This window comes from Brachyistius frenatus, unplaced genomic scaffold (assembly GCF_029030835.1).
Source record: "Brachyistius frenatus isolate BFR_SWC_R1_liver_20210118 unplaced genomic scaffold, ASM2903083v1 Contig_17, whole genome shotgun sequence".
NCBI classification, from domain to species: domain Eukaryota; kingdom Metazoa; phylum Chordata; class Actinopteri; family Embiotocidae; genus Brachyistius; species Brachyistius frenatus.
In genome coordinates this window covers 2,103,098-2,224,785 of record NW_027210616.1, presented here as the reverse complement: position 1 = coordinate 2,224,785, position 121,688 = coordinate 2,103,098, and the positions used below count along the sequence as shown (strand labels likewise).

The window sequence follows — 121,688 nt, the reverse complement described above, 5'->3', positions numbered from 1 at the left end:
GTTGACCCTGAGGTCACGCGGGACTGATTACCGAGACCAGTATGAAGACAAAACGCTTTACTCGTTTAACAGTTATTACAGTTCATCTGACTTTAAAAACTCGAGAAAAGCATAGAAACGGTACCTCTTCCCTTTGCCTCAAACTGTGCTGCTGAAGTTGACAAAATACAGACGTGACCATGAAGTTTTGTTTATTTATGGCAGTGTCAAGTCTGTTGGGAGGTCAGACGGAGACGCTGGGGATGAATCCGATGGCTTTAAGGTGATCCCTTGACTTTTGCTGCAGCGCCGCTGTGGGGTCGGCATTTTTGGTTTGGAGTGAAATGTCTCAACATCTGTTTGATGGATGATCATGAAATTCGGTGCGGGCCGTGAGAGGATTATGAAACCACTGGCCGTTGGGCCCAGACACGGAAAAGGTCCCCCACTCGTCCCAAAGAGGCATCAAACACTGTGAGACACACAGATGTGGCTTGCGGATGTTTTATGTCTCAAACCAGACACCTCGGAGATGTTTTGCATCTTTTGGCATCTCCTTGTAGTCAATTTGAGTATTTTCCAAGTCTTTTTTTATTTGTATTTCTTTTTTATGGTTTTGCATCGCATTGTGGTTGTTTTGTGTCACATTTGGGTAAGTTTCTATTTTCTGTAGCATGAAGTGTCTCTTCATGGTCATTTTGTGTTTCTCTACGGTTGTTTTCGCACTCTTTCTTGGATATATATTGTATTTATGGGATGAGACCAGGACCCCGCAGACTCTTCGGGCCCCTGGGGGCCTGTACCTGGTTGGCCCCTTCAGTAATCCATGGTGCAGCCCATCATGCTCCTCTCAACATGAATTATAACAACTTCAGTGATTTCTTTACTTTGTATTTAGCGCCATCATCAACCATTCTGTGGTTCACGAGCAAATATCTGCAATACTTGTGATATTCCCTTGATTCTTAGCTGTAATCTGTGTTTTGCTGTAATTAGCAAATGTTAATGCCAACAAACTAATGTAAGAAGTGCGTTAACATTTATTTCATCTGCATGATTCCAAAGTCCAACCTCGCACAGCAGCCGCGGTGTTGTTGCACCATTTATGAGTAATATGCAACCTCATAAAATACACGTATGAAAGGACAGAAGTCCAACCACAGTCATGTGAGGCGGATAATGCTGTACTAAAACTTCTGTCAACACCAAACAAAAATGTGGAATGGAAATCCATTGTAAGTATGTAACATTTTATATAAATGAGACAGAAGCTTAATTTTTGTTGCAGATTTCTGAAGCATCAGTTCGCATCTGAGTAAAACACTAATTCAGTCCTGTTTGTTTGCTGTTCAAATGTATTCACCCTCAAAAACATAATGTTTAACAATAACTATAATTTTTGGAGCTCTATTGAAAATTTCAGAGACGTGTTGAACGTGTCTTTAAAAATCTGTCGGCATCGATGCCCACTGTTAATCTCACTCAGAAGAGACTTAGAGTACATACCAGAACATTGTATTTATTGTAAGAACTATAATAGGAATAAATACAACATCGATACCAAGTTTAGTAGCACAGTTCAGGCAGGATTAATACTACCACAATATCGTTATATTTTTTTTTAAATGGTACAGACCCTTTACAAACTATTTCACAGCACAGTATGTCTCTTTATTGATCAGTCTTGTGTAGTATTTCATTCTCAAAAGCAAATGTTTTTACAAAAGAGAAAGTGGCTTGTGATACTTTTATCATAAATGTATAATACTGCTCTATTCAACAAAAATATAGTAATTGTGTATTTGCATTTATTATGTCTTTTTTTTTTTTTTTTTTACTGTGTAAGTACAGTACAAGTCCTGCTTTCAGTGTTTGCATGATAGTTCTTTGAATTCTTACAATATACATGTTTGAAAAATATAATGCATAACAAATTAGTACACGTTGTCACACACAAATGTGCACACAAAACCATCATCTAACCTGACAATATAATAGTTCTAATTCTCTAATAATGTTTTAAGTCATAATTGGATTTGCATAGCCAGAAATGTTAACTATTGGGCAGTGTCATTTAGTTTGATTAATCTTGCTAATCATTACAAAATATCAGGAATTGAATTGTAACTCACTCTATGCACTGGTCGGGTGCTCAGCACTGTTTGTTGTGGGTGCAGGTGCCAGTCGCACAAAGATACAACAGAAACACGAGAGGAAATACCTACTTCTTGAGGATTTTGTTTCACAGCAGAAGACGTGGATATTAAGTGAAAGATGAGGAGAGGGGGAAATTACATATTTCATGGAAAATAATGGTTCAACATAATTCTTTTCCTGCCTCGTTGTCACGGGAGCCTCCTGCCGGCAGCGATGTCTTTGCCTTACGCTCCGACATCCAAGGAGAAGGTCACACTGCCCAGGTAGCGGTCAGTGGATGAATCATTAATGATGCCCTTTCCATTCAGTTTGCATTGCACTTGGATGTGAGCGTCGTACTGCACTCCTTTAAAACGCACAGCCACCACCGGTGAGGAGTAGTTTACCTGCGACAAAAAGAAACACGGAAGATTAACACCTGACGTGTTTTAACGGCCGCTGTCCGCAAACATAAAACTTTCACTCACATGTCTGAGCTTCCCGTAGTACGGATAGTACTTCATGTCAAAAATGCTTTTTGGAAAAAACTGGAGTTCTCCCAAAGCTTCCGGTGGTCCTTTCTGAGGGATGAAAAAAAAAAAAAAGGGTGACATTTTCTTCACTTTCACTTAATTAGACGACACGTTTGGGATATTTTCCGTCACTGACGTGAAACTACAACTGAAACCATTGGTGGTCACTGTACCTTTACTTCACAAGTCACATTTATTGGTTTGCCCATGCCAGGTAAATAACCAAGAATCTATTGAAGAGAGATGATGAAAAAAGTGTCATCATGCAAAGAAAAACAGAAAGACATGCACTTAAACCCTGTTTTATTGATACGATACACACACACACAAAGAATTTGTTGAATGAAATTATTCAAGCCACACATTTCCATCTAATCAAATCAGACTTATTTGTGTTATCTGCACATGACATATTTATATTTATGTATTTTTCTTTAGCAAGCCAAACATGTGGCTAGTTGATCTTTTTGAGTGTATTTTTGTCTTCAAATTGAACTCTTGTAGGCTAAAAAAAATGTATGTAACTTTGAAATTTCAATGTGGGGAAAACCTCTAAATTTCCTTTCTATGCTATTCTTTGTTTTGCACTAGTTGGATGTGCACATTATCTACCATCTTAGCTTCAAACTGAACTTCTGCAGGAGAATTTATTAGCTAAATAATTTTAAAAAAATCTAATGAAAAGGTTTAATTCTATCTGAAATGAAAAGAATCTAAAATGTTTCCACAACTTCACACAATGTTTACTTCTGCATGAACTTCTCACGGAAAATGTTACCCAAGACAAAAAGTAGCACCAGAATGGCTTCACGCGTCTTCATGTTCTCCCTCAAACGGCCACAAGATGTCGCTCACAAAAATAACTGCGCTTCAACGTTACAGTAACGCTCTGCTCCTGATGTTGTCTGTCATAACCATACTTTATAAAGTTCAGTCTTTTCCAGGTGTTGGTGACACACACTCGTCTTACCCGGTTCATTCGAAGGAGGACGCATGGCCTTCCCTGAGAATAGCCATAGTGAGGGTCCTGCAGCCCTGAACAGTCCCCCAACCAGGACCGCTTGAACTGACACGCTTTCCGCTCTGCACTCTCCTCCAAGTCGTCCTGCATGAAGTAACTGTCAAGTGCGCAGCGAATATTCTTCTTCTCCTGAGCACCGTCGTTATACGCTGAAAACGGAGAGCAGAGAGAAAGAGGCAGAGAGGGAGGGAGAGAGGGGGGCATAAATAAACCTTTGCGACAGCAAAGCGCTGCCAGACTCAGGCCTCTGATTAAGGAAGCTTGACAAAAGCTGGGTGTGAAAAAAAAAAACAGTACTGAATAGCTGCCCTCTGCCCACAAAGGGGCTTCCCTTCCCAGGATGCCCTGCAAGAACCGAATGGACAGAATGGTACAAAGGCAGCGAAGATGAGGATTAACTCATTGCATGTCTCCTTCATTTTGAACAAACCCAACAACCTCATCAGACCTCCCGGCGTTGACATCATCGCATCAGTGCTGACTTACGTCGTAGATATTCATCCATAGACCTGGCGTACTTCTTCCAGGATTTGCGGTCAGATGCATTAAAAGCAATCTCATGGCCTTCGAGGTGTGGGGCCATCGTCATACCTGCCAGTGGAGACGCAGAGACAGTCAACTGTGCTGAGACTCGAGTAGAAGCAACAGACAGAAGGACGGTCGAACGGAGAGAGGAGAGGGAGGTGACTGTGGAGGGGGCGGGGGGCGGACTGGCCTTATATTTACCTGGTGGCATCACTCTGTCATTGTAGGTGGGATGGTAGGGACTAATAGACCACATGAGGCAAAACAAACAGCCGCCAAACATGGCTGCAAGAAACACATAAAGTGCAGCGTAGAAGAGAAGGATGAGGCCTGAAGGGAGAGAGTAAAACATGTGTTATTAGGGTGAATCTTTCTCGCAAAAAAAAAACGGCTTACGTAACAGACAACGCATCTCTCAGTGAGTTCTGCCGGATCAGAGAGGAGGGACGTAATGAACCATATGAACTTTAATGAACTTTATGAACCATAAAGAGTTTCCAGTTCTGCTCAGACAGTGTGATCTGTCTGGACTCCAGCTACTGTCCTTGATCAGGACGGTCACTAATTTGTTTACTCATACAAAAGCACCGTCCTCCCTTCATGTCAGGACTTGAAAATAGCTCGTGTAGTTTTGGTATAGGACCCGCTGTACTGAGCTAATGTGAGAACCCCGTAACAAAGAAATCCTGAGACCTAGCATTGTTCTGCAATTTTCAACTAACAGTCCATTAGCAACTAATCAAGCTAAACGTGCTCTAAATTAAATGGCTTTTGCTGTGCGGGCAATTTCACAGAGGACTAGCTGCAGCCAGCCTTGCGTCCCCGGAGCCACAAAGGCCTTTCTGTTTGAGCTCAGTGAGAATTCTCCTAGCTGTCTTTTCACTCAGGAACACAGTGAACCTCCGGTTGCCATCGTAGTGAAGGTCTTTTGCAGCCATAGAGGCCCAGCCAGCTCCAAGGAGCTCCAATCACCCCACTCTGGTATTGTGTCCCCTCTTACACACTCGTCTCACAGGACACACAGAACAGACTTAAACTCAGGGCCTTTTCTTCAGCCGGCACACGGGCCCCACTCCTCGACAAGTGAGCGCACACTGGTTATGTGGCTGAAATCAGCTGCGAAGCCCTGCCTGGGGATACAGCGTTTTCCGCTTACGCAAGTAACACACACTTTCCTTAGATGTTTTCTCTACACTCAGTTGGATCATGTTTGGCATTGTGTGCGGTGGAGCGGAGGGAGGGGGCTCAACAGCGTCACATAGCAACTGCCCTGAAGAGGCTGCTCCATCATCATTGACTCAACAAACTCGTCCAGTCTGTCGCCTATGCCAAAAAAGTTTGATTGTACCAAAGCTCGACTTGGCAGCGAGATCTATGTAAAAAAAAAAAAAGAAAAAAAAAAGACTTGAGCATCTCTACGTGTTTAACTGCAACTGAGGGGCCATAAGCATGTTAAGTTCAGCGATGAGGTCGCCAAGGCTTTGGGAAAGAGGCTGTGGAGAGCATGGTAAGATGTAGAGGAATGTGATTCCTGGCCAATGCGAGGCCTGGAACAGTGCGCTCCCGCTGGGGACACGTCCCCAGGCAGTCTGTTTTTGTCGGGACACTCTGAATCGTCCATGCACCTATGTAAACATTGAGCATGAGGACACACACACACTCGCAGCACAGTGAGCAGAGTCGCTAGACTGGAGAGACATTTCTAACCCTCAAACTATCCTCGAGTGCATCTTTTAAAAAAAAAAAAACAACTTCAAACACCGTGTCTGCTCTTAAGCTTGTTCAAGATTAATCAACTACAATGCACTCAACATTAGAAATGTAGCTAATGGACACATGCAGTTAAAGACAATTAAGCACTTTTAAGTTTGCATTAATCCAAACGTCCCTCCCCAGAACCCAACAGCACAGACCCTCTACGTCTCCATCAACTCACTCCAGCTCTTTCCGGAGCGACCCATGAATTCGTTGGTCTCTGCATTCCACAGGTATTTCTTTAGGTCGACTATTTTCTGGTGGAGCGTCCTCTGGGGAATCGGCCTGCGCTTCCATCTCTCAAAGTTCAGGTCTTCCTGCTGTAGAGGCTGATGCTCGGCCAACTCCTCCTGCTCTTCCTCCAACTCTTGGCCATGTTTGAGGATCACTTTGTGAGGCTGGTGGAAAGGAGAAGAAGAAGAGAAAAAGCCCTCACCACACATATTCTAAACTGCTCAGCTCTGCAGTCAGCCTATTTTCTTTTCAAATTACTGCAGGAAAAGAATGGCATGCCTTCCTGATCCGAGTATGACCGATAATATCAACTGCCAGACAGTGCTCTGCATATTAATGAACATCACACTGATGGTCCTGTCCCCTGTTTCTGCAAATTATAAACCCGCTGGTGACCTTGTGGCACTCGTTGGGAGAGCTGACCTCCTCCGAGTGGACCCTCCTGCTTGGAGCAGCAGCTGCAGACAGCAGAGCTGGAGGGTCACTCTGACAGCCAGATGTTACTCACTGACTCTCAGCATCAACCGGCCAGGACACACAGATCCCAGAGGAACCACAGGACACTTGAGAGTGCCAGGAAAAAGTCACTTCCTTTGTGAAAGGTTGGTCTCGAAAAGAATTTGCTGTTAATTTCTTTCACTGTTACTGAAACTTTAAGGTTTTTGTTTTGTTTGTTTTTTTACTGATAAAACAGTTGATTATTGAGTTAAAGTAAAAGGTAAAAAAAAAAAAAAAAACCTTCAATGTTAGTAGAGTACATGCCGGACTTCTTGCAGCATCTGATTCAGTGAATAAAGAGAAGGAATAAAGTAATTTAATCTCAACACTTACAGGACTTGGATGATTTTTAAGGAGCGTCTCCTCAGCTCCTCCCTCTGTGGAACTGGGCTCCATATTCTTCACATAAGAAAAGGTACTTGTTAAACCAATCACATCCACCCTGTCCACTGAATTAAAATGACACATTTTTACACCTGCAAACTTTCCACAAGAACTTAATCTACATCAGACACAACAAATAAAGTTGTAACGAATAAGATTTCAATGAAATAAAATCGGACATACCTGAAGTTTTCTTTTCAATAAAAACGCGAGTTAATTTGTTGAAAAACCCTCTTGACCCCAAGAGAAAAAATAATATTTGTCAAAAAGTGTTTGGGGATTTCATTAGAAAGTTTTAGGCTTGCAGGGGGGACCGGTTGTGGAGAGCCTCCTTCAACTAGGCGCGCATCGTAGTGAATGAACGCTGGACAGAAAAACTGGGGGTGGGATACAAAGTTCTTTTTTTTGGGTCCCAGAGACGTTTTGGCAGCGGCCTGGAGCCCAGCACTGCATTCTGTACACGCACACCATCAGCCATTGTCTGCTAAGATGGGCTAAGACTGAAGCAAAGCCTGAATACAATATTTATAGCTTATCCCAACACATGACACCGCCAGCATGGCTGCATACTGTACGTGCACAAAGACGCGCGAGCAAATTAACTTTATTTATTTAAATTTGTTTAACAGGGGAGTTTATCTAACATAATTCATAAATACAATCAAAAAGTAAATCAGTCATGAGGTTATTGTCCGTGCACATACATGCGCACTAATCCAGATGCCAAAGCCAGCCGCACCTCCACCGACTCCTACAGCAACTTTACCATGAGCTCTCCTCTGGTGAAGTTCAAGTAGTCCTCATCCCTGATTCAATCTGCACTCCGGTCACGTAACGCTCTGTTACCCCCATGTTAAAGTGGCAGAGAAGGACTTCTGAGGCTTTTTTTTTTTTCTTTCCTTCTTTCTTTCTTTCTTTCTTTCTTTCTTTACATGAAAAGAGAAATTGCGTCATGGAAAAATCAGTTCTTTTGAGATTTTGCGCAGCAAAAACGTGAGTCCGTGCGTGTGTGTGTGTGTTAAAATTGGTGTATTTGGTGTATATTACGTAGCAGAGGCCACAAAAGAACATTTGCAGAGAAGCAAAACTCACCAGAACATTTTGCAGGGAAACCTATGAAAGGTAGCAACTTCCTGCTCCTGTCTAATGTGTGTTTCTAGAAAACAATAGAACAATGTGCACAAGCCATTTAAACAGTCTTTCCTTTTAGTTAAACGCTGCATATTAACAAGCTGAATGTTCACAGGGAAAGGGCATCTCCACTACAGCATGTTTCGACCCATGGCCAGAATAACCTCCTGGATTGCATAAGGCACAAATGAGTGGCTGGACCCCCAAAGACCCCGAGTTCATCTCTGTATCTCCTGTTTTTTGCGAAAATACTCCCCAGGCCACAGACCTGATGTGTGGTAATATTTAGCAATATGCAACAAATAAAACAAAAAACTGCCTTAGTGCCCCTTTAAGATCAGGTAATGAAGCAGGACCCGTGACTCTAACTTTTGTGGATATTGTCTTTTATTGGTGCAGATTCCAAAAACTCATTTTAAATCGCATTTTCAAAAACGAGTCAACATAAGGAACATGCTTCAGGGTCTCTGGGTTTTTGTGGCCATGTAGTGATCGTTTCCTCCACAGTTGGTACTCCAATGTTTTGGATGTAAAGTACAATTTAAATAAACAAACATTCTCATAGTTGTGATTTTTTTTTTTTACATTTGCAAGTCAAGAGTTCAATAATAGCCTACATTTTTTTTTTATAAATTAAAGTTATCCATAATGTCCATTTTGGGGGAAAATGTTCTTGTCAGAAAAATGAATAGGATTTCTGGACAGGTTTATTCTGTAAGCAAAATGACATCTTATGAGAGAATAGCCTAAATATGAAGTTGTTTTACATCATCTGATAATGTACATCAGATATTATGATATTTGAACTGTCAGACAAAAGACATGGGTACCAAAGTGCAATTATTTAACTGTGTAATTTACATTTTAGTTATTCAGCTAACAAAAATTTGCATTTTCTAATTAATTAAATAAAATGATGTTTTCTGTAAAGTTATATAAAAACGTCTAAATATTGTTTCAAACTCTTTTCAATAGTGCCAAGAATAAAATCCTAGATGGGAGACGTTGAATCCTACTTAGTTATTATCTTTTGTTTAATGCTTCAAGCTAAAGCAAGGTCAGTGTGTAGGATAAAATTGCAATCTAGCTTAAAAACATAAGAAAAATAATTTAGAATAAATAAATATTTGGGTATTAGTGTATGTTATTTTTTACTTTGCTGACTTTTAATTCACCCTGTTCAGACTGCTATTAAAAGTGCGGTCCAACTTTGTAGCTCCCTCAAATTTGAACATTACAAAAGACAACAAAATGTCTTATTTTGGACCAAAGATTCTCCAAAACTTCATGTTCATGAATGGATCGTTGTATCATTCATTTATTCCCAAAATATCTAGTCTCTCTTTAATGTAATGTTGTATTTGTGACACAAGGTGGCGCTAGATGCTCAGCCTGAGGCTGCCTGTAGCCTCCAGACCTGTGTTAGCTCCACCGTTTTCCTCTAGTGGCTCCAAATCTACAACATAAAAGACATTAACGTACACAGTTCATACACACATCACATATTAACCCAGATTTTTTAAATTCCATTTGATATATAGCAGGCTGTCGCTCAAAAGTTGTACCCCTGCTTTAAGAGACAAACCCTCGAGTGATGTATGCTCGTGGCCTGTCAACAGTTTACTGTTTTGTTTTTTTCCGTTTGTTCCTCTAAATTGTATTTGCAATGAATTTAATAATATTTTTTTAACTGTGTGTCTTGTCAATTTTTATTCATTTTGGTTTGTTCAAATAAATCAGAAGCTTTTGTGTTGTAGCTTGAAGCACATTCAGACCAGAGATTCATGACAATACGAAACTGTTTCAGATTGTTGCAGCAAGTTGGAGCAGAGTGAACTGGCCCCTCTCAGCTCGACTCAAACCGGCTGATAGTCTCGCCTGAGACTTAGTTTGTCAAGTTTCCCGTGGGCACAACAGTTGTTTTACAATATATATATATATATATATATTTAGAAGAGAGAACAGCAGCTCTAAACAACGGGCAGCGCCTGAAAAATAATTGACAAAATCTTTCAAGTTAATGTATTCATTTCCATGAGCCCTCTGGGTTATTCTGTTTAAAGGTTAGGTTTAGGGAATTTCTACAGTGAGTTAAAGATACAAGGAGATATTGCCATTGTTTATATATATATATATATATATATGTACTCAAAGGGACAACCATTTTAATTATTAGACTCATACTAGGTCGAAACCTAGTGTACACTATGGCTGGACCATGTCTAAGACGCTAGAAGGCTTTTAATTTGAAACTACTGCTTTTGTTTGAAAGGAATACAGGAAGTTGCAACATTCAGCACACGTTTGGTGCCTTCAGCAGTTTTTAGATGCCTGAGTGCTCTACTAACAGTAGACTAGTTCTGTCATCTAAATAATGGAACATGTTGTTTTGAGGACAAACAACACTATTCTTCAAAATGAAGGAGATGTTGTCATACTTCAGCAGATAAACTGAATTGTATCTGCAAGGCTGCAGGCTCAGCGCTGCTAGCAGTGGCTCTAACGCTGGCTTGCTGCTCCGACCTGCATTTATACCGTGTGAGTAGTTTTTTTTTTCTTCTTACTATGCTCTGCGTTATGCGTGCGTCCCTTTTGAATCTAGGCCAACATGGTTTAAGGTTAACCTCACTTGACTTAGCCGCCGACAGGGTAAAGGCTAGTGGCGTGGCTGGTAGGCCCGAACAGAAACAGGTGTACGTCCCAAAGTGCATCCTGGGTAATGTAGTTTATTTGGGGCCGTTATGAATCGCCCAGATAACCTGACATGAAGAGGACAGAAAAAGAAAAAAAAAAAGAAGTTGTGACTGTTGGCCGTTTTGCCACGTTATCTACAGAGATTACATTTCTGGGAGAATATCAATTATATTTAAACATTTGACCTGTCATTTGTAGTTCACCTAAACCTAAACCAGCAGGTTCGTAACGGGAAAATAACGGTGCAATGTTGCGGCGCGTAACGGGAAACCCAGCTGCTGGCACTCGGTAACGGTACCGTGCAGTAACGGGGAGTAAGAGTACTCTGTGTGTGTGTGTGTGTGTGTGTGTGTGTGTGTGTGTGTGTGTGTGTGTGTGTGTGTGTGTGTGTGTGTGTGTGTGTGTGTGTGTGTGTGTGTGTGTGTGTGTGTGACATGCGCACACGCAACCCGCAGCGGCACCAAGCGACCTACTGGTCCGACACCGACACACCGGTGGGGACGGAGACCGAGGGGCGCGTCAAGCAGCAGCGGGGATGTAACTGAGACGGACTCGGGCTCAGCCTGCAGGCGACGGAGGGCTGCTGTCAGAGAATGCCACGGCGGGCGCACGCACCGTCTGCGTTAGCTCACGACTCTCCGCCGTCAGCTCTCCGATTAAGATCGCGCAGCATCGAGTCGCGGTTGTCGTTTTGTTGTTGTTAATTTGCAAGAGGATCGGACCGCTTTAAACATCCTCCAGGTAGCATGCCTCCTCCTCCTCCTCCTCCTCAGAGTCTGCAATCCAGCGGACTGACTCTCTCTGAAACAAGCATGGGTAGGTTTGTGTGCAAGGTCAGCGGCGTGTCTGCAGCAGGTTTTTTTTTTTTTTTTTTTTTTTTTGTAATCAATTAAATAACTAACTCACACTGCGGGCATTTTATACTGCTTCTTATAATTATTCGTTCGGTTGATATTTATTACCGTTCCCATTTGGTATTTCTGTCGGTTAAAAATAATAATAGCAGCCTCTTTTTTTTTTTTTTCTGACAAAATCAGACTAAAACACTCGTTGCATCACCAGACGGATGTTTTTTTTTTTTTTTTTTTTTTTTTCCTGGTCCAGGCCGCAGCCCGTCACTGCAGGTGCGGCGGCGTTGAGTAACCACAGCAGCCTGGATGGTCGGCTCTGATGGATGATGCCGCACTAACATTTTGGCAGGATGCTTGGTTGCAGCAATGAAAATCAAATCAATAAGCCATCCATTCATTTAAGCGAAAAATCTGCGGATATTTTGTTGTACGTTTCTGTGCAGGTAATTCTCATTAATTAGCAGATTGCGCCTGGAATATCAAAACTACACCATCTTGCCTTTGTGGCACAAAGAGTGCGAGTTTGCTTCAGACTTTTTGTTCCTTGTGAGGCGTGTGTGAGACGGAAAAGTGATCCCTTTTTAGAGCATTTGTCAATTAAGAGAGGAATGACTGAGTGCTGCACACATGTATATCTATATTTCCAGTCCCCTCCTACAGTCATCGCATTTTTCTATGAAATCACATAACCGAATCAAGACATGCATGATTTTGAGTTACAAATCCCCTTTTCTGCGAAAATCCTGCAGAGTGGAGCCAGAGGACACTTGTTAAATCCGTGTTTTTCTGCCTCTCTTCACAGTCCCGTAGTAAATACAGAGGCAAAATTGTTAACATTTGTCCTTTGATCGCGTTGGATTACGTGGTCTTTGAGATGCAGGCATGTAATGATGTATTCTGCCCATATGTAACATGATTGTGATTACTAATTTCATTAATGCAAAACAGACACGTGTATTGTTTCAGTCAGCAGACCAGCAAAGAAACCAGAAATGTCTCATCATGGTGTAATGTTTTATTGTAATTTAACTCTCAGGTCTGGCGACTCGTTCATGTATTTCTGGAACATTAATCTCAGAGGCAGTGTCCTTCATTACGAAGGCACCAAATTTAACTGAAACCATGTGTTTTAGTGACCAAAGGAGAGGGCGTTTTCTTCTTGCTCTCCAGGTTGGAGCATCAGTATTGAGCTGCCATGTGGCGTTCACTTATTCATGCATTTATAAAACAGATCGTAGAGGTGACCCGGCCGATCTGTTAGTTTAAAACGGGCTGTGATGACAGGACGCAACAGAGAGAAATACGAGAGAGTCGATTCAATCTTTTCTGTTGTACAATCAGAGACGGGTGAAAGAGGTAAAAATAGTTAAGACCGCATCGTAAATGACTTACCACCACATGCTGTCTCCAATCTATGAAGTTCACCAAATTTGAACATTTAAAAAAAATAATTGTCACCCACCAAATCTCTGAGTAATTGCCTTTAGGAGGAAGATCAGAGGACTGTTTTAAAGGAAGTGTATTCTCTGATGGCTGTTGAAAAGTGACCTTTTGCACCTTAAAGCACATGTTGTTTCTCGTTTATGGCTGTGTATGTAATGATTCAAGTTATTTTTGAACATGTTTCGGTTATTTGTCTACAGCTCCACACCTGTCAGGCCTAAATGAACAATAAGAGACACTTAGGAAAGTTTTGAAACACAATAAATCTCCTTGTCCGCATCACGAGGCCAGAGTGAGACTTCAAGACAACGACGATAACAACTCTACCAAGTTTGATGCAACACAAATGAACCACTTCACTGAATGTACCACACCAGGTTGCATATTGGATACAGCCTGGTCCCAATAAAGGAGCCTCCAGGATAGAAAGGGTTAAAGTGTCAAATTTGAGCCCTTTATCTAAATGAGGAAATTGGGATAAGGAGGCCTCTTGAAGCAACTTTTTGACTAGGATCAATAGAAACAGCCACCTGAATGAATTTATTTGTGTGAAATGTACCTTTTATTTGCACTTTGAAGTAAAAAAAAAAAAAGAAGCAAACTTTTTAATTGAAAATGGCCATTAATATTAGACTCAAACAGACCTTCAGAGTCTGTTTTGAACAGAGCTTCATAATGGAAGGTTTCTTTTATGTGAGTGAAAACAATTAACTGAAAGATTTAGTTTCCATAATTTGTATCGATTTAAAGTCACATTTCATCCATTGCAGAGTTTTGCTGGCAGACATCTTCTTGTGGCTCTTATGGTGCTGGGATACCTTTTTTTAAAGCTGATTTCTTTGTATAAGCCCCCTAAAGACACACAAATTACAGGCCAATACCTTTGCTGTATCGTCAAAGCAGCCTGTGTTTTTTATATATATATATATATATATATATATATATATATATAACTTCCTCTGAGACACCTCAACAGAATTGTCCACCAATGGTCAGAGGGCCAGAGGAACTCCAGTCCAGTCACAATCCTCTTTAAGTACTTCCCTCTACACCAGAGCTTCTACTGGATTTTAGTTGCAGGCTCATCTTCTAATTAAATCACTTTTACTGGTCACGTCACAGCATGATGCTCGCGGTAATGTCCACTTATCTGTTGCACTTGCAGGGTCCTTTAAGAGGAGGAAGAGGAAATCCATAATCGTGACGGTGCTGCTGCTCATCGTGTCTGTGCTCATCCTCATCTTTGGCCTGGCAGCGACTACCAGGACGCAGAACATCACAGTGGGCGGTTACTACTCGGGCGCCATTGTGAGTGCACATTCACACCGGCGCGCCTGTTCGCTGTCGGCGTTCATAATGAGTGAAGCCGAGAGGGTTTTACAGCGAGCGCTTCCCGCTCCTGGATTCTAATGAACCTCATTACTGAAGGTCTCTGAGGGGAGAATTTTCCCCACATTTATTATTCAGCATTGCTGTCATTAGATGCTGAGTGAGGTCCATAAACTTCTTTTCTTCATAGTACTCAGCTTGTAGCATTCTGCCTTACGTACAGAGCTGCAATGCCGCTCAGATTTGTAGTAAATCACGGAAATACGATAGAAGTCAGAGACTTACAATTTGTGAAGAGCAACACGCAGCGTTCCCACTGGTCATGGAGTTTCTGGAATATCAGAGAATCCTAAAAAAAAAAATCTACTCCGGACATGGAGATCATTTTTTTTGTGTCATGGAATATAATGGAATTGCGTTTGCAGCATGTTTAAATTTGAGTTGCCCGTCGACAAAATGTAATATTTTGAGAAGAGGTATTTTTCTATAGTTTTTTTTTTTTTTTTAACTTGTTTCCTGAATGGTTTTATGGCCTTCCTGGTTGTCAGCAATCACTTCACTCTAGATGCTCTTTTTCTTTTAGTTGCACACCAAGAAAAACATGCCAGGAAAATCCCCCCCCCCAAAAAAATTATAAACCTTTGGCTACAAAACAATGATTTCAAAGATTGGGTGAGTGGACGACAAAAAAGTTAGACATAAAGTTTGTAGAACTACCTTTGATCCATTAAGTTATGAGAGAGGGAGTCCTTTGCAGCCACACCAACAGTGAGAAGCATGCTGCCCACATCACTGCTCTGCTGGCCGCCAGTAGAGGAGAATCTTTAAACAGTTCATTAGTTTTGTTTAAGAAGAGATATTTTGCTCAGTTTATTGTTTATGCAGTGAAAGTTTGTCGCTGAAAATGCCTTTGAACATGTAAGTGAAGCTCTACAATTACTGGGAATAAAATGATGTGGCTGAATTTTGTTTAATCGGCACAAAAGGCGACTGTTTTTCACTTTAAGTTTTACGTCAGTGAAAGCCAGGGAATTTTACATTTGGCTGGGAACCCTGAGCAAGAGACTGAAAGAAGCTTTGACCTCACAAATCTCAGATGACTTTATACATATTTTAAACAATTTCTCAATTAGGCTTTATCAGAGCTTTACAAGACAACATTTTATGTTTAAATTAGATAAATGCCCTCACAGCCATTTTCTTTCTTTCCAGCTGGGCTTTGGCTCTTTTCTGGGAATTATCGGCGCTCATTTGATTGAGAACAAGAGGCAGATGGTAAGAGGATTTCTATTACCTCTGTGCATTGAGATCACTTTCAATGCTTGATGTCTCCTCATCGCTAATCACAGAACACTGTTATTAAACTGAGACTCAGTCTCAGTTACCTTTTACAACGGCCTGCACAGCTTGATTATGTTATTAATGTGACAAAGCGAGCGGTTGGCCCGACGCAGCCCGATTGTCCCACTTAGCCCGAGGAGGTTCACGGTGTATATCGGAGCAAGTTATCCCGGACTTCGGGGGTGGGTGGGGATGCAGCCAGAAATAGAAATAGGGTGTAAGTGGAGGAGGACAGATGTCTGCACTGGAATGTGGGGAAGGAAACTGCAGATAAGCAGAGCAGGTGGGAGGTGGCGGGACGGGTCTGTCAGAGCAGAAATGAAGAATGAGTTTATACTGTGACTCCTTTTCCATAACGCAGTCGAGTTTGGATGCCAGTCAGCGTCGTGTGTGTGTGTGTGTGATACAGCTGACTGATCTATGGTACGTTACACCACACTCTCCCCATAAAATGTTATTACATACAAAATGTATTGACATTATTCACAGTTTGACTAATTACAGTCAAACTGGGATGAAAATGTCATTATATAAAAAATATTACTTTACTGCATCTAAAAATAAATTTCATAATCAACTTATATGCAAACTGATTTCTTGATTAACTAAACTATAAAATGCTTTTAAAAAACGGAAAAAAATGTCTGCGGCGACACCTTTTAATAGATAGTTTTGTCTGATTAACAGTCAAAAATGCAAAGATCAGATCAATTTACAGTGACATTGTTTGTCAAAACACCTGTCAATAATTTTTCTGTCAAGTAAGTAATCATCGGCAAATTGTTTCAACTCATTTCATTTCGTTCATAAAAATGAACCACGAGCTGAAAGGAGAGAGTCAGATAACTCAGCACCTGCAGAATAAGAGCTATAAACAAAGAGTGGTTATAATCAATAATGCCATATAATTTACTATAATGGAGTATTGTTGATACCCACACATGTAGATACTATAAATGACTGGCTGATGTTGATTTACGGGTCCGACACCACCGGAGGACTCGAGAACAATTTTTATTTTTTTATTTTTTTGATTTTATACACTTTATTAATCCCCGAGGGGAAATTTCTTCACTACAGCAGGGGGGCTCTCAGGGGGGAGATGCTGCAGCAGGCTGCCACTAGCGCGGCGCCAGGTAACCTGACCTGAGGTGCATGTTTTTGGATGATGGGAGGAAGCCGGAGAACCCGGAGAGAACCCACGCAAGCACAGGGAGAACATGCAAACTCCGCACAGAAAGGCCCAGGACCGGATTCGAACCCGGAACCTTTTTTTTGCTGTGAGGTGACAGTGCTAATTACTGCACCACCGTGCCGCCCTTTCACAATGTGCAGATCTGCATTTTCCAAAAGAATTCAGACGGTAGAGGCCCACGGTACCTCTAGCTGCTGCTGCTGCTGCTCAGTGTGTGGTGGTGTCACAAATGCTGCCTCCCTCCTGCGAGGCGGAGCGGCTGCAGACAGGGTGGGGTGACGTGGAATTGAACACTTGTGTTTCATTGAGGAGTGGAAGGAGCAGAGCGGGGGTGGGGGTGTGGGGGTGGGTTAAGAGTGGGTTAAGAGTGGCCTGTAACGGGCCGAGTACCTTGCCAGCCGTGAACATCACTGGATGAAGAACCTCCCCCATTCATTCATTTTTACGCACGCACACTGATATACTTATGTGGAGGCACCCTGGCACATTGCAAATATGATGATGTGGGTGTACTTTGGTTCATTTAAAGCCATCGAGAGTAAATCAAAGTAGTGCGTGTTTACATTGAGTTTGTAGTCTACTATAGAAACCACAACATGACCGTGCGACGAGGAGTGATGAAGCTGACGCTCGTCCGTTGTCTTCCACAGTTAGTGGCATCTATCGTCTTCATCAGCTTCGGAGTGGTGGCCGCTTTCTGCTGCGCGATTGTTGATGGAGTTTTTGCAGCGAGGCACATTGTAAGTATCAGTGACGCTCCTGCTTATTTAACTCAACTTATAAATTATGAATATGGATAACGCTTATGCTATGTCCTATGACAAGCTTATTAATCAATGCCAGCCCCATTAAAAGCTTAATATACCCCGTCTGCATTAGACATAGTAAAACGTAGGCCCTTCAGCAAGGGCACTGCTCACATATGGCAGGCTGAGGCAGCTGCCGCACCCTTCCTCGGTCGGACAAATATATTTTGGGGTAGAGGGAGCTAATTCTCCATTACGCAAAGTACATACGAAAATAAATAACCACTAATGTACCCTTAAAACAATTATACTGAAATAAGTTATGGCCGAGTGAAAAGGGAGATCCCCATTAGCAGAGTTTCATTTGGCCTTGGTGTCAGTGAAATGGAAAATGGATATTTTCCTTTCAAACAGTGTTTTGTACTCTCAACTCCAACGAGGCGACGTCGATCTGACTTTTTTTTTTTATCACATTTATCTAAACTTCTGATGCAGATGCAGGGCTACAAAATTAAATGCATACTGACCCCAGTCATGATCTATATACAGCTGAATAAATGTCTTTTTTTTTTTTTGGGGGGGGGGGGGGGGGGATTGATTGTTTGAACCCAGTAAAATAAGGCCAAAGATAAAGTGTCTGATTGTCACAGCACACAGACAAAACCAACGTACAACACAAGTCAAGTTTTATTCACATAGATTGTGTCATCAAGGATCAAAGTTATCATAATAATCACAGCAAAAGCCAAACACTATACTGTATGATAGTAGGGTCAGGTTTGCTGTCACATGTAGATTATTGCATAGTTTTGTGACTTGGATTGTTACGATGATTATGTTTATTATTAAAAGATGATTGTTGTTTATTTTGATCTTCTGCTCACATTTTGTTAAGACTTTTTACGGTACTACACGTGCAGCTGGTAAATAACCAGCTCAGTATCGCAACCAGCAGTTCGTAATCCAGATTTGCTCACTAGCTATCAAAGGGGTTGGGATTGATTGCTTCTGAATTCCCTATAATTATAATTAATATTGTAGCTATTATTTATACAGCACAGTTGAGGTCTTGTATCTTTTACGTCTGTTTCTTCTCCGTCTCATTGTGTATTTGTAGCCAGAGATGTTTAAAAATGCTCTTTTTTTCTTTTTTTTTTTCTACTGCAGGACCTCAGACCTCTGTACGCCGGCCGCTGTGAGTATCACTCCAGTGAGACGGCATCTGAACGTGACGTAAGAAACACATATTTCATTCATCGAAATTCAATCGCCCGTTAAATTCTGCTCGAAGTCTGTCTCTGTCAGTGCTGCCGATACTCGTGTGGCCATGAACTGTATAAAGGCATCATAAGGAATCCAGATCAGGCTCAAAGAAAAGGGGACATGAAATAATTTCTGACCTTCAGGTGTCCTGTCAGACATCATCGCGCACGTCCTGCAACCTGCGCGTGAAGAGCAACACCTGCTACTGCTGCGAACTCTACAACTGCGGGAAGTGAGTACGCCGAGGCGTCGAGCGCAGACAAACCTCTGAAGCTCTCGCTTTGCACTGTTGCTGTGACAGTTTGAGATTTTTATTGTGTACTTTTGTGCCCGTTTTGTGGCAGCTTTTTTTTTTTTTTTTTTTTTTTTTTTTGCATTGCATTGCAGCCTTGATTGTCTTAGACCAAGAATGTTTTTTCTTTTTAACCTTTGTTTCAGAGAACATCCTCTTATGGGACTTCAGAATAAAGATGTTTTGAAAAAGTTTAGGAAATCATCCATGATTTGGAAGTAGGTCCCTTTTTTCTAGACCGATAATGCCCTTTATTGATCAACTCATTAGTTTGTCATGTAGAGTTTTTGATAAAAGCCATCGTAGAAATGTGTTGCAGGGCACCATTTCATCTGCATGCCCTGTTTGTGTCCGCCCAAACATTCCTTCCATGTCTTCATCTCGGTGTCCCTGCTCTGTAGCAGCATTTATTGAATGATTCAGTGAAACCTTCTGAACTTTTAACACCCATGAATCAAACCCTGTTTTATGTCTGTCAACCGCGTCCCGTTGATGTCGGCGTGTTGTTAAAAGCTGCTGTCAAGTGATGTTTGTGGCTTGACTGGAGGCTGTTTCCCTCTCTGTCCCCACCCACTGGCCCAGCCGTGTAGAGGTGATTGGAGGCTACCACGAGTACACAGATGTGAGGAGCTGCCAGGACGTGGTGCACCTCTACCACCTGTTATGGTCCGCCACCATCCTCAACATCGTGGCCCTCTTCCTGGGCATCATCACCGCGGCGGTGCTGGGAGGCTTCAAGGACATGGTACGTGGAGGGAAGGACGCATGCATTCAAATCGATAGATGTAAATGAAACCGACACGGTTTGCTTCTTCTTCAGATACCCTCGGCTGCCTCAGAGAGTGCACCTGAACCAGAGGCGCAGGCCCCCTCAGAGCCCCCTCCGCCCACCACCTCTCTCAACTCGTATTACAACGCTGCCCCCTGCCTGCCGCCTTACACTGCCTACGACCTGCAGGTACCAGCAGAACTGCATGTTTAAGCACAGGATCATAATTAACTCTGGCTCCAAGTTCACTATTTCTTGATGAATAATTTGCATCAGGAAAGTTTTATAAGAGATGAAGTGTCTCATTCCAAAATGTTTAAACTAGAATTACCGCCTCATGCTTGTCCGGACTCATATAATACATGCAGTGAAGACTTTGAAGGAATTAATGGAATAAAGCGGAGTCTGATGCAACACAGAGTTGAAGCCACGACAGTAGACGCTGCTTCAAACAGGGATGTTGCTGCAAAGGAGCTACAAATTCTAAAATGTTTTTATGATCTGAACAAGCTGGATGTCTGAGGTGACGTTACCAGGAAAAACCTCAAGTAGCTCTCGGTTAGTGAGGCGATTTCCATCAACCAGCAGTGGCTGATAATGAATTGATTAATAGTTGTGGTATATTAATGGGATGTACAGACATGAAGAAGAAATGTGAAATATTACGAGACTTATATTAAAACATTAATTAATTAACAGTTCAAATGTCATTCTATCCGATGTTTTTCTTTGTCCTGCAGGGTTCCCACATGTTCCCCGACTCCTCAGGCCTGTCAGACGACTCCCAGTCTGGAGCCAGCCACCTGTGGCCCACTATGATCCCTCCACGCTACTCGCCTCCTCACAACCACCCCGACGAGAAGCCCCCACCGTACAGCCCGTAAGGTGGCTGCGAGAGAAAGAAAAAAAAAAAAAAGAAAAAGAAAAGCACCTGAAACACTCTCAGGTGTTGTTTGATGCTGAGCGAGTGGTTTGATAGCGCGGTTCCTCTGGGCTCTTCTTCACAATCGTTCAGAACTGTGATGAAGAACAGGAGGTGAGGAGGAGGAGGAGGAAAAGGAGCACACTAACTGAGCCCAACACAAGGGAGCGAGTGTTTCTCTCCCCGGGCATCACTCACACTCTGGCCTGCACTGTGTGTGTGTGTGTGTGTGTGTGTGTGTGTGTGTGTGTGTGTGTGTGTGTGTGTGTGTGTGTGTGTGTGTGTGTGTGTGTGTGTGTGTGTGTGTGCGCGCGTGTGCGCGTGTGCGTGCGCCTGTGTGTGTGTGTGTGTGTGTGTGTGTGTGTGCACATACACATCAAGAGAGAGACAAACCTGCTCCAAGCCGGGACTGTTTACACATCTATCTGCCTTAATGCAAATGGACTTCCAGCGCTGCAGCACACCCGTCACCTCGACTGGTTCCGCGCAAAATCTGTCCTCCAGCTGCAGCTTTAGTTTCACCTCTCCTCAGTAGAAATGCTTCCTGCCTCAAGTGTCGCAGAAGACGGCGTCCTCGCCGCGGGGGATCTGAGCTGATTAGCGCAGCTCCGACTCCTGACCAGCGTTGGTTGGTATTTCCCCCAAAATCTGAATCCGCCAGAAACTTCGCATCTTTAGAGTTGCTGGCCCAATGGAGGTTAGTAATGGAGGTGATACATTCTCATAACGTATGTACAGCAGTATGATATACAGTTAGGCCTAAAGTATACAAACAGATCATGTCGTCTGTTAATCAAATCTTCACTTTGGGTTAAGGAATATCCCGATCAGTGTGTGGTAAATTTTGCAGAGCAGCGTTCAAGAAGAAATAACGTATTCTACCTACAGTAGTCGTTGAGGATACACAGTTAACAATTACACTCTGCACCCTATTTATTGTATCTCCACTAAGAGCTGCAAAGCATGTGTATGTCCGTCTCTCTCTCTCTCTCTCTCTCTCTGTAAGTAGTAGTAATTATCACATCCGAGAATGCGTGGTCTCCGTCGGTGGTGAACATCAGCCGGGCTGCGTCTGAACAGTCGGTGCTGGATTCACTGATGATGAGGCGGCAGATCGTGAAGAACTCAAGGAACCCCTCCGTCGCGGAGGAACACAAAAGAAATCGTGGTAGAATCTTAAAACCTGTCCGTGTCCATGGAAACAGTCTGTCAGCTTTAATCACGGCTTCTTTTTTTTTAATATAATTTAAGCAGCTCATTTTCAGGAGTCGAGAAAAGTTCCTTCCTTCCTATTAAAACTCGTTTTGTGTAATTCACATAGTGTGTTTCCTTGTTGTGTGTGTGTGTGTGTCATAATGCGAAATTTGCCAGATGCTTTATGGATGTCGCCTTTGATGAGGTGCGTTATGTTTATTGCCCACACTCCTGAGATAATAACCATGTTTAAAGTTATACCTGCTTAATATTCAAATGTTAGCATTTTCATATTTTTTTCCACCGAGAACTGTGTTGAATGTTAAAGTTGCCGCAGTTCTCTCCATAAGCTTCGTCGAAAACATTTTGATTTGGAAGAAAGAAGGGAATACATGTCCAAGTTAACTTTAGTTACACAAACATATGCAGTTCTTCACATCAATGCTAATCTGTTTATTGAAAAACAAAACCTGCATGATTTAATTGAATGACAAGACACACAATAGATTCCCATGTTAGCACTACTTTTACTTGTACTAACCAATCACTACCTTCCGACACAAAGGAAAAACAACAGAAAAGTAAAAATATTACCAGAAAAAAGAAGACAAATCTTCTGCCTGATTCAATACTCAGTGCTCTATATATATATGTGGACCGAAATAATCCTGTTTATGTCAATCCTTATCATCACATTTGCCAAAATCTCTCGCCAACGCCAAGATTTTGGCATTAAATAACATTTGAATTCATAAACAAGATGGAAATGGAAAGAAATAAAAAATATACAGGTGTTTTAAAAATAAAACAAAAGTGCCTAATTGACAAAAAAATGTAAATGTTTTTTTTTTAAGCCAATTAAAATTTGTATAAATGTTTATCCTCCCTGCCCAAAGACCCACGCATGACGTTGCTGACCAAAACATAATGAAAAATTGATTTCGGATCATGGTTAACCATCTCGTACAGAATTAAGATTAAAATGGGAATGAAAATCATCGTCCGTTTACATCTGATCCTCAGATCCAGACTGAGCTTCATGATTGTGTCGATGATGGATCTGAGCAACCTTGATTTATGTCACTACGAGGCACACGTATCCTGGTTACATACAAGAAAAACGAATGGAGTGAGGTTTCACTCTCTTAAATAGGTAACCCCGTTTCCATTTCATGAAGCGGGCCTCAGCTGGCTGCTCGGGGTCATTTTTCGGATTTAGGCGGCTCGGCCTAAAATGTTAAAAACCCGACAGGAGACGATTCAAATGTCTAACGTGTCACTTTGTCCTTCAGCTGACATCTTCCGGCTCATACATTTAAACCGATGACCCAAAAAAAATAAATCTGGGCATGAAAGAGCAATGACTTCATACCGTGAAAATGACATGATTTCCTGCCTTTTCATTGCAGCTGCTGAGTTATACCTTAAACAACCCCCCCCCTCCCCCCTCCACTTTTGTTTTTCCGGGGCACCTTATAATTTCATATGTGGAATTATAATCATTATTAGGAAGTTTTCATGATTCTGGTGCACGTGAAACACTTCTATGTCTGTTTTTGCTCATGTTTTTATCATTTTATCCAATGATATAAAAGATCAAGGCTATTAGAAAAGCAGAGTAACACGAGCGAAGGAACGGTCACATTACACATCCAGCCTGAAACTATTCGCTCCTTCAACTTCAATTAAAGCCGCCCGACTTGACTCGTGGTAGTTTGCTGCGACCTGCTGGCAGATTCACAGTTGAGAGCCTTCAAAAATTAGTCTAGAGGGCATCATCATCATCATCGTCGTCGTCGTCACTGTTACTACAGACAGCCAAGTTCATTGAGCTGGAAGTCTAACGTGACCGTATCTTAAGCTGACACCATCAAGAATTACACAAACAAATTGTTGACGCGGAACCAAAGCGAAAAAAACAGGAGGGGCACCTAAAAGGCACAGATAAACAAGGAGGAGCACGTGTTGCTCAGTACGTCTCTGGAATAACAAAGTCAAACTCTTTGGCTGCCTGTGCAGGAGTGTTCATGGTCGACCCCGGTTGGGCGCTGGTCTGAGGCGGCATGTGAGCGTCGGGTTCGACGAAGATGTCGTCCCAGTTCAGCATCCTGCTCTGGGTGGAGGAGTGGACGGCTTCTCCGACGGTGGTTATGTGATGCACGCTGCCGTCCTCGGATATGACGGGGACGCCGGGCCCGTCGGTAATCCACGAGTACGACTTCATCTGCACCGTTTTACACGGCAGCAGACGGTACAGGTTGTTGTCGGCGTCGTCTTTCTCTTTCCTGCCGCTGGGATCCTGATTGTGGGCTTGCTTGCAGTGAGTGGAGAGCAGCTGGTAGTTTATGAACATTTGATTGCACAACAAGCACTGGTACCGCCGCTCGCCCGTGTGGTGGATTTCGTGTTTAGTTCTGTACTCGGCCAGAGCAAAGACCTTGTTGCAGTAGCGGCACGGGTACTTCTTTTCCCACGAGTGCGTGTTGAAGTGGCGGCGGAGGCTCGGCAGACACACGTAGGGGCGCTTGCAGACGATGCACACGAAGAAAGTCTTCCCGTCCATGATGAGCTCGTAGTGATCCTCCAGCTCCGTCTTGGTCTTCTTCTTGTTTGGTCCGGCCTTGGGTGACACGGGTGTTTTATCGAAGGGTTTCAGAGGTGTTGCCATCAAAGCTCTCTTCCCTTTGCTGGCTTTGGAGCCTCCTTCGCCCGGATCTTCCTTCACTGGGACAATGTCGTAAGTATTTTCTCCAATATTGGCGTAAACTTTACAGCCTGATGAAATGGAATCGATTTCGGTGGCCGTGTTGAGGGTCACTGTCTTTTTTGCTGCCATAGCAGGTTTGGGAATGTTACTTTGAATTGCTGATCTTTCGGACAAATCAAGGAGCCTTATTTTGGAATCCCCTGCTTGAGCTGAAGTGGAAACTTGCTTCTTGTGGACTCCCATGATGTCGCTGTTTTCAGAGGACTGAGAGGCACTCGATGGCTCCGGGGTTAAACTGCTCGGCCTGGCTGGTGTCGTGGGAGCACTTCCTGAGGAAACTCTTGCAGGGGAAGACGAGTTGTTGGAGTTGTTAGAGTTGTTGGAGTTGGAGTTGTTGGAGCTGCTGTCCGGACTGCGCAGAGGGCTGCTGTTCGGCAAACTGGGGTCGGGAACACTGACACTGGGAGGCTTTGTTTTAACGGGGGTGGTGGCCTTTTCTCCCTCCTTTGCAACGGCTTGATTTGTTTCTTCATTTTGGTTTGATGTGACATTTTCTGAATCAGCTTTATCCACATCAGTGACCTCACCAGAGTTGGCTTTCTCAGTGCCTGCTTTGGTTTGACCGTCCGTATGCGAGACAAACATAACATCACTGTCCGAGTCGTCCTCGGTACCTGCAGGTTTGTTTGTCTGATTGAACTCCTCCGCGGATATGGAGAAGGACTCCGTGATGATCGGCATCATCTCTGTGGCCGTGTCACTTTTGTTTCCCGTCTCCTTCGACAAACCAGGCAGACCCTTCACTTGTGACAACGGTGAACCCAAGTTTGCAATGAATTTCACACCCAGTATTTGTCCCGCACTTATGAGCTCCTCGAGCATGTCGGAACGGACACGGATGATCTTGGAGCTGTAGACGTAGTTGAGAATCTGCTCAAAGACTTCTGGCCTGATGAAGTTCAACTCGATCACTTGTCCGGCGACGCTGAAGAGCTGGTGGAAGTACGTGCTGGAGGCAGACAGGATGGTTTTGTGAGCTCGAAATTTCCTGTCCTGTATGATGATGGTGACGTCGCAAAACAACCCATGACTTCGCTGGTCATTCATGGACTTCAGCACAGCTGCCGAATACTGTGTGTCGGTCGCAGATATCAGCTTTAGACTCGGCATGTCTGCAGAAAGAGAAAACGAAAAAAGGACAAGTGAATACCGCAGTTCTGAATCGACGGGGGCAAACGCTCGAATGGATTACGGCACCGTGCAAAAAAAAAAATATCGCGCAGGTGCTTGAACAAATCCTTTCGCCAAAGAGTTGGCTGAAGTTCAGTTTTGGACAGCCAATTATCACAGATAAGGCAGCAGGACAAGAATACCTGGACCTCCCACAGGGTTTGTTACAGGAAGCTTTAGTCTCAAACACCTCCGACTTGTTACATACTCTCACTTTCCAGTGTTATTATCTGGCTATAACCTTTGCGGTATCATACTTTCAGTAAACCTTACATCCACGACAGTTGTGGGGGTTTTTTTTTTTGTTTTTTTCAGGAAGACTGTCTTGACGGTGTTGATTCAAGTCTGTGATCATTCAGGCTGCAGCTCGAGGTGCTGTTGAAATGTAATTCCGTCATACCGAGACAGCAATAATGTTTACTATCACTGAGTGACAAATTAAACGAGAACAATACCAATAAAACGGCCTCGCCGGTTGCCAAGTTGATCAAAACAGTTTCATCAATAAACTTCATTTGCTCGTTCACTAAACCCTGACTGTACCCGATACATTTACCACTATTAAGGCGCAATTACAAATTCATTGGACAATTAACTTTAAGCTCAGCAGTGAGAAGATGAATGAAAATACCAAGGTTTGTACAAAAAAAAAAAAAAAAGAAAAAAAAAAGACGTTTCCTTAGCTGGCGTCAGCTACAAGGTTAGTTGAACGAGGAAACTGGCTTGAAACTTTAGATTCACGTGAAATTGCATTTTTAACGGAGAAAGCATCTGCTTTGACAAATCTATTCGTATTTTTAATTTTTTTATAGCGTTTTTTTATTTTTTTTTATTTGAACGCAATATTCACCCGCTGATGTTAGCTTGCTAACAAAAGGTAACGCGATCTTAAAGGGGGCGGCGCGGCCTACGGGGTTAGCATCTGGTTAGCATCGTTAGCTGCTACTACAATGAAAGGTTTCCGATCTCTCGCAGCAGCGTGTGGAAAATAACAGCATTTTTCTTTTTTTTTTTTTTACCTGCAACCGCGGTGCTTTCGCCAGGACCGGTGCCGCCTCCGGTGTTAATTAACTTTGCGCTGGCTATAAACAATGGCTAACGAGAGCAGCTGATCTTCACCGCTTCCCGTTTAAACCTCATCGGCCGCAAGGAGTCGCCGTCGTGGAGGATTTAACAAAACGTCAAAAAAAATCGACACGAGGTAGCGTTAAAAAGACATTTTACAAAACAGGCCGACTCCACACACACGCACCTTTAAAAAAAAAAAAAAAAAAATAACGGTGAAACCGTGTCTGGATGTTATTTGAGCAGAAAAGTGTTTACTTTTTACACACCGGGTTTCAGTCGGGATAACTTCCGGTTCATCCGGCTCACCTTCAAAATAAAAGTGCAAAGCGACTTTACGTTATTGCATTTAGCTGACGCTTTTTTAAAAATATTTTTTTTTTTTTTTTTTTTTATCCAAAGCGATTTACAATAAGTGCATTTCAACCGTGAGGGTAATATAAGCTCAGAAACATTGAATGATTTATTTAATTACCAGTGGAGCTCTGGACAGGCTCAGGTTCATGTACATACTAAACTTCTCCGCGTGTTTGGCATTATAATGCCGCTTCACGTTATATTCCTTGAATAAAAACTTTCTGTCTGCAGATGAGGCACGTGGCAGCCTTATTCAACTCCGTTAAAAAAAAAAAAAGTACTCTTTAGCCAGTTTCTCCTCAGTCGGTTTGTTCACGGGCTGCACTTTTATTTTCATTGTAACTGTATAATTGGATATATTGGTTTACCGAGCTGCTCTTTGTCGTTACAAAACCACTTCAGCCACTTTAAAATTAGAGCACAGCATCCAAAACTAATTTACTTTGTATGGTTGATGGTCAAATCCCCATAATCCACCTTTTTTTTTGTTGAAGTTTCCCGGTAGTGACATTTGTTTCCCAGGATGACGAAGGCATGCCCCGCCCTAGTCTGCCGCTGATTGGCCCTCCCCTAATTATAACGAGCCAATCGAGGCAGAGTACGCCGGTTCACGCCTTCGCCGTCCTAGGAAAAGATTTAAAGAAGTGTTGAGCATTTAAATGCAACCGGACTTTGTGCTTTTACATCCACAACATAAACACTTTTAGTTACAGAGCTTACCAGTAACACACAGCTAAGTCAACCTCCGTGCCAAGAGGTTAATAATAACACTGTCCACTTTAAAATTATATAATTTGTTTTCATTGTTATTTTGATATGAATGAAATTTATATTTCATATTTCTTTCTTATCTTTTGCCCCTTAATCTGTTCTGTTCTTTTTGCATTTGGTTGCAGTTTGTTTTTGCATCGTCAGATAATACTGTATGTTTATATAGTATTGAATCAGCAACTCTTTAAACATGCTTTTGTAAGTGCTTCATAGGCATAACAACTGAAACAAATGTACAAAGGGGTTACAATAGAAATTCTGCAATTAAAAAAATAAAATAAAATAGAAAAAAATATCAATACAAACCAATCAAAAATAAATCACATTTTAAATGTAATTAAAAGGTCAGCAGCTGTCACAGCCAGTATCAACTATAGTTTAAATAATACTTTTAAAGCTACATGATACTGAAGAATATTTTTAAGATCTTATTGTTCTCACTAGTTTTCTGGATTTTTAAAAAAAAAATTTTTAAACAATTTTGACAAATTTATATTATAAGTGGAAGCGGAACGATGTGTGGTATGTTAGGAGGAGCACCGGTGTCTATTTGGGGACGGACGCATCAGCACTTCCGGTTATTGGACGCTTGCTGAACGAAAAGAAACCTGATAGCGACATCTTGTTATTCTCCCTTTAGACATTATATTTGATTTCCTATCTCGGTCCTGTCGTTTCGTTTTAAGTCTACAGCGATCAGAGGCCATGCCTCTGGCGGATAGGTCGAGCTCGGACAGTGGCGGGGAGCCTCGGAGTCCTCGGGCCCGGAGACCTCGGACCCGCTCCCGCAGCCGCAGCCGCCACCGCACCGGCAGCCGTGAACGGAGTCTGTCCCCGGACAGCTTCGGGCCCAAACTCCCGAAGCCGCGCAACAGGGAGAGAGAACGCGAGGAGCGCGAGAGTCGGTTCCGAGAGGCGAGGACTATCAGACGGATCCGCATAGGAAGCCCCCGTCGCAGCCGCTCCCGGTCCAGGGAGCGGCACAACAACAACAACAACAACGGCGGCGGCGGCAACAACAACCACAACAACTGGTCCGAGCAGCGGGACGCTCCTGGAAAACACGGCAGCTTCAGAGATGATTATTATTACGAGCAGCAGAGGGACGACGCTCAGAGACAGAGACAGGAGGCGTTTATTGCCAGGTAGGAAAGTCCTCCGTCGGGAAGAAACTTGTAAGAGAGAGACACAGGAGTTCATCCTTAAAAACAAGATGAGTGTCACAGTCAGGGCCGGGAGATGACATCAATATCGAAATATTAATAGATATTTTTTTTGACATCGATGTGTATTATATCAGTGTAAATTAAATGTGTATGTATATAAGGATATTAACAATGAATGAGGGGCCAAATTGCAGTCTAGCAAATGTAGCTGAGGGAATTTATAAAATAGTCGATATAGTTTCATTAAAGTCCTTGTATGTTCAAAGAGAGAAAACAATGTTCTCCGTTTATATTTTGTGTGTAATTTTTCTTTCTAAGAATCGGTAAGATTCTCAGATGGAAGCCGTCGCGCTAATCTCAATGATGTTTGTTATATTCGACCTGTAAGACGGTTAAACGACGGGGATTTGTCTGTCTTTCTGTTCCAGGCGCCTGCAGGAGAGGGAGAGGATCGGGGAGCTCGGTTGTCCCGAAGTTTGGGGATATTCACCCAGAGTGAAAGAACCAGAGTAAGTCAAGAATCCCCCTCCCCCTTTCACAATGACATTTTATTTGCATGTTCTTGTTTCTGGAGAAGCGTCAGACGTTTCTCTGTGTTTGTTCGGTCGCGGAGAGCTTTCATTCCAGTCTTGTCTTTTCTCGCCGTCAGCTCTGATGAATTCACACCCGTTGAAGAAGATGAGAAAAACAGCAGCTCCGAATCGAGCTCCGAAGGTACGCAGCGTTTGAACACCTGCATTACAGTGACGCTGTGTGTCAGTTTGAATTTATTAAAGCAAACCTGTCCGTGATTAACAGAAGACAGGAAGAAGAAAAAGAAGAAGAAGAAGAAGAAGTCCAAGAAGAAAAAGAACAAGAAGCACTCGGAGGAAAGTGAGCTGGAGTCGGATTCAGAAGGTAAGACGGTTCTGATTTATTTAAAGTCATTTATGGAAACGCTTATCAAAGCTTTGTCAGCTGAACTCTCGCGTTTGGTTCTTTCAGAAGAAATAAAGAAGAAGAAGAAGAAAAAGAAGAGCAAAAAGTAGGTCCTGTTGTGCAGGTACGTGCCAGCGTCGTTCACACGGAGACGTTTTAACCGACACGTTTCTGAACAGGTCGAAGAAGTCCAAGAAGAAGAAGGCGAAGAAGAGCCGTAAGGAGTCCAGCAACTCCAGCAGCGAAGAGTCGGAGGAGGAAGAGGAGGATCTCAGCGGAGTGATGTGGGTGGAGAAGTCCTGCATGGACGAAGACATGGTCGGCCCCGAAGCACCGCTCACTCAACAGTCGCAGGACGACCGACCTCTGGAGTGAGTCTCTTCATCGCTCGCGTTTCTTTTTGCATTATGTTCACGTGACTCTGCCCGAGAACTTTCACAGTAAAAGCTCTCTGTTCACAGGGATGTTAGAAAAACTTGATTTTTTTTTTTTTTTTTTTTCCCTGAAGTTAAAAGGTTACAGGAATCTTTTTATATATTTGTGCTGTTTCTGTTGTCAGATTATTGCACCACAACACAAAACATGCAGAGAAAATAAGTGACCATGTCGGTATCAGCCAGTTAAAAACAAAATAAGATAATTTGGTATAAAATCAAGTGCTACAGTTTAAGTAATTGAACATTTTTCATGACTGTTTGATCGTTTTAGTCATTTTCTCAAGCAAAAAAAAACAAAACATCGAAGAATGAATTTGTTCCAGCTCCTCAAATGTAACAAAAAAACAAACATCCTTAAAGAAAAGGAATTTTCTTGCTTTTATTTGACTCTTTTTAGATCAAACTGCTGATTGATTGATTGATTGATTGATTGATTGATAACAAGAATATTTGTTTCGTTGCAGCTGAAGACGGTTTCTTTTCCACTGTGGCTTGTATTTTTTTCTACGCCCGTGTCTCATGACGTGAATGCAGCCACTTGTCTTGATGAGATCCTCTTTGTCTTCCTCCAGTTTTGGTCACGCACTGTTGCCGGGTGAAGGCGCTGCGATGGCGGAGTACGTGAAAGCCGGCAAACGCATCCCGAGAAGAGGAGAGATCGGTCTCACCAGCGACGAGATAGCCAACTTTGAGAAGTCTGGTTACGTGATGAGCGGCAGCAGGTACGCAATGTTTATCACAGTCAACTTCCTTAAATGGAGGATGATGGGAATTTTTTTTTTCCCGTTGCACCGAAGTGAAGACAAGTCGACATATTACGAGTGTAAAGATTCTATAATAACAATATATCTACAAAGTGTATTGCGTTTTAAAAATGCAACTTTTGACACGTCTTCAAACGTCCCCGTGCAGACATCGTCGTATGGAGGCCGTGCGTCTGAGAAAGGAAAACCAGATCTACAGCGCGGATGAAAAGAGAGCTCTGGCGTCGTTCAACCAGGAGGAGAGGAGGAAGAGGGAGAGCAAGATCCTGTCCAGCTTCAGGGAGATGGTGTACAGGAAAACCAAAGGCAAGGAGGAGAAGTGAGCGTCACGTCTCCGCAAAGTTTTCCCTTCGCTCGTCCTCTCTGTTGGACACGTTTTTATTTTCCGTCTGTCGACTTGAGACGTAACGTTTTCTTTCTGTAAGAATACCCCGCATTCAGTTTCCACGCCGTGAAGGGAATTTAATGGGAAACAAACATGTCTGAAAAGTATTCCGTTGTATTATGGTATTCTCCATCTGTTTTAATCACTGGGACTAATTTTTCATTCTTTATTTCCTCTTGTAAATTTCTGAGAATACTCCCGAACACAACGGTAAATAAATTTTTTTTACTATCAAGTCCTTCTGTCATTTTCATTTCTGTCTGTACTTTGGAGGAATTTTACTAAAGACAATGTCAATGTAAGGTAAATGTTTCCAGTTATTTGTTTGTAAAAAGGCAAAGATGAGAGAAACATCCGAAAAACTTCAAATTTAACTGTGGCATATATTTTATTTTCTGCTTTCCTGTTTAGTCTATGATAACAGGACCTCTCACATTTAGCGTTCAACCTGCTGGAGGTGTTAAAACTCCATTTCAGGACCACTGAAGCCAAGAATATTTTTGTAATATTACATTTTGATTGACCATTGACCCACAAACTAATCAGTTCAGCCTTAAGTACAAATTAATGTTTGTGCCAAATTTGAAGAAAGTTTCTGAAGATCACAATTATTGACCAGAAAATGTGCCTTCGTCAAAGCATAAAAATTATTTTCATCATCAATATGTAATATTTTAAAGGAATCAATTATAAGTCTGTTAAATGCTCATCGCACCTTCAAATGTCATTTTGTCATAGAAATACCTCGACGCCGTAGACGAGCAGCAAATCCTCCGATTTTAGAGAAAGTATTTTTCTGACGTGTCACTTCAACTTAATAGTTAATCCTGTATTGATTTTCTAGTGATCATCTAATTAATGAACTGATTAATTCATAACATTTCAACTGTACATTTAAGATGTATCACAGCTCCAGAATGACAGTGTCTGGTCTCTCAGCAGATACTGCGATATTCATACAGTTCTGTCGAACACCACACACACACACACACACACACACACACACACACACTCTCTCTCTCTCTCTCTCTCTCTCTCATCTGTTGCCGGTAGAAATCAACAGAAGGAGCCTGAACAGATTTCCAGTATGGAACAGTTTAATTAAGAACAACTGCCTGAAAAGACTGGAAAAAAAACAAACAACTGAATGTTAAATATAATCTTTCAATGTACAGCAAAGAACTTTCTTCTCGTCTGGTCCTCCGTATTCTTCCTCATCAGTGGATGTTCTCAAGTCCCTGGTGAGAAAATAGAAAAGATCATCAGATCACAGTTTTTATTCATCAGCGGTCTGCAAGACAACAGATGTTCTTACTTCCACGTAGCTTTCGATTTCAGATCAGTTGACTTTTGTACCAAAATCATCTGTTAACACACGACTGACACCTCCAACCTCCCCTGTTGGATCTGCTATAAATTACACCTTTAGCATCTTTATTAGGTTTCATTAATTCTGGTGACCAAAGTGTAATTTCTAGCAGTCTTCTGTCCTCCACCAAACTCAGCACAGTTCTCATTAACCAGAATAAGTGACGGTATCTGTGCAAAGTTCTGCTCTTCCTGTGTGGTAATTAGGCTGAGAGCATGTTTTTATTTACAAAATGTATATGCTATTGTACGCTTTGCCAAAAAAAGAGTCTTTAGGGAGACATTTTATTTTACATTTGATGGTGTGTAAAGGCCAATTTACACGTCCACTGTTCAGTGTACATTGTTCAGCACATGCGGTTCCATTAATTATACAATTTTAGGTACACGTCGGCCCGCGACGTGTACACGGCCGGGAAAAGAATGAATTGGCGTTCACTGAACCTACGAAGGCCGCAAACGTGAAAGGCCCTCTCTAAAGCCAGTGTTTGGCTTGTCCCCTCTGGGCTACAGTAGAAACATGGCCTAGTGTGGAGGACAGGCTCCCTACGGAAATACAAAGAGCTCAATGCAAGGTAACACAGTGATTCCTATATTTAGGTGATTATACAAAAATGTAAACATCATTTTAAAAATTACATTTTATTTCTGCCAATAGAACCACTTAAATCCTATATACCGGTCTTTTAAAAAATGACAGGCTCTAATCTGATTGTTCAGTAATGGGTCATAGTCCAACTATTAGTTCTTTGCTAACTTTGACAGGATATTAAATAAATACAGATATCTTACACTTGATATCGTTGAAGTGCATCAGCATGTCTCACAAATACAACGCTGTTCACAGACAAATTAAGGATCTCGCCATTACACGAGACATTTTCAAATATCTTTTGCTCCATGAAGTGATATCCTGACTCTGAATGAACTAAAAAGATGGTTTTTTTTTAAATTTATTATTATTATTTATTTATTTATCCAAAGCAAACATCTTTACAGTTGTTTTTCAAAAATGTGTCGACGATACCATGTCTATTGTCTGCTTTTTAAATATCTACTGTATGGGGGGGTTGGTTTTTTTTTTAGAAACTGACGGCAGTACAAACGGGGAAATGTATTTAAATCCTGCAAAACCACTGGATTTCTTTGGAGAATGTGCACAAGTAACATCATTATTATTATTATTATTATTATTATTATTATATTATGGACACATGGAGACGCGTCAATGAGACTCACCTTGGAGTCAAAGTGGCGTCCCGTTTCCGACACTCGCCTGTCTCTCTCCAACAGATACCACTGCCACGGAATCCGAGCGACCCTCTTCTCCTGCGGGGAGGACAGGACGGGACACTTTAATTCAGCTGTTTAAATTAAAGCAGGACAACACGCTTTACAACACGAGCACGGCGAGTACGCAGCGTCGCGCTCACCTTTCCTCCGTTGGTGAGCTTGTGGATCTGTGCGGTGGCGATGCCGGGGAGGATCAGACACACGGTCATAATGCCGAGACCCGGCAGGATTTCATACCACATGATGACAAGGAGCAACTCTTGAGGCCACCGCAGACAGTTTATTTTTGCTAGGAAGCCAACAAAATGTCGACCGTCCTGATGACCTACGTTCCACCTACCGGAAAAAGGAAGACACTTCCGGTGCATCTTTTTCAAAATAAAAGTGCCAAAAGCTTAATAGAACTGACTGGCAAAGAGCGGGATATTATCAAGGGGTCAGATTATTACACATACGAAATTGATGGGATTTTATTTGTAACTAGATACTGTAATTCATTTTTTTTTTTTTTGAAAGATAACATGTGCAGTCAAACAAAGCAATGTCAGACATTTTTGCATTTTTGGAGGCTTTATCATATTCAAAAACTCATGAAAGTTGGTGCACACATCTAGGCCCGCACAGGTTTTATGCATGGTTCGCATGGTTTCCTCAATAAACCAGACTATTCACGGGTAAGCCATATGGTACACGGAGGGCAATTCCCTCTAAGGTTAAGCCACACGGGTTTGGGTTTGTACATGCATTCATACTAATAACAAACCAAAGGTGAACAACAATACAAAACTCAAACAAAAATTTAAAAAAATAGCCCAAAAGAGACTTCTTTTTTTTCCACATTTCGGACAACACAGTGGTGCACTGGTTAAAGCAGTTGCCTCCCAGTGAGAAGTAACTTGAGGCATGCATGTCAGTTCAAAAAAAAAGGTCATACTCCCAAAAATGATTTAAAAAAAAAAAAAAGTCATCCAAAATATCCAAAGTATGTTGTCCAAAATATTCAAAAAAGTCATAATATAGTATGTCGTCCAAAAAAGTGTCCCAAAATGTATTTTTGTATATAGTATATAGTATAGCCATGCGATGCAGCCAAGTTTGATGTTTCGCCGTGACACAGGAAGTTGAAGTTTAAGGTCAAACGATGCTCCAAACTTCACGAAACTTTGCACATGCACCAACTTTCATGAGTTTTTGAAGATGTTGAAGCCGCCAAGTTCTTTAAAGTAGAATAAGGAGCGAGATCGAGAATTTTTTTTTTAACTGCAAGCGGGAATACGCAGAACACAAGTAGACATATTATGAGTGTAAAAATTTGTGCTGCACGTCGGGGAGCCGGCGGCCCCGACCCGCTGGATCCCTGACGTGCAGCGTGCGAGGGCCATCATATCACTGCTTGCAGTTTTAATTGAATCGGTTATTTATCTGAACACTTGATTAACTGTGACAAAAAGTAATTTTTCCAACTTTATTTGTAACATACAGGAAAAAAAAAGAACAAATAACTCAGTGCTGTACGATGTGAATACATTTTCTTTCTTAGCAGAATCACAACTCAAAATATGATGTGAATAATAACCACTTATATTGAGAGAGTTATAACAAGATCATTTTTCAATATTGAAGAAAAGGGGGGCATTAAAATAACAGTGCATTGCACAATGGAGATGATTGGGTAAAATGGCACAATATATAGGCATAGTGTTTTGTCATAATAATGATATTATTGACAAAAAAATTCAACATGCTTGCTTTTTGCAAGATTGCATGAAAAATAGAAGGAGCCAAAATCTATATTAATCTAGATATTTGCCAATTGTGCAAAGATTTCCACAAGTCTTTAACTGTGTCACAAATATGTGCCCAATTGTTCAATGTATAAGTGAACGCATCTATCACTAAATCAAATATTTTTCTGATGAATCCATTTGTTTTCCACGTTTTATTTACACTTTGAAAATGCACTTTATGTTTCATAAAAATGTACTTTTAAGACGATTGGAACTTGTGGCCTTTTATTTTGAAGGGGAAAAGCGGAAGCTCTATTTTGCTGATTTGTAAAGCGATTATTTTTGTTATTGCACAAACTAACGAACAAAAACAAAAACAAAAAATCCTTTCAGTTGGGACACTCAGAGGAAACAAATACAAATCAAATATATTTGATGTAAGAAATCAAATTGACGCTGCCCCGTTGTGTCTGTAGCGCCCCCGTCAGGCGGGAAGACTAAACTGCAGGTCCAACCGTCAAAGAGGAAGTTACGGTTAGTTCGTCTGCTACGAGCCAGTGCTAACTTGCTAAAAAAAAAAAAGAAAAAAAAAAAAAGTAAACAAGTCTGCTGGATGAGATGAGATTCAATTGCGGCTCACAGTATACTTTTCAACCATGAAGGAAGACAAAGAAAACACTCGACCGAAGGAGAAAAAGCTGGAGATAAACTGTGAAGATGGAGAAAAGACGGAGAAGTCGAAGGAAAAGAAGGAGGCCATGACAAAGGTAAAGCCTGCTAGCTGCGGGAGCTAATGTTGCTATCACCGTCGGGTTATGCATATCGACAGTTTTATTGAACAGCAGCATGTTTTTTTTTTAAACTAGTTGTGTTTTGTCAGACGCAACATGTGTAGTGTAGTGTTGTCAGTTTCCTGCTTCCTCCTCCCCCAGTCTGATTGTCCTCCTCTGTTTTAAATTGTCGTCTTTCGCTTCCTAGATTGTGATCAGACGATTACCACCAAGTCTGACTAAGGAGGAGCTGGAGGAGCAGCTGCAGCCTCTCCCAGAGGTGGACTACCTGGAGTTTTTCTCCAATGACACCAGGTGAAGTGACCTGGAGCCTGCTGTTATTACCCCCTAAACATTTGTGTTTTTTTTTAATTTTTTTTTTATATCTGACTGATGTTTTGTCCTCGCAGCATGTACCCTCACCTCTTCGCAAGGGCTTACATCAATTTCAAGAATCAAGACGACATAGTCCTCTTCAGAGACCGATTTGATGGATATGTATTCATTGACAACAGAGGTGTGACAAATATTAAGTCGAAGTTAAACGTACACGTTGAAGGGATCTCCCGGAAAGGATCTGGAGCTTCATGCTTGTCTGCGTACGGTTTTCCTTGAACAGGTCAGGAGTATCCTGCCATTGTGGAGTTTGCACCTTTTCAAAAGACTGCCAAGAAGAGAAGTAAGAAAAAGGATGCAAAGTGTGGAACGATTGCTGAAGGTAAATATAATCACTTCTTCCACAGTGCAACTTTGATAGAAGAGTGAGATTTGATGGTGGTTCAGTTTATGGTGGATACAACTTTCCTTGTGTTTTCTCAGTTAATATCAAAAGAAAACTGTTCATAAGGCGATAGGTTGATCTGAAAATGCTCTTTTAGTTTAAAAATACTTGGATACAGAGAAGCAGTCTCACCAGAATCAGCTAACATGTCTGTATCTTATGTATTTCTTTCAGATCCTGATTACAAGAAGTTCCTTGAGTATTACAACGGAGACGATGAGAAGTTCACTTCCACGCCTGAAACCCTGCTGGAAGAGCTTGAGGCCAAATCAAAGGAACTCGTAGGTATGTTAGAAGTCCCTTAAATTATGGAGGTGCTTTTTAAATATCTCTGTATATGTTTTATAAAAGACACAGTGCAGGAGGCTGGATTTAAACATCTTTTTCTTTCTCCAAGCGAAAAAAACAACTCCTCTGCTGGACTTCCTGAAGAACAAACAGGTGAATTAGTACTGTATGTAGGTATCGTATGTTAATTTGCACGATGAAGGCCGACCTCACACATCCTGTTTTAATGCCGTTCAGAGAATCCGTGAGGAAAAGAAAGAGGAGAGAAGGAGGAGGGAACTCGAGCGCAAGCGACTGCGTGACGAGGAGCGTCGTAAGTGGAGGGAAGAGGAGAGGAGGAAGCGCAAAGAGGCAGAGAAGATGAAAAGACTTGAGAAACCGCTGGATAAAGACAAGGACCAAGTTAAAGAAGAACCAAAAATTAAGGTGCGTGTGTGTCTCAGTGGAGCAAAGCAGTTTAAAACGGCGCGATTTCCAATATCTCATTTTGAATCTGTCTTTGTTTTCTGTCACGTAGCTCCTGAAGAAACCAGACAGAGGCGACGATGCTGATTCTGAGAAACCCAAGGAAAAGCCCAAGAAACCAGAGAAACCAAATAAAGAGGACAGATCCGCGGGGAACGCTGATCATAAGAGGCGTCTGAACATTGAGAACAAGGAGGATCGAGGAAGAAAGTCAGTTACTTCTGTCTTTTCTCCGCAGTCACCCTTCTCACTTTGAGCAGAATTCTTAAACAGGACTTGTGTTTCACAATCAGAGGCGACGAAGACGGGCGGAAGGAGTTCAGGGAGCGCGACGCGGATCGAGACCGCGAACGAGAGCGGGAGAAGGAGCGGCGGCAGAGAGAGAAGGATCGCATCAGGCGGCAGGACGAGGACCGGCGGAGGAGGAGAGAGCGGAAGGATGGAGAGAACTCGTGCAGGAAGCGGGAGGAGGAGGTCAAAAAAGAGAGAGCCTTGGAGAAGAGGGGCGAAAACATGGGGGACTCGTCTCACTCGGAGAGGCCAGAGAAATCTGCCAAAGACAACAAAAAGGAAGACAGCAGTAAAAGAGAGCGGCTACGTAACAAGGTAATGACTCTTGGCTCTGAAATCATCTGGTTATTTCTTACAGTTCTGTATTAGTGTGTGTGTGACGGGACTGTTCCTTTGCATCAGGACCGGCCTGCTATTCAGCTGTATCAGCCAGGGGCCAGGAGCCGCAACAGAGTCCCCGGAGGAGGAACCGAGTCCAGCTCTGCCGACAGGAAACCAGATACCGAGACCAAGAAAGTGGCAGAGAAAGGAGACGACTGAGCACATTTCCACCCAACGGTGTTTTAAGTTTGGTGGGGAGAGAGGAGGCAGGCCTGTGAGGCTCAGAGCAGCAGGGTGGTGTCTCGGGGGCCACTTGCATCCAGCCCTCCCAGTCTCAGAGGCAGATGTGTTGATGTGGAGCCTCTTTGGTGCCTGAACGTGACACTCTTTAGTTTTATTTTTTAGGAGAGGTAACAGTAACTTTTGGAACGAGTTTGGCTGTAGGGCACGTTAGGTGAAGCCAAAGCTCTGTTGGACCACGTGAACTCAAAGTGACCTTACTTCTCTGACAGAGAAAAGTTGTACAAACTGCAAACATTCAGGTCTTAGTTTCTAAATCACACTCTGCAGGTATAAAATAAATTCACTTATCACTCAATATGTATCTATTTGCCAAGCTCTACATTTCCTTTCTTGAACATGTGTTTTGTCGTAGTTTCACCATTTTAAGTTTGAAGTGGACACATGCAGGTGACGTCTCACTCTGCCAGGGGAGCTCAGCAGTATGTGTAGAAACTTGTTACGGTCTGTCGCTCTAAAATATCTGTGCAACATCTACCAAAGGACATAATTCATAATTACCCAGTCTGGTTTGTTTATCCATATATACAGTGACAGGAGAAATAGCCATTTCTTACAAGACTGCCATGTGACAGCCTGCATGCAGACTTGAGGTACAAAAGTCAAATGATTGGAGTGATCAACCTGTGGCCTTCTCCCCTTTTCTAATTTGAACCTCCTGTTAGACATTCATCTGTGATGCACTAAACTGAACGCAGCATGAAAACAAATCGCTGCAGGTGATGCTAACACAGTAAACACTTCTGTTTGGAAATAAAAGTGACCTTCGAAAAAGTGCTGGTGTCTTTATTGCTCTTTTATGAAACCTTGATGATGATGTTTTTGTTGTTGTTTGTTTTTTGTTTTTTTTTGGGAGGGAGGTAGTTTAGTGACTATAAACATTCAAAATCAAACCAAGAAAACAAAAAGGTATTAAGTTTACTTATAGAAGGCTATGAAACCAGCTATTCTTTGCATTTTAAGAAACGGATACCTGTGAAGTTGGAGCATTTATGTTTAAAAAAAAAAAGTTCATCACCTACCAAATTCTTGCCAATTAATTTTTTTAATGTCAATCGCCATATTTAACGAATAGCCTTTTACAGATTTAGAGTGCTGGTGGTTTACGGGTGCTTGAGAAAATATTAAAACAGCAGTGCACCGTGGGGTGAATGGGAGCCCTATGAAAAACGTATGATTAAGTAATAAATTCACATGAATGAAATAAATCAATTCATTTAAAAAAAAAAAAAAAATCTTTAAGGGTCTTACGGTGAAGTGAATGCGTCTAATAAACAACTGCCCACTTGGTGTCGCTGTTTGCAAAACGGAGAACCTGTTTCGTGGACGCTGATTGGTTAAAGGTCCTGACGTCACGTCCTTCTTTCTCTTCGACCATCGTCAAGGTGGAGGAAAGGACTGTGGACAAAATGGTAAATATAAAATCTTTAAACATCCACGTCAGAACGGCACAAAAACCCGCTTTGGTACATTTATTGACGAATACATATCTTAATAGTCCATCAAAAGTCTGTATGTTGTGTAAACTACCGAAATACGAGCATATTAAATCGGTTCAGCAATGCGAGCCGGTACGCTCTGTAGTGCTGCGCACGTTAGCTTGAAGCTTCCCTCCTAAATGTTAGCGACATGCTTGTTTACTTCAGCTTTGCAGACACGTTGTGTTTGGTATTGACACGGTCCTAACGGGGTACTTTTATTTTATTTATTTATTTTTTTTCCAGTCGTCCCACAAGACTTTCAGGATCAAGCGCTTCCTCGCGAAGAAGCAGAAACAGAACAGGCCCATTCCTCAGTGGATCCGGATGAAAACCGGCAACAAGATCAGGTGAGTTCATCACGAGTCGCATTTTTGTTTTTATACATTCGTATAAAGTGCAAGGAAGATGGTAAAAGTCGATGTAACTCGCTCCTATTTACATTTCTTTGCTCAAGTCACTCGTCTTAAAAGTGATGGGTCAAACAATACGTTGCAGCTTTATTGGCGATTTTTAATTTTCAGCTGTAATCAGTAGGATGCACACAAGACTCTGGGTTTGATGGCTAATTTAGAAACGGACTGCATTCATCGTCCCAATAGATTTGACCAGTTCAAATGTCTTGTCTATGTTGAATACGATTGGCTTGCCAGCAGCTGTCTGAAGTCCTGTTTATTACTTTTCAAGTCAGGTCACTTTTGAACACAAGCTGTGAAAGCAAAATAGAGATCGCTTACACACACAGGGAGGATCAGACAGACAGGAAGTTGGAAAAGAGTATTCAGTCCATTTTTTTTTTCAAAATAAAACGCCGTCGTGCATCACATCACTAAATAACAGTTACAAAACACTCACCTAAATTCTGCAAACTCCTGCGATGACACCTGAAAAGCACCACATAATTTCAACAGTGACGCTTTAATGTGCGGTGGAGATGAAGGTTCCTTTTTAAAGGTGTTGAGGCTGTCTGAATCTTGCCAGTTGTGTGTCTTGTTTTGTTGGCTTCAGATTGTCCTGCATTTTATTGTTGAGCTCTCGACGTCATCATTATCAGCGCAGAGATGTCTTGACTGGCTGACTTTAACAGCAGGGAGGAAGTGGGAAATCTTAATTTCATGTAAAGCAGGTCTGCAATTGCAGCACTTCCTTGCATTGGAGTGCTGTCATTAACCCTGCTGAGAGTATGTTTCTGCTGTGGAGCTCGTACTCCTGCTCGCCGCGCTGGTGATGAAGGACGCTCTGTAGCCGGACACCGCAGCCGGATACGCCGTGTTTTCCTGAATGACCAGTCGTTATCAGCGTTGTTTGTTTAATCGCTCGGTCCCAGACGAGTCCCAAGTGGAATGGAAAACTTTTTAATTCGATAAATCACCACCAATCCTATTAATAACTCAAATGAAATGTTTTATTACCAACAGTATTGATCGGTTGGAGTCCCTGAAACTAGAGCAGCGTCGCCACACTTTCAAATGAACCCTTGAATGCGGTCGTAATTATAATGTTTTCTTGTTTGAACGTGTTGGCTGGTGCTGTTGGTATCAAGTTTGTTGTACTACTAAGTCAGTCTTTACATTTACAATTAAATAAATAAGACGACTGTTTTTTTTTTTACAAAACTCAGGAGAAATGATCAGAATGTCTTTCTAGGAAATCTGGAAAATCAGGAAATTTGTACACCTCGGTAGTAAGAGATGCTCCACAACATTTTTATTTTCAATAAAATACGTGTCAAAATGGCTGCTGTGAAAAAGGTCCATTTATTTACATAACTTCATAGTTTCCAGTTGAAACATCAGTACAATGAGAACACATTTTAATCTGTTTTATTAGGACGGTCATCTGTTTGTTAATTAGAGAAGACACATTTTCAGAATCAGATCACCTCGCTTTGACAGTTTTTGTGTTTTTCCATCATGTGAATCTCACTTCTTTTTTTCTTTTTTTTTCACTGACTTGCTGTTTTGTATTTCTGTTTCATTTCAGGTACAATTCCAAGAGGAGACACTGGAGGAGGACCAAGCTCGGCCTGTAAGCACGAGGGTCTGTGGATCCCAGTTTCCCTCCATCCTACCATCTGCCAGGACCTCCAGCTGCTGGGCCTGAGGGAGGGAGCCATGTTATCTGGAGCAGCAGTCGTTTTGTACAGATACTCTGGTTATGCTCATGTTTGACAATAAAAGATCTGAGATCAAACTTGAAATGCTGCTGTGCGCTCTTTTGTTTTGTTCCTCAAACTGTGTCTCAACAGTCCATTTCCAGGCTGAGTGTTTTGCAAGGCAAACCAAACAAGAGATGAGGAGGGGCCGTGCTGACGCAGCTCGGCAGACAGAGAAGAACCGACTGAAGAGTTTTGAGCTTGTGACCACACGGCAAACACTTCTCAATTACTGTTTCATGGAAGATTGTATTTATTTCTAGTTTGGCTTGAATTTAAATTCTGGCTTTGTCTATGCCAAAAAATGCAGGACTATTCAAGAAGCCCAAAGATAATGAAATGTTTACTTAAAGTGCTGGAACTGGGGAAAGGAAAGTTGCCACGTGAGCAGTTACTAATATTTAAGTTGACACGAGCAGAAATGTGCCCAGCTATACCAGAAAAATAGACGGCAGCGTTTTTGTAGGTTTGCTGACACTGCAAAAATTATTTACACAAGTGTCGGTAGTTCTTCATTTTTATAAAGTACTACAATGAAAGCACTATATTAAAAGGCACTAGCAATGTACTTGGTGACCCCAACCTCAGTTTGGGAGGACATGAACAGTTCTCCCTCATGATTGTGCTGTTTGAAGGAGCGTTGGAAGCTGGGAGGGGTTAAAATAATGAGCATTTGACAAGAAAACGTTAGTGGAAAAAATGTGTGATCCCTTTTAATCTTCATCTTACTGAACTGTGTGTGCCTGAGTAAATCCTATAAACAAGAGCTTCTCGTAGAAATGAGCCTGTTTAAAGATATTTACCAGGAATTGGTGCCTCCAACTTGGACGAATGCTGCTGCCCTAGTTTCATTAATTTGATTTAAATAAGAAAATAAGACATCCTCGCTGCACTGTCAGACATCTTTTACTTGTTTTGAGGACTGAAATCACAAGAAAAACTGACCTGGTGAGAACATGACTTATTGCAGAAATAATTAGTGCCCATATTTGAAGACTTTTGTGAAACAACCACTCAGGTTTTGCTTCCATGAAACGAAAAGGAGGTCAGCAGCTTTCTGAAAGACGCAAATCTCCAGCTGCTCCCCCTCGTAGTCCGGTCAAAATCGTTCACTTCTGTCTTTCCACCATCGACCTCGTCACATGCGCCCAAGTTCATTGCGCTATCACAGTTGTTGTTGCCATTCTTGTTGCCATTTTGCGCACATCCGCCGCTGTGCTCATCATCCCAGGTCCCCAGCAGCTCCTTCATCTCCAGAGGGGCGTCTCCCTTCAGATACTGCCAGGCTCTCTTTCCGTTGTAGTCCATGGCATCGACGTTGGCACTGAAAGCTCCGACCAGCAGCTTGATGACCATGAACTGGCTGTGCATGCTGGCGACGTGCAGTGGGGTGAGCCCGCCGCTGCCCCGCACGTTTACGTTCACAGGGATGCCCGCACTCTCTGCGTACCGCAAAAGTTTGAGCAAGGTCTCGTCCTGTCCCCTCTTGGCCAGCCAGTGCAGGACTGAGTATCCGCTGATGAAATCCCTCCTGGTTAAAAGATACGGGTCCTCGGAGATGAACTCCAGTATGGTGTCATAGTTTCCCTCCACCGCTAACAGCATCCACGCGTGCTCCATAGGGGACAAAGCCCAGTCTGCGTCCTGCTGAGAGGACACGCTGTAGGTCTGCGAGGACAGCACGCTGCTCAACCCGCTGTGTGACGGGTTACTCAAAAGCAACTCCTTCAGGTATTTTTTACGCATAGCCGGTGTGAGCGACGCTCTCTCCGGAGCCTCTTTCTGAAGTCCTCCCGGCGCTGAGCCGTCACCGACCTCTTGCTGTCTCTGCAGCCTCGACCTACGCTCGTAGGCACTGGGCATGACCTGCGTGCCATATCTCGCCAGTCGCTCCACAACGGTGCCCTGTCTGGACGTCCTGCTGCCGTGGGCGTCGGCATTGCTGACAGCTGGTTCAGATCCAGCATCTTCTGATATGCTCTCGTACATGCTGCTCGGCTTCCTCTGCAACAGACCGCAGGGGTACTTCCTTTTATTTAGACAACACCCCGAAGATATCTGCCCAAATATAAACCAGGAACCATTTCCCTCCGCTCTGCTCGAATCGTTCTGTCATGGAAAAAAATACAACATCCCATTAAACATACTAAGTGCAATATCCTTATTTTGCAAGCACGTTTAGAGGCATATTAAATTAATTCCTGTCCCACAGCCCCTAAATATTACTAGTTTCACCGTTTTCTGTCAGACTGTCGACACGCCAATGTTACTCACCTGTTCTGTATCCAAATCGCACGTCGACTTGCGCTTAGAAGCGCATACACGCTTCAGTTGCTCCGACCAGCGTTTCAGTCCACGTGAAGCGTCACGGGCGAATTGATGAGAGCACGGATTGATTTTTCTATTAAAAGGATGTAACCCACATACCGAGTTACAGATTCAAGCAGCCACTCATGAGTGTTCTGCAAGAGGAACTGAAACAAAGTTCATTCTTATCTCAAAATCAATGGCCAGAAGCCCTCATGTGACTACTGATGGACTAAAAGCAGGAAGTAACACAGTATATATGCTTCCCTGGTGCTTTCACAGCCTGTCAATGATCAAGTGGTGCCAAATAGATGAGACAGCAGATGAACAGCTAAAACAACTTTATTAAAAAGAAATAAAAGGTACTTCAAAGAAAAACATGTATTAATAGTCAGTAACAGATTCTGGAGGAAGCTCAATGGTCAGCTCATCAAGTGTTTGGAGGAATGCGTCCAGCTCCGAACGGTAATCTGAAAAGAGGAGATACAGTAAAGTTAATGATACCTGTGGTTAATGATACTGGTAGCTTTCAACCCGTGCACCAGAGTCAAAGGCTACAATTACAGTTGCTAGACATTAGTCATGTCTGATGAGGGCTGCATGCCATTTTGAAATCAGTCTTAATTTGCAAATTTGGCCATGATTCACATCATGATAATATTCAACTCAGAATGACTATTCCACAAAACTGTTCTGGTTATTTCCCCCATTTGCAGTTAGAATTTGTTCCTATGTTTTAATATACAGTGGTGATAATGCTGAACAAAGTTTCAGAGGTTGTGATTTCAGAATTTATAAAATATTGTGGGATCAGTAATCTGAAACAGTGAAGATTTAGACAGCTGGATTATTCGTAGTAAATCAGGAGTTCATTTCTGGAAAGATCAAGTTGCTGTTGAATTGAACTTAATGAACTTTAATGTAGTAAGAAACAATCCACCAGCTTTGTAACTGGGTGGCAGCAGATATCCCAAAATATGAAGTACAAAACCCCTAAACCCCGTGCATTATAGGTAAGGTGACCACCTAAAGTCTAAATCTACAAATCTACCCATTTACAGTTCAACAATATGATGATACATACCAATATAAATGTGAAACAGAGTACCTTTAATATCTCTGATGGAATTTGTTATCGTAGAAAATTGGAATGTAAATCTGTGGATACGGTTTTAGGTCTACACTGGATTTTTTTTTTTTACCACTTTTATTTTATGTGATGAAGTATGTGGATTTCTTTATTTAATTGGATTAATTATCCTACTCCGATGATCCCATTTGGTTATCATGTTTCGATAGATTATTCTAGAAATGTAACATGTTGTGCAATGAAGTTGCATATGTGATCGGTTTTAATCCATACCAGCTACCTCGATACTTCATTGTATAAACAAACTGACACTTAAAAATGCATTTTTCAGTCTTTAACCATATTTGTGATTGCAGCCCTGATCGGGAACTTGATACCTGAACGTTTTGGGATCTTCACAGGTGAAAGATCTGGGAATGGATCAAGATTTTCCTGCTCGTCTTCACACAGCTGTGGAGCTGGTGGGAAACAGACCAGTCCAGGTAGAGCCAAGCCGCTGAGAGGAATCAAGTCTTCAGGTATGCTGTACTTTTCAAACTCTGGAAAAAGGATATCAAAGTTGCGCCTTAAAAACATGAGGCAAAACACTGGGGAAAAAAAAACTAAACGTGATTCTATAAACTTTGCCTTAAAACCCACTAAAAAGGTTTGGTTGAACCTGAAGGATAAAAAAAACCCCAAAAAAACCCAGAACTGTTACAACTGAGGATATGAGTTACCTAGAGGATCATAAGGGATGAACTTCTCAATTTCTGGATATTCCTCCACTTTGGCTTGAGATGCATGTTTGACTTTGGTTTCCTGGAACAAAACATGGCCTTAGTTCACATATAATTTGAGTTACAGAGCAAATTGGGTCCCATAATAGCCTGATATTACATTTAAAACTCCATTATGTTATTATTCCAACCTGTGGCTTTAGTAGTTTCTTCTCTTGTGTATTGACAGCAGGGGTTGAGATTTTTTTGTTGACAGTACCAAAAGCTTTACGACCAGATGGCAGAGGGGTTTTGGCAGTCATAGGAGAACCTAGGAGTTTCTCTGGTGGGGGAATTAAAAAAAACAAACAAACAAACAAAAAAAACGGTTAATGTGGACTTCCTCACAGACAGAGAGGAACTTGGTGTTGGAAGAAAAACAATAATTGAGCACAAAAGTTGACATTTCCCAACCTGGAGCAGACTGAAGCCGCTGTCGCATCTTCAGTGTCGGTGCATGAAGAAAAGCATTTTCACGGTCTGCAAAGATTATGTTGGCCATTGTATCTGAAAACACATGCTGATGTTAGCTTCTGCAACACATTGCAATCAGTCACCATGGAAGAAACACTTCTGCGCCAGACACATTACAGCAAGGAGAGCGATGGTATCAACAGGCGTAATAGCTCTATTCCTTTTACATTCGTCAGTGCACCCAAGCCACCATAAATAGTTTTAGGTCTGAAACTGTTAGTTCAATTATTCAAACAGAACTACCTATTTTATATATAAAATCACTTCATTGTTTCAAGTAGAAATGTGAAATATTCAGTGTTTTAGCTTTTCTTTGTCATATGGCAGGAGATTGAATAACTTTGTTTGTACTGTTAAAACAAGCACGATCAGTTTTGTCAATTGCTGTTGAATGCAGCCTGTAATGTTTTCGTGAAAGTCAAGTCTCGACCTTGGAAATAATTTGGCAATTTAACCAAGTCTTTCTTTTTACAGATATGGTAATAATATTGCTAAAAAAATATATAAAATTGCACATTTTTAATTGCAAAAACACAATTTTCTTAAGGGAGGAACCCTCAACCCCCCCCCCATCAAATACATGCACATATTGCATGAACATAAGGGAAATCCTTATGTTCATGCAAGATGAATCAGCCTAAGATACTACACATTTAAGCAACAGCAAGGACCACTGCCGCTGATGGCCGACCTGGTCCTCCTGTAAATACCACCAGGATGATCTTCAGGGTTGCTCAAACCTCTCGGGATTAATCAAACTTTTTAGAGACCACTGATCTGTGACGACATGGTATACGTCACAGAACCAGTTTCGCAAAAGTTCGTTCAAATTAGCTCCCATATATATATATATATTTTTTTTAACCATAACTTAACCGTTGACCAGGTCATGTTAATCTTTTTTTTTTTTGGTGTAATTTTACTGTTTTATAATTATACCGATTCAAAAGTTTACCAAACACGAATTAGCTATAAGAAGCTATCTAGCTTTGGTGTTCGACGGATATAGTATAATAAACTTACTGGTATTAGCAGTGACTTTGACACACCGGTAATGTTGATGTTAACTCAGGTCGGTTGCGTTAAACGCCGCCGGTTGCTCCGTTTTCTCCGACAAGAAAGTTGTTTTGGTATAAAAATCTGACGCAGCGAGCGCGGCTCCTTTTTAAATCCGCTGCCTTCATCCTATTGGTCCCCGCAGCACATATGACTTCAAGGGGCGTCTCCCACATATTTTATATCAATAATCACGTAATCATTTACAATACTTACAACTGAAACTTAGGTAATTAAAAAAAAAGACGTAATTTGAGCTTTTTGTTTTATAAATTTACTCCCTGTAGTTTATTTGCGGTTATAAGTATATTTCCCTTTAATTAACGTAGTCATCCCTACTTCCTCTATTCAAAAAAATCGTATGTGTACGTTTATGATCGCACCTCGTTTTAAAAACAAGTCATATTAAAACGGATGTCTGTCACCTTCAGAGCTTTAATTCCCGTGATTTTGCTATTTGCTGTTGATTAATCTCCGTTTGTAAAACGTTCACTGACTGCAGTTCACTGTTATTCCCACCGGACGGAACCATGTGGACGCCCGGTGGGAGGGGTGATGGAGGGGTGGGGGTAACTCAGAGGGTAGCGGTCACTTAATCGCGTTGATCTGGAGGAAAATATCCAAATCACACGATTCCGTATGTCTGGTGTTTGCCGTTTTCAAAACTAAGAAACGTCCGGTGTGAGTACAGCTATCACAATACCGTATCTAAAACCCGCCTGTATTTGTGGTACGCTCCACCGAGCCATCTTTCGGTGTAACGTCAACGGTGCAGCTTCCTTTGCTCGACACAGAGCAGCAGAGGTTTCGTCCTCCGGCTAACAACTAGCACCATGGCGTCAACTGAGATAGCAAGGCAAGCGGTAAGGAGCCTATTTCACCGCGGGATGCCTTTATCACTTATCACCGCGGTTATATAATATGTTTTAGTGGCGTACTATTGCATATTTAGGGTTTAATAAGACGATGTAGTTTAGCCAGTTTCCCCCCCCACCCCCTCCGATTTTTATGGCTTCCACTCGCTATTCCATCTAAAAAAAATACCGCAGACTTAATTATAATTAAAGCTATTTAAAAGCTGATTATGAATTCCTTACAAATCAAAGACCCCCCCCCCCCTAAATCTCCCGAGTCGGAAGCTTTCTTTTAAAAATGATTTTCAACCCAGTATTTTCATTTTCGTTTGCTAACCAACGGCTGCACATTTCCTGTTCCCCGGTTGTCGTTTGTTAAATTATCTCGCAAAAAAAACAAAAACGAAAAGACGCTTTAAGGATAATTATAAATGCTCAATTAAAGGAGTGGGCGCTGTATTAGCTCGTGTGTTAACGATCGGGAGGCCATTCATTCTGAACGCCCCCATTTTTCGGCACAGCTCCGGTGCTCATTTCCGTTATGTTTTGTTTCATGTAGGTCCCGTTAACTTTCAGTCGGGCGTTGTCTGAACTGCATGCAAAATATGAGCAAAACAGATTGTAACTAGGCATTAAAGCATGCAATTTGAACAGCGTGTTTTTTTTAAAAAGTTTTCCTGTCTTTTTTTTTTTGTTGTTTTGTTTTTTTTGGGGGGGAAAAGGAAGCCACTAAATCCTGAGGGAGTGCTCAGAATAGCAAGGTTTTCCAGTTTGATATCCCTTTGCGGCCCAATGAATGAAAACCCGCTGTGTGTAACTTGGCTGTGACTGTCATGAAAAGCAGAGCTGGTTTCAGGAATGTTGCACTTGCAGCTGAGGAATATATAAAAGCTGTTTGACCAGTCACGTTGTTGTTAAATTTCCAAACGCCCCCTCAGCTGTGCAAACCCAATTTCAACTATTCAAATAATCCACAACTGTTTAGTACCATCATCTTGCCCAGTTATTTTAAATTGACCCTCAAACAGACTGTCCCCCCCCCTCCCTCTCTCTGTTTGCCTTCTCCACTTTGGACAGCAACACTGTGTTATGTTAAGCCACATAATGGCCGGTTGTCTGACGTTTAACTGGTTGAGAGCTTTTGCTTCTGCTATGTAATCTAAATTCTTTTCTTTCCTGCACCTCATAATGTAGACGTAGGCTGCAGAAATGAGATTCACAGCGTTCGAGATGCTCAGCACCAGCCACACGCCCCCACACGCATGTAACAACAGTGCTTTTACACTTTAGTGCTTGGTGTCGCTTTGGTCCAGAGATAGACGGTGTACAAACAGTGTAATCTTAGAAATAAATAGAAATACGAGCAGCCCAGTATTGGGATTTTAATGGTTGAAGTCAAACCCTCAGCACTGACAACATTAAATGGTTTCTTTACATCTAATTTAGTCATTCTCGTAATTTCAAAGTAATCAGCTTTTAAATTATATATCTATTCTCAAAGTTGGTTGTTTTTGCAGTTATTGTGACATGAACGGCAACATCCTTTCATATTTGTACATTGTGGTTTCAAACTGTCACGACTGACAGAAACGTTTCAGGTCAGGAAGCAGGAAGTGAGTTACACTGCACCTAAAGTCACGCTGACATGATCAAATATGGTGAAGAGTTTGGTCATTTGAATGCTGTTTGGTAATGTGTGTTATTGTACAGTTCAGGGTGCGCGTGAAAATCCTGTCGGGCTTCATCAGTTATTGTTATGATTGATTAGATGATTCATCCATTAGCTGATCAGCAGAAAATGTATTGTCAATAATTTTGATTATAAATTGTTCATTTTGAACAATCCTCCATGATAATAAACCGAATATCTTATAGTTGTTGATTGTTGGTTTGAACAAAGCAAACCATTTTAGGTTGCACCGTGGCCTTTGATAAACTCTTGTCAACATTGTTTGCCATTTTAAAATCCAAACAGCTAATCAGTTCCACAGATCCTGAAAGATCCAGATTTGCAGCTCTGGGATCCTGTAAATGTCTGCAGGCGAGAAACGCGCGCTCCATCAAGGCCTATCAACGCGTAAGGTGTTCATTGATTGCTTTATGCCGATTGATTTCATTTTTTAGGTTGAAGGAGCTCGTGCTGTCCCCCTGGCAGGCCATGTCGGCTTTGACAGCATGCCTGACCAGCTGGTCAACAAGTCCGTCAACCACGGATTCTGCTTCAACATCCTCTGTGTCGGTGAGTGTACCATGCATGAACACGCTCTCCCCCTCTCTATCCTCAGGCCAAAAGAAGATATATTTGCTTCAATGAAACGCAGGCAAGATGCAATGTGGTTCAGTATTTGACTCGCTTGGATTCCGTTGGCCCAGTCAGCCTTGGTTACCATGGTGACTAAGATGCTTTCCGTTCAGATAAGGAACTGCAGGTGGTTATTCGGGTTTCTATGTACATTTGAACTCATCTCGACAAAACAAGCACATCAGTCTCATTAAGTGCTGGAATTATCCAGTCACATTCAATGAGTTGCCAATTTATTAGCATCCTGCTGCAGCAAATGCTGTCTGATACAGCAGTTCAGCAATAAAAGTGCTCTGGAGGACATAATGTTCAGTTATATCAGTTTTTGGAGGCCTTAGTGTGTACGCTGTTTCTTTACATTGTACTGTATTTATGTTAATATAGAAGTGTTCCTCATGTTCTGTCTACCTCATGTAGAACCCTGAATGTAGACTGCACCAGATATGGTGGTTTTAGGCAGCACTGCAGTAACACCTGCTACACGCAATCAAACTCGTCTTGCTACTGGGACGGTGTACTTAATCTGCCCTTTGACTGGGAACGTTTTGTTTTTCCTTTGAGTTGGCAAAATACTTGTAATTTTATTATAGACAGAGAGCAAGACAAGGGGCATTTGTTCATGAAGTGCTCACAAACAAGTTGGACACATCCTGCAATCTTTATTTATTTCTTTATTTGTTTTTAAAGAACTCTCTTTATTACATTAACCAAGTCTTACTGGGTTATATAAGAATTATCCCAACAGACACACACAGAATATAACTTCAGTACAGTAGACAATACATCTGCTCCATGAAACCAATCCTTCCCTCCCCAACTGGCTACAACGTTACATTAAATAAAATAATCCTTGGAAATACAGTATAACTCCTCATTCAGAGGACCTTTCATACCTGCATATAACGAGCACTATTACACAATTTTTATATCAGTCACCATGAAAAGAAACAAGAGAAAATGTGTTCTTAAAACAATCAGATGTTCCTTTTGTGGTACATTTTATTTCGTGAAACATGACTAACTTCTGCACTCTTGCTTATTATTATATTGTGCAGATTCAATTGTTGCACGTTAGAGAGCGAGCTACTTTACTACACGCTGTGTTGATATTGTTTAAAGATTGTGATGGTGGGAGGTTTCGGATGGAGCTCTTTAGTATCATGGTTTTAACTTTCCTCCAAGATAAAAACTTCTCTACTGTTTTGTTTGTAGTAGATTCCACTTATTTCAAAAGGAGTGAAAAGTGGAAAAGGCCAACAGTGTTTTTCTTCTAATGTTTATTAGATTAAACACTTGGGTGCTTTTTATCCCTGCCTTTCCACACACACGCTAGAAAAACATTAATATAATCCATTCAAAATATCCAACAGCTTTTGTTGCAAACAGTATAAACCGTTGTGTGACTCACAAGTACAACATTTCACAGTAGTATAAGCATTACTTGAGACAAAGGCATGTGATATTTTTTTTTCAGATTTTTAAAAATAATTTGCTTGTGGTCTAAAATTCCAGGGAGGGTCGTAAAAATGTGACCATGTATGGCTCAAATACGTTTGATATTTATCCACAGGGTTTTTATTATGTTAATTATGATTTCAGGAGGTTCGTAGATTACACATTAGCCTGTCCTGTCATTCCCAGTTGCTCTTCAGGTTCTTCAAACACGATTCCAAATTGCCTCGAGTAAGAGAGACTTCTCTGTAGTGACCTGAACTTTGCTCAGACCCTCTACTCGTCCTTTCATTGGATTTTGAGAGGAGGACTGGAAATCTGGTGCGGAGTAAGATGTCCCACAAAATCGAGCTAACATGCTTAGACTGTGGGTCAGGCTGTGGCGAATAAAAATAGATTTTAATACAGTGGGAGCTCTGTATCTGAGTCATCTTAACAGCCTCCAACAGTAAATGGATGTCAGAATACATCACCAAGAAGCTTACTTTTGCTGTTTTTGGGGCCGCAAGCATTAGAAACTAATTTCCTTTGTTTAATGCATCTTCAGCATGTCTCTTTTAATCGACTCCAAATTTATCAGATGCCTTTATCTTCTTTCTGATTGAGTTACCTTAAATAGATGTCAATAAGGGTGACTATCTTTGAATTCCTATTGGTTTGAGCGTATGCAGGGTGAAGTCATAAACATTGGCATCTAAGCGGGGGTGAAGGCCGTGATTTAAATGACATAAAAGTGAAATGAGGATCCCGGTGACATGGTGGATTTTCTCTGCTGTGTAGGTGAGACGGGCCTGGGCAAGTCCACTCTGATGGACACCCTGTTCAACACCAAGTTCGAGGGCGAGCCCACCCAGCACAACCAGCCGGGAGTCACCCTCAAGTCCAACACCTACGAACTCCAGGAGAGCAACGTGCGCCTCAAGCTCACCGTCGTCAACACCGTGGGATTCGGAGACCAGATCAATAAAGAAGACAGGTAAAGCAGTCTCGACGACAAGTTTTACATCTGTGAGAGAGGGGAAGGTCTGATCCCAGCTGACAGGTTTCTATTACGTGGTTCTATTTTTGGGAGCAATATTGCAGCGTTTAATCAGAAATCCACACTTGATTGTGCACATTCCTGACGCACAGCACAGCAACTCTGTGGGCTCATGAAGTCTTTTCAGAGCTCAGGGGTCATTTCTGATCTTTATGCCATAGGATGTGGAATCCATCCCAGGAAATTTCATAGTACCCACTTCAGAAACAAGAATCAGATGCAGGTGCTTTCCAGCCTGGCATCAGTAGGATATCTCAGCCCCGGGGTTCATGCTGCCATCAAAGGACATTTTTACCTGCTGTATACGCCCATGAGATTTTGTTACCAAGCTTGCCCTCCAAAATGTAATTTCTCCCTCTGCTCCCGAGGTATGTTTAGAGAGAGGATGATTTCATGTGAACTGCAACTCAGTCGGCTCTATGTAATGGAAATGCTGCGCTTGTTTCCAGGTTTTACACCGTTCAAATTGGAAATCACAGAGGAAGCACTCACTCGCTGTCATGTGAACTGTTGTAGGCAAAATGTCTTCCACTATATGCACACAAGTTGGGTTTTTCTGTTTGGAGTTTGAGCTGTGGAAAGATGATGATGACTTTTGAAGCTTCTTGTAGTGCTCATTACACGGACTCAACATCTTTCTCTAATGTCTATTTTATATAGCATGCATCCTTTTCAGATTTAAAGGTAGTGTTTACGTAATTATTGTATCGAGTGATTGGAAATTAACAGCAATTTTCAAAATCTGTTTATCTTATGAGTCATTTATAAAGTAGAACTCCAAATATTTGGTTATCAGACCTTTTCAAATGGCCTTGGAGGCCGGACTTGCACATTCTTCGCAGATCTACAGTCTATTCTCACAGACACCAGAAGTGGTCATTTATATCAATTATGTCAATGCATTGAGTTAAAGATAAAACAATGTTGACCAGAAACTTGGTCTCACTTCATAAAGTGTAAAATCAAGGTCATGAGAAGTTCCATGTTAACTGAGTTTGCACGATGAGTTGTGACATCAATACATCAAGGAGCATTGACAGTACAGTATCTTAATAATGAATATAATGGCTAACTATATTTCCATTCTGCAGTGGAGCCATATTTTAGCTCATGATGACCAGCTGAACACAAATGCCCTGGAGAGACGGTGCATTTTCACAATATTTTACTGAAGTTGATGAATCTAAATTGAAAGGTGCACAGTGGATTTTTCAGATACCGCCAGCCATAAAGAAAACTCTTGTCTGTTTCACCTAAATTCAAATTCAAAGATGTTTCCATTTCTTGTTTCCATTCATCAATCGATAAATCAAGACAAAAAGTGGCAGATTTAGTTGAGGGAAAATAATCACTGCCCTATGAATCTAAAGCACTGTGTTTTGTTTAATAGCCAAACATGATAAGTGTTAATATGGCAAAAGAAAGAAATGCTCATATTGCTTCCCTGCCGCCTCTGCTTTGACAGCTACAAGTCCATCGTGGAGTTTATTGATGCCCAGTTTGAGGCGTATCTACAGGAGGAGCTGAAAATCAAGCGCACGCTACACAGCTACCACGACACCCGCATCCACGCGTGCCTGTACTTCATCGCTCCAACGGGACACTCACTAAAATCCCTGGACTTGGTGACCATGAAAAAACTTGACAGCAAGGTGAGCCTCGCTTCATTTAATCCAACTGCTGCCATCAGCCAGACGCTGTTTTATGTTTTCTCTAGAATTTGTTGTGCTGTTGTTTTGGGGTGTTTTCTTTCAGTTTCAGACGAGTTCCAATTAATGTTAGAGTTTACTTTTGGTTCTCGTATTATTAAAAGCGTCATTCAGTTAATTTACAATTGTGCAGGAATTCTGGTTTTAATAGCCATGGTCTCCATGTTGTGACTTATTAGCATTCGGTGAGAAGGACAGTAGCACTGCAGCAGAGTGATGTTAAATAGCTCTTATAAGGTGTCGTAGATATACTCTAGGTAAATCCTTCGCAAGTCTGTTTGCAGCATTTGTTCTATCGACTCTCTTCATGGGTCGTAAACCTTTTCTAGGCCATCTGCCTGAATACAAATGAGCTCCAGCCTTGTCACTGCGTCGGTGTAGGTCAGCTGTGAAATGCAGTGTGCTCAGTGACCGCTGCCTCTGTTTTGTGAGGTCTTTTCCCCAGTAGCTTGTTTGCATGGACCTCCTGGCTTTTCCACAAAGAGCTGGTTTAGTGTTTGCCAGAGCAGCTGTGCCCTCCAGCAGCAAGCGCTCCCATCAGCGTGATCCAGAGCTGAGCTTCCCCTGTTTATACGCTCACCTAGGAGGGCATTCAAACAGTGCTCTGCTGAAGTGTCCATGAGCAAGACTTTGAATCCTCACCAGACTTGGGAGTTCAGTGTGAAGTAATTTTGTTCACCTGACCCGGAGCATCCTTTGCTGTACTCATCGCCGTTTGACTCATTTCATTGTTGATTTTATTCAACGGGGCCCACGTTTAGAGAACAAATAATTTGAGGTTGTGTGGGTGACATTTCTCTGCGAAAACAGCTGTGTGGGAGTGAAATTCTCATTTTCCACCAGCCAGTTGTGAGCGCATATGTGAGAGTGACTCTGCCCTTTTTTTCCCGCCTCTGTATGCGCTGTATTACTGTCACTGTTTGGATAACATGGACATCATAAATGTTACTGAAATAATTTAACTGGCTGATAACACCGTGTTTGGAGGGTTTTTTAAATGTTCTGGAGCAGGAGATGGAAGCCTGCTGCTCTCTTTGCTGCATTTACTATTTTTATCTCTGCACTTAAGAATGTCTAATTGTCTGGAACACACAAAGGCCTGATTTGTAGAGCGAGGTACTGTGTTGAAATGATGAAGCGAGCGCTGGCTATTCAGGACCCTTTCCTTTTTGAAATTGTCTTTTCAATTACGACCACAATTTTGAGCAATCAATGACTGAAGGGCATAGAAAAGAAAAAGGTATATTTTATACTTTTACTAATGCTAAATATTATTGAAACGGAGCCACTACTACTGATTTATTTAATTTGTAATGTGTTTGTAACTATAGCCCTCGATCACAGGTATATCCGAATGGGCGTATATGTTGGCCAATATCAAATCTTTATTTTGCAGAACATAATTCAGAAAAAGATACTTTGGATAATTTAAAATGATTCTATTTGCGGTTTTTTTTTTTCCAAGTTATTTGATTATTAATTTCCCAGTGACGTTAACTGGTTTCAGTGCAGTGATGTCAGTGTGGACAACAAACTGCAAAATATTCTGACTCCATAACATATCTTTGTCATAAATGTTCATGATGTTATAAGGACACTTGAGGAGTCATTGCAAAATTAAAAAATGTGTTTACATATTCTGTGTATGTTTACAGAATATCGACCTATAGCTTGAGATCAAAACTTTTTTCCTTCCTAATGTTTGTATTGGAATCGGTCCCTAAAATCCAGTCGCTGGCTCTTGTAACCTTTTAGTCCTTTTTAAAAGCCCATTGATTGTTTACTAAATTTGGACCACAGAGATAGAAATGAGGCCTTCGCTCTATATTTAGCTGCATATCTGAAACGGTTGTCTGCACCTTGCTATTTTCAGCCAACATCAAGTCTTGCCTCATTTCTCAACTGCAGGTCAATATTATCCCAATTATTGCCAAGTCAGATGCCATCTCCAAGAGCGAGCTGGCCAAGTTCAAAATCAAAATCACCAGCGAGCTGGTGAGCAACGGAGTGCAGATCTACCAGTTCCCCACCGATGACGAATCTGTGGCAGAGATCAACTCCAGCATGAATGTAAGGCTCGCTTTCTCTCTCTGTCACATCACAGAACATACTGCTTATTTTATTACAGAGATGATGCGAGTGTTGATGTGATTCGGATCTTAAGTAAATACAGTAGTTTAGCCAAAACATTTCTTCATAATTTGATCCAGGGTCAGGTCAGGCTTCGTTTGTGTCTGCCCAGGAAAGAGTGTGTTCAGAGCAGCACAATTAGTCGGATCACTCCGCAGGAAGCTGGCAGTGTGGGAAAGGGCCTGTGTCCACTGACAGATGAGTCAAGGCTCATTTAGCTGTTTGTGAACCCTGATCTGTGCAAATGCCTTAACTCTCCTGAACAGACTCGATTAGACCGCTGCCTCTTGGCTGTTGTTGTACGGTCTGACCACGACTCTGTTCGGATAAAAGGTCACGCAGTACGTCTTCCCGTCAGAGCTGTTGCTGTGAAATCACGCTCTTAATGTTCACGTAACATAAATAAAAATCACAGCTTTTTCTCATGTTCACATATTTTCTTTTCTTGACATGAACTATGATGAGGAATGTATCCTAAGTTGTTTTTTTTTTTTTTTTTCTGATTCCTGACAAATAAGATCATTGCAGTAATACTGTTTAATGACATGTTTTATTCGGGACACAAGGTTTTCTGTGGTGAGAGGTTGAGGAAAACTCGTAGAGCTCTCAGGTGCGTCTGTCAGATGGTGCTTTTCCCTTTGCTTCACAGAGCCATTTGCCGTTCGCCGTGGTGGGGAGCACGGAGGAAGTGAAGATTGGGAACAAGATGGTGAAGGCCCGGCAGTATCCCTGGGGGACGGTGCAGGGTAAGCCTGGGTTACATCCTGCACAGGAAATGAGAGCGTGCCCTCTCTCGCTAGAGTGGCTGCTGCTACTCCCTCCCCTTGTGTTGCTCATCAGCTCTATCAGCTGCTTCAAACTAGCTGATAACCGGTTATACAACCTCATTTTGCTGCAGCATTTACCCTCTCTGCCATCATACTGAATATCAGAGCAGCAGCTTCTCTTAGCTTTACTGAAATTTAATGTCACTAATGACGTTTCATTTGATCTGGTATTGACTTCCTTGATAATGGAGAGTGTTTAATGTATTGTAAGTGGACAGCACTATCAATACATTTTGCTCATAGGGCTATCTGAAATGAGTGGCAGCACTCAAATTGGACTAATTTGCTCTCAAGCTATTTGTTACAGCCTCATAAATGCTGTTATTATCGTGTGTGTGTGTGTGTGTGTGTGTGTGTGTGTGTGTGTGTGTGTGTGTGTGTGTGTGTGTGTGTGTGTGTGTGTGTGTGTGTGTGTGTGTGTGTGTGTGTGTGTGTGTGTGTGTGTGTATGGGGGGGCGGGCATGTGGGCTGTTTTCCCCATCTGACATTTGCAGTAGAGCTTAAATGCCAAAGAATTTATAAGAATGTGGGGAGTTTTTGGTTGATTTTATACAGGGCTGCAACTTACAATTATTGTAATCATAGATTGATCTGCAGGTTATTTTCTTGATTGATTTATTAAATTTCTTGGTCTATAGAAGGTTAAGAAGTGGTGAAAACTATCATTTCCCAGAACTCTGGGTAACTTTTTCAGTCGTCTTGTTTTGTGTGAAACATAAGCATATAATGATGGACAGCAACAAAATCCTCCCATTGGAGAAGCTGTAACCACCAACTGGTTTGCATTTTTGCTTATAAATATGTTTAACAGTTAATTCAACAAAAATAATCTGTTTGGTTATCTGGCACATTTAAAATGTATTGTTGAATACATCGCCTTCAGTTTCAGGGCGTTCATATCCACACTCAGTGGATGTATGAGTACTACCAATAGAGTAAACAAGGCTACAGTTTCTACATTGTTTATTCAGTATGGTTATGAGCACGCCTCAAATATCCCCAAAGCTTCTAGTCAGCACTTTCACCTCACCGTGATTGTTTCATTTGGAAATTCAATATGCCGGGTTACAGCCAAAACAATGAAAAACATATCACTGTCCTGATGCGTACAGGCTGCACTGTGTAATATTTCTGACCGACGGCGTTATCTGACATTGGCTGGGTTTCATCCCAGACTGTCTGCAGGCATTCATGGGTACTCACATGATGTCACACGGTCTGTGGAGGCATGGTGCTTCACTCAGTCCAGTAAGAGAATCAATAGAGAAACCACAGGACATGAACTCTGCTCTATTTCGTGCTGTCACCGTTTGTAAAGAATTTGCACTCTAAATTTATGATGCGTTAAAGTATTAGCTGTAATATAATGTAAACATTATGGTACACTTCCTGCAATATATGGAGTTCCTATCGACTAAGACGCCTCCGATGTGTTTGGTAAAACGTGTGTGTCACTGTGATCTGTGTTTTTCACAGTGGAAAATGAGAATCACTGTGACTTTGTCAAACTGCGAGAAATGCTGATCAGAGTGAACATGGAGGACCTGCGAGAGCAGACTCACACGCGCCATTACGAGCTCTACCGCCGCTGCAAACTGGAGGAGATGGGGTTCAAGGACACAGACCCTGACAGCAAGCCCTTCAGGTAATAGATGAGAGAATACTTTCTGGCAGCTGGATCTGTGATTGTCTTATTTTTCTTCTTGCCTGCTGCCCACATGGACGTATTTCTACTCCACTCCCTGTTTCATTTTGAATTTGACTGCTTCCATTTATCATTTAAACCGTTTATTTTCTTGTAAAAGTTTGCGTCTACATCTGTTGTGTGATACACTGCTGAATTCAGTGTAATATTTATATTATTGGCATTTATTACCTTTTTCTCTCTGTTTGCCAGTCTGCAGGAGACATATGAAGCTAAGAGGAACGAGTTCATGGGTGAACTGCAAAAGAAGGAAGAAGAAATGAGGCAAATGTTCGTCCAAAGAGTCAAAGAGAAGGAGGCTGAGCTCAAAGAAGCAGAGAAAGAGGTAAACATCAGGCACACTGCTGATCTTTGTCTGTTTAAAGCACATTTCTGCTCCTGTGTGATTAACTGCTGTTTCCTTTTGTTGCCGCTACATAGCTGCACGAGAAGTTTGACCGTTTGAAGAAGCTCCACCAGGACGAGAAAAAGAAACTGGAGGACAAGAAGAAGTCCCTGGACGACGAGCTCAACACGTTCAAACAGAAAAAGACTGCTGCAGAGCTCTTGCAGAACCAAGCTCAGCAGGCAGGGGGCTCCACCACACTCAAGAGGGACAAAGAGAGGAAAAAGTAAGTATTGTTCTCTTCCCCCATGTGTTTTCCCCCCCCTCACACTACAGGTGCACGAGACCACCTTTGGCTGTATGAATATGGGAAAACCTATGATACGCTACAGTCAAGGGATGTTTACAATCCAAATTAGTTTGTAAGCGCTGCTGAAAGAATTGACTTCCAAGATATGTGTGAGTTCACATTGGGGATATTATAGTTTTTGTCCTACTAATATCTCCAAGCACTCAGTGGTTTCTATTTCACCCCTCATTAATAATCCACCTGAGATTTATATAATTTGAAGCGTGCAGTATTTATAGGCCTTGGCAAATCCTTTTAACTTTGATTTAACTGTTTGACTTTCACACTGATCTTTATTTCTTAGAGGCAGATAAATGCTCCAGTTTACCCTCCATACAATAACAAGAGATTATCATTAGCAGTAAATTCCACGCTAAAGAGCTGGCCAGAATTCATAACTCATCCCCAATGTGGAAAAATAAGAGGAGGCGGGAGTGGCGGCAAAAATGACATCTAAATAGTTGAAAGGCAGCCAGCTGTCAGCTGAGTTTGACGAGCGAATTCCAGTCAGAAATCATTGCTCTGCAATTAAACGCTGCCGCCGGCTTGCCACAAAATCATTTACTCTGAGCACATAAGCAGCTTTGTTCCGAGGCTGTTAATAATTACAGTTGCATTAACTTGAAAAGGAACTGTTTGTCATTATTCCAACTGCATTGTGGGAAATATTGTGCAACTTCCTTCATCCCATCAGCTAACGACCAGCACTCTCACTTTCCCCCCGATCCTCGACTGGTATATATAGTTTATACCAAGAGTTGTATGAGACTGTTCGCTTTGACCTGTTTCATGCTTAGAGACCGCGAGTGCAGCCTCTTGTGTTCAACTATATTTCCATTGTGCTGTTGTGATTGTTTGGTTCCCTGTTGGTAATCAACTCCTTGGTTGTGTGTTGAAGCTGATGTGACTCCGTGCCTGTTAGAAAAGGAAGAAGACACTTGCACTGAGAAGGTTCTTGTTGCTTTATTTCTCCCCTGTTGATTTATTTCCTTCACAGCCACTTTTTTTCCTCCTCATGAGCTCTGCCTGGAATATTTCTCTTCCACAAGAGGCGGCTTTGCAACTTCAGCTTTGTCTGTGGGTCACTGATTAAAACCAACTCGTGAGGTCTTGCACTTGAAGTGTTAATAGAATATTAACTGTGCTTATCTGTGTTTAACCTCCAGGCGAATGTCTGCGTTTTCTTCAGTCCACAGGAGACATAATTACTTATCACTGCTTGTTGTGTAGATGTGAATGTGTCCTGTGAGTGCACGTGTCACCTATGTTGCATCCATAATGTTTTCCAGTTAACTCCTCCCCTGCATGCTGCATGAGGCTCCTTTTCTGGTAAGACTCTCTTCCCGAGTTACACCACCAAAAGAAAAAGACAACAATTAGGTATCAGTGATTGGTTCAGTAAAAATGTTATTTACTTATATCAAAACTAATAAAGATTTGGTTTTAAGTGCAAGTTAAAAAATAAGAAAATATTTAAAGGATCTGTGCACTGGAGTAAAGCATTGCATTTTCTTTCATTTGACTTTGATAGTTTGTTCGGAGATTTTATTTGGTCGTTCTTCACTGTTTTCAGTGTACTTTTTTTTATTTTTTTAGATAAAGTGATTAATAAAAAGGTATCGGCAGATTAATCAGTAATTAGTGGCAGCTCTACATCTACATGAAATGTATCCACAATCAAATGAACCTTTTGAAAGCTGTTAAACATGATTTAATTTGCGTGCATTTAATTTGCCCATTAAAGCTATTTAAACGTGACACAGTCTGAGAAATGGCTAATTCAGATATGTGGGCGCCGCAGCATCGCAGTATTTCACAGCTAACATCTGTGCCGATCATATCCTTGAGCTGGCAGTGTTTACTGTCCCTGTGCCAGCTTCTAAATCAACCAGTTTATTAGATCCCCCACACACCCATTTGATGTACTGCTCCATCTGCCTCCCTAAAATCCACAACAGTCTCTCTTTTTTTTTTGGTGGCCCTCCCAAGTCCTTCCCTGCCCGGGCCCTGCTGCCGTCACACAAAGAACCATTCAAGGCTGAACTGAAGAGTGACTGAGACTTAACAGGTCACAGCAGAGCAGCAAACAGCCTCAGGGCCCATCTTTGTTTAGAGAGATGGCATGTTTTGTTGATCTCAGAGCCATATGACGACCTCCACCACCAACCCCCCCCCCCCCCCCCCTCCGTCCCTCTTGAGTGGATACAAAAAGCCAAATCCACAGAGACATGTTGTTGAAACTCAACCACTGGGGAGGGTAGAAGTGAATGAAGACATCTGTCTTGCAATCTGTAGACTCCTCAAGCATTTCAGGACTGGAAGCAAGATGCTGTTTGATGAGGGAGGCACCTAGGGAGACAATGCAGACACATTGTTTAAAACTCAGCAACAGCATAGAAACCTCGAAAAGAGAAAAACGTGTATTAAGTGAGTCTTATTCAAAGATGTAGACGACTGCACTACACCCTCACCTGTACACTCAAAGATTTTGAGTTGCCTCGAAAAGCACGTTTTCATCTAAATGCCACCTGGTCACTAATGTCGATGTGATGTCACCGATGTGAAACTGTGTCGTGATGATGTTTTAACTCAAAAGAAAGCAATAACAGCCCTTCTCTCTTATTTCCAGCTAAGGATTCCTGTAGAAAAAGTTCTCCCTTGTGGCCATCCTGCTGTGAATGAGTTTCCACCCCCATCATCCTTTACAGTACCCCTTCCTCACCCTCACCCTCACCCTCACCCAACCCCCCCATAATCCAACCCTCCTCATGCCCTCCCGCTCTGTGGAAGACGTTGGGCATTGCTATCAGTTTAACATTGTGTTGTTTTTGTTAAAATGCTGAATGATGCTTGTCGGTCGTGTGGGTTGCACAAGCGATTATTCAACTTGTCCTTTTAATGCAAATTTACAAAATGCATTCCATGTTTGTTTTGTATTCAGTGATTCTTTGCATGATGTGAGCTTTTTTTTTTTTTTTTTTTTTTAAATATTAACATACATGACTACTGTTGTGATGGGGGAGAGTTGTACTGAGGCTAAAGAGAAACATGCATCAAACAGAAAGACCCCAGTGTGAGTGTTGGGCGTGGGATCTGCACTGGATTACACAGGAGACTGAATTAATTGTAGATTTAGCTGTCATTGATATAAGGATGGATTAAATTAAACCTCTATAAATCAGATTCATCTTCACGGCAATCAATTCAGTGACTTTACAAACGGCATGCCACAACAGCTTTGGAAATAACTACTCACTAACAAATGTTGAAGGAAAATCATGCTTTTGTAGTTAGTCATTGGGCTAATTTGTTATTAGTTTAAAGTTACAATTCTTAAAGATCCCATATTTTACACTTTTCTGATGTTTGTGGTCTCGATATCCACTCGAGGATTTGTTTTGTGGTTTTAAGCAACAAAAAAAAATCTCAAACTAGTTTTAGATGTCCTCTCTTTGGCTTCTCTCTGGAGATCTACCAATAACAGACTGTTCATCTGTCTGTGTTTTTAGGGTGAGGGCGGACAGGACACAAGTGTGATTTTCAATGATCACAAATTTATGGAAGTCAAAACGACACAGTTTCCGAATACAGACTGTGTGCATTTCTCCCTGAACTAAGCGTTTTGACACTTTCACAGTGTGCAGCCAAACATTAAATCCACAAAGAAAAATGTATCAAGCGTTGGCCTTTTTCCACCGTGGCATGACCAGCTATAATATAATTGTGTGCAAGTTCCGGTACAAATCTTTTCTTGATAAATTTTCAATGAACAGTCTGTGTCAACGCTAATTGATGAATACATTGCATTTCCTTCACAGTGAAAGCCACCCAGTGTTTTCGATCATTAAATCCTTTTAATGTGAAGCAGACAAAGCCGTAAAGTAAAAGTTTCATGGCAACAACTCCTGGTGCGATCAGAAAGACAAAATTGCAAACATTAAAGCTGGATTAGAAAATTGTTTTGTGATTCCTTCATTTGTGTGAATTTGAATCCAACATAAGACAAGCGGACCTCGACGATAACACTGCAAGTTAACTACAGAATGTAAACACCAACCAATCAAAAAAAGGGTTTTTAATTCCATTGCAATCTCAAGGATTAAACATTACAAAGTTCCTCTAGTTATTGCCTCAGCCATATAGACTTTGGACTCCCAATAAGAATTGAATTGGATGAATCATTTATGTCCCTTTGCTGATGTTGTTTCACTTTAGCCTGATGCATGTGTAGATGTGAGCCTAATCTCTTTGCCACTTCTCCTATACCTCATTCATTGTCATGTGCCATGTGCATACTTGTATTAGCTTTCACATTTGCACTTTGTCTTATACTCAAATGTGATGTTTATAAGTATATATTAATGTTGTCAGTGCAATTGTAACTTTCTTTTTATCTACCTTATTATGAAGGCACATTTAAGTCCGTCATCGTGATGTCCATTTGTCCTGCAGGGACACGTGTTGTTTGTATCAGTTACGCATAAAAGAAAATTCTCAAAAGAAAATAAAGGCCCATTTTTCACCAAATATTACAACTGTGGCCAGAATCATTGTGTTTGACAAATATTTATGTAAATTAGGAGACTAAGTGAAAGTTTAATGAAGCAGTGGGTATGTTTGATTTCTATAATGAGCCATTTCAAATGATTGTTGATAAATTGCAGTGAATTCATGTTGATTCCAGTAAGCGTTACGTTAATTAGGGTCCCCTTTGCTCACGACTATTTCTAGAGAGCACTGTGGTCCTAAGATTTTGCAATGCTTTGGTGTACATCTCCAAAGCAATGATTCTTGTTGCTTCTTCTAAACTTTAAATCTTCAGGTGTGTCTATTTCTTGACACTCAGAACAGTCAAGCATCAGCTGACCTCGGTTATACCTTTTTCTTTTTTGACGCTTCAAGTTTCAAGGTTGCTTTATTGCCTTACTAAGGGGAGAATTGTCTTGGATTGAAGACACTGCTGTACAAACGCACTTGCTTTCACATGATACCAGGGTCAAAATATATGAGTAAAAGAGCTATTCCCTCCTCCTAATCCTCCGCTCACTGGTCTGTGTGGTTTCACTTTCCTTTGCAGTAATCCCTGGCTCTGCACTGAGTAGGTCCTCAGCCCTCAAGCTTTGCTGAGGGAACCGGCCTTTGTGGGTACTCAGTACCTCAAATGTGACCAGAGGCTTTGAGGACCCCATCATTCAGGGTTTCTTAATTATTACTTGCTCTGCTATAATATGGGTTTATGTGTACGTGCTTCACTGCTGCTTTAACCTCACCTCCAGCGATCTAATTCTTGATGAATTGCCTCTGCTTATACTTACATGTGTACTGTTTTTTTTTTTTTTTTTGCTGACTAACACCTTTTCCACTTCAGTTTGGACGTGCACTTGTTCGTTTATTGCCGTAGTTTTATGTTATCTAGATTTTTGTGCACTTAAATGGACCACAGACAAGATGATCATGTGGAATAATAACACAAACTTAGTGGACAATCAATGTTTTTTTCTTTAATGTACAGTTTAAATAATCACAGGGATTTTACTACCCTAAATTTGTACTTAAACTTAAAGCTGTTCTCTCCCAGATGTCAAATACAATACTAAATCATTGTGTTGTAAGGGTGTCTGCTTTGCCATCTTCTCTAACTGCTGGCTTTCTCTCTCTTTGTCTCTATAGCTTCTTTTAATCTTGTCTTGACCATCTGAAGAGGGGATTGCAGCTTCAGCAAGAACTAAGCACCCTTTTACCTCTTCCTGTTTTTCTCTTTTTATCTCCCCTTCGCATCTCCTTTTGTTGAATATGGCCTTATGTGGACTCGCATGGTATTTCTGACCACCTAATGAAGCTCTAAACCCAAGCAGGTCGGGAACCGGGCACAGTTTAAATCTGCTGTTATGTCTTAATGTACATAGAGAGACTCTTGTCGTGACTAGAAGTCTTCAGGTGGGGTTCACACATTTGCAGGACTTGCAGGTGAAGTCATTATGTGATCTTTACTTGAAATAAAACTACTATGACCTGCGCTATGCACTCATCATCTCAATAGGATTCTAAATACGAAATGCACATTAGAATAAAACGCTACCGAAACATCGAGGCTTGCTGATTTAAAAACATACAAATCAAGGGCAGAAGCACTTAATGTAATGTGTCATGAATGAGTTGACATATTTTTTTCTTAAGTCTAGTCCACTGTGAAATGAAAAAAATGTCCTGCTTTCAGGTTTTCTCAACATCAGAATTAGAGTCATGACCACGCAAATGCCAAAGCAATGTTTCCGGTGCCCATGTTTACATGTCACTGTTGAATACCATGGAGGTCGCATGTCATGGCCTTTTATTACACATTGTGCTTTAATAGTCACCAGCCTATTCTATATTTTGCATGCATCTGTTTTTTAAAATTTCATTTCTGCTGTGATCTTTGACCTGCTTGTTTTTATCCCCGGAATAATGCCGTTTTGCAGTTTGTTTCCTTCATTGCTGTTTTCTCAAAAATGGTGCATATTCTTAATGTATATTTGCCCTGTCCTATGATTTCAGCTCACATTTTGCCAAATATTAGTATAAGCTGGAGCTGAACTGAATCCCAGATAGGAGTATGGAAATGAATACTCATGCATTTATATAATTTATAAGGATATATTTTGTGTATTGAAGTGGAGACTTGTTGTTTATTACCTATGATCTTTGGACGTGACTCTGAGTGTAAAGTAACATTTTGGTGTCAGGAATTGCCATACATTTTTCTAGTATCAGTCATCACCTCTTGTAGTCAAAACCTCTCCCACACTACAAATTATTCAATATCTTACTTTAGTTTGATTCCATTGATGTACATTTTGAATAAAAAAAAATGATCCAAATAAAATAAGGGTTTGTCTTTCAATTGCAGCGTTGTTCTCTAAAACATTTCCCCCTCTTCATGTTTCTTCTCTTATGCATTAACACGGTGGCTTTTCCGTGCTGTGAAATTTCATTTTTTTAGTCATTTTAGCATTTCCTGTTTTGTGACATATTTATGTCTTTAAAATTTTTTTTTAAGTATGTAGTTAAAAGTAAAATATGTCACTACTCAAGTACAAGTAGGCCTATAGCCTACTTCAAAAACATACTTAAGTAAAAGTGCATGGACATCACACATTACAGCTTTTAACAGACAGTTTTATTTAAAATCTGCTGCGACCCTTGGAGTAACATCCTGAATCTCAAGTAATATGATCATATTTTAGTTGTAAGATGTGTTAACATAGGTTCCATTACTAATAATAAACAAGAAATGACCCCAGTAGCAAAATACAGTAAAACAAAGAGAGAGAGAGAGAAAAAAAAACAGAAATAATCACAGGTGGAGTTCTGCCACCATTTTCTTTCTCCAAGTGAGGATGTTCACAGTTCTCTTGATCCAGTTGAAAATCATTTGCATTTTTACACAAGAGCTTATATCCAATCATTTCTAAAGCGAATGTCACGCAAGAGAGCCGATAAAAACGGAAGAGAGTGGTCAAAGTTGTCATATTGACATACTCGAAGCCTGTTTTTTTTTTTTTTTTATCCGCTGCTGTTTGCCCAGTTAAAGTTACTGCCTTACACTGATGATACAAGCTCGACTCATTTAAAAGCCCTCCTGTTTCAGCAGACAGAAACCTTACTTTCTCAACGAGGCTTTTATTATGAAACTTCTGCAGGAAGGCGTCATGACGGAAATTGTGACAATAGCACTTTTGATTCATCCAGAACAACTGTTGAAAATTGCACGATTACATTGTTGACTTTATTAAATTATACCAATTTAAAAGATCCTGACTGAAGGCTCCATTTTTTTTTTCATGATTTTATTTTTCATGATATATATTCATGATTGAGTATTGTATGATCGACGAATAACATCACAGCCCCGGAAATAAAGATAACACAAATACACTCAAAACAACAACAAACTACAACAACCTAAAACGCGAACACATGGACACATTACCCGAAATGCTTTTGACCGCAGCCTGACCGGCGCAAAGCATTCTGGGCCAGTGCGGTGTGACAGACGCCATGATTAGAGCTAGACCAGAAAATGGATGCTTCCTGCTAGCCGACTGGGTATCTTTAGCTCCCAGTAGATTTTGCTCAGCGTTTTTCAGGTACCCGTCTCGGAAAGTCCCCTAAAAAAAAAAGAAAAAAAGACACAGGTGAATTTGATAATTCTATATATATATATAAAAAAAACTACATGAGCAAGGCTTTGTTGAAGTGGAGCTCTGTTAGCTGCAGGCTACAGTCAGCTTAGCTGGCTAAATGCTAAGCAGCCACCAGCGGCCGGTTGATTTAAAAAAAAAAAAAAAAAAAAGAGGAAATCTACCTGCGGTGTCTCCTGCTGAGCTGAAAGGACCAGAGATACAAAGGCTACACCTTCAGGTGAGGATGCGACGCCTGCTAACTTACCCCAACCAACGGCGTATTTGTAAAGGAGTTGGGGACCCCCGTCGGCCTACTGCGTCACTCTTGTCATGGCATGAAATCCAGCTGTTTTATCTCACATCACAGCCGTCAATGAACACGTCATATATAACGTATTAAAACAACAACAACAACAACAAAAAATGTTCTTCCCACTTGCGCAGCTTGTATTTTAGTACGCTGTTGCTGCTGGCAGGTTTTTTTTTTTTTTTTTTTTTTTTGGGGGGGGGGGGGGGGGCGTGAAGCGTTTTAACTCGTCGTGTCCTGATGTTTATTGTTTACATCTCTCCTCCCCCTCCTCCCCCCGGTGCCATGAATAACGTGTGACTTCCCATCCTCCGGCCTCCAGGTATGGCCTGGATTTGATTTGGACGGTGCTGGTGATGGCAGAAGGGACTGACTTTGGCGAAATGCCCTCCTTTGACCCAAGTCCTACTTCTGAAGCAAAAAAGAGACCCACATCATCTGATGGCAGTGAGTGTCCATCATCTTCCCTCTAAATGTCTCTTTTCTTTGGCGTTAGTAGTTGTTTGTTTTTTCTTCTTCGTGGGCTGTGAAACCTTAATGAATTAATTGAAATTCAAGTTTACAATTTACTAATGTACACCATTCTCAAAAAGCACGCTGGAGTAGAAGTCGGGGGGCTTAAAAGGAACTGGGTCGTGTAAAAAACACTGGGTCGTGTAACATTTGTTTGAAATGTAAAATATCTTTTCGTTGTTGTTATCTGTGCTTTACCGTGATATTCCTGTATCTGAATATGCCTGAAAATATTTGTATAACTACTCTTAGACATAAGAGGCGTTGGGCAGTATGGACCTTAATTAGTGTCATAATACTTCAGGATTTTTCTGTAATAACAAAATTCTTGACCAAATACTTAAAATAGTTTTGCAGTTTTATTCGACATCATTAACAAAACAGTTTGACTTCAAATATTCAGTAAAAAAAAAATATATATATATATATATAAAATGATCTTTAAGTATTTTAGACGGTGAACAACAAAAAATAAGTTAAATTCAGATTCTGTATAAATTCAGCCAGGCCTGCTGTTGCAGTGTCTTAAGTTATGCACATTAAGATGTGTCATACTGTTGAGCTGTAATAACAAGTCTTTTTTTTTTTTTTTGTCATTAGAAATTATATTAATATTATTGTGAGCAATATGATACACACCCACTTAGATAATATGCAAAGTTTAGTAATTGAGAAAGGAGTTGATGTTGAATACATGTCACTGGTGTCACATGTTGTAGCAGAAGTAACGTTACTCTGAGCGGTGTTTCTGGGTCTCCGGTTACGTGAAGCTTGCAGCTCTCTCCACAGTTAACAGATAAAGGCTTTGTTGTTCACAAACAAATCTTGTGAAAAGCCCCAAACCAACAGGGCATTCATTTGACTGTCAGCTTTGGCTCTCAGCCTCATGCCTAATAATTCCTACTGAAGATGTTTGTTTTTAAGAGGCAAATAACAAATTTTGTTGGGGGGTGGGGGGATCTCAGCTGGTGCACCACTGATTATTAACGGGCTCAGACCTGCACAGCCCCACACATATAACGCGTTATCTCCGCAACCTCCATAAGAGGAGGTCGTTAAAGAGGCTTTTAGGCATTATTCTCCAATTTTACAGGCGCTGACCTGCCTACTTCGGAAACTTGACCAAGAAGTCCTGCCACAGCATGCTGCTAAAAGAAATGAGAGAACTCACCCTCTCAAACCCGTTTCATGGCTTTTTTTTTTTTTTCCATCAAATCAACCCCGTGGTGACGCTCTGAGGCTATAATTAATTCCTCTGTTTTCCGTGTACTTGTCTCGTGTTACTGCAGGAGACGAGCCCATGAGGAAAATGCCTGTGACAAAATTTGGTTCCAGACCTCGATTTGAGCCCGTGCACTTTGTCAGCGGTGGGAGCAGTGGAGGAACTGGCGCCGATGAGAAGGAGAACGACAAGGAGCGCAGGAGGACCGAGTCGTACGGGGCGAGGCAGTGGGACTCGGAACACTCCTCGTACAGCAGCGCCAGCCGAGCGCAGGGCTCCTCCTCCCTGAGGCCGGCTTTTGACAGAGTGCCAGCGTACACCTCCGACTCTTGGGGCTCCCACAGGGACAGAGATAGAGACAGGGACATATCGTCAGGTAGCACCAGTGGCTTGGGTTACGGAGGCCGTGGGTCGTCTTCAAACTTCATGGTAAAAACGGAGCAGGACTACGTGGCCAAGTATGAGGCCCACTCCTTCTCCCGAAATCCAGACTCTCATTCTCAGCTCCACAGATACAATGGGTACGGGGGCGTGACCAGATCAGGAGGGTGGGAGGCGGGACGTCAGGGTTTGGGGTTCAGCCATCAGGACAGGCCATCATCAAGCAGGCCCTTCAGCAGAGTCTACAACAGCCCGGGCAGGAGCAGTCCGAATGTGTCTCAGTCTCTGTCGCAGTCTCTTCCTATATCTCAGTCAACGTTGGATGAGAAGCAGCGGCTGATTGCCAACGTAGCGTCTGCGTTGGTCGTAGCCTTTAGGGACCCGATGTACATGACGGGAAGTGACTCGCCAAACTATAATTTCATGCTGAGCCGCAGCATCCAGGCCTGCAAGACCAACCCCGAGTATATCTATGTCAACCTGAAAGACATTCCTCAGGCTGACCTACCGAAGAACAGGAAAGTACCGACAGATGGTTACGCCTGTGAACTGAGATGTCAGGCAGTTTATCTTGCTACCGGATACTCCGGCAGTAAAAATGGAGCGAGGGACCGGGCCTCCGAGCAGGCTGTGAAACTTTTCCTGAAGCCAGTGGAGGTGCGTGTTGTGCAGCGTAAATTCAGACACTCGATAGTCAACGACGTGGTCGTGTGTCAGATGCACAGCCCGACGCCAGCGTTTCTTCCTGCGCTGCGTAACCCGGAGGACAAACCGACACCCAGCTCGAAGGGCCAGTACGAGCCCGACAACCGCAAGCATTGGACGGAGTTTGTGGTTATGGACAACGCTCACGACGCCATCTGCATACTGAACAACTCTGCAGCTTTCAATCGCATGAAGATAAACTACAAGTTCGACCTGATGCCCAACAACAGCGCATGGCTGTGCAGTGTTTTCCTGCAGGACGAGCTCGTGGCGCAGGCGACGGGCACCAAAAAGAGCTCCAAGCATGCAGCAGCCGAAGAGGCGGTGAGGAAACTTCGAATGAACCAGGCACAACGACAGCAGCAGCAGCAGCAGCAGCAGCAGCAACAGCAGCAGCAGCAATCACAGTACTCGAGGGGAAATAGTCAGTCAGACTGTGGCGGACGCTTTGGACAGCAGGTTGGCAAAAAGAAGCATCTGAGTGAGCTGGTTATCCTGGAAAACTCCGACAACGCCATTTGCATCATCAACGACACGGCTCAGTTCAATAAAGTGACCGCTGACTACAAGTTCACGGTCCTGCCCGATCATCGCTGGAGGTGTGAAGTGTACTTAGAAGGGCAGTATGTCGCAGCAGGAATTGGGCCAAAGAAAATAGTGAAGCACATTGCGGCAGACGAGGCTTTAGCCACCTTGAGACAGACGCAGGCTGTCGTCAAATCCAACCTAAGAAAGGACGGTCACAGCGACGCCATATCCCGCTCTCAGATCATGGCTCGCTCTGGCGAGGAGGCCACGAAGCAGGAGATCAAAGAAGACAACATCGGAAACCAGCTGCTCCGCAAGATGGGCTGGAAGGGAGGCGGTCTGGGCCGAGACGGGGAAGGCATCGCAGAGCCAATCCGAGTGAAGGAGCAGTTCTCCAGAGAAGGTTTGGGCATGGACACGGATAAAGCTGGAAATCAGCTCAGCAAGCGCGACATCGAGGGCATCATTCGTAACTACGCCAGTTCAGATCGGCAGGACGACCTTCGCTTCTCCACCGACCTCACCAACGACGAGCGCAAGCAGATCCACCAGATATCGCAGAAGTACGGCCTGCGGAGCAAGTCGTACGGACAGGGACGGCAACGGTTTCTCGTCGTCAGTCGCAAAGTGCACAAAGACCAGCTCATTGGTCAACTTTTACAGGAAGGACAGGTGGGACGATACGAGCTTGTGAAACCTCAGGCGTCGCACTAATTTGCATGCAGAGAAAAACGGACAAACTCTCATCGGCTTGGACATCAAAGCAAATCACACTCAAGTGTACCTGCTGTGTTTATACTTGTGTGTGTGACTAATTGACAACACACAAATAAATGAGGATCTTTCAGGTATCACTTGTGGTTTCTGCATTCCTTCGCCACGAAATGTACTTTAGCTTTAGGACGAGGAATTTCATTTGACTTTTGTTGTTTCCTGACATTCCACATGTCTGAACTTGTGGTCATTGCTTTGTGGTATCATGTCCTGATGATGCTCCAGTTATTTCAATTAAAAAAAAGAAAAAGAGAAAAAGACTGCGGTTTTTGTCACCAAAATCCACTTTCTTTTGTGACTATTGAAGGAACCTGGCAGAATATGCAGCTTTTCACTGCTTGTTTGTGAACATTGTTGACAGTTGACTCGTAACAGACCAGGATTAGAGCGGCATTAACATCGGACTGTAGCTAGTTGTTCATTCCACCGTAGTGATAAATCTGTACTCGGCAATACCTGCAGTGTTATTTTCTCTTTCGACAACAGGAGATCGTTCCACAAGTATGAGCGCCATCCGTGACCAGAAAAGCTCCATAGAGAAACTGTAAGCTGTGATTTCTGTTCAATGTCAGATGTGTTGGTTTATGTGAGTACAGTTAACGTGTCTGCCTGTTTTCACAGCTGTAATAACTGAATAAATTAAAACTGACGACCATCAAACAGCCTTAATTCAGATGGTTATTTTTCATACTGTGAGCTAAAAAGATGACAGATGACTTGATGTATATTTATTTTTATTTACAAGAAAATGTACAGTTTGTTACATGGGTTACCAGTGCAAAGTTTTATCCTCTGAAAACAGACACCATCCTGTTTATACAGTATTATCAGCATTTTATGACAGCTGATTTGCAAGATTGTAAAATAGCATAGAAATGTTCTCGCACAACCTTTAAATGTCAGCATTATGATACCAAGTGAAGTGCCCGGAAAAAGGTACTAAATGTCTTGTTTCTGTGTTGAAGAAGGACGTATGTGTTTACCAATGTTGAGAATGTTTTTTTTAATATTTTAAATCAAAGGCATGGCTTCACAAGAAAAACTGAAAAAAAATGACCCCTCCCTCCCAAAAGGCATCTATTGAGTTGAGGGATGGATGTCCATGCCAGGTTAATTTTCTATCCCTCTGAAAGGCTTTCAATAGGCACAAACAAAACAAAACCAAAGGGAGTGAGCCCACTGAAACAGAAGGGGGGAAAAAAAACACCCATTAATAGCTTTGCTTTTTGTAAATATGATGCCGGTATCTACACAGCAAACCACACAGCAAGCACATCTAATTAACTGTCACTGTATCATCCAGCCTGTTTACGTCATGTATGAAGTAACAGGTAGAAAAGTGACAACTGAGAGACTGGCAATTGCCCTTTTTTTATTTATTTATTTTTTTTTTTAAAAGAAGAAAAAAGTTGGGACATGTAGCAAGTAACCCAGATATAACAAGGTACATTAACTTTTAACAAACATACTATTGCCCAACAATAGCATTCGGCAGGAGTGAATGCCACAACACAACAGCATACAAACTTAGCGACGGTTCGGGGACAAATATACGGAAGGACTTTAAGATGTGTCATTTTATTTCTGTGAGATCAGTTGTTTTCTTGATCGGTGGTTTCTTGATTCTGGGCTGGACACTGTTCATACTCCCAACGATAACAGGGGTCAACAGTCACGCCAACTCTGTTCAACAATAGCTGAAACCCTCTTCTCGTACTCCCGTTTGTTTTCCTGGTAGAGCTGGGCTGCTTGGCTGTTGGCTGGACTGTTTGGGTTTGGCTCATCCAGTAAAGACTTTAAATATACGGCAGAGAATGTCAGTGGGTTAAGTTTCTAATAAAGTTGGATGACATAACAGAGTCCCTTTAGCGCTGGACAGTCATTACCCGTATAAAGTGCGTAAAAATAATAATATTTTTTTAACTTAAAACATTGGCACAGTATGTGTTCATTTGTATTAAAGAGTGTTAGATCACCTGTATTGAAGTTAAGATTGAAGAGACATCATAGGTTGGACTCCAACGATTCTGAAGTATATCTAAGCATATGCTTCCATCTGCATATACTGCAAAAGAGCATTCATATAATAAAAGCTTTTTAGACCTTTGATCAGTTTCCTGGGATGGAGCAAGTTTTAATTTCTGTAATTGAAATTGTACAAACCGTTTGGATGAAACATTTTGGAGACAAATCGCACTGTTGGAGGTTTATTAGGATATTCCTCTGTGAATTCAATGGTAAGTTTGAAGGTTCCTGAAAGTAAGAATTAATGGCATATTATTATTTAAAATGCATGTTAGTTTTTTTTTTTTGGGGGGGGTGATAACAACGTATATATTAGAAACAGCGGTGAAATGCTGCCTCTAAAAGTCAACAAGTGTAACAATTCTGTCTTTGTTCACAGCTGCTGAAGACGACCGCAAGGGAGCTAACTTCAAGTTAAAGGTTTGACTTCTTGAATAACCCGCACCATTCTTGTTTTTAGGAAAATTTGGCAAAATCCAGTGCGCTGGTTAAAACAAACTAGAGAGACATGAGATCCGATCAGTAGTTGTAGTTTCCTGGCAAAACAAAATCTCATTTTTGATGCACTTTCAAAGACACAATCTAAAATCTACTACTAACCATTCAAATCAACATAATGCAACTCCCAAAACCCAATGCGGCAGCAGGGTCAGGAGATAAAGAAGTTGAATGTGCAGAGCTGAAAAGAAGACTTACCATCTTCAAAAGGCGTTCCCTCCGGTCTAAAAGAGAGGTTAAAATAACAGGTTGTAAATCACGAAATGTTCATATCCTTCAAAATAACAATCAAGCCAGCACACAAACTACAGCTTTATCCCCGATTACTAATATGTATACTATCGGTTGCAGTTATAAAAAAAAAAAAAAAAAGACAACTTACCCAAAAATGACAGCGTTCCATACCATGATATTGTTTTCTGATGGGGCCCCGCTAACTCCTGCAGGAGGATCCTCTTGCAGCCTGGAGGGGAGAGCGCGACAAACATGGAGGTGTCACACACACACACACACACACAAAAAAAAGCAGTGATTTTACAAAAGAGAGTAACACATGAAGTAAAGTCATTTCTGCTAGACATGCCGCATTATGCCGCTGGTAGTCGTAGTTAATAAAAAAAAATATCAAAGTGGTAATGAAGCTGATGATGTAGACGGCTTGGGTAAGTTGTATCTCTGAGCCTGGGATGGGATACGCTGAGGGAAGGCCGAGAGTTTGTATATTTTCCAACAGCAAACACTTCGCCAGGACTCTCCGCTGGGTGGTATATATATATATATATATATATATATATATTACAGACGTTATATTAATCTAGATGTTTTGCTTTTGTAATATAATGTCATTGATCACACTGTAGTAACACTGTCAGGTGGTTAAACACACATCTGTTATACCTGGAGTGGACGGGAACAATGCTCGGTCATAATAACACGACCGCGCAGCTTTTATTAGTTTAAGTTAAGTAAATCAAGAGGACCGAGCCAACCGGGATTTGGACCATCATCACTGTTTAGAAACACACTTTGTCGAGACGTGTGTGTGTGTTTGAGGCTCGACTGTGCTCAGAGAGTCTGCAGGGTTGGTTTTTTTTTTGGTTTTTTTCGTGACTGCACGGCAGATGGCTGCTGATCCTCAGGCTTCAGGTGATGCATCACCTGCAAGGAGCATGCCGCGACCAGTGGTGCACATCTGTCTGAACGTTTCATCCGGCTCCAACTATTATGTCCAGCGAGAAACAACCCCATGACCTCGAAATCACGTGACCGCAGCCGGACACCGTTTCGCTGAAAAAAGGCTCTCGGGAGAAAAGCGATTCCGTTTCTTGTGATGACAAATCGCCGTGCGATTGAATTTTAAAAGAGAGTTAAGTTACGCGATCTTTAACGTCACGACTCCCGGCTGCCTTGCTCAACGGTGGCTGGCAGCGACCCTGCCCAGTAAACATCAACAATTTCCGTTATTAGCTTGTTTAATACAACCCGCGATCGGCGGCAGTGAGGCCCATCCCGGACCAAAAATAAATAAAACAAAACTGTAATAAGCAAGAGTTTATATGTCTTATTTGTGTTATTATTGTTGTGACGGTTTGGTAGTTTAGATTCACGTTTAAGGCTACCGCTAACAAGCTAGCCTCAGGTTGCTAACGTTAAGCTATTTCTCTTGTTGTTTTCCTTTCCCTTACCGTTTAAAATCTCTCATTAAACGTCGTCTTGCCGGAGTTGACATCCTGTTTACGCGAGAACCTAAATCCTTGCCAACGCGTGTGGGGCTCAAATGTAAGTAAATACAATTTTTTTTTTTAAAGTCGGTATATTATTTCAACTCCTAGCAGGCTAGCCAACGATTTGGTGCTAGTTTGTCAAATATTTGGCTGCCTCTCTGAGACCGAGGGCGCTACCAATCACTAAAAAAAAAAAAAAAGCGGGTAATAACATCGATTGCCTCTAAATTGGTAAAACTCTAGAGCCACACAAACACAGACTAATAGTATGACTGAAAGCGGCGTTGTCACTTATACATTTTAATTGTGGAAACCAATTTCGCCTTTTTGTAAATACTGCCGGACTATCTTTTTTTTAACTATCTCGACAACCCCGTCGCCACACTTGAACCATTCCAAAGAAAATTACGTCATATGTTTGCACCCATGTTTAGTGTGTTGGGAACGAGGTAATGATTCGTATGTTTTTTTTAAGGTTTTACTCTTCTGTTTTTCTTCATTGTCGTTCTTATCTTTGACGATTTATCGATGAATTCGATATATAGTCGATTCATTACGTCAGGTGCCACCACCGTCTGTTAGTAAAGCAAGGTATTTTTTTTGGGCCTCGCTGTGCAGTACCCGTGACAGACCACTAGATGGTACTCGGCTCCCAACTGTTGTAAATTACACGCCACAACACCCAATATAGCAGCGAGTAGCAAACTTAACATAGTCGCCTGAAATTAAACGTGTAAATATTATGATAACAACAGCTTTTTTGAGCTTTTAGAGTAGTCTCACATACGACGTCCACGAAGTAAACATAGCGCATTCATCGGCGAGAGTAAAACTACAAAATAATTGTTTGTGATGTATTCTTCGATTGTCCCATATGGTCTAGCGGTTAGGATTCCTGGTTTTCACCCAGGCGGCCCGGGTTCGACTCCCGGTATGGGAACTCCTTGTTTTGCCCCGACAACCGAAATATTATAATACGGGGTGAGAAAATGTCAAATTTGTACACACCAAAAAAAAACAAAAAAAAAACAAAAACATAAACATTTCTATTTCTCGCGATTGTTTTACGTGTTATTTGATACAAACTATGACAACATGCGCTCATCATTTCCAGGGAATCTGGAGCAGACCCCGCCCGCGGAGGAGTTATCGTCAATTGCTCTCATCTCACAAGGGTTTGGACATTCCCGGAAGATGCCCATTTTCACTTATATCTCTCTGTGCTACCGCCTGTCGAAGTCTTGACTCAGCGCAGGAGCACAAGCTCGACTCAAACCAATCTCCAACTTTGGTAAATCGTGTTTAAAGCAGTTAATTGCCTGTAAAGTCACACCTGTGACTGCGTATAGCTTTTGTTTTTGTTTTGTTTTGTGTTTTTTTTTTTTTTTGGGGGGGGGGGGGACTAAAAGTCAGTTTGTTTAACGGTTCGCTATTTTACTCCAGCTGTTCATTGATGTGCGGATTACGCACGTGAATCACACTTTGATGGAGGAGGAATATTGTACGTGTTGATTACGACGTACGTTTGTGAGAAACGGGACACGATGAGGACACTTAACAACTTTCTTCGCAACGCTTTTTTACTTCATCAACTCTAAAAACAACAACAACAACAACAACAACCTGTCCAGACTCCTGCGGATTTTGCTCACTTTGCTGCCAAACTTTTGATGACGGGCCAGTTATTTCCCAGGAAAATGTGACTGCTAGGAATTCCCCACGCATCACCAGCCAGCCCCTGCCGGAGAAAAAAAAAAAAAAAAAAACACACCCCGCGACCTTGTGTCAGGAAGCACAACGAAAGCTGCAGGAGGGTGAGCTGACCGGTGACTGAGCGATGATGTAGCTGTAGCACCGATAGTCTCCAGCTCGCACCGATGGGGTGGAGAAAAAACACGTTGTTCTAACGTCGCTGTGTTTCAGGAGAACAGCCACTAACAGTCTGAATACATCCAGGGAATATGCTGAGCTGGTAACAACTTCCATCTGGGTGAGTCCACTGGACATGTAAACAGCGTGTTAATAATGCTCGCTTTCTTATCACTGACGAGGTGTGTACAGCTGACGTGAAATGTTGGGGTTTGTGTGAATGTGCGTTTTTCCCCTCTTATTTGGGGGATTTTTTTAATTTTTTTTTTTTTTTTAGGGTGAAATAATAAGAAAAGGCGTGAGAAAGAATGTGATTTTGCGTTTTAATGCACTTTACCAGTAGAAATCATTCAGAAGTTTCATCAGAGTAAAAAAAAAGACATGACTGAACTCATGGTGTCTGGGACAGACGACCTGCATGCTTTGCTTTCCCTACAACTCCACAGATTTCTGTGACTCCCCTTTGTGTCATTCAGCTGGCATGTGACTACACTGATTGTGTGTGTGTGTGTGTGTGTGTGTGTGTGTGTGTGTGTGTGTGTGTGTGTGCGCGCTGGAAAATCGTGGCAATTTGTACATATCAGATAGCAGTCACAACTAATAGAAGAATACCAGTGCAGCTTTTTTTTTTTTGTCTTCAGTTGTGTTATACTCGGAGAGAGTTTTCATTTTGTCCTCCATTTTGAGAAACATAGATTTGACCCAAGGTCAGCAGCTCCAATACTCTGTCCAGAATGTGGAAAATGTGAGTCCAAGTAAACCTGGCCTCTCAGAGCAATATCAAAATTGGTACATCTTTTGCCTCCCACTAGAATAAATTGACGTTATAGCTGAAATGACTGATTTAAATCTTTTTAAAAAATTTTTTTTTAAAACACAAATACAAAACTACACCAGCTTCTTTATATTTCTATTGTCTGCGATGATAGTAAACTGATTATTTCAGGTTTTTTTGGCTCCTTGGTGGCACAAAAGCATCAGTTTAACTTTGCAGACCCTGGTGGAGCCATATTTGGTTTAAAAAGATCAAATAAAACTCTGAAAAGCTGAGAAACCCATTCAGTGGATGAGTGTTAGTCAATATTTTCAGATTGAAAATATTGAATATAATCGGAGAGAGCTGCTGTGGGAGAGAATCTCAAATAACCCTTGTGTTCTCTTTGAGGAGAAATATAAATGGATGTTTGCTGATTTTCCCGATTTATACAAATATATGTCTGCACTGCTGGATGGAATTGTGTTTGGGTTTAAAAAAAACAACAAAAAAAACTGTTGATCAACCCTGTTCTGTGGCGGGTCTAAATGTTTGCCAGATGTTTACATTTTTGGGCTGAGATGCTTGTATCATGGGACAGACAGACGCGATCTCATTGGTCGGCAGCATTTGCTCCCTTTAGAGCAGGCGGTCGCCGTGACGCAGAGGGAAGAGAGGGTCTGGGTGGTGGGTGGAGGGGGGGTTACAAGTTTTTGGTTTGTCAGTCCCACTAGAGACAAGACCAGCTGGACCCACCAACTCTTCACCCACCCCGCCAGTCTTCCCATGGTGGGAACAACTGGCAGAGCCTTGTGGATAATTGGAAACTTCAATCCGCTGAAAACAATTATCCAAAACAGGACTTTTCAAATTTACTCCAGAGTTGAGTCGTCTTGTTTGTCTCAAGCATGTGCCCTTGTTTTAGGAACATCCTGACATGCTGCTGCCTCTCTCATCAGCCTCCCCCCCCCCGCCCCCCGCCTTCCTCTCTGCTTTGATAGATTTAATATTGCACAGGCTTCGAGGGATATGGTTCAGTTGTGTGTGTGTGTGTGTGTGTGTGTGTGTGTGTGTGTGTGTGTGTGTGTGTGTGTGTGTGTGCTCAGGCCAAAGCACTTCCCGCTACAGCCTTCTTATCCTGTGACAGTGATGTCACCGTCAGCAGTCTGAGCGGCTGAGGAGTGCGATGATGACCGAGGCCAACAATGGAGAGCTGTTGTGCTCCCTTTAGTGATGAAGGGCTCCTCAGACATCAGATACTTCTTCGTGCCCAAGATGTACCCGGCAGTCTTAATGGGCCTCTGGATATTGATTTGACTACACAAAAAGAAGAACTGGGCTTTTATCCTATTTAGAAAGCACTCTAGTTTCACAAAAGCTTTCAGAGTGGCTTTGCAAGAGACGAGGAATGCAGCCGGGTTTTTAAAAAAAAAATTATTTGGCAAGTTGGCATGTTTGGTAATTAAAAAAAAAAAAAAAAAAAAGCTGTTTTACCTGGTGCTTTAATATCCACACATACAGTTTGATCACTTACTCTTTAAGCTTCACAAAAATATGAGGATCAACATTTTCTAAGCTTACAAACTTTACGTAACGCTCCTTTATTCCAGGTGTAAATTAGTGCAATTCGGTGCCTTAGAATTAACCACAAGATGGCAATGTTCATATGCTTTGACTAAACAAACAATCGTACAGGCCGGCTGAAACCTCCAGTGACTTGCAGAAATGCAGGAACCGACTTGTGAAAAGAGAAATAAAACTGTTGAACTTCCCTTTTCTTGCATGTCAAAAAAATACCTCCTGTTTGGTCTGTTTTCTGTTGAAGCCTTGCAGGGGAACTGCTGTTTCCAAAGTTCCTTAATTGTATGCTGCTGTTGAACCACTCTGAGCTTTTGACACCTGCATATCACCTTGTCAGACATGTTTGATTGCTACGCGGCGGCAGCAGCAGCAAGCGGCTGCCGCTGGATATGACATCAGAGAGAAAGGCGAGACGAGGGAAATTCCACCTGCAGCCTCGTTGTGCTCTCATGCTGCCGGCCTCACAAGCATGTGACTGAGACGAGTCATTCTGCATTGGTTTCTCCATGAAGCTGTAGCCTATGTTGTTGTGACGTGACCCGGTGTTACAGTCACGGCTATTTTTAGCACGTGGAACAGGTGAACTTGACTTTGTACTGTAGGCATCTAGTTGTGATTATATTTTAGTTTGTGGAACCGGCCAGACTTCTGATGCAACATCAAATGTGTGAATGATTAGCTCATTCAGTAATCATAAAAGGACACTCTGTGGGGCTAACAATGACTGTGTGTTTAAAAGCAAGTCAGGACATGCTACTTTTGTTTTCTTTCAAAATCACTCAACATGTGCTGCGTGACTTTATGGGGAGAGTTAAACGAGGACATCGATACCGCTCATGTCTGTAGAGTAAATATGAAACTACAGCAAGCAGCTGGTTAGCTCAGCTTGACATGAGGCAGAGGGAAACGGCTAACCGTCTGGATCCAAAGGGAAACAATTTGCCTGTAAAACATATTTTCAATTTTACATTTCTTCAGTTTTTCTAGAAATTCAACAACAACAACAAAGAAAAGATCATGAATGAGTTTTTGAATCACTGTTAGACGGGTTTCGGTAACTTTGGACCGAGCCAGGCCAGCTGTTCTTTTCCAGTCTTTATCAAGCGGCATTTGGCTTGTGAACGGCCGTGATGAAGCCTCTCGTTCAGAATTTGGTCAACGCCATCTGGCTAGTCCGGAGCGGTTTGGAGCCGGTAGTGACCATATTTGGGCGAACGGGGGATCTGGCTCAATCTGATTGGAAACCCGGCGATACTACATCCCGCCCACCGATAGCTGTCGCCTGACTGCACCACAGGCCAGTCAATCAAACAATTGGATTTTTTTTTTTTAATAATTAATGACAAGATTATTTTCAGATGGAAGGCCAGAACGTACAGAAAGTGTGTGGAGCCGACCTCTAGTGGCACTCGGTGGTATTGCAGTTTGAGGCACTTCCGCATCTGCCTCATTTTTCAAATCTGAACGCCGTGTCCACCTTTTTTTATACAGTCTATGGTCTTCATGGTATGCTAAGCTCACAGCCTGCTGACTATAACTTTACATCAAACAAACCCATAAGAGAATGGTATCGATCGGCACGTCTCAAGTCATTAGGAAAACAAATAAGCATATATCACAACTATTCCTTTTGAAGGACAGATTTAAAGGAAATGTCATATTAGTTTGTATTCAGCTTAAAGAAAGTCTCAGATGCTAGAAAATGTAAGAAAATATCACAAATATTTAGCCTGTGTATATCAACCTGGCCTCAGAATAAGACTGTCTGTAGGGAGAGGCCCTCTGGGTTGTTAGCTCTGGCAGCATGTTGACATCATGAGATTAGTTAATCACATTACTTATATGATATTTTTATGGTGCCCTCTAAGGTCAGAACAGGCACACACAGTGTTGCATGCTGTAAAACTGATGTATGTGTAATTACATTAAGGAGTGTCTGAGGAGCTTTCACCACACAAAGTAGAGCCTGACAAAAATAGAAACCGGCTTTGTCTGCTACTTTGGCTCATAATGATATTGCAGCCTATCATTTTTCATGCCTCTCGGAGCTAATGACGTAGTAGTGAGTGGCTCACGGAGGCCTCTCATGAGTCAGCTCAGCCTGCGCAGCTTGGATTTTAAACAGCAGGTCTTGCCCGAAGGAGCCAAATGATCTGTCCTCATTCACCTTTCAACAAATGTAACTAATACAGGCAGAGACACAGCTGATAGAGTTTACAGCTCATTACGTCTGCTGAAAGGCAGTTAACTGTCTTCATCATCAATATAAACGTTGTCCTTTTGGGTTGAGTTTTGTTCTTTTGGGTTAATTTCAGAGTGACAGGCAGTTCTCAGGCCTGTTGAATTATTTAACTGCATGCAGCCACTGGATATTATAATCGAGGCCTTGAGTGACAGCGTAATATGCTCTAAGGGTCTCATGGCATTTTATTAGTAATGAGCATGAGATGAACTCCGGCTCCTGAGTTAAAAAACGTTTCCTAATGGTACACATTGGTGCATGCCTGCTGTTAGCGCAGTGACACAGATGGACTCTTTATTACCTCAGTGGTTGTTTACGATATGTTGTCTGTATGAGAGACTACTTATGTAAGCGAAGAAATGCAGCAATGGGTCCTTGTTGCTGTCATCTGACTGCAGGTAGCAGAAATAGCCCACAGAGGTGTGATGTGGATGGTTGGCCTGTTCTCCATATTAAATATTTAATGCGATGCGTGTGTGTGGCTTTCACGGCAGTAGATCTAACGCTTTGACTCCTTCTACTCCCTGTTTAGAAAATCTACTTTTTTACCCACCGAGCACACAAGTTGAATACTATGGTCACCCTACTTCTCCTCTATACATGGTGTCCTAATCTACGGGCCCGTCTAGTGTTTCATGAGCCCCCCCCCCACGTTAAAGGAATAGTTCAATATTTGGGAAAGGCTTTTTACTTTTGTTAGATTTCAAAATGGATTCCACTCTGAAATCTGTTACTTATACAGTTTGATTCAGTTTTGTCAGCATTTTTGTTTTTTTTTTTTTTACTTAATTTTGATCTGAATAAGGTTGCATTGTGGTGCAGTGGTTAGCACAGTCGCCTCAATGCTAAGAAGGATCTGTGTTTGGACCTCTCTGCGCGGCGTTTGCGTGTTTTCTCCTGCTGCTCCGGCTTCCTCCCGCAGTCCAAACACGGTTTATTGCGCTCGGTTTATTGGTGATTCTAAATTGTCCGTAGGTGTGAATGTGAGTGGTTGTCTTTCTGTGTTGGCTCTGTGATGGACTGGCGACCTGACAAGGGTGTACCCCGCCTTCACCCAAAGTCAGCTGCTATCGGCTCTGGGTCCCCATGTGACCCCGCATAGGATAAAGTGGATAACGAATGAACAGATGGATTTTTAATTCGTGAACTTGTTCTGCTTTTCTCCTGTTTCCAGTCTTTATGCTGGGATAAGCAAATTGTCTGTAGCTTCAAATTTAATGGATACATATGAGAGTGGTAACGATCTGCTTCGCAAAAAAAAAGGAATAAGTGTAATTCCCTAAATTTCAAGCTATTACTTGAAGAATTTATTGTTAAATGCTGCCTGTAAATTTATTCATTTATATCATTTTGATTTTGCTCCGTTTCAGGTCTTTTAATTCACACGTATCTTTTCATTTGCTGGAAAGTCTGCAAAATGACAGCATGTATTGGCTTTTTATTTCATATATAACATTTAACAATCTTCCTGTAAATTTGCAGAGAGAAAACTGACACTCAAAGAATATGAGGAGAGGGAAAGACAAGTTAATCGGCTGCAGAGTTAGTAGATTTGAAATGTATCATTGGAAAGAGGGCCCTGGTATACATCATCTCTTCCAGAAGTCATTTGCAAGCGTGTGCATGGTTCATGTTACATATAAGTGCGAGTAAAGTCAGGGATAAAATGAACGCAGCATCGAAAAACTCTCTGCCAGAGGCCTGCGATCTTTGCATCAGCCTCTGCTCAGAGGTGCTAATGAATAATGAATCACTCGCACACAGTCGGCCGAGCTGTTGCACACTGAGCACATTGTCTTTACAGCTGCGCACATACGCAGCTCTGTAAGGTCTGTGTGTCCATAGTCATGCTTCGTCAGCACAGTGAATCATCTTAGCTCTCAGCTCAGCCCATGATGGTCACTGTCCAAGAAAGATAACGTTTTCATAACGACATGAGCTGTCAGCTTATTGCTGCAACAACCAAGTCTGACCTCAACCAGCTGGCCTGCTAGAAACAGAGTAACTGCGGTATTTGCATATCACCTTGGAGGCCTTCAATCTGTCATAATAACCCTCACCTGACAAATGTTTTTAAGTGTTTTCTTTGTCCGTCTCAGTGAGGTTAATTAAAATGTCTTGCTGCCCTCTTGTCTACCTCACTCTGTGTCTCCTTTTAGGCGCACTTCTGTCCCGTTTGCGGGTATCCGACAGCCTCAGCTGAAATCTTCCCACTTCTGTATTTGAGCAGCTAGAACAGCCATCAGATGACCTCCAAGCTACACAAATAATTCTGTGTGTCCTCCAAATGCTCCCATATCTCACCCTGTCAAGGATGGTTTCAAAATGTTTGTCAGGTTTTATGAGTCCGCACTTCTCCAATATAACTCTGCACTGAGTGATCTGAATCATCTGATTCGTAGTGGAACAAATTTGTTGGACATGTCGAGATAAAGTGTGTCGTGTAAAGTGGGAAACAAAGTGAAAGCAGTGAGAACTGTGACTATTTCAGGGCTGCATTTTTTGTACATTTTTGACCTGATATTACATTTTTTTTCTGTAGTAACCTGAATAACAAGTTATAATATTGTCTTATTAATAATTTTACTCATGCATAGAGTAAGTGTAATAGTGGTATATGTGAATCTAGCTTCTCAAGATGACTCTAGCTTTTGGATAGACAAGCAAAATGATAAATATCATGCAATTAGTTGTCTAGTGTCCCTTTTTTGGGCTAAAGGGAGTTCACTGACACAGAGCTTGGTGCAAAGTATTGTTGTGCTTTGACTTTAGTAGGGACATACCACAGAAAATGGGGGCCTTGAGGCCTGCTTCTGTTGTGGTTGGCCTCTGTTATTCAGAACGAGCACATGAGAGTAACCAGTAACCAGGGCCCCTTTTTTTTAATTCTTCGGCTGCAAAGGAAAGGTGTGTCCTTTCAGATAGCCTTCATGGTCATGTGGCTCTGCACTGATCACACATGAAGGCATTTTTTTTTCTCTCTCTCTGCTCTAGTTAATACACAACCATTGTAGAAATAAGCAAGAACACAATGCACTCTGTGAGAAAGGCTTTTTGTATTTTCTCACTGTGGGGTAAATTTGATTCAATCCCACTGACATGAGCAACAGCAATTTAAACATCTGTACTTTTATTGCTTTTCCCCGGAGTGTGGATGTGATTTGTTGTGCAAATCTGGGTGAGTTTGCGTTCAGTATTACAAAAGATAATTGGAAGCATGGTAGCTTCTTAGGAAAAAATAAGTATGTTTTTTTTCCCCCCGCTGTATTCGAAGAAATTACACAGTAATACTTTATTGACACGCCATTCATGAGGCTTTTCAGTTTAGACTAGATTTGAGGCCGTCAATGTGCCACTCCAAACACTGGAACCCAAAGACCAAAAATGTGTCGGCTATAAGAAACATTTTCTGCTGTTTTTTCCGTCGCTATCAAATCCAGTCCAGACGTCACTCAACAATCTAGTTTCTGTTTTTGCATTAACTCAGAGATTTAAGGAGCATCTGTGTAAAGGACATCTAATGCATCCTGAAACTCTGATTCCTCCAGTTTTCCCGTGAAACACTTTTTCATGAGTCAAAGATGGAAGCTGCGATCCATATTGCATACTTTTTCTTGTTACTTTTAGCACGTGCTGCAGCTACCCTTACAAAGTATTTACTGTTGCACACACTATACATTTGGCTATACAGTTGGTACATATTACTTTGTCATAAACATGCGCTTTGAACTTTGACACTCTTGGTCATACCTGTCGCGATCTGTAGCGCAAAATTTAAAGTATAAGGAAAAAGGATGCACTTTGGAACCGGTGGTACATTCAATGTTACGCTTCTCTTTAATGCCCCTTCTTCTTCTTCTTCCTTTTTGCAAATATCAACCGGGTTGAGCTATAGCGCCACCAACTCTCTCTGCGGGGCCGTCTATGTGACGTATCTCCCACTGCGCAGAGGATTGTGGGTCAGAACAGCCAGAGAAGCCTGCTGGCCTACGCACTGCAAACTATGACCTGATGCTGTAGGACAAGATGTTTTTTTTGGCCTACTTCCTTGCTCATACTCTGTTATTGGGACATATTAAATATATTTCTGGCATACTACATAGTGTAGTATGGATGGATGGATTGGCACGCACAGAGAGAGTATCTGTTGCATACAGAGTGTAAAGCCATTTGAAGGTAATCGGACTGTTTGAACAAACCCGTCCATTTTTTGAGAGCGAATCAATATTGTCCCCTTGTCGAGATGTGTTTGATGTGTCTCAGACCTTTAAACTATTCAAATTAGATTTCAATCACATTTTTTTTGCAATTAATTAATCTGTCATTTACTTCATCAAATAATAATTTCAAGTGTTTGAAATGATACATTCCCATCATAAATCAACTTCAATTAATTTGGGGAGATTTCTTTCACAGTAATTTTATTATGAGGCAGAAAAAAGGAAACAAAATTCTGACATTTGATCAGCAAATTATTGTTGTATTTACTTAGCGGGTTCAAAGCTACAATCAATACATTTTCTGTTGATCAACTAACTTCTTAGTTGACTAATCCTTCAAGTGCTACTGTGTGTTTCAGAGAACGACATCTTAAATTAAGGTTATGTAGACAAATGTTGTTTCACTGTTTTGTTATATGTGCTCTCCATTTAAGTACATTCAGTGCAATTTAGCATTTGTGTTTGTTTTGGCTTTAGGCTTGATTGACATTCATTTTATACTATTAAATACCATAATTCTTGTGAGGAAACATTTGGTTTCTTCTTGATTGACAGTCACAGTGTTTAACTGCATAAATCTTATCTTTATGATCCAACGGACACTTAATTAGGGTAAATAGGTCTTGTGCAGGAAGAGAGCCGGAGATTTTTCCCTACTGCCATGCTCAGTGAGATCTTTACAGGACATGTATGTATGTATGTATGTACAGATAGTTTATACACAAATTGTTGTTCCTCTAGTGCTGTCATTGTACTTCCTCTAATGACAAACTACAAACTGCCTTGGCTCAGAATATACTGTCAGGAGGCTGGAGCAGTAAATGTTCTTCTCTTTAAAGGATGCAATCCATGTCTTGTCATTAATTTATTTGCTCCCTTTTAGAGAGTCTGTGTTGGAAAATACTTTTTAAACACAATATTTGCATTTTTCTTTTCAGAGTTGTAAATCATTTTTTGAATTTGGTCTTCAGAAAGTTAAGAAACTGTTAAAGCTGACCTCCTTCGATGGCCTCTTTTATAATAGAGAGGGTAGTCTGTGTGAATAGAGCTTCAGTTTTTCATTTTTAAGATAAAAAAAAAAAAAATCATACTCTGCTGATAGTGGAAGTGTCTTTGCAACACGAGGTGATTTCTCTCACGGAGCAAATTACAATTGAATCAACATATTTTAATATTTACAGGAACATAAAAATGTGTGCAGCTCTCAGGCTTCAGATACTGTGGTCAGATACTCTGGTGTTTGTCAAGAGATTAAGATTATCTGTAAATTTAACATAATGGCAGTAACATTGGAATTAAGTTTGCTTGTGTACACGCATCTGTGTGTGTTTGTATGTTTACATGGTTGTCCTGGACTTGAGTAGCGCTGCAGTGCATTAGCCTCAAGAGTTTATATTACAAGAAGTGAGCAGTTTGCTCCGAGGCTTCGGAGCTGTGGACACTATTTCCAAAGGCGGGTGATGAATGGAGCTTGTTTGGTGTGACGTTACCTCAGGGCGAGGCTATCAATTTGCTCCGAAGCAAACAGCTGCTTTGGAGTCTGAACCGAACTGTATTGAAGAGACGCCTGAAGGAATTAAAATATATATATATATATATATATATATATATAGAGAGAGAGAGAGAGAGAGAGAGAGAGAGAGAGAGAGAGATTGATTTTGGGGTACTCGACAAACAGACACTGCTGTAAGTGAGTTTAATGGGTTAATTTTTTTTTAAATATAAATACTTGTATTATAATACTTGATGTTTTTTCCCAACCATCCCAGTTTTAAATACGTTTTATTTTTTAATAGTAATATTTGACTTTTGCTTGTGGTAAACACTACATGGGGTCCTCTTGGTGAAAATTGTTACTCAGAGGTGCACAGATAGCATGAAGACACGCAGTGCTCAGCTCTCACCACAGACCACCACTTCCTGTTTGCTTGAGAACCATTTCTGATAACTATTTTTATCAAGCACCTACATACTGAACACGATATGTGTCAGTGAAAATGATGATACTGATCTGAGGCCCTTTCTGCATATTTAAAAAATACCTTAAGTGGAAGATTTTAGATACAAACCTGCATGTGATGATTGTTTGCAACAGGAGTCCAATCACTGAATCTTGAGGAGAAGAAGAAGAAGAAAAAAGGAGAAGAAGGAGGAGAAGGAGGAGGAGAAGGAGAAGAAGGAGGAGAGAGGAAGCACTTGCTCATACCCAAATGCAGTTTCATGTCTTTGTATCTCCCACTGGTTGTTTTATGATGCGTTGTACTGTGGGAAGAAAAACTCCCCCACAAGTCAGCAGCTTAACTGTCTCACTGACACGGCTAATAGACCCACAATTCATTGTAAAGGTTTTAATGGGACATAAAGAGATGTGAACTTTACTGCTGAGCTGCCATACAGATTTTAATCATCAGATGGGGCCCATATTGTGTGGTCAAAGTCTAAAGTAAGCGCATACCTGTCTAACTGTTTACACCTCCTGCAGTCTTCCGCCTCTGCAGGAGAAACCCGTCTAGCGTCTTTCATGCTGTTTAAGGTGTGGCCCTCTGGTTGGCCCTCTCTCGTCTCCCCTCCCCCGCTGTGGCCCCGTCCAATCCCCGCCGCCAGTACAGCTCACCTGAAAGGATTTGCATTCAGGGCCGACACTCTTCGCTGATTGGCCAGGTGAAGGCACTCTGCCTCAGGGCTCTCCTACCAATGGCGACAGTGCTGCGTGACTCATAGTGAGAGGACATGTTGCTTCACTACACTTCTCCTTTTTCTGTTTCAAACAGCAGCCATCGCATTGTCTTTTTTTTTCTCCTCCTCTCCAGTTTGTTTTTGCCACTGTGAGAAAGAGGCCAGTCCACGTCTTTAGACACCCTCTTCCTCCTCTGAACACGTATTGGATTATTCCCAGTTTCACCTTTTTGTTGCCTATTTTTTTTTGCTTGATTTTCAATGGTCGCTGAGATCGACACTTGTTCGATTGCTATCATGGACCTTGTCACCCGAACCCTGTGTCTTTGAGGTCAGTGATGAATAGTTCTCCTGTTCACACTTTGCCGATTTCGATGTATTTTTGTTGGGGAAAGGAATGAATAAAAATGTTTTTTTTACTAAATTTCTTCACCATTAACATAAATACTACTTTACTCAGGAGTTAATGTACATGCATATTTGCCAGCTATGTTTCTGAGTCGAGCGACTTTGTAGATGCACCTTTGATATTATTATAGCATTTTCATGAACACACCTGACCTATAGAGGTTTTCTGAGGCAAACTTTAACAAGTCATTCCAGTTCTATGGATATTTAAGGTACATGTTTTCCCCCAGTTAACTTCTTCCCGGCCTTTTTTTTAACATCAAATATAATTTTTGTTCAACGGCAAAATAGTATATATATTATAATATAATTACAGTAGCTGATCTTGCCCACAAAACACCTTTTTCCTCCAACCCTGTTGAAATTTTTTTCAGATTTGACAACTTTTTAGATGAAATGATAACTTTGAGTTTTTGTACCTTATGTTTAAAAACTAATAAGAGTGATATTAACAAACTGATAGGTCTGTTTGTTGCATTTCTTTTATGAATTGTTGCCTTATAAGGAGTGTTGAAACAAGGGCGGGAACAGTGTTTTGCAAGCCCCTTGACCAAGCCCACATGTATTTTTCATGGTGTAGTAATCAGTAATTACACACCATGTTGATTCTGATCCACGGTTGCTATCCAGATGTCACACAGTGGTTATTCAAAATGTGAACTGCTTCATATGTAGGCGAAATACAGCTGTGGTTTTTGCTGTTGCAGCTCTGTGCATGAAGTCAGTCATGCAGGGCTTCATGCATGAAACTCTTTTATTCACCAGAACAGACTGTTGCTCATCTTGTAATGTAGATACCCAGAAGGTTGTCATTTAACCTCACAGGAAAGTTTGAACCTGCAGTATTTAGCTTCCTCTTTTGTCTGTACATAAGCAGACCTTCCCTAAAGTCTTTTTGCCTTTCCGGCAACCAAATTATTCTGCTTTGGTCTTGTTTAGTATCTGTTTCTAAAAGTTGCTCAGTGCAGCAGAGATAAAAACTCGCTTCCTGTTTCACCAGAAATCTACTCTGCACTTTGTGGACCGCATATTATAATGTGCACATACTATATCACTGTTTAAACTGGCTGCAGCCTGAGCAACATTTACAGTTCACACCTACTTTCTTCTGAATCTGTCCTCACATGCCGCTGCACTGATACTACACAGGGTGCTGCTGTAATCCCTGAACCGGGGCAAAACATTTTCATCCAATTTTGGTCAGGCTTCTTTATGTAATTATATGCAAAGTACCCAAGCATGTGATTGTTGCATTGGTTCGGCATTCAGAAATAATGTCTTACGAAACAGTTGGGCCCAAGAAAGCCAACACAGAACAGATTAATTCAGAGATACGAAATAAATATCTCTATACCTAAGGCTCAGTTACTGAACTAGTATTAGGTGTGGATCAATGGGCCTTGCACTGTAATAGCAGAGGAAACCTTTTTCTATATCCTATTTTTATACCTGCTATAGTATCAGCACATGATGCAGCGAGTGAGTGGCTGAGTTGTTGAGCTGAGTTTGCATTCGATCTAACTTTCTCATCATAATCTATGCCCACTGATTTGGATTGTAAATGAGGCCCTCTGGCCTCAGAGGATGAACTCATACTCTAGCTGCTGCTTAGTGAGCCTTAGTGTGTCTCATTCAAAGAACAGGGGCTGATAAAAAAACAACAACAACAACAGGAGGGGGGCTGGACAGTGGTGTCAAGATGGCTCTTCTTTTAATACAAAGTCAACAAGTCTTGGCCTGTAATTAGATCATTAGGCTTGGGCAAGATGATGGAGGCGTTGCAAGAGAAGGGCATGACGAGAATAGGAGGAGGAGGAGGAGGAGGTGGAGGTGGGGTTCAGTTTATTACTACAGCCTCAGCATGCTGAAATATGTAAAAATGGGGAGGTAATTCAGTTTCATGTTACAGGTACATGCTCTTAGGAGAACAAACACACAGTCAACTGTGTTTGGTCAGGTACAAAATGTTTGTTAGGCTTTAAATAGAATAAACACAAATGTCAGTTTCATGTGTGAAGTGCTTTATCAGAGATGGGAAAAGTTTGTATTTATTAATATTATATCTTGTAGAGAAATAGTTGTTATATTTGTACGAGTTATAATGCTTAACAAGTTTGCTTGCTCACTGCTTGCTTTTTGTCAGGTGGCCATCACCTCTACCACTACCTCTGATTAACGGTCCCATCTATCTTGGTAGATGTGGATAACCGGAGGACTCGTAGTGAAAATAGTTGATGAACATGTAATGTTTACCCACGGTCATTGGGTTTTCATAAACCTTGCTGGAAAATGTTAATGTAAGAAATTGTAATCAGGGCCCCAGCCTGCTTTGCTGTTTTATATTGCACGAGGATGGATTTGAATCATGTTTCCATGTCAGTCTCTCCATTTCTTCTTTGCCATTTTATTTTCCATCGCACTCTCTTTTTCTGGAGGCGGTTGGAGAAGTCGACTTGTGACGGGAAGTTTGAACCCCTGTGACCAGCTGGGAAAATCTGGGTGGGGAAAGTTAATGTGTAACTTTTCCTCTGCTCTAACAGCTACTGTGCCACTGAGCAAGGCACATTCTGACTTCGCTCTGTGAGTCACTGGTATATCTGTGCTCATGTGCTGCTGGTACTCAGGAAACCCTCCCTTGCTAAATGAAGTTAAATCGATTGAGCAATTGTCTCCCCCGTGTTGCAACTGCCTCATACTCGGAGCATGCCGGGACTAGCAGCCGGTTGTTCTGAAGTACACGTCGAACCAGAGCAGTGATCATCACATCGGACCACATGGCCAAGAAAACCAAAACGTTTGGAGCCTTTCTATCCAGACAGATTTAATTTCAGTCCTGAAAAATGCCTTTTATCTTGATCACAGAAGCAGAGATGATTCTTTGTTTCTTGTGTCGTCAACCTTATTTCCTGAGAACAGAAGAGTATGTGATGTAATTTTGGATTTTTTTTTTTTGTTGTGGTCATTTTAAAATCCTTTTATACTCTGAAACATTAGATGGTCGGTTGAGCTCTTTCAAAGGTTTTTGCTTTTGTGTTTGTGGACGATCTAAAGTAAAGTGAAAAGCCTTTAAATACACTATTTTAAACGTTTCTATAAGGCTTCACAAATCAAATGTTTTAGTAAAGACTCATCCCCAAATTCTCACTTAATTTAACACATTAACGCCACCTTGAATCCACCAGAAACTGTGAGAGGTGTGAGCTTCCAGCCTTTCTCTACGTGTTACCGTTTTTTTGGTCACAGAGGGAGTGGGCAGGTGTATGTGACTGATAACACCCACCTGGCTGAAACAAGGGAAAGACAAGACCGTCATTTTGTCAGACAAAGAGAGACGATATGTGGAATATCAGGTCACACCTTTTGATAACTCTCCTGGTTATGCAATGTAGCATGCTGATCAGAGCACAGAGTCTGCCTCCTCAACATGGCTGCAGAGTCTTGCTCTGACAGGGTGTAAAAGTAACTCAGTACTTCAACTCAATATACTTGGGTATAATTTGGAGGTACTGGAATTTGTTTATTGTACTTTAGCCACTACATTTCAGGGGACATTTGTGTGTGTGTTTTAATCTGCTGGATTTATTTGACAATTTTACAAATTATTCTTCAGATTAAAAATGTAAATATGAAAACAGTGATGAGGTTATAGAACATATTGCACTGTTAGAGAATCAGCTAGTCAGCAGTGTGTACAATTTATCAAATGAACTTAATTTACTCCATTTAAAACATTAAAATGCTGCTCTCATATTGATATGTTAGTGAAAATAAGCTAATGATATAATAAATAATACAACAACACTAAAAAGCTCCACTGCAGCCTCATTTGGACCCCTGAAAGTTTGAATGCAGGACTATTATTTGTTATAAATATTTTTTAACATTTTGATAATAAAACCTTGAGTCAAGCTAAGGATTGATATGCAGAAATTACAAAAAAAGTTAATTAAAACTGATATATATTATAAATATCGAGATACATTTCTAGAAAAATAAGTTAACTACATCTATGAGGATAGACTATTGCTTAGGTGTTAATGAGGGCAACAGATGATAAGAAACAGTGAAAAATAAAGCGATCATGAATTACAAACTACTCAACAGCTGCATAGGCTTATAGTAAATTGATTTACTTGCCTTTTTCTTGCTTACTGTTCATGGAATTAACTAATAAGTATTGACTGACATACTGAGCATGTACTTTAACGTGGAAATCATGACCGCGTGTATCTTGATAAAAGTTTATCTTTCATAGAAATTGCTCACTGAGCTTGTGTGGGTGGAGGCAGGTTTGAGGCGCAACTTAATTTTGCTACAGATTAAAGCAGCACGCAAAACCTCTGAAATTTCCATGACAGCATTCTGTTGGTTTCTGCCTTTATTTACCATTTGTGACTGTATACTTGGTTAATACAGAAATATGATGCATTTTTGATAAGCTGATGGCAAGCAGACTGCTATAAATTGCTGGAACTACATACAGTATATAACGCAGTGGCCTGAAAACACACTCGTGGTGCAATGTTTTTCTTTCCAATTATATGGGTTCCACCCTGCATGAGGTAACAACATGCAAAAATAGGCTCCCCAGTGTGAGATGCATGTGAACGTAAAACTGACATCTTCTGTGAAATAAGTTTCAGCTGGTGTCTCCTGCCAACTCTCTCTCGTGCTAATTTAAACATCATGTTGGCTTTAATGCAGTATCACAAAGAGGCATTCTGACCCAGGCACAGAGGGAAATTGATTCCCCACATGGTTTTCGGAGGCTTTGGTCCCAGACACCCAGCTGCATGGGTGTCTGTGTCTGGAAGCTTCAGCAGCAGGCTCTTGTATGGAAAACTAGCCATGCCCATAATAACTGCAGCACTCAAAATGATCTGCTGAGCTCCTTGCCTCAGTGGAAAGGGCCCAGTTATAGTGGTCTGAGTTAAAGTTAGTTTATTTCTTCATTTATTTGTTTTGTCTTGCCAACTTGCCTCCTTTTCCTTAAAAGTTTGCTTTCATCCTGTTAAAATGTCACTTCTTCCTTTTCATCACCTTTTTCTGTGTGTTAGTGAAATAGTCACCAGATTTTAAGGGACTCTGACAGACTCTCGGGCATTTAATGGAGCTTAAAGTGGACCTTAAAGAGACGCATTTACAAGCATGGTTCCCTGTTTGTGTGAAAGGTTACTTACACTTATTCTTACTTTTCTCTTCAGCTCCAATTTCTAGCCTTCGTCCACGGTCCTCGCATCAGTGCACATCATGCAGAAATTATTGATTTGGTGACGGTAATTCTACAGCGAAATTATTATTTCTTAAAAAATGTGTCCATCAAGGAAATCCAAATATCCTTTCTAAAGATTTTAGCTTAATGACTGCACGAGCTACTCATTTGTGGTGCTGCATTCACATCAAAACGTTACACTTTATGATCCTTTAATGCAATAGTTTGACATTTGGGTAAATGGTCTCATTTGCTTTTTTGCAGCAAGTTAGATGAGAAGATTGATACCACGCTCATATCTGACCATTAAATATAAACCTCGAGCGAGCAGCCAGTTAGTTTAGGCTAGTTTAGCATAACATCTGAAAACAGACAGCTAGGTCTGTCCAAATCCTCACGGATTAACATCTCATATCCTGTTTGTGTAATACTGCAGAATGCTGAAAAGTTAACTATATAACTTTTACAGACGGTTATTTACCATCTTTTTTCTTGAGATGAAGCAAACAAGATATATTGTGTGTTAATTAGTGAGATTTAAAGTTGCCAGGGTTGCTGTTTTCCCCATGTTTCCAGTCTTTATGCTAAAATAATCTAACCAGTTATAGATTGTAGTTTCAGTCATTATTTTGCATGGATCCTTTCCTCAAATTTTCCATAATAAGGTGAATAATCATATTCCCTACATATTCCTCACTCTCACTTGACTATTTTAAAAATGATCTGTGCGAATTCTGTCACCTGTAACTGAGGATGGGGTAGTAATGGCAGTAATGGTGATATTAGTAGGATAACATTAGTTGTATTCAGTGAGTCTCTATGCCATTTCTTAAACAAAAATGCTGAAATAATTTTTACAGTCCAGTTCTTTGATTGTATCCGGTGAAAGCAGGTCAGTGCAAAGGCAATTTGAAAATCCGTTCTGTCGTCTTGTTTGTTTTCGCTCTGCTTGGTTTTCAACACGTGTCCTCACAAACAGGTCTGGCCTTTGCTGAGCTGAATGAGGCCCACCTGCTCGCTCTGTCTTGTAGCACGGAGCCTACTTTACAAGCCCTCTCCCTCTGCATGTTCCTAAGCAACAGCCACTCCTTGTTTACCTATGCGTTTTTGCATTGTGATTCTCGTCAGAACAACATAGCGCGGGCCCCTCGGGAGGCGGATTGTCAGGCCTCTTTATTCAAAGTAGCACTGAAGCAAAGGTTACGTATACCTGTCATGCGTGTGTCTTCCCGAAAAAGCCATTTTAATAAACCCATTTAAGTTCTGCCTATACCTCCTCTACCCACATGCAATTATTACACATCCATATTGTGGTTAAACAATAACACCATGTAAACATTTTGTTATATAACCACATTGAGCGCCTGTCTTTTCCACCAGGCAGTTTATTGTCCTCATCTCCTGCACCCATGCTGCACCTTCCTCATCACCTGACTATCATAAACACGTGTATTTCATCAAGCTTTCTCAAATATTGACCTGCTTGACTATCCTTCTGCTTCCTGCGAAGAGCACTTCTCCAAACAGGTTAAATTATCCTTTGATAGTAGCTGGAATATATGAACTGTAGCTTAAATATATTGGTATTAGTGCAGTAATCCTAACCTGAACATTATTAGCGATAAAGTACAGGTCAGACACAGAAAACATGTCAAGATGAGAAGCTGAAGTGTGTCAGAGTACAAGTCATATTGTAATACCTAAAGAATGCAATCCAAACATTCATCATGACTTCATTTAGGCGCGTTGGTTCACTCGCATAGCTTAATAATTTTTTTTTCCTCCCTTGTCCGCATTTGAAGTATGCACCTGGCATCTTGACATGCAATGACTCTGCACTTCTCTCCTTAGATCCAGGAAAGGAACACACGTTTACTGGCTTCACGATTAGATAGAAACGTTGGCCAGTGATACCTAATACCACACTGACCCAGTATCCAATTGTGTGAAATCAGATAAGCTCTCTTGAAGGGGCTAAGCTGTCTCAGTGTGAGTGGTCCTATCTGCGAGGCTTTATGGGGGATCAGATGGGAAGAGCTGATTTAATTGTTATTAGCTGCAAAACCAAAGCAGTAGAGCTGCAAATTAGCAAGTTTCACAGTGTTTTAACCTTTACAGCAAAGAAAACATTAAGATGAAAACACAATAAATGTAAGCCCAGCATACTGTAAGCCCCCCCCCTCCCCCCGCACCTGCCACCCCCCCAAAAAAAGAATGTCTGTGTCCTTGTTGCTTTTTTTTTTTTAGAAAACAATATTTGGCAGTGAAAATACGCGGAGCAGGTTGAGGTCACAAAATCCACCTTCGAGCACCTCTAAATGTCAGCAATTAACATGTTTCTTTGCTTAATTTGTACAAAGACATGTAAAAACAAGTTTTACAGACGGTTGGGGTTAATTTGTTTCCTGGTATGCAGATTTTTTTTTTCCTTTGAACTGAGCCAGGCTAGCTGTTTCCCCACGTAGCTCTAGATTTAGCAAACAGATGTATGAGTGGTATCAATCTTAGCAAAAGGAAATAACTTTATTTTCCCAAAATGTGAGAATAGTCCTGTAAGGACAGCTGTGTATGACAGAGAAGCATGACATCATTTAGTCTCTGCTCCATAGGTGCGTTGCTTGTTACCACTGCATGCCTGACTGTGGGTGGACACATCAGGGTGCTTGTGTCCAGACCTGTTTGGTATGCAGCCTCCTCTGCAACAGCCTGGTCGCCTGTTCAGCCTCGACTCAGACTTGGAGCCCTGAGATTTTTCTGCCCCATTTTACCTTGTAGTCTGCGGCAAGGCGGCGTGGAAAGAATCTTGGCAAGATTCATGCAGTGTATAAGCTTCAAATGGAATACCTCCCTCCGAGATATCTTTGAGAGTCGAATGGCTGCCGTCAGCGGTAAAATTGGCAAGGTAGTTTAGAGTTTAAAAGAAGAGTTCGGGATGTCATCCTTCGCCTTGTTTTTATTCAAGCTTGGTTGAGAGTATGCTGCTGGTATTTTTGTGGGCATGATATCCTCCCTTGTTGCTGCCAGTATTCCTATGCTGTGACATGTTGGTATTGGTATGAGTGTAAACAACTCAGAGAAGGGCGTGTAAATAAGCAGGTACAGTACGCAACACAGTAGTGCTGCTTTAAGAATCACTTGAATTTAGCTTTGGTCGTAATGCTTTCGAGGAGAATTTATACACAATTTTCTCATATTGTCTCCTTTTCTTTTACGTAGAGGTGAATCTATGCACGAGCCTCCTGTACATGTTTTAAGCCTGTGGGAGGGTTACTTTATGAGAATTTAGCTTTTCCAGTCCAGTCATGCATCAAATGGCTCCCACACAGCAGCCAAAACAACAGCAGAGTCAGGGAGTCAGGATGAAACATTTCAAATATGTCTGCAAGAAAAGAATCTGCAGAGTAGTGAGACACAACTGACACACACTTACAGACTTGCGGGTTTTTTACTGTTACTTGTTGTGTTGTTTTTTTTTACGTGGAATCATTATAATTTTGAAATTATGGGATCAAGAAACTGTAGAGAAAAAAAGGCAGGCAGGTTAATAATATAGATGCCATCAAATATGCTGCTGTCAGACATGGCATAAGAAGAAGACTACTAATGGCACTCAAAATAAGGCCCAGCAAGTTGTTTTTCTTATCTGGTTGAGCAGCATAAATCATGTTATTGAGTTGGGGGAGTTAAGTGGAAGTGGCCGTACAGAGGGAGGGAGGGTGTGTGTGTGTGTGTGTGTGTGTGTGTGTGTGTGTGTGTGTGTGTGTGTGTGTGTGTGTGTGTGTGTGTGTGTGGTAAATGAAGTAATCCAAATTGGACTCCTAATTTCCAGACATTAAAAACAACATAAAAAACTTGATGCCCACTACAAGAGCCTGCAGTCACCTGAACAGCACAGCAAGATATTGTTGATGTTAATAACCACACTGTGTGACAGGAAGTGTTCATTCCAACGCACGTTCTAATGTGACCAAATATACAAATTAAATCTATAATAATGAATGCTTACCATTTGTGCACGCACTACTCTCCACGTGTACTATACATACCAGCTAACTGAGGCCTAAACCATCTTAAAAACTGATCCACAGAGCAGAATGTGTTGTCATTTGTTAGGCAAATGCTACGATCCTGACTTTGTGGAAATACATTTTTGCACCCGATAGGATGGATTCTGATGGCTCGTTCTATCTTGGATCCAGCTCTGGTTGGTAAAATGCGTAGATGTAAGCTCTAAAACTCTCTCATTAAACCTTTACTCAGTTTTTTTTTTTTTTCTAACTGGCAAAGAGTAATATAAAAAAATAATTCAAGCTGCAGGCCTCACATTCACTCATTCATTCGTTCATTCTGACCTGACTGTTACTTTCTCCTGTTAAAGCTGGAAGATCTGTCTTGTGTACCTTCAGTAGCATTTTTTAAAACATGGTGGTTTCCCCACTATGTTTGTAGATTGACAAACTACATTCCTACAGACAGGGACTGTAACAGCCTGGAGGATTAGAGAGCAGCATGCAGCACATTTAACTGTCATGTTTTAGGGTGCAGTTGTCTCAATTTCCTGTCCTGTTTTCACAACTTCAGTGGTTCTTCCTATCTGTGACATGCGGCCTGTTGCCACGAGAGAAATAGGTCGTTTACCAAAAAAGCTGCATCGGTTACGTTATAACATGCTCCTCTGCAGCAAAACGTAGCTTCAGATTAATTCTTTACACATCTGATGAGACTGTAGTATTAGTGTCAAGATGGAATTAATTTTTTGTTGGAAGGATTTATTATGATTTAGATTTCTGAGAGTACATCAGAGAGTTTATATTTATCATTAAATTGAGCAGAAGTGAACAGAAAATGTTCATATTGTTAATTAATGGCTTGTACTTTAGCAGAGTTGCTCTTATAAAAGGTTTGCGGGGTGCTTTAGTTGCACACAGAATGTTTGTGAAATACTTGCCATGCATTCTGACCTATAAGTGAACACTATGTGACAGAAACTTTGTATTTCTAAGAATATGTGTAAAACCGACTCATGGGGCCAATTTAGGGATGTGTGTCTGTGTGAAGGGGTGGGGGGTTAGTAATGCTGTCTGTTTTGCACGTCCTGTGTCAGCATTGTCGGGGAAGAGATGTCTGCAAATGGCAGGTGTGGCTTTGAAAGCTCTATTGTGAACCTTTTGAATTCAGCATCTCAGTCATTAAACAGCTCTAAGTGTAGCAGGCTTGAAAATGTCAGAAGGTGCGAGAGAATCCAGTAATGTCTCATTTAGTCTGCTAATATTTCCCATTTCTTGTATTTATGACCCTCTAAAACCAACTCTCAGTACTTAAAATAAGAGAAATGTTATACTGTTGCATCTAAAACATTTTTCTGTGAGTTTGTGTGACTAAAACACTGCAGTTATATGTTCAGGGAACAGACTTATCCAAAACAGTCCAGTTTTAATTTAATCACTTTTATGTTTGACGTCACTAGAGGGTATTTCTAGTAACCATATCCATAAAGGAAATGCTACCTGTGTGACAAGACTTATATCTGTGAAACTCATAGCATGTTGTTTGAGAAGGAAGGAGGGGGAGTTTAAAACTTTCCGCTCTTACACATTTTCTTCTGAGTGTGGTTCAACAGACAGGAAGCAGCAGAAACCCACTGCTCAGTGATGCTGTTCCTGTGAATGCAAAATTCACAGGTCAGTTTGTGGGTGTTTTTCTTTTCTGCCCTGTTTTTAAAATATGTCACTGCTGTTTCTGGCGGTCATTATTTCTTCACTATGCCAGAAACAAGAAAGTTCAGTCAGCTTTACTCTGATAAAGCGCTTCTTAAAAGAGTATAGAGGGGAAAGAACAGTCTGTAATGTCTCAGAAGGAGACATGTTTTTTTTTACATATAATAAAATGAAAAAGTGACTAAAAGAGAAGGGGGATCTGGTCTCCGAGGACATTTGTGAACTGTGTTCTCTGGGGATGTTACTAAGCTGAAGCTCATGTCTAATCTTCCATAAAAGGCCCAATGTTATCCCTAATAGTGTGTTAGTTGCGACAAACAACTGTTGTTACAGAAAAGCCCGAGTCTTTCTTCCAGAGCCCAAAGCCTGAGTGGAAAAGTACAAGGTTCGCAGGAGATGAGATTAAATTCCATTCTCTTTCTGAAAGCCTGTGCTCGAGGTGACGTTTTTCTCTCAGTCTTCATTTGGCCCTGGCACAGCAGAGCCAAATGCCTCCCAGTGAGATACAGACACAGCGAGTGCTGGTTTGGACCCAGCGCTGTCTGTGTGTCTGATGCCTTGTGCTCTGCAGCTGAATGCTAGCCGGTGTCTATGCCGGCCTCTGTGCCTATTTCTGCCATTTTATCAGCACATGCATGGTGTGGCCTCTACATTGCAGTGAAAGCACTCCTTTATTCAGCTCAATAAAGTTGAGTTGGAGTTTGAAACATGGTGAGACTTGCTGTATTGTGCAATAGTAGGTGGTGAGTAAAATGTAGTATGCACAGAAACTACTGTGTGCAAAACAGTTTTTCTTTTGCTGACATCGTTCTGCGGCAGTGATGAAAACCACCTCTGAGTTTTGTCTGGCTTAGAAGCAACTCAGTAATTGCTATCCTCAAACTCTGCTGAAATAGCAAACACTTTTTCAGCACTATGACCTTTGCTATAATTCATTAACACTGCCTGGATATTTTTGTACTATCTTGAACACTACATCTAGTTTGCTGTCTATACTTAGTTCTCTTTTATTTCCTCTGATTTGAGTTGTGTTTTTACTCAACTGTGTTTGAGCAATTTCCTTTGGCACTAAATGTGCTATTGTTACATTACTGGTGGGCATTTTAACGACAACTTGGTGAAACAAAGGGGAACTGCTGTCCAGAAATGATGATCAGGATCCCCTAATGCCCATATGGGCTATCACAGAGCTCCAGGAATGAGCTACTGCCTCATATCACTGAGTCATTTCCCTTACAGGAACCCAGTGGATCCTGCAAAAACAGCATTCTGACAACCATGTAAAAACATTGTGGTGGTGAGCCCATGCAATTTCTGCCATCTTGCGTATTGTTGTTTGAGTGAGCAGCTGAATTGGGGAAATTTAACCTTTTTAGGATTTGTGGAAGGTAAAGACTTCTCTGTATTGGTACTGAAATGTCTCTCAGCACTGAGGTGAACAACAAAATCATGTAAGTTTTGAAAATGTATTTTGAGAGCATAGAAAGACTATTTATTATTTATGTACGGTAGTTCAAATTGTGTACATCACATCTGCAGCATCTATACCTGTGTGTGAAAAGGTTTTCAAATACCTGAAATACCACTCGCTCTATGACACCAGCCATCTTTTAAAGCCTGTGTCTGTTATAATAAAGTCACCACAACAGGACACAGAGCAATCATGTCACCTGAGGGAACTTCCATTTTTGTAATCTGAGCTGAAAATGGCTGATAAGTAAAAGTTTTCCTGGTCCTGCTCTTGCATCTCAAAATGTTTGCAGTCATCACATGCAGTGTGAGTCATTGCATAGTCATTCAATTGGCTTAAATTACCTCCTTTCATGGTCAACAATGAGCTCAGCTGAAGAGACTAAAGCGGGGGAAGTAGGGCCTTCTGGGAATGCTCCATTTGTTCATGAATCCTGACTCTAATTGGTTGTTATTGCGACTGGCAGTCACCATGCTGTCGGGGTGGAGTAGGCCAGTGTTTGCTTCATCCTCCTCCTCAGTCTGCTGCACATCAGGCTGCCATATACAACAGACAGTCGTAACCACCGGAGGAGAGCTAAGTGAAAGAGAGGATCCCTTCACTGTGGTCACATGACAGGGGACAAGATGAGACTATAGTGTGAGCTATACATATTAATGATTTTCTTCAAGCTGCAGCTGATGATTATTTTCATTGCATTACGTTACAATGAGTTATATAATTAGTAAATACCAAGAAAGGTAATCTGCTACAATTTCTTTAATTGTTGTCATTTGAATACAAATCATAAAAATCCAAAAAGTTATTTATTAGTTTTTTGATTAATTAAGACAATAATAATGGCTCAAACCACAATGTAAATAGTCATTAGTTGCTCCTATACAGAATATTATTATAGGTTTGCCTCAGGAGTTGACTACTAATTACTTGTCTTTGTTAAAAGTTTGAAAACTCATATGGATTCAGTTCAGGATGAGTTTTTATAATGTGCTTCACTCACTAATATATTTATGTTAACAGTGGTTGAAATGATAGATGTATACACGCTCACATCAGCGTTGTTTCCAGCTGCAGCAGGTGGCAAAAATGCTGCTGTTCACCATCTGCCCAACAGCAGCAACAGACAGATGGAGGTAGAGACTAGCTGGTGACCACAGACCTAAAGAGTTCCCTCAGGAGTTGACAGAGACAAAATTATGTCTCTCAATGAATAGCTTCTGGGTGTAAATTGGCAAGTGTACGCAGATAATAACACCATAATAACTTCCTAAGCTGATATGTCAGTCTTGTGTTTACAGCTTGTTCTGCTCAAGTGGCCCAAAATAATTTCATGTTGATTTTAAAAAGCTAAATGAGGCATTCATATAGTTTTCTGTCCATCCAGTAATTATCTAATCAGAATCAGAATCGCTTTAATTTGACTCCGGTTTTAGGTTTGCTCTCAGCGTCCAAAAAACAAACAAACAAACAGACAGACATAAATAGACATATTTATGTCATTCATAGGTAGGTCTTTTAATGGCATTGGAAGTTCCTTAATGCAGAGAAAAGGAGGAATTGCAAAGAGAGAGATACGGAGGATGACATGCAACACACATGTTTGGTTGGATTCAAACCCAGGACAATGCAGTTAAACATTTTTATTCCTCACCGGAACGCTCCACCTGGTAACCGAACTAGACTACTCAAGCCTGCCAAAAGAAGGCCCCACCCAGAGTAACTCACAGGCAGTCTATTTGCTCTGCAGACTATTATGCATTGACTAACATCCCAGTAAAATCCTTCCCATCGCTGCTCTCCTCCTCTTCTCCTTTTCATGACGTGGTGAGTGCAGTTACAACCCTGCCCCTGTGCTGGGACAAGGCAGCTGTTGTCATGCGCTGGGGGATAAAGTGCAGGCTGCATCTGACTAATGGCTGGCTCTCTTGTATCCCTGTCTACTGTTAGTACCATGCCAACTGGGCCATCCAGATCAATGAAGCACTGACAGGAGGGACACAGGAAATACACACATGCAACCACAGGCACAGTCTGAGACATTGTAGTATGAGTGCAGCAGAGATGCTCTCATAAAGCATGCACTAGGAGAGTAACAGAAATACTGTTTACTTTGATCTTGACTCCTGCTAATTCAAAAACAGTCTGACAGGCAATTAATGACTAGATGCTGATGATTTGTTCATCAATTAGCCCCAGCATTGTGGCTGAAAGCTGAAATGTTCACACCAACAGTTTCATAATTGTTCCTAAGTCTAACACAAACTGCAACTACAGAAGGGGAACCAAGATGCTCTGTTGGCGGGAACATCTGCTGGATTAGTTTAAATGTTTTGGGATGAGGCAGCGAGGCAATTTCAAAGTCTTCCCATACGATACAGACCCATCCAACTTCACAGAGGACAGATTAAAGCATCTGCTGTAAATGTATTTGTGTTCTTTTGAAATTGCAAATAGAGAGCCGTGCAGACACATGTCCACTCCAATTTTGTCTGTTTTTTTTTTTTTTATATGGTTCCCTAATTTGGAAGCCTCAGACAATATACTCCATCTTTTCTGCTTGAGTCTGATAATGCACAGCTCAAACAAGCAAGGAAGAGCGGGACGCCGAGCTCCAGACAGATGGCAGCAGCGTCCAGCTCTGGCAGAGGAGAGCCTGGACACTGCCTGGCAGAGACAGCTTAGAAGAACTGACTGGAGGGAAACAGTAGCCTTCAGATTTAGTTTCCCTGCTCCTCTTCTATCTCCCAAAGTGATGCGTTCCAGACAGCTGCCACATGTTACTGTTCTGTCTGGATGCTGAGCAGAGAAAACAAACTAAATCGCAAAATTTTGTTTCCCTGTACAAGTCCTTCTCTATCACCTCCCGTCCTGTTACACCCCCTTCGAAACACAATTGGACATGGTATGCAACTTCGTCAGTCACACAGGCATTTCAAAGCAAACAAGCTCCACCCTGCAGCAGAGGGAAAAGCATGGATAGTGAGTGTTGTGTGTGTGTGTGTGTCTGTGTAGAGGGGTGGGGGTGGGGGGGTACCAAACATTGCCATCTGACTTCTCCAGTCCTGCCAGCTCTTTGGTCTCTGGGAAAGATGAAGGTGGGGGTGAGTGGCCTCTGGCTCTCCTTATCCATTTATTATTCAATCCAACATCAAGTCCTCCCATCCTTCATCCATGAAACCTGCCTCTGGGTATCGGGTTGTTGGACACACCTCAACACATACATACATACATACATACATACACACACACACACACACACACACACACACACACACACTGACAAGTACAAGACCACCAGCTTCCCTCCCCCACCTACTGTGATCACAGTGACTCCCTCAGGGTCAGCACAGAGGGGCTTTCAGAACATCATCAGACGAGTGATCTTTCGCCTGTTTGTGTGTGTGTGTGTGTGTGTGTGTGTGTGTGTGTGTGTGTGTGTGTGTGTGTGTGTGTGTGTGTGTGTGTGTGTGTGTGTGAGAGTGAGAGAGAACAGGGAAGGCTCACTCTGACCGTCTCTTCCCTTCCACCCTCTCATGTGATCATACTATCATCCTCCAGAGCCTTATGATCCAGGGTGGTGTGCTGCGGGGGTGTGTCACATTCAGGGACAGAGATGAAATGGGAAGCGTCAATGATTAAATCAGAACTGTGGGCTGAGCTCCTCTCAACTATATGCCAATGTGTTGTTGCTGGAACAGTTAAAGGATTAGTTGATGGAAGGAAAAGTAATTTATTTTCATTGCTTATTTGATGCCTCCAAGTTCTCGGATAGTAAGTTTAATATTTTGGGGTTCAGGATTGTTCTTCTGATGAAACAAGTCATTTGAAGATGTCACCTTAAGCACTAAAATATTGTTTTAATCGGTTCATTTATTGATGATTAAAATGATTGTTAGTTGCCGCCCCAACTTTTTTTTGTTTAGAAGATCTGTTTATTAATAATAGTCATCCATACATAGTTTACATTTTTAGGCCTGAAATGGAAGGATGGACATTTTTTAAATATTTTCATGTCATATCTCTGATATTTGCATTAGGGAATATCTGTACAGGATAGAAAAATAACTTTAGAATGCATGTAAGAATGCAATTACACGGTCACTGAATTTCAAACCTACTGCAGGCAATTTTCTGGTGCTTGTTTTTTGTTTTGAAGGGTTTGTTACACAGGGAGGCAGGAATCAGCCAGTGATCTCATTTCTCCTCTGAAAGTTTCAGCATCAAAGATCAAAACCAGACAATACCCCAGATAAGTTTGTCCTGTGTGAAACAGTGTAGCGTAAGCAGGTTTCACACCAGTGGTTCTCTGGTCGACCTCCCAGAATAATGAGGTATGTTTTGGCGACCCCGAGGTTGAGAGCTGATGTTTTACACAGAGTAGTTTGGTCTCATAAACATCGAGTGTTTCCACTGGGACTATCTCTGCTTGTACCTGCCTCTTGTCTCTCACTGAAATTGAACTGATCTAATATGTCTGCTGACCTTAACCCCCAGGTCTCTCTCTCTCTTTCTCTGTGCCAGGTGTAGATGCTCCAGGCGCAGCAGGTCCCAGCCTCTGTGTCAGAGAGGGACAAGGCTGCTCCCACCTGGGCCACAGCACTCCTCTGAAACTCGGCTCGTGGTCGCTCTCTCGGAGCGCTAACTGCCCAGATCAGAGAGCGGGGCGAGAGGGAAGCCATTTTGTGAGGTGAAACCGAGTCCCTGTGTGTGCAGAGAAGGAGCTGGAGAAGTCAGAGCGAGGATATTTTAGGCTGCTCTCTGCCCTCTGAACTCCGCTGCCATGACGACTGCAGTGCAGCCCGGTGAGCTGGTGTTTGAATTTGCCAGCAACGGGATGGACGAGATCAATCAGGTACAGATCACACTGAAAAACAAAACATGTTCTGAACCTTTTTAAATGCATAACAGGTGTTGTAGTCAACATTTTTTAATTATGTGATCAAAAGACCTCTAGACCAGTGTTTGACCATCCATCTTTTCCAACCTGTCATACTATTTGTGAGCTAGTTGATGAATGTAGTACTTTTCAGAACAAACAAAACTTGTGTAAACAGCAGCATCACTGGGGTAGGATTAGGCCGTGATCTTTAACTGTGACAGCATGTTGGGGAAGGAGGATGGAGCAGAGAGGAGTGTGGGCTGCTGGGAGCACAGGAACGGAAAGACCGAAAAACCTGCCGCGAGATTCAGTTGCGTGGGAGGGGAAGGGCGGGGCTTGGGCATGAAAGTGTTTACGGCACAAAGGTTGCTGTGTGTGCATATGATGTGAACCCATGCCTGTGTGTGTCTTTTCATTGCCTGGTTAGGTGTCCAGTTATCTCATCCCCTTACCTGGGTCTGAATCCTGTGGAGCAGGCTTGATTGTAAGTGTGGATGTACGTGTGTTTATCTGTACCGGTATCTGTATGTGCGTATCTAGAGTGACACGTTGTCACCGGATCCCTGAATAGCACCGGTTCAGGCCTAACCTGACGGACCAGTTACAAGGCTGCTTGGAAGGCACAAGATTATTTGTTTGAAAGGCCTTGTATTGTTCCAGTGCAACAGTTTTGTTCTTTGCTGCACTCACTCGACCTGTTTTGCAAACAGTTTGCCCCTATTTACTAAGTCATGGACATACCCCCAAAAAGGAACAACGCAGCGGCCATTTAGTTTCCGCTGGCTGTCTTTTAAAGATTTATTTTGGATGCAATAAAACTGCTGAAGCTGAGTGAAATCATAGAGTAGGTTCTATAATGATTAGCCTTGCTATATTGGTTTTTAGGTCAATAAGTAGCTCCCTAAGATGTATTGTATAATGTAATGACGGCATGATGATACTTTGTGATTGTCATGCAAACTTATTCTTTTATTTTGAAATTCGAATTAAAGGGATAGTTTCTTCATTTTCAAGCTACAGCAACAGAGAGTCAGGTTTTAGGTAAACAGCCCACTTTGAAATGTAAATGCGTCTCGTATGTTACGGGCAGCTACACTGTCTCAAATTTCGTAATGAGGACATTGAAAGTGTACAGACAGTTGGACTCTATTGTGGCTGGGCAGGTAAAGCAGAAGAGGTGTGGGGTGCGTGTGTGTGGAAGAGGGGAGGGGCGGAGGGTAGCTGGCACAGATGCTGTTGCTTTCACAGGCAGAATGGGGAACTCTGAAATGCAAAGCAGCTGGATTTTTATCGCTCCTCTCTCTCTCTCTCTCTCTCTCTCTCCCCCCCCCCCCCCCCCCCCCCCCCCCCCCCCCCCCCCCCCCCCCCCCCCCCCCCCCCCCCCCCCCCCCCCCCCCCCCCCCCCCCCCCCCCCCCCCCCCCCCCCCCCCCCCCCCCCCCCCCCCCCCCCCCCCCCCCCCCCCCTCCCCCCCCCCCCCCCCCCCCCCCCCCCCCCCCCCCCTCCTGTTTCCCTACTAGAAATACTGTTCAAATCCACAAAGAGGAAGAAGCAGTTAAAATACTGACAATGTTCAATATAATTTGTGTCGCATGTTGGGTGCCTGTTCCACCTTGTCACAATGTTACGCTTTTAAACAACAGTTTCTCTCTTTTTCGTTGTCGTCGCTGTTGCGTGCATTGTAGCACTGCTTGTCAAACTGTCAAATTGTCACATGGTTTACATGACAAAACAAAACTAGTCTGAAGTGTTCCCAGCGAAAACAGAATCCATTTAACATCAAAACAACAGCGGAAACAGCAGCTTCACACGTCTCGTGCTCTGTCAGCACTCTGTGTGGGATTCAGGCTTTCTGCATTTGACAGGAGGGGGTGGGAAGTGCTTTCCGTCTCAGGAGCTCAGAAGACCAATAGTCAAAATACCTTTTGTCTACTGACACACACACACTTCACTCTCACTCAAGGACAGCAAACATCATTTAAGTCCAGCTGAGGAAACGAGGTAGCCTCACTGTCTAGCTATCTGATAATATGTCTAGCAAAGACTCGGATTAATGGGAAACATTCAGTGTATGTCAGGGAGACACTGATAGCGTCTGTAGTCAAAGCAAAACTCTCGGCTATTATTTGCCCCAAGAGGCCTAATGGTTTTGCCTCCGAGATGACACAAGCTGTGTGTTTTTGATCTTTTAAAGTTATGCAAGACGTCACATGGAGCCACTTACAAACACCAACATTATGCACAGTGTATTTACTACAAGTTACCAACAAACAATCCATGGGTAATTACTACTGATGCTGCTTAGCAGGCCTAAACATTTAAATCTGTGTCCAAATAATGAGCCGCTCTGTTAGTTTCCTGGTTAAAGTGTAGCCAAAATGGGTACGTAGCCATTCGCTCGAATGCCCGCTCTTCACCACCCCCCAGCTCAAGGCCCGGACACCTGGTATGCCCCAGAGGTCCACACCAACAATGGACACTTGTGCAAAGGGACAGATAAGCCTTTAGTCAAGCTCCTCCTACTGCACCTTGTTGTCTGTCCTGTTCCTCCTTCAATCAGGTCATCACTGTAAAAATGTTAATTTAATCGATTTAAATAAATCACAGCATACACATGTATACCTGAAGAGGAAACAGGCTGCCAGGTCACATTTTCTTTCCATTATCTGTTTTTGTGAGTGTTGTGAGACATCTTAGTCACCCTGTACTCCAGTCAACAGAGCAACAGGGTGGAATAAAGGGTGTTTTTCAGGTTGTGCATACATTTAGCTTCAGTTTGGATACGTATTTGACTTGAATTTTTCTCCTCATCTTTTAACTTGGATGTAAGATGGAATTCATTTCTCCTGTGCCTGGTGGTTGGAATCAATACTGTTGAACACTTCATCAAAAATATCTCAATTTGTTCCACTGATGTGCATTTAGGAGTCATTCCTCACATAGTCAAGGCAGTTGCATTAGCTGTTTGGCACTGACGTGGGAAAATAAAACGATTGCTGTACATTTTTTAAGTGTAGTCTGCTGCCATCTGCTGGCAGTCCGTTGAGTCCTGCATGTTTTGCATCGAAATACCTGAAGTGACCTTTTCTTCAAAAAAAATCATGATGGCCTCAACATTTCTATTTGATATGATGATTTCAAAATCAGAGCTTTTCCTCGTGCTGTTTGTTTTTCACAGTCTTTGAAATACAGATGTCAGTTTTAGAGGACCATCTAACTGAATTAGTCACTCTTGACACGGCCTGTGTTTGAGGAGCTCTTAAGTGTGCTGGGCTTCTCAGTTGTTGCTCAATGGTTTGGCTCACACTCTTGTTATTCCCTGTGTCCCCGCGCTCCTTCCTGCACCAGCCTGTGCCATGCCTGAAATGAGACGGCGAGGTTGGAATTCCCAGAGCACGTTTAGGACATGATGAAGGGGGTGCTCGCCTGCAATTCATGACTGATCCATTAACATTCATTTGGGTTTATATAATTTCTGAGCATAAGACTAACTTCTCCGGAGAAGTAGGCCAGGTCAAACAGCTGGTTCTTGTCTTCTTCAGCGGTTCCCTGTAGACCGCTGCAATACCACAGAAATGGGCTCTCCATGCCATGTGCCTCCACAAATTGAGTATGAATGTAAAACTTTTTACAAGGCAATAAAAATAAAAGACTAGATCGGGTTATAACATTAATTTGGTGTCATCTGGGGTTTTTATATTGCATTTATGATGTGTAGTGGAGGAATTAATGGTATTTGTATTGCAAAACATGTGTATCTACAAAGACTGTCAGTCCGCTGCCTCCCAGTGTATCTCCTGTGGTACAACATCTCATGCCTTTCTGTGTGTCTGTGTGTGTGTGTGTGTGTGTGTGTGTGTGTGTGTGTGTGTGTGTGTGTGTGTGTGTGTGTGTGTGTGTGTGTGTGTGTGTCCTGTCTCTGTGCAGCTGGACGACCCGTCAGTGTTCCCAGCCGTGATTGTTGAGCAGGTGCCTGCAGCCGATCTATTGCAGGTCTACTCGGGCCTCGAGTCCGATGAGGTAACCAACGGCATCATGGTGGACACAACTCTCCATGTGGTGGAGGAACCGTCCATCCTGGTGGGAGGAGTGGACCTCTCAGGTACAGATGTGTCACTTTACAGTCATTTTTAAAGACCTGTTCTCAGTCAGGTTGCACATGCAATACAATGAGCTTTAATTATACATCCCAACAGTTAGCAAATGTGAAAAAACTATCAGAGTAGGAACATTACAGTGGACACATGACATTTCTGCTGAGATTCACAAGCACAGTTTTCAATTGGTGCATTTCCAATTCCAGTAAATTCTGATTAATCACTACCAGAGTATTTCGTCAGTAAACGCTAAAATACCAAAATGCTTTCATACAATTCAGCATACATGAAGGTCTTTCCATTAAAACATTATGAAAAATAAATGATAACTTGCATTGACTTGCATATTTTCCTTGAAATGAAAAACAATTGTATTATATTTTTGTTTTTTGGAAACGTCTTGATGATTAATGGGGAATTATGGAATGTACCTCTCGGTCTGCTCCTTTTTTTCCTTTATATTTTTATATGTCCAACTAAATGTCTTGTTTGTGTGAGCTTACGTCGGCACAAGTGAAACAAGTCACAATGTTAACTCAATTAATGCCATCCGACATGAAAGGAATCTTGTGCTTGTGCTAACCATTCAGCTGTATAACAAAGACCCAGACATGCCAAAATAGCAAAATACCACAATATACAACAAACAAGGATTTCACATTAATTAATTTGTTGTCATCTATTGGACAGAAACAGCAGTCTCAGGCGCAGAGGACCGCATGGAGACGAATGAAGCAGCAGCAGCTCTTCTTAACATGGAGTCTCCAAATAACATCTTGGACGAGAAGCGTATGAGTAAGTTCCTTTGCATATCCTATTGTGGCAAATATTTCAGTTTTGAGGGAACATTGGTCATATTTGGAGCATGAGACACAGACTTTTTATGGTCTGTTACATTTCTGTATCTCTTTCTTATGCATAGTTCACACCTACGGCACTCTGCTGGAGTCAGACCTGACATATGCCCCACTGAGGCCGGACCAGATGGACAGCGTTGCCCTTGATGTGTCCCTAGATGAGGACACTTCATCTATGGATGAGATTCCCCAAAAGTGTCCCTTGAAACCTCAGAAAAAAACCAAAGGTAGCACTGTTTTCCTCCCTCTACTTTTTAGACCACAGAAATAATCTCACAAAGAATTCAGCGTCGTAGGTAATTAGATTATTTCACTGTGGCCTTCCACCTTATAACACACTACCCCTCAATTTGAATCATAGTGCGAAAGCCGCGGGCGGTGCGTCCCTGCTCTCCGATCACCACCCCTAACCTGCCACTCAGGAAGAAGAGCAAAGAGGGCAAAGGTAAGCCTCACTAACTAGTCCACTTTTCTGTAATGAGCCAATAAAAATCAAGGTCTCCCCTCCTCTTGTGTACGCTCCGCTTCCTCCTGTGGAGTATGCAAACAGCAGTCCTCAGCCCCTGCAGTCCAGCGGGGTTGAATTCGGGCGAGTTAATGGATGAGGGGATCTTGGAGTGCTGTGTTTCACAGGGAAACAGAAGTGATTGCATGCTGGAGGGCACGTAGATGCTCTACCGATAGAAGCAGACTCGTGCTACTCGATGTGAACCCTCAATGCACCATACAGTGTGACACAAAGAGGAGGGGCCTGGGGAGGGCAGGTTCAGCTGCACACATATACATCACCCTGTCACGGTGTCTGGGATTCAAGTGACTACTGGGAGCGTTGCTGTTTTTAACCACTTCTAGCCAAAGCATCTCACACTTTAGACTAATCTACTCCCAGGCTTGGTATAATTAATTTCCTTCCCAGGCACACATGCACACACACAACTGACACAACAATGGCTGCAGGAAAAGAGCATTGTAACGCCATGGCTTCCATCTATAAACTGAATTGTGAAATGAATTATAGATACATGTAGCACAGCTCCAAGGCCGCCCCATGAATGTCTGATGGAACTGAAGGTGATAAAAACATGACTTAAATTATTTCCCTCTAATTTGCAGGCAACACCATCTACCTGTGGGAATTCCTTCTGGCTTTACTGCAGGATAAAAACACCTGTCCCAAATACATTAAGTGGACACAGCGGGAGAAAGGCATCTTTAAGCTGGTGGACTCCAAGGCTGTTTCAAAGCTGTGGGGCAAACACAAGAACAAGCCTGACATGAACTACGAGACCATGGGAAGAGCTCTCAGGTAAGAGTAACGTGCCAATGATCATTATTTCACAAAGTGCCGTTGTTGGGTACATTAGCTTTCATTAGGTCTGAACCCTGCAGACACGTTCCCACTGATATGTTCATGATAACACACCGGAGTGACAGTTTTACATTTTATGAGGCTGGTAAAAGTTGAATAATGACAGCGTCTGTATCTACTTTCTCCTCTAGGTACTACTATCAGAGAGGCATCCTGGCTAAAGTGGAGGGGCAGCGGCTGGTCTACCAGTTTAAGGAGATGCCAGCTGATCTGGTGGTGATTGAGGATGACGACACGGGCGCTGATGCCAACGCCGGCTACGGGAACCAGAGATCTACCAACGGGCGGTCGATGGTCCGTGGCGGGTCCAGAGGGCACGGAAGAGCTCATGGTCACCACCATGCGTCGGTGAAACAGATGAAGAAAGAGCCTAAGGATGAATTTCTGTACCACGACGCTAACGGTGGACAGGCCGGGCAGCTCCTTCAGTCTGTTCACATGTTGCAAGCTAACCATGGCTCGGGTATCCAAGATACAGCACAAGCTATGAGGTAGGAGGAACACACTTTCTTAATAAAGCATGCAGTCTTTTACCTGAACATTGTGAGGAACACCAGCAGTCTTTTGAGAGGGACCATCAGCTAAATGAGGCGTAGATTTTAGTTTTTTCAATATGCTGCAGTCGGCGCGAGAAATAGCATTCTCTGTTTTATGATCTTTCAAACCAGAGCTATGCAGATAAATCTGTCGAGGTGATATTAGCTCATTACGGATATGTCTGTCTGCCTTTCTTCACAAAAAAAGTCAAGAATAGGTTGGAGTCTGGAGATGATTTGGAAACGGACTTCCTCATACAACGTTTATTCACCCAAAAGCATTTACAAGTTTAGATTTCAATTAAAAATGTGCAAGTTTGTACGTATCTTATGACCATTATTTTACGATTATTATTTACTTTCTGGTCAAGAGTTAGATGACAAGATTGACACCATTCTAATGCCTGTGTGATAAATTTGTTGCTACAGCTGACAGCCGGTTAACTGTTTGCCTGGTGACCAAACCTCAAGAAGTCACTGCCCTTAGTCCAGAAACAGTTCCAGCACATAACTCGATATGTAGGTTTTACATGTTGGTTTTGTGGTGATTAGACCGAGATACAATTTCTTTATTAGCGAGGTTCAGAAGTGCAGAGGCTCTACCTAAAGGCAGGTTACCTTTGGACAGAGTCACGCCAGCTATTTCCACCCGTTTCTAGTGAAAATGCTACGCTAACAAGCTGCTGGTTGTAGTCTCATATTGACTGTCATGTATGAAAGTGGAATTTTTTTTTTTTTTATCTGACATTTAGGAAAATAACACATAAGTGTATCTGCCAAAATGTATGTGTGTAAGGGATCCAAAAATCTAAAATTAAATTTGTCACTGTGAAGAAGCGACTAGTATCGACCTCAAAAATCCAGTGTCAGACCGACAGACTCTGTTGTAAACCTGCAGGATACTTGGATAAATCTAACGTCTTTTCAGATATTAAAAACTTTTTCAGTGTTCCTGGAAATTTGGTAACCAGACATGACACACACAAAATGGCTCATACACGTGCATCATCCATATGTATGAACTTCTCCTTGAAACTCACAGAACGTGACTGACTCTGACATTGTCAACCTTTTTATTTGTGGCTGCAACTTGTTGGAGGATTCAATTCCAGCTTGAGATCTTGTATGTACACAAAGTCAACTTTTCAGAATTTGAGACGAAAGTGTTTTATTAAACATTGGTTCTCTTGAGGTGAACACAGCAACAGCACACACAAAAGTTTTGCAGTAAATACCACCTTTGTAAAATTTATGATGTTCATTTTTGTTGTTGTCAGGAAACTGTTTCAGCACCTTTTTTTTTTTTTTTTTTTTTTATAGTCTGAAGTTTTTGTTTGCAGGTTTACTTTGCACTTTATTGTGCTGTTTTGAGTCTACTGCTGGTGCTATCAATTTATTATCATCTGACATTTTCTCAGCTGTTAAACATTGTCTGGAGTAAGGGATTGAAGAGAATAATAATTTCTGCTTTACAGCTGTCAGCGCCATTTGTTATATTAATAAGGGCATTAGTTCTGCTGTTTAGGATCATAGCTGTGTGCTGGTTAAATCTCTCAGTAGGGGTCCATTAAAAATAAACCTTGTCTGTATTTGCAAAGATACAAACTGAATGTTAGATTACAGCAGCTGTGTCAGAGAAGGTGAAGAGACTCAAGTGCATCTTGTCTTTTCAGGACCCTCGGCGCTCCTGCATCAGTTCCTATGGTCCTGTCATCTCATGGCTCTCTTCAGTCGGTTCCTTTCACATCTGTTCTGGCCAATGGGGACTCCTGCCACTCCTCCCCTCCCCGGGTCATTCTCCACACCATGCCCTCCACGACAGCAGGTGGTAAAGATGTGCTCACCATCCAGACGGCCTCTCTAGCAGGTGGAGCCAACAGCCTGCAGGACGGCCTCCCGCAGCAGCTCCTGGTCACCAGTCTGGGTTCCTGTGCCATCTCCTCCTCTGCCTCCTCCGCCTGCACTTCCCCTCCAGGAGTCATTAGTTCCGCCGCTTCCAACCTCAACGGCCTCCCCCGCCTCGTCACCATCAACACCGCATGTGGCCAGACCATGGTGGCACAGCAGCCCGGTACCGTAATTGCCACTGTGCTCAAGTCCAGCGACCTCTCCGGGCTGCAGGTCAAAGAGGAGATGCTGGACCCCAGCTACTTTCAGTCGATGGTGAACGGTGATCCATCGCTAGCGGCACATATATTCGAGAAAGAAGAGATGGAGATAGGAGAGGCGGAGCTGCATTATCGGACTGTGATCATTGATACCAGTCAAAGCCAGGGCCAGCAGGCTGCAAGTGAAACTATAATTAATGGATATTCCTCCCAGAGCAGCAGCCCAAGTGAAGGTCTGACCCCTGTTGAGGAACTGGAAGTGCGTGGGGAGATGTCCCTGCAGCCTGAGCAGGGAATCAAAGGCCTGCAGGATCTGCCACTGTCTGTCCAACTGCCTGCAAACTTTATCCAGATAAAGACAGAGCCTGCAGAGGCTTAGGGCTGCAAGACTCCTCCACACAAGCTCAACCAAAAACAACAATCGAATCCAATTTGACCACAGACGCAATATTTTCTTTTCCTACCACAGTGATCTGATCAGAGATCAGAAGTTAGGGATCTTGCAGCGCGTTGCTCTTAAAGGTTGGTCAGTTCAGCCTCAGGATTTATTGTTTACTCACATATTTTGTGACCATGTGCCTAATTTTAAAAATCAAGGGAGCATTTTTTTTTTTTTTTTTTTTTTTTTTTTAAGAAGTCACTTTTTAGATCTGGGCTGATCTTCTGTAGACATGAACCCCAACAGACGCAGATGCAAACACAAAACACACACGCACACACACAGAATGCCTCCCCCTCTCGGAGAGCAGCCATTGGATGAACCAGGGATCCCTGTCTACCAAATGTGCCAGTTAGTCATATTTTTTTTTTTTTTTACCTTTCATCTCATTGGACTAATGTCTTAAAAGGAGAATTCAACAAACCAAAACCTGGGGACTGAATGCCAAATGGTGCAATGAATTGAGGCATCTGAGAGTGTGAACAGTGCGTGTGTGTGTATACAAGTTTCTGTTCCCGTGGATGAGCGATGGACACCGTGACAACATCCAATCTGCTGAAAAAAAAAACCCCACACATCTCAGAGTTTAATTGAAGAGTGCCTTACAGGAAGTCCAAACGGCTCAAGACTCTTTTGTTGGAGAAGTCTGCGAAAAAGATGAAAAAAGGACAAAATGGCTTTTCAGACTTGCAGACGATCGAGAACTTATTACTCATTTATTTTCATATACACAAAATAGGTATGCATTCACTCTCTATTACTCCTAGCCTTAAAACACTGTGTTACTATGGAAATGGGCATTTTCTGTCCACCAAGGACAGTGTAACATCAAAACTGTTTATATAGAGCTGCAGACCGGTGGCACAACAAGATAGGGGAGGCACAAATGGAGAGAAAGAATGCGCAGGATAAAATGGATTTTATCAGCCTCAGAGGCTCCAAGGTTTAAATTCTGTTTATATAAAATGGAATATATATGAGTCTATATATATATATATACACCTATATATATATATAAATACATAGACATATAATATACAATTGAGATTCAATTTTAAGGCCACAGCGAATTTATTTATTTTGTGAATTCCTAAATTCTGTGTAAAAAAAAAAGAAGAAAAAAGGCACATTTGTTTTCTATTTTAATGTGTAAACCTGAGGGAAAATACAAAGAATATGAACGTTAACCAGGAAGCTTATTTGGTAGGTTTTTTTTGTAAGACCGACATTTTCCATTTGTATAGTATTCCATATAATCAGCTTTGGTATTTTGTTGAGTTTTGGACTCGAGTGCTCGGGGCACCGTCATTATTCCACCTTTATATTCTCTTATTGTTGAAATCCTGAGCTGTTAAACATGTACCGAATGTTTCCCTCCCTCTTTACAGCGGATATACCTCTTTACCTTTTCCAACAGTCGAGCAGTCAAGGCTATGCATTCAAAAGTATCATGTTTTGTGTATTGCATAAAGTATCAAATGTAATAATCAACATGTCTTTGAAATCAAGTTTTTTCAGTTGTTTCCGGTGCCATTTTGAAAGCTCTTCTCCGCTCTGCCTCCTCTTGTCTTGTCTTCTCTCCCCACCTTCTTTTTGCTCCTCCTCCTCCTCCTCCTCCTGCTCTTGGGTCAGTCGAGTCTGTGCCTTCTTTATTTGCTGTCCCACTTTGTTAAGAACCTCTCGGGCCAGCCATCCGATTGGCCCCCATGGCCCTGCCAGGGATGAAGCCATATTGATCCTGAGTGGTATCACGGCTAAATTGGTTGTATTTTCCAGCCGGACTGTAGCTGCAGAGCGAGGACATTCAGACACGCTGACCTCCATCTGCACTGGCACCTAAGGACAGGAGTTAAACGCTACTTTACAACCCAGCGTCAGCCGAAGGGCTCCGGGTCTGCAAAGACACTCTGAATGTATACTTATGTTTTTTGTTTTTTTAAATGCCTGCTTGTGCAAAATTTTGACAATCAATAAGATCACTGGGTTACATTAGCATCGAAATCTGTCAGTCAGAGATTTACTGCTTTTTTTTTAATGCTTTGTATATATTCCTGTATCTGCCTTTTCCTGAAAGCACTGCTGTTTGAGAAATGTTGAGGTATGTCCACTGCTCATGTTTTGTTTCTTCTTTTCTCTTGGGTTGTCCGTGGCCTCCTTTATGCTGAATATAGAATAGATTTTTACAAAAAAAGTCAATATGCTAATTAAAAACAAAATCTTCTTTGCTGAACATCATCTTTATCTTATTTTTTGTTTTTGTTTGTTTTTGCAGGCAAAGTGGTTTGTAAATCGTGTGAGGCGCAGATAAAAATGTCACACAAGACATTTTATGAAAAATGAAACAAAACCAAATTAAACTTGGAAACAAACAGCTCACAAGGGGTTACTAAGTCCATTAATTTCTGCTGTCGAGATAATGAAACTATTTCTGCCTGGAAAGCTCAAAGTCGTATTGTTGGGCTGTTGCAGCTTTGGGGGACAGCTGATCACATGGCATTTGAAGAGAAAGAAAAAGCTACTGTAGGAAACTGGACTGGAGCCATTAGCAGGCCAGAGACTGATTGGACCGCACTTAAGAGCACTGCTTCTCCAGTAGCTGTGGGTGGATGAGTACATTAGCATGTGACATGCCCAGAGCTGAAGACAACCGAGTCTGTCACCACAGCTTGCATAGTGAGAAGTGTGTGTGTGTGTGTGTGTGTGTGTGTGTGTGTGTGTGTGTGTGTGCGTGTGTGTGTGTGTGTGTGTGTTTAGGCTGCGGCTG

General features: G+C 41.8%; 13 protein-coding genes and 1 non-coding gene across 26 annotated transcripts; 8 read left to right on the top strand and 6 right to left on the bottom strand.

Annotated features, from left to right (window-relative positions):
* Positions 1 to 1,478: 1,478 nt before the first annotated feature.
* On the bottom strand, positions 1,479 to 7,434 carry atp1b4 (ATPase Na+/K+ transporting subunit beta 4). Its single transcript, XM_069694264.1, has 9 exons — positions 7,249 to 7,434; positions 7,015 to 7,080; positions 6,131 to 6,347; positions 4,396 to 4,524; positions 4,156 to 4,260; positions 3,619 to 3,818; positions 2,822 to 2,878; positions 2,604 to 2,696; positions 1,479 to 2,522 (listed from the first exon to the last, which is right to left on the bottom strand). The coding sequence occupies exons 2-9, from the start codon at positions 7,075 to 7,077 to the stop codon at positions 2,361 to 2,363; spliced, it is 1,026 nt and encodes a 341-aa protein (XP_069550365.1). The 5' UTR covers positions 7,078 to 7,080; positions 7,249 to 7,434; the 3' UTR covers positions 1,479 to 2,360.
* A 3,892-nt stretch (positions 7,435 to 11,326) lies between these two features.
* Positions 11,327 to 22,359, top strand: tmem255a (transmembrane protein 255A). Of its 2 annotated transcripts, XM_069694254.1 has the most exons (10): positions 11,327 to 11,706; positions 14,350 to 14,492; positions 15,726 to 15,788; positions 17,700 to 17,789; positions 18,963 to 19,028; positions 19,202 to 19,290; positions 19,497 to 19,568; positions 19,933 to 20,095; positions 20,171 to 20,308; positions 20,860 to 22,359. In XM_069694254.1, the coding sequence occupies exons 1-10, from the start codon at positions 11,637 to 11,639 to the stop codon at positions 21,001 to 21,003; spliced, it is 1,038 nt and encodes a 345-aa protein (XP_069550355.1). In that variant the 5' UTR covers positions 11,327 to 11,636; the 3' UTR covers positions 21,004 to 22,359. The 2 variants fall into 2 exon arrangements, with proteins under 2 accessions (XP_069550355.1, XP_069550356.1); XM_069694255.1 differs by lacking the exon at positions 19,497 to 19,568.
* A 54-nt stretch (positions 22,360 to 22,413) lies between these two features.
* Positions 22,414 to 27,510, bottom strand: zbtb33 (zinc finger and BTB domain containing 33). Its single transcript, XM_069694244.1, has 2 exons — positions 27,192 to 27,510; positions 22,414 to 26,114 (listed from the first exon to the last, which is right to left on the bottom strand). Exon 2 carries the CDS (start codon positions 26,110 to 26,112, stop codon positions 24,205 to 24,207), a length of 1,908 nt encoding a protein of 635 aa, XP_069550345.1. The 5' UTR covers positions 26,113 to 26,114; positions 27,192 to 27,510; the 3' UTR covers positions 22,414 to 24,204.
* Positions 27,511 to 28,921: 1,411 nt separating this feature from the next.
* On the top strand, positions 28,922 to 32,262 carry nkap (NFKB activating protein). 2 transcript variants are annotated; one of them, XM_069694253.1, is made up of 8 exons: positions 28,922 to 29,510; positions 29,960 to 30,040; positions 30,181 to 30,245; positions 30,333 to 30,428; positions 30,516 to 30,555; positions 30,629 to 30,820; positions 31,459 to 31,608; positions 31,799 to 32,262. In XM_069694253.1, exons 1-8 carry the CDS (start codon positions 29,071 to 29,073, stop codon positions 31,971 to 31,973), a joined length of 1,239 nt encoding a protein of 412 aa, XP_069550354.1. In that variant the 5' UTR covers positions 28,922 to 29,070; the 3' UTR covers positions 31,974 to 32,262. The 2 variants fall into 2 exon arrangements, with proteins under 2 accessions (XP_069550354.1, XP_069550353.1); XM_069694252.1 differs by having other exon boundaries at positions 30,330 to 30,428.
* Positions 32,263 to 33,110: 848 nt separating this feature from the next.
* Positions 33,111 to 35,045, bottom strand: ndufa1 (NADH:ubiquinone oxidoreductase subunit A1). The gene is made up of 3 exons (XM_069694237.1): positions 34,837 to 35,045; positions 34,643 to 34,732; positions 33,111 to 33,273 (listed from the first exon to the last, which is right to left on the bottom strand). The coding sequence occupies exons 1-3, from the start codon at positions 34,936 to 34,938 to the stop codon at positions 33,253 to 33,255; spliced, it is 213 nt and encodes a 70-aa protein (XP_069550338.1). The 5' UTR covers positions 34,939 to 35,045; the 3' UTR covers positions 33,111 to 33,252.
* A 1,876-nt stretch (positions 35,046 to 36,921) lies between these two features.
* Positions 36,922 to 40,413, top strand: upf3b (UPF3B regulator of nonsense mediated mRNA decay). Its single transcript, XM_069694236.1, has 10 exons — positions 36,922 to 37,190; positions 37,402 to 37,508; positions 37,604 to 37,710; positions 37,813 to 37,911; positions 38,149 to 38,259; positions 38,372 to 38,415; positions 38,500 to 38,688; positions 38,780 to 38,937; positions 39,021 to 39,333; positions 39,421 to 40,413. Exons 1-10 carry the CDS (start codon positions 37,080 to 37,082, stop codon positions 39,556 to 39,558), a joined length of 1,377 nt encoding a protein of 458 aa, XP_069550337.1. The 5' UTR covers positions 36,922 to 37,079; the 3' UTR covers positions 39,559 to 40,413.
* A 549-nt stretch (positions 40,414 to 40,962) lies between these two features.
* On the top strand, positions 40,963 to 43,317 carry rpl39 (ribosomal protein L39). The gene is made up of 3 exons (XM_069694234.1): positions 40,963 to 41,051; positions 41,364 to 41,467; positions 43,101 to 43,317. The coding sequence occupies exons 1-3, from the start codon at positions 41,049 to 41,051 to the stop codon at positions 43,147 to 43,149; spliced, it is 156 nt and encodes a 51-aa protein (XP_069550335.1). The 5' UTR covers positions 40,963 to 41,048; the 3' UTR covers positions 43,150 to 43,317.
* A 25-nt stretch (positions 43,318 to 43,342) lies between these two features.
* Positions 43,343 to 45,379, bottom strand: sowahd (sosondowah ankyrin repeat domain family d). The gene has a single exon (XM_069694233.1). It carries the CDS (start codon positions 45,259 to 45,261, stop codon positions 44,287 to 44,289), a length of 975 nt encoding a protein of 324 aa, XP_069550334.1. The 5' UTR covers positions 45,262 to 45,379; the 3' UTR covers positions 43,343 to 44,286.
* Positions 45,380 to 45,903: 524 nt separating this feature from the next.
* Positions 45,904 to 49,174, bottom strand: pttg1 (PTTG1 regulator of sister chromatid separation, securin). The gene is made up of 6 exons (XM_069694153.1): positions 48,951 to 49,174; positions 47,842 to 47,934; positions 47,580 to 47,710; positions 47,389 to 47,470; positions 47,047 to 47,208; positions 45,904 to 46,049 (listed from the first exon to the last, which is right to left on the bottom strand). The coding sequence occupies exons 2-6, from the start codon at positions 47,927 to 47,929 to the stop codon at positions 45,964 to 45,966; spliced, it is 549 nt and encodes a 182-aa protein (XP_069550254.1). The 5' UTR covers positions 47,930 to 47,934; positions 48,951 to 49,174; the 3' UTR covers positions 45,904 to 45,963.
* A 537-nt stretch (positions 49,175 to 49,711) lies between these two features.
* septin6 (septin 6) lies at positions 49,712 to 68,532 on the top strand. Of its 5 annotated transcripts, none has more exons than XM_069694247.1 (11): positions 49,712 to 49,820; positions 51,936 to 52,050; positions 54,346 to 54,541; positions 56,070 to 56,256; positions 58,222 to 58,383; positions 59,093 to 59,189; positions 60,747 to 60,915; positions 61,168 to 61,300; positions 61,396 to 61,586; positions 62,939 to 62,978; positions 64,279 to 66,176. In XM_069694247.1, the coding sequence occupies exons 1-10, from the start codon at positions 49,791 to 49,793 to the stop codon at positions 62,940 to 62,942; spliced, it is 1,284 nt and encodes a 427-aa protein (XP_069550348.1). In that variant the 5' UTR covers positions 49,712 to 49,790; the 3' UTR covers positions 62,943 to 62,978; positions 64,279 to 66,176. The 5 variants fall into 5 exon arrangements, with proteins under 5 accessions (XP_069550348.1, XP_069550352.1, XP_069550346.1 ...); XM_069694251.1 differs by lacking the exon at positions 62,939 to 62,978 and adding an exon at positions 62,548 to 62,600; XM_069694245.1 differs by lacking the exons at positions 62,939 to 62,978; positions 64,279 to 66,176 and adding an exon at positions 66,727 to 67,291.
* Positions 68,533 to 69,679: 1,147 nt separating this feature from the next.
* nkrf (NFKB repressing factor) lies at positions 69,680 to 77,093 on the top strand. 2 transcript variants are annotated; one of them, XR_011310733.1, is made up of 4 exons: positions 69,680 to 70,052; positions 70,444 to 70,568; positions 71,924 to 74,788; positions 76,649 to 77,093. XR_011310733.1 is itself a non-coding variant. In XM_069694238.1 (3 exons), the coding sequence occupies exons 2-3, from the start codon at positions 70,478 to 70,480 to the stop codon at positions 74,182 to 74,184; spliced, it is 2,352 nt and encodes a 783-aa protein (XP_069550339.1). In that variant the 5' UTR covers positions 69,685 to 70,052; positions 70,444 to 70,477; the 3' UTR covers positions 74,185 to 74,904. The 2 variants fall into 2 exon arrangements, 1 of the variants encoding a protein (XP_069550339.1); XM_069694238.1 differs by lacking the exon at positions 76,649 to 77,093 and having other exon boundaries at positions 69,685 to 70,052; positions 71,924 to 74,904.
* LOC138618505 (ubiquitin-conjugating enzyme E2 A) lies at positions 74,962 to 78,642 on the bottom strand. 2 transcript variants are annotated; one of them, XM_069694256.1, is made up of 6 exons: positions 78,453 to 78,642; positions 77,150 to 77,230; positions 76,966 to 76,991; positions 76,408 to 76,497; positions 76,221 to 76,309; positions 74,962 to 76,077 (listed from the first exon to the last, which is right to left on the bottom strand). In XM_069694256.1, exons 1-6 carry the CDS (start codon positions 78,494 to 78,496, stop codon positions 75,910 to 75,912), a joined length of 498 nt encoding a protein of 165 aa, XP_069550357.1. In that variant the 5' UTR covers positions 78,497 to 78,642; the 3' UTR covers positions 74,962 to 75,909. The 2 variants fall into 2 exon arrangements, with proteins under 2 accessions (XP_069550357.1, XP_069550358.1); XM_069694257.1 differs by having other exon boundaries at positions 74,962 to 76,038.
* Positions 76,675 to 121,154, top strand: elf1 (E74-like ETS transcription factor 1). Of its 5 annotated transcripts, XM_069694240.1 has the most exons (12): positions 76,675 to 76,689; positions 79,606 to 79,782; positions 79,935 to 80,481; positions 109,163 to 109,493; positions 109,948 to 110,004; positions 113,446 to 113,620; positions 114,306 to 114,410; positions 114,538 to 114,699; positions 114,834 to 114,917; positions 115,586 to 115,778; positions 115,973 to 116,332; positions 118,051 to 121,154. In XM_069694240.1, the coding sequence occupies exons 4-12, from the start codon at positions 109,422 to 109,424 to the stop codon at positions 118,862 to 118,864; spliced, it is 2,022 nt and encodes a 673-aa protein (XP_069550341.1). In that variant the 5' UTR covers positions 76,675 to 76,689; positions 79,606 to 79,782; positions 79,935 to 80,481; positions 109,163 to 109,421; the 3' UTR covers positions 118,865 to 121,154. The 5 variants fall into 5 exon arrangements, with proteins under 5 accessions (XP_069550341.1, XP_069550343.1, XP_069550340.1 ...); XM_069694242.1 differs by lacking the exons at positions 76,675 to 76,689; positions 79,606 to 79,782 and having other exon boundaries at positions 79,875 to 80,481; positions 114,312 to 114,410; XM_069694239.1 differs by lacking the exons at positions 76,675 to 76,689; positions 79,606 to 79,782 and having other exon boundaries at positions 79,875 to 80,481.
* trnae-uuc (transfer RNA glutamic acid (anticodon UUC)) lies at positions 79,360 to 79,431 on the top strand. The gene has a single exon. It is a non-coding gene; the product is annotated as a tRNA-Glu (tRNA).
* Positions 121,155 to 121,688: the final 534 nt, after the last annotated feature.

Bases quoted from the DNA above. Each gene is read 5' to 3' on its own strand.
- atp1b4 (XM_069694264.1), bottom strand. From the start codon at position 7,077: ATGGAGCCCAGTTCCACAGAGGGAGGAGCTGAGGAGACGCTCCTTAAA. The intron at 4,261-4,395 runs GTAAATATAAGG...CTCCACTGGCAG, and splicing joins TGACAGAGTGATGCCACCAG to GTATGACGATGGCCCCACAC. The intron at 2,697-2,821 runs GTACAGTGACCA...TTCATCCCTCAG, and splicing joins ATGTGACTTGTGAAGTAAAG to AAAGGACCACCGGAAGCTTT.
- tmem255a (XM_069694254.1), top strand. From the start codon at position 11,637: ATGCCTCCTCCTCCTCCTCCTCCTCAGAGTCTGCAATCCAGCGGACTG. The intron at 19,291-19,496 runs GTGAGTACGCCG...CCTTTGTTTCAG, and splicing joins GAACTCTACAACTGCGGGAA to AGAACATCCTCTTATGGGAC. The intron at 20,309-20,859 runs GTACCAGCAGAA...TTTGTCCTGCAG, and splicing joins ACACTGCCTACGACCTGCAG to GGTTCCCACATGTTCCCCGA.
- zbtb33 (XM_069694244.1), bottom strand. From the start codon at position 26,112: ATGCCGAGTCTAAAGCTGATATCTGCGACCGACACACAGTATTCGGCA.
- nkap (XM_069694252.1), top strand. From the start codon at position 29,071: ATGCCTCTGGCGGATAGGTCGAGCTCGGACAGTGGCGGGGAGCCTCGG. The intron at 30,429-30,515 runs GTAAGACGGTTC...TGGTTCTTTCAG, and splicing joins GCTGGAGTCGGATTCAGAAG to AAGAAATAAAGAAGAAGAAG. The intron at 30,556-30,628 runs GTAGGTCCTGTT...GTTTCTGAACAG, and splicing joins AAGAAAAAGAAGAGCAAAAA to GTCGAAGAAGTCCAAGAAGA.
- ndufa1 (XM_069694237.1), bottom strand. From the start codon at position 34,938: ATGTGGTATGAAATCCTGCCGGGTCTCGGCATTATGACCGTGTGTCTG. The intron at 34,733-34,836 runs GTGAGCGCGACG...TCCTCCCCGCAG, and splicing joins AGCTCACCAACGGAGGAAAG to GAGAAGAGGGTCGCTCGGAT. The intron at 33,274-34,642 runs GTGAGTCTCATT...TTTTCTCACCAG, and splicing joins GACGCCACTTTGACTCCAAG to GGACTTGAGAACATCCACTG.
- upf3b (XM_069694236.1), top strand. From the start codon at position 37,080: ATGAAGGAAGACAAAGAAAACACTCGACCGAAGGAGAAAAAGCTGGAG. The intron at 38,260-38,371 runs GTATGTTAGAAG...TCTTTCTCCAAG, and splicing joins CAAATCAAAGGAACTCGTAG to CGAAAAAAACAACTCCTCTG. The intron at 38,416-38,499 runs GTGAATTAGTAC...AATGCCGTTCAG, and splicing joins ACTTCCTGAAGAACAAACAG to AGAATCCGTGAGGAAAAGAA.
- rpl39 (XM_069694234.1), top strand. The intron at 41,468-43,100 runs GTGAGTTCATCA...GTTTCATTTCAG, and splicing joins AAAACCGGCAACAAGATCAG to GTACAATTCCAAGAGGAGAC.
- sowahd (XM_069694233.1), bottom strand. From the start codon at position 45,261: ATGTACGAGAGCATATCAGAAGATGCTGGATCTGAACCAGCTGTCAGC.
- pttg1 (XM_069694153.1), bottom strand. From the start codon at position 47,929: ATGGCCAACATAATCTTTGCAGACCGTGAAAATGCTTTTCTTCATGCA. The intron at 47,711-47,841 runs GTTGGGAAATGT...TTCCCCCACCAG, and splicing joins GCGGCTTCAGTCTGCTCCAG to AGAAACTCCTAGGTTCTCCT. The intron at 46,050-47,046 runs GTATCAAGTTCC...TCCTCTTTTCAG, and splicing joins GAAGATCCCAAAACGTTCAG to ATTACCGTTCGGAGCTGGAC.
- septin6 (XM_069694245.1), top strand. From the start codon at position 49,791: ATGGCGTCAACTGAGATAGCAAGGCAAGCG. The intron at 49,821-51,935 runs GTAAGGAGCCTA...TTCATTTTTTAG, and splicing joins CTGAGATAGCAAGGCAAGCG to GTTGAAGGAGCTCGTGCTGT. The intron at 58,384-59,092 runs GTAAGGCTCGCT...TTTGCTTCACAG, and splicing joins AGATCAACTCCAGCATGAAT to AGCCATTTGCCGTTCGCCGT.
- nkrf (XM_069694238.1), top strand. From the start codon at position 70,478: ATGGCAGAAGGGACTGACTTTGGCGAAATGCCCTCCTTTGACCCAAGT. The intron at 70,569-71,923 runs GTGAGTGTCCAT...GTGTTACTGCAG, and splicing joins ACCCACATCATCTGATGGCA to GAGACGAGCCCATGAGGAAA.
- LOC138618505 (XM_069694256.1), bottom strand. From the start codon at position 78,496: ATGTCAACTCCGGCAAGACGACGTTTAATGAGAGATTTTAAACG. The intron at 76,992-77,149 runs GTAAGTTGTCTT...CCTCTCTTTTAG, and splicing joins TGGAACGCTGTCATTTTTGG to ACCGGAGGGAACGCCTTTTG. The intron at 76,078-76,220 runs GTGATCTAACAC...CAACTTTATTAG, and splicing joins CAATCTTAACTTCAATACAG to AAACTTAACCCACTGACATT.
- elf1 (XM_069694240.1), top strand. From the start codon at position 109,422: ATGACGACTGCAGTGCAGCCCGGTGAGCTGGTGTTTGAATTTGCCAGC. The intron at 114,411-114,537 runs GTAAGTTCCTTT...TCTTATGCATAG, and splicing joins CTTGGACGAGAAGCGTATGA to TTCACACCTACGGCACTCTG. The intron at 116,333-118,050 runs GTAGGAGGAACA...TTGTCTTTTCAG, and splicing joins GATACAGCACAAGCTATGAG to GACCCTCGGCGCTCCTGCAT.